This window comes from Zootoca vivipara, chromosome 9 (genome assembly GCF_965207765.1).
Source record: "Zootoca vivipara chromosome 9, rZooViv2.hap1.1, whole genome shotgun sequence".
NCBI classification, from domain to species: Eukaryota; Metazoa; Chordata; class Lepidosauria; order Squamata; family Lacertidae; genus Zootoca; species Zootoca vivipara.
Window position 1 is genome coordinate 44929595 of NC_142592.1, and position 142287 is coordinate 45071881.

General features: G+C 45.5%; 6 protein-coding genes across 10 annotated transcripts; 3 read left to right on the plus strand and 3 right to left on the minus strand.

Moving 5' to 3' along the window:
• Window positions 1-2851: 2851 nt before the first annotated feature.
• On the minus strand, window positions 2852-10427 carry MPST (mercaptopyruvate sulfurtransferase). 2 transcript variants are annotated; one of them, XM_035128097.3, is made up of 3 exons: window positions 10292-10427; window positions 5498-6150; window positions 2852-3592 (listed from the first exon to the last, which is right to left on the minus strand). In XM_035128097.3, the coding sequence occupies exons 1-3, from the start codon at window positions 10306-10308 to the stop codon at window positions 3294-3296; spliced, it is 969 nt and encodes a 322-aa protein (XP_034983988.1). In that variant the 5' UTR covers window positions 10309-10427; the 3' UTR covers window positions 2852-3293. The 2 variants fall into 2 exon arrangements, with proteins under 2 accessions (XP_034983988.1, XP_034983989.1); XM_035128098.3 differs by lacking the exon at window positions 10292-10427 and adding an exon at window positions 8877-9012.
• Window positions 10428-10437: 10 nt separating this feature from the next.
• TST (thiosulfate sulfurtransferase) lies at window positions 10438-19581 on the plus strand. The gene is made up of 2 exons (XM_035128099.3): window positions 10438-11258; window positions 19082-19581. Exons 1-2 carry the CDS (start codon window positions 10661-10663, stop codon window positions 19378-19380), a joined length of 897 nt encoding a protein of 298 aa, XP_034983990.1. The 5' UTR covers window positions 10438-10660; the 3' UTR covers window positions 19381-19581.
• A 2844-nt stretch (window positions 19582-22425) lies between these two features.
• Window positions 22426-35841, plus strand: CIMIP4 (ciliary microtubule inner protein 4). The gene is made up of 6 exons (XM_035128522.3): window positions 22426-23154; window positions 26126-26201; window positions 28254-28906; window positions 30147-30297; window positions 31412-31522; window positions 32119-35841. Exons 1-6 carry the CDS (start codon window positions 22543-22545, stop codon window positions 32208-32210), a joined length of 1695 nt encoding a protein of 564 aa, XP_034984413.3. The 5' UTR covers window positions 22426-22542; the 3' UTR covers window positions 32211-35841.
• On the minus strand, window positions 35827-57921 carry CSF2RB (colony stimulating factor 2 receptor subunit beta). 3 transcript variants are annotated; one of them, XM_035128313.3, is made up of 14 exons: window positions 57715-57921; window positions 53689-53863; window positions 51386-51512; window positions 48018-48184; window positions 45628-45785; window positions 44857-45037; window positions 43512-43650; window positions 43258-43418; window positions 42543-42685; window positions 42290-42452; window positions 41541-41631; window positions 40557-40626; window positions 39562-39641; window positions 35827-38451 (listed from the first exon to the last, which is right to left on the minus strand). In XM_035128313.3, exons 2-14 carry the CDS (start codon window positions 53747-53749, stop codon window positions 37386-37388), a joined length of 2607 nt encoding a protein of 868 aa, XP_034984204.1. In that variant the 5' UTR covers window positions 53750-53863; window positions 57715-57921; the 3' UTR covers window positions 35827-37385. The 3 variants fall into 3 exon arrangements, with proteins under 3 accessions (XP_034984204.1, XP_088508231.1, XP_088508230.1); XM_088652105.1 differs by having other exon boundaries at window positions 53689-53860; window positions 57715-57825; XM_088652104.1 differs by lacking the exons at window positions 53689-53863; window positions 57715-57921 and having other exon boundaries at window positions 51386-51618.
• A 3466-nt stretch (window positions 57922-61387) lies between these two features.
• NCF4 (neutrophil cytosolic factor 4) lies at window positions 61388-75527 on the minus strand. Its single transcript, XM_035127722.3, has 10 exons — window positions 75324-75527; window positions 72517-72601; window positions 71190-71343; window positions 70853-70923; window positions 68825-68952; window positions 68626-68683; window positions 67777-67875; window positions 67165-67295; window positions 64960-65025; window positions 61388-62164 (listed from the first exon to the last, which is right to left on the minus strand). The coding sequence occupies exons 1-10, from the start codon at window positions 75347-75349 to the stop codon at window positions 61936-61938; spliced, it is 1047 nt and encodes a 348-aa protein (XP_034983613.1). The 5' UTR covers window positions 75350-75527; the 3' UTR covers window positions 61388-61935.
• A 37689-nt stretch (window positions 75528-113216) lies between these two features.
• PVALB (parvalbumin) lies at window positions 113217-133385 on the plus strand. Of its 2 annotated transcripts, none has more exons than XM_035127857.3 (5): window positions 113217-113346; window positions 120289-120357; window positions 124233-124365; window positions 129606-129715; window positions 133147-133384. In XM_035127857.3, exons 2-5 carry the CDS (start codon window positions 120297-120299, stop codon window positions 133173-133175), a joined length of 333 nt encoding a protein of 110 aa, XP_034983748.1. In that variant the 5' UTR covers window positions 113217-113346; window positions 120289-120296; the 3' UTR covers window positions 133176-133384. The 2 variants fall into 2 exon arrangements, with proteins under 2 accessions (XP_034983748.1, XP_088533091.1); XM_088676965.1 differs by lacking the exon at window positions 113217-113346 and adding an exon at window positions 114930-115047 and having other exon boundaries at window positions 133147-133385.
• The last annotated feature ends 8902 nt before the right edge of the window (window positions 133386-142287 follow it).

Genomic DNA, 142287 nt, shown 5'->3' on the forward strand with positions numbered 1-142287 from the left:
AAAACATCTGGAGGGCCGCAGTTTGGGGATGCTTGCTTTAGAATGAAAGCTGGGTGGTGGGGAGGGGATAACACATAAATTACTACCCGTGAAATAGCCCTGTATATTGCACTTCAAACCTTCCTATCCAAGTTCCATATCCGAACAGCAGTACAGAGAATTAGCCAAATTCAAATATCATTTTATATATTTCTTTCAGGCATGTTGCTTTTCAGCGAAGAAGCCTTTATCAAAACAAAACAAAACAAAAACCCTCCAATGCAGCTGAACAGAACAGAGCTGGAAGGGGAGATATGCTGATAAGAGTGGCTCTCAGATATATACATCTGAGCTACTTCTATCAGCCAAAAGGGCTTTCACATTTTAAAAGCACATCATATCAACACTCTACCAGCTTAATAGGAGCACAATCCATTTTCTCATACTGTATATGCTTCTGCTGCCAATGTATAATTAATATCTATTCTTTCACCAGTTTTTTGGGGGTGGAGGGGAGGGACTCTGAAGTTAAAATGCCTGTGTTTGAATATATCAAAGATTAAACTTCAAAAAAAGAGCAATGACTTTTAAAGAGCATTTGCAATTGTTACTTTTTATATGTCATAATAGCTATAGCACTGTTTTCAAGGGGAGTCAAACAGTGTCATGACCAAGGGCTCCGACTGCTCATCCTCAGGGGGAAACCTCATGGATTTAGAGGACATATTTAACAGGGAAGAAGATTTGCCCTCTGAGCTGGCCTGTGACATCCCTACCTCATAAGAAGTTCCAGGACCAGAAGGGCCCATGATGGCTGACATCTCTCGCCTAAAGCTGTCACATTACCGTCTGTGATGTTGGAGGCAACAGCACAACCCGTCTCCTCCACATTACCAGAATCTACAGCTCCTAAAACAGGCTGGGCCCCTTTAAGAGAATAGGCTTGACCCTCATCGGAGGCTGGAGCCACCTGCTTAAAGGAAGCAGCAGTCCTGTTTAATATCTCTCTCTCTCTCTCTCTCTCTCTCTCTCTCTCTCTCTCTCTCTCTCTCTCTCTCTCTCTCTATATATATATATATATATATATATATATATATATATATATAAATGTAAGAAGGGCATGTGGGGTTTTGTCCACTTTTCTCCGAAACCGCTTCACCAATTCCGTTAAAATTTGAACACAACGTCCAAAGCGAATGTCTGATGGCTCTTATAGTTTTCAAAGACAGATGTCACACCTCCGCCAGGTGAAACCCCCAAAAACCCATTCCAGAACGCACCACTCAGCCAAAAGTGCATGCTGGGAAAAGAACCAGGTTGCAAACCAGCGCCCTCTAGTGGTGGCTACACTGGTACTACACCTATAGAACCTTCCCTCTAAACAGCACCTTGGCTGCCGTTTACATACTAGGCCGAAGCCTTTACAGACTAGGCCAAATGGAGGTACAGTGGTACCTCGGTTTATGAACACAATTGGTTCCAGAAGTCTGTTCATAAACTGAAGCGTTCATAAACTGAAGCGAACTTTCCCATTGAAAGTAATGGAAAGTGGATTTATCTGTTCCAGACGGTCTGTGGAGTACTTAAACTGAAGCGTTCATAAACTGAAGCGAACTTTCCCATTGAAAGTAATGGAAAGTGAATTAATCCGTTCCAGATGGGTCCGTGGCGTTCGTAAACCGAAAATTCGTAAACCGAGGTGTTCATAAACCGAGGTTCCACTGTACTGACTCGCCTGGGTGGGGGACGGGATAGATCAGGACACAGTGGGACCAGTCACAGGGATGAGTCGGGGTGGGGGGGAGAGGGGACGTGATACGTCATGGGTCAGGACAGGGTGGGGGGAATCACAGGGGTAAGCCAGGGGGTGGGGGGAGGAAGAGGTGGGATACATCATGGATCAGCACAGGGTGGGGGCAGTCACAGGGATTAGCCACAGCAACGCGTGGCAGGGCCAGTTAGTGCAATATAACTATATGAAATATTCACCCCTGCCTTGTCTGAGTCCAGACTAACTTCACATGGAGATATCAAGGGTGATACCCAACTTGCTTGTTTGCTTTTTGGACTTTGATCTCTGCTTTGCCTGACCTTGTCTTTCTGGACTTACCCTCTGCTTTGGCTGAGCTTGCCTTGCTTGGGCTTGACCTACACTTGACCAACTTTGCTTCCTGGATCTGGGATTGGTGCTAGCAATCTTTGCGCCAGCATCCCTGAACTTTGTGTCCAACCTAAACCCCACATTTGAGCCAGAACCCCATTCTCCAACTGAGACTGTTGCCTTGGGCAGAACAAACGTACACCACTTTTTAAAGTGAAGGAATTTGTGGCGTTGGCATGCTTACCTGTATTTATTCATCAAAAAGTGGAACTAGGAAACTGACTTTTAATGATCATCTCCAGATAGATAATAGCAAGTTACCTGAAACCTACAGGGTTTTCCCTCACCATAAGATGCTCCTGCCCTTCTATAACACCTTCCATGATCAAACCACCTTCCCACCTTGGCCACAGAAAGATTTAAGACAGGCATAGACAAACTCAGCCCTCCAGATGTTTTGGGACTACAACTCCCATGATCTCTAGCTAACAGGACCTGTGGTCAGGGATGATGGGAATTGTAGTCCCAAAACATCTGGAGGGCCGAGTTTGCCTATTCCTGATTTAAGAGCTCTGTGTAGCCAGGAAGCTTGTGTATTTCCCTGGGTGCAGCTTCATTCAATGGGTGACGATGCCCTTCTGATATTTATGCCGCTGTGGTCAAGGGCAGACCTGTGGTAACTCAAGTTGTGATCTACAACATATGGTGTCCTGAACAAAATGCTTTAGAAGCCACTACATCAGGACAAACAAACACACTGAACAATTAAAGTACCTTAAGATGCTTTTAATTTTAAAAAAAATCAGAATTCACTTTTTTTAAAAAAAGTAAAACAGATTTCAGTTCACAAGGGAGAAATGATTGGTACTGTGTAGTCAGATGAAATAATTTGCCACGGTCAAAGTGCTCGCTGGATTCCGTAAGTAACCCTTTCCTGTGGTTTGGCCAATGTGACTGGACTTCCACAACTCATTTGTGCAACCTGAAACCCTTATTTTGCCATACCATGATCAGTGCATTCTTCCACCCAGACAAGCAGCAGTGAACAAAGGACATCATTCATGCCCAAAAAAGGGACAGCGGAACCCCATATTTCCTGTTGAAATGCTTCACACATTGGCAAGAACATCTTAAGACAGGATTTTTGAAGGCCAGCCCCTTCCCTTGTACAAGGCAATGTTTCTGCCCCTTGTTGAGGTGAGAGGCCAAAAACTCACAGGCTCTTCCCCTTCCCTTGTGAGATGATGTGCTCAGGCTGTGCCCGCATGAACCACTCCACCCAAGCGCCATCATAAATGGCCACGTCAGCCTTGCCACACAGATACGCCCCCAGAGCCACGTGGCAGGCTGTGACCCCTGAACCGCAAGTGGCCACCAGGGGCTTGGAGAGATCCACTTTCTTCTCCTGAAACAAGCTGCGGATGTCCTCTGGACTCTTCTCCAAGCCAGACTCGGTCAGGAAGTCAGTGAAAGGGATGTTCACCGAGCCAGGGATGTGACCAGGTTCAATTCCTGGAGAAAGTTAAAACAAAATAAAAAGTATTTAAAAAAAAACAGTTATACCAACCACATAGGACACACACTTGCTCAAGAAGCAGATTGGTTTGAAAATGGGAAACTCTATTTACAATGCTCGTTTTCTTCTTCCTTGAAATTCAAATCGCCTTCATTTAAATCAACCCATGTGAGCAACAGTGTGTGAGCATCCTCTGCAGAACTTGGCCTATATATAAGCAGGATCTCACCTAAGACAGTGAGACATAGCTGCAAACTTGCACCTGCTTGATCACTGAGCTAGCAAGTGGAGAGGAAACGCTTTAAGCTTAAAGTGTGTTCCAGGAATCATTTTGCAACAGAGCACTTGAGAAAACAATTTTGGTTTTTTTACAGTGTCCCCAGCAAAGATCTGTGCATCGGGCGCAGTAAGGTAAATCTTTCTGCATCGAGAGTCTGCAACCCTCCAGATGTTGTTGGATTCCAACTCCCTTCAGCCCTGGTCAGCATGGCCAATGGTCAGGGATGGTGGGAATTTTAACCCAACGATATCTGGAGGGCACAAAGTTCTCCAGTACAACCCTACAGACCTCATCCATTGAATACATGTGACTTGAGGTAGGAAAAAACCCCTTGATCTCCAGAACCAAGACATTGCACTCATGCCTATCAAGCGGTTGACCAGGCCTTGAATGAAAGCACCTAGAGAGGTTCTTAGAGGTGGGGAAAGTGTCCCTTCAGATGCTGCTGGACTTAAGCTCCTTATGGCTGTGTTTCAGGATGGGGAGAAAAGTCAGGGATGCTGCACACAGCAGGTTGCCCAGTGATGGGCAAATTTCAGGGGGAGACACCTCAAAGGGGGGATCCATAGGGAATCACCCCTGGATGTCCCCCCTCTGGGATGTCATCGGGGGCCAAGGACCACACCCACAGAAAAGTGGCTGATAGGTGACAGAAGGACCCTGATTGAGAGGTAGGGAGGCACTCCCAGGTGAGAGATGGGAGGGTCCGCCATTTTCTGTGGACTGCCAGGATGGAGAGCTACTTTGACTAGAGAGAAGATTCTGAATTTGTGCAACATTTTTGTTATTTTAGATACCCTGCGGCTGATTTTCTCCTCCCCTGCTGTTGCGAGAATCTGTATTTCATGAGGAAAATGTATTCTGTTATGGATTTCATATCAATTGTATTTACATAACTGTTCCAATTTTTATATTGCACAGATACTATGTTAACACCCTGACATTTGTGTTGTCTGTTGCAAAACACCCTGTGGTGCTTTGATGAAGTGGGGTGGTGGTGGTATATAAATGTAATAAATGCTGTATATACTTGAGTATAAGCCGACCCGAATATAAGCCTCAAAAAACTGGGGAAACTTATTGACTCGAGTATAAGCTGAGGGTGGGAAATGCAGCACCTACTGGTAAATTTCAAAAATAAAAATAAATACCATCCTATGCCTTTCCCAGCTGTCGGCGGCGGGGTGGGGGGAGAAGCGGCGAGGAAGGATCCCTTCCTCGCCGCTTCTCCCTCCCCGCCGCCTTGCACGGAGCAAAAATAGGACGGGGATTCGGAGAGTCGCAGCGCAGCGCTTCTCCAAACCCCCAGTCCTGTGCCTTTCTCCGCTGCCACCCACCTCACTCAAATATAAGCCGAGGGTGGCTTTTTCAGCACATTTTTGGTGCTGAAAAAGTAGGCTTATACTCGAGTATATATGGTAACAAGAATTGTTCCAGCCAGCATTGCCAGTGGTCAGGGATGATGGGATTTGTAGTCCATCAGGAGGGCTGCACTTCCCTCATCCCTGATCTAGAGGCTTCGTATCCTGCACTGATGCCTCTCCCTTGCTTCTTTCCTTCTCAGTCGCTGAGCTAAAGGAAGCCAACTCTTCTGTCCTCAAGGTCTAAAGAGATGTGTTACCTTCCCGAGGTTCTGCCTCCGTCCCAGTGAACCTCCCAGCTGACCGAGCATCCACCACCTGGAAGCGTTGGGCCTCAATGTTCTCCTTAACATCCTCGTGGGCTTTCACTAGCAATCTGTCCAGAGAGGCATGGAATTCTGCGGGGACAGGCCGGCTCTTCCCAGAGCTGACGGGATGCCCCTCGCGCAGCCAGTTCTTCAGCCCGCCATCTAGGACGGAAACGGCGTCATGCCCAAAGGCCCGGAACATCCACCAGACGCGAGGGGCAGAGAAAGAGCCCTGGTCACTTGCGTCATAGACCACGACATGGGAGTCGCTGCCAACCCCCAGTTTGCTCACGTACTCTGCAAAAGCCGCTGGGCCGGGGAGCATGTGGTCGTACGGCGAAGTGCGGTCGCTGCACTGGTCAATGTCGAAGAAAGACGCTCCGGGGATGTGGCGCTCCTCAAACTCGCTCCGGGGGTTGCGCTTCATTTTGGGGAGGTACCAGGAGGCGTCCAGGAGCCGCACAGCCAGCCCAGCTTGAGGGGATTTGATGGCTTCTGAGACCCATTTGGCCGACACCAGAGCCCGGTAGAGAAGCTGCTGAGACATGGCGCTCAAGTCCTGTTCGGGTTCAGGAGGTATCTGGGATTCTGCTGGACTGTCCGCACTATGGCGAAAGAAGATGAAGCAACAAACATTGTCATCCCCACAAGAATAGGGAGGAGTTCACCTCCCATGGTGTGTGGGGGGGGAGCTCCACCTTATGAGCTAGTCTTGGCCCAGCAAAGTTCCAATTTGGCCCACAAAGCCATTTTCCTCCAAACCATGCCCACCTGTCCATAAGTTCTGGGTTGTGTCAGCTGATCGGTGGGTGTAAATGTGTCACTGCTTCTGGGTGCTGCTTTGCCAGCATGTTCCCAACAGGGGAAGCAGATCCCTGCAGAGGGCAGAACTGGACCCACCACTTGAGTTCAATCCTGCTGGGTGCTGCTCTGCCAGTGCATTCTCTCTGTGGTCTCTGTGGCCCTCCACGGGTCAACTGTGACAGGAGGTTGGGACTGCCCACCTATCAGTCACCTGACGTTATCATGACACCAGATGAGTGACAGGTGCACTGCCCACCCACCTATCAAAGTTGGGTCCGTGGGGTGGGTGGAGATAGAAAAACTGGCCCATTGGACCTAAAAGTTCCCCGACCTTAATGTAGACAAATAGAAAGACAAATTTAGCCTATTATGTGGTTGAGTTAGATGCAGTGTGTTCTTGATCCAACAAACTCGCCAACTTGTAGAAAGCAACAAAAATGGCAAGGGGGTGAATGAGTTTGTGTGAACACTGTCTTGTGTGTTTACCAGAATCAGAGAGCTATTGTTTCTTTCGTAGATTAAATATGGTTAGAAGCTTATGCTAAATTGGACACCTGAAAGGACTCTCTCTCTCGAATCATGGGAACATTTCCCTGGTTAGTTGCAGGAAGCAAATAAAGATTTAGAAGGACCACTACAGCAGTCTTCAGTTATCTGCTCGGTCTAAAATGTTGTCTCAAAGAATTAGGTGAACTGCTGTCTGCAAGATATGCTGGGAGAGGGAAGTCAATAAGAATTAAGTTCAAGGAGAAAGGGAAATTTAGGTTGGCTAGTAAGGGACAGCAGAACACCTTCTTTGATAATACAGTAAAAGAGCACGCAGCCCAGGAAAAACATATCCATTTTCTCCTCCGGAAGTTTTTTTATACAGGAGACAGAAAGACTATTTGTGAGAGGTGAAGGAGTATGTGTGCTGTAAACATTGTCACTTGTGGTTCACAGCAGTAGACACTCATTGACCTACTTCCTATTTGTTCACTAAATTTTTAGGAACCATGAATAGTCTCACACTCAGTATTGCTATCAGAGAGCAGACCATGTTGAGTTGCACAAATCCACCTCAACACAGCAAGCTGTAAGCTTTAAGCAGAACACACGCACACCCTTCCTGATGCTAAAAAAAAAAAAATCTCCATACAGTCTTCCCCATTAAAAGCCAATTTCCTGACTTAGGACAGCCAGGTTTTCCCACGGCACATCTTCCTAATAACCAATGCATAACCTGAGACACAGCTCAGAAGGGTTTAGTCCTTGAACCAACTTCAAATAACAGGACTCACATCTGGCACATGCGAATCGATTTTATTTTTTTAAAAAAGTGATTGGAGTGCCTTCCATCATTGCAGAAAAGCCACATTTGGTCCCAGTATAAATTAATATACTTTTTTTTAAAGGCACTATTGATTTAAAGGTGGTTGTGTTAAGCTGCTGTGCAGTTTTTTGAGCGGCATCAAACACATAGGTGGAAAGAAGAAGTGGAATTCTTTTTTCATTAAATATATAAATAAATATAAGTTAAACCTTATCTTGTGGGCAAGAGAAGTTGAGAATATCTCTTCTATAGTCTGCTGCGAACACCTGCAATTTTTAGAAATTCTTATGTATGTGATTATATATACCGGGTATATATATATATATATATACTGTGTGTGTGTGTGTGTGTGTGTGTGTGTGTGTGTGTGTGTATGTATGTACCCTGTTTCTCCTATTTTAAGACATAGTCATAAAATAAGCCATAGCATAAGCATTCAAGGAATATAAGCCATACCCCGAAAATAAGACATAGTGATAGGCACAGCAGCAATGCCTGCCATGGCAGGAGGAGGAGGGAAAAAAAGACATCCCCTTAATATAAGCCATAGTGTTTTTTTTTTTAGGAAAAAAAAATATAAGACGGTGTCTTATTTTCAGAGAAACACGATGGGGAGACAGGAGATTTTGATCCCTGTGGTGTAAAACTAGCTGGAAGATCCCGGGCCAATGTACAGCTGGTGGAAAGAGCTGCACAATTGTGATGGTGATCTCAGTTGGGATACCTTAGTAGGTAGCATAGAAGCCAATTCCTAGGGTTGATGGGCATTGCCATTCAAACAGTGTGCATGTGCCGTGCCATGTGATCAATGATGTGGGGCGGGGCTTCCCTGGTGCGTGTCCCCACCCCCACCCCAATATTTTATTCAAGTTGACACCGCTGGTAAGTAGAGAGCATGAGACTCTTAAACTCAAGGTTGTGGGTTCGAGTCCCACGTTGGGAAAATGAGTAATGCATCGCAAGGGGTTGGACTAGATGACCGCGGTGGTGCCTTTCCAACTCCACAAATCTACGATCTCCTCGGACGCTCCGCCAGGCGAGCGCCCGCGTTCCCGTCTCTTCCTGAGCAGGCGAAAGGCTTGCAGGATCCGACGGCCTCTCCCGAGCACATGGGGCGGGACTCCCCTCTCTGCAAAAGCCTTTACGGCTTCACGCCCCATTCAGCCAGGCACCCCCGACAGGATCCGCCTCCCCCCCCCCCCCCGACCAAGGTACCTCTTCGTCCTTCCGACAAATCCCGCCGAGGACGATCGCGCTCGCTCCGAGGGCCCCGCACCGCTACCGCCCGCCGGGGCTGCCTCCTTCCCCGTCCATTAGGCCGTTACGTGCATTTTGGGTGGAGACAAGGGCCACATCCCACTTTGCCAACCAGTGGCAGAAAAGAGTTTGCCGGGGCAAACCAAGTCGGGGCAGGGAAGGAGGGGAAACCGGCGCGACGTCTCCGGCCCGGATGAGCAGACCGGGTCCCCTTCGGGACCGAACCGCGGAGGTGGCCTCGCTTTCCTTCCCTGGAAAAGGGAGAAGGGAGACTGGGCGAAGCGCGAAACCCTCGGGAGCCTCTTTCGGCTCGGGAGCAGGAGCCGCGCTCCCCCCGCCGCCTCCCTGCAGCAACAGGCCGCTGAACCTAAAAGAAAGAGGCGTATATATATATACTGTATATATATTGGGGGTGCCCCAAGTTTCTTAAAGCGCGGCCAAGGGGGGTAAGTAGCCTGCAGGGGGTGTTCCCAGCTGTACATTGGCCCGGGATCTTCCAGCTAGTTTTACACCACAGGGATCAAAATCTCCCGTCTCCCCATCGAACCCCTTTTCCTTAAAGCAGACAAAGCGGCGTTTGTGGAAATTGCAGCTGATCCACTAACGGGGAGTAATCCCTGCTATCTCGCTCTCATTGGCAGGGACAGGAGGAAGGAGGAACTCCTGGAAGGCGGAGGGATGGGCGGTGCCAAGGAACAAAGATACAGTAGTCCATTACTGTACTGTAGTCACTTCTGCTTGTTAAAGGTCCTGGGCATGTGAATTTAGTTCAGAGGCTTTCTATGTGCACTTGGGCGAGTTTTGAAGCGTTACTGTGTGCTGCTGTAAACAACACCTTGTTCTTAAAAGGAATCGGGGTTCTCACAGCCTCTGAACTCCATGGAACCCGGGTGTCTTATATATGCTTTCTTGGAAGTAAAGTCCCCCCCTCGTTTCTCTAGTAAGTGTGCTTTAGGGCTGCAGCGTTCTTATTTCAGACCTCCCGATAGTTCCTCTGGAGCAGAGCCAAGACACTCAACAGCGTCTGCTACTTTTAACTTTTTGCTCTGCCTCTCACTTCTGGGTTAATTCTCAAATTCGTTGGGAACAACTATATACGCACCAAAAGGCCTGTCATGCATAGGCAGCAAAAGTTTCCAATGCAAAAGCATTCATTCTGTGCCCCTGTAACGGATCTGGTTAGAGTTCTGAACAGCTGGAGGGTGTTTCAGATCGATAGCCTGAGTTCTCTCTCAACTTTTCCTCTTTGCCCTTTGGGACCCCACATTCTCAGCCTTCTTGGGAAGCTTACTAGTAAGTTTCCCCTTTCAGGCTAGCCCTTTGCCCCACTGCCGGTTCAGCCAATCACACCACACTCTTGTACCCTCACTTACTGTAGAACTTCAGACATATTTTTTTTCTTGTTACAGCACGTCCCGTAACAGCTGGTGTAGAAAGGAACTGGGAGAGGTTTTTTGTTCTCTGCTAGGACTTGATCCAGGTACTTGAAACAGACTAAATGTTTACGGAGAAAAGGACTTTTGGGACTGGCAGCTGTTGGGGGGGGAGGGCCTGTGTTCACTCAAAGGACGGGTCTGCATACAAATGGACATAGTTCATCCTGGTTTCTCCGCCCCTGGCTCCTTTATTGGTGGGGAACCAGACACCAGAGCTTGTGAGTTTGAGACCCTCCCCTTTCTCCTGCATATTCCCTTCTGCTTGCCGAGGTCTGCCTCCATCCAGCCAAAAGCACCTTAGCTGACATGGTGCAACAAGTGCTGTATAGAGCTCTGGTCTCCACCAAATGGCTAGCAGAAGCTGTGCGGGCCAATAAGATTGGGCCTGAGCTGCGGGTTCTGGATGCCTCCTGGTATGAACCCGGTGGCAAGAGAGATGCCCAGAAAGAATTCAGAGAGCGGCACATCCCCGGAGCCTCCTTTTTCGACATCGAGGAATGCAAAGACAAGTCATCCCCTTACGAGGTCATGCTTCCCAGCGAGAAGCACTTTGCGGACTACGTCGGCCGCCTGGGCATCAGCAACCAGACCCACGTCGTCGTGTACGATGGAGACGACCTGGGCACTTTCTACGCACCGCGGGCCTGGTGGATGTTCCGTGTCTTTGGGCACCGAACTGTCTCCGTGCTGAATGGGGGGTTCAAGAACTGGGTGAAAGAAGGGCACCCCGTGACATCAGAGAGCACCAGACCGGAGCCGGCTGTTTTTAAAGCCAGCCTTAACAGATCGCTCCTGAAGACCTATGAGGATATGTTGGAGAACCTGGAATCCAAGCGGTTCCAAGTGGTGGATTCCAGATCTGAAGGGAGATACCGGGGAACAGAACCTGAGCCAGGGACACAAGGTAGGAACAGTATCTGGAACCACCTTCAGCTGCAAAGGAGTGTTTTCTGGCATTCATTCTGATATGACCCTCTCTCCACACTCATTTCCCATTAATGTAGATCCATTCCTTTAGTCCCCTTTGCACACTTGGGCTACAATCCTGCGCATGCATGCATAAAAGCTAAGCGGGATATTTATGAGTAAACCTGCACAGGACCGCAGTGGGTGTCTAATAGGGAGTCCACATTGGCAGAACTATATATCCTCCAAAGTCTGGACACAATTAGATTTAGGATTCCCCACCAACAATCTATCAGAAGAGTGGAATGATTGGAAAATAGCCCGTTGGCAGATCTTTAGTTCTAATTCCCTCTCCTCCCCCTATATATGGCAAAAGCAGTTAGTTATATTGACTATGGGTAGCCAGAAAAACAGCAGATGAACTTATCTTTTGTGCTCTGGGTCTATTTCCAACAATCTCTATTGGTAACAGCTATATTCTTGACATTTATGTTTGCCACCGACAGTTTCCAATAATTTTGCGAGTATAGAATGGGGAGGAGGAGCATGAACGTAATAAGAAGCATGTTAAGTTAAGACAGGTTCTCCGGTAACTTGATGATTCTGCAGCTCTTCCTTATATATTTCAGAGAACTGGCTTGACTAGTATTTGCCTCTTCATTGTCCAGAAACCAGCCTGTCCAAACAAAAAGTCTGAAATGACTGCCTCACATTCTTGTATACTCTTGCCCCTTCCTGGCAATGCATGGGAGATTGCTGAGCTGTTACTTTTGATCAGCCTGGACAAAGGGCAAAAGCCAAAAGGGTAGAAGTGGCAGAAAGTTGTGTGCATCTGTGCATATGTCGGAATGGCAGCCTCATGGTACAGAATCCTGAGATAAGCACCAAGTTAACCATTTATTCCCCAGTCAGTCCAGCATTTTATCCCCAGCAGAAAAATTGTAGGACTGATCTCTCAGCTCTTAACACGTTTTCCTACGAAGGAAACACTTCCCTGTAGGAAAAAATATATATCAAAAGCACCAACAAAAAAGATAAGAGTATTTAAATTGAAGGTTGGTGATGTAGATAAGAGAATTTGCATGCATTCCTGTAATCTACTTGGTGATGGCAAGTTTCTTTAGATTCCCCCCCCCCTTTATTTATGCACTGTGTAATATCTTTCATTTGTACTGCTTATCAAGACTGGCACCGCTCAGATCCACCCACCATTTTGAATCCTCTACAATGCCCCAGGACATTTCCATTTAAAAATGTGGGCATGCAGCACACAGCAGCCCATCCTTAAGTAAAACCAAGATGGGGGAATGACTTGGGGAGGGGGGGGGGCTGAGTGAGAGGATCAGCACTGGTGGGCCCTCCTAGATTTTGGGGCCTTGGTGGCTGTCCAGGGATTTCAGGTGGTGACCCTAGCCCTGGTTTGTTTTGTTGAGTGATAAACCAAGTCCTTCTGCCCAGCCTGTGATTACACACAATCTACCTAGTTCACAAGGCTTATATTAGTTTCATGCTAGTTTAGTAATGGTTTTTCTCATATAATCTTCAGCATTGTGGTTGGCTTTGAATACAGATGAATATGCATGTGGCGATTTAGCTGTACATACATGTGGTTTGTGCTCCTTCTGGGGCAGTTTGCCAAAGCTTTGGTCCCTACCCTGCGGTCAGCAATCACCTGTGGCTCCTAGAAGCTGTCAGCATGTGACAGCGGCCACACCCTGGGAAATGGCTTCCAGTGGCCGGCTAAGCCAAGTGAGACTAGCCAATGGATCTCAATCCCTCGGTGAGTTCGGGACTTCCCCTGCATGCGAAGACAAGCTCCAGCAGATTGAACGGACAAGACCATAGTGGGTCCAAGGGTCAAGTAGGCGGTTTTTGCACGTGCTGTAGAGGGAAGTGAGGGGCAGATGGGCCTCATCAACCTGGGGAAGGTAGCTTCTCGAGGAGAAGAAAAACTCTCATCTTGGACCTCTGCTGCCTTGTGGGACATCTGCAGGAGAAAAAAAGGCTAAGGAGCAAACCCATCTCAAATCCAGAGTGGAGTCCCCTAAGATGGTTGGATGGAGTCTTGTACACCTCCTTCTGGCAACTCCCGCAGCCAAGTTGGTGCAAAATGGTATTGTATTGCTCTGCTTTCCTTTGGACCACATCAATGAGGCCAAGAGGGGCATCTTGTTATCTGGGCAGCTCAGGACCTCCATATACACTGTCCAGGCTTGTGCCCCAGGGAAGTCACTTTGGTGCTGCAAATGCAGCAGTTTGACTTCATCCCCAGAGGCACACTCCATTGTCTTCTGAGGCAGATGGATGCCAGCAACACGTGGTAAAATACACATAGGCATGGATGTGTGACAAGCTGCATGTGGGGTGGGAGGTTCATGCAATGTTTCGTCATTGGGAGGCAACCTGCTTCAGAGAGCCTTACATACATGTTGTTGTTTAGTTGTTTAGTCGTGTCCAACTCTTCGTGACCCCATGGACCAGAGCATGCCAGGCACTCCTGTCTTGCACTGCCTCCCGCAGTTTGGTCAAACTCATGTTCGTGGCATCGAGTCCAACCATCTCGTCCTCTGTCGTCCCCTTCTCCTTGTGCCCTCCATCTCTCCCAGCATCAGGGTCTTTTCCAGGGAGTCTTATCTTCTCATGAGGTGGCCAAAGTATTGGAGCCTCAGCTTCACGATCTGTCCTTCCAGTGAGCACTCAGGGCTGATTTCCTTCAGAATGGATAGGTTTGATCTTCTTGCAGTCCATGGGACTCTCAAGAGTCTCCTCCAGCATCATAATTCAAAAGTATCAATTCTTCGGCAATCATCCTTCTTTATGGTCCAGCTCTCACTTCCATACATCACTACTGGGAAAACCATAGCTTTAACTATATGGACCTTTGTCGGCAAGGTGATATCTCTGCTTTTTAAGATGCTGTCTAGGTTTGTCATTGCTTTTCTCCCTAGAAGCAGGCGTCTTTTAATTTCGTGACTGCTGTCACCATCTGCAGTGATCATGGAACCCAAGAAAATAAAATCTCTCACTGCCTCCATTTCTTCCCCTTCTATTTGCCAGGAGGTGATGGGACCAGTGGCCATGATCTTGGGTTTTTTGATGTTGAGCTTCAGACCATATTTTGCGCTCTCTTCTTTCACCTTCATTTAAAGGTTCTTTAATTCCTCCTCACTTTCTGCCATCAAGGTTGTGTCATCAGCATATCTGAGGTTGTTGATATTTCTTCCGGCAATCTTAATTCCGGCTTGGGATTCATCCAGTCCAGCCTTTCGCATGGTTAATTCTGCATATAAGTTAAATAAGCAGGGAGACAATATACAACCTTGTCGTACTCCTTTCCCAATTTTGAACCAATCAGTTGTCCCATATCCAGTTCTAACTGTAGCTTCTTGTCCCACATAGAGATTTCTCAGGAGACAGATGATATGATCAGGCACTCCCATTTCTTTAAGAACTTGGTCGACACAGTGAAATGCTTTTGCATAGTCAATGAAGCAGAAGTCATCACATGACTATGTTCACAAGCTATTATCTTTCTTGGAACAGATTAAGGGTCAGTTTGCAAGTTTTTCCCTGCCAGCTCATTATCTGCTTGCTATAGCCCTTTTATATCCTGTACTAACTGCAGCTGCATGACCTGAAAAATGCAACATTTTGGATAGGGGTAGCCTCTGTGGGAGACGAGTGCAGATTTTTTTTGGCTTTCTGAGTCCCGGTCCTTCACTGTAGGAAGTTCTTATCCCACACATGCTTCTTGCAGCTTGTATGAAGGACATTTAGTAAAGATAGGAGCCCCAGATTCTTTCTGCATACTCTTCACTTACACCAGGTCAAATGGGAGCAACCTTCCAGAGGCCACATATTGGTGGTGGGCCAGAGACAAGGTGTGCAGGGTGATGGATGTAACTCTTCCGTTTGTACAGTAAGCTGCATTTTGGCCACCTGACACCTTTCAGCCAAGCAAAAGCACTTGAGAAGGGGGCATGGCCAGTGGAGAGTCCCAGGGACCTAACTTTTATGTGATATTACTGAGAAGGCAAACATTGAGGATCTGTTTACTATTATATTCTGCAGCTTTTCTGGTTTTATTCAAAGCTTGGGCAGATGGAGTAGCAGGAAGCTATTGGATGTGCTATAATATCAAAACATACCGGTAGTAGACATAAGGAAAGGATGGGGTTGTTTTTTTTATTAAAAACTCAGTTCATTTATTATTATTTTTAGCTCTTTAATGTTGAGATGATGTCCAGGGGAAGCCATGAGTTCCAGAGCCAATTCCTGCAGAGCACAGAGGAGACAAATCAAGAATCAAATGAGACGAAAAATGTCCATCTGGAATTGTGGAGAGAGACCAACCGTGGCACGTTTCCAAAAGAATTGCTGCAGGTTCAGCGTTCCAGTCGCTCCTCTTTGTGTACAGTGTATGTGCACGAGCTGCGTGTGTGTGCGCGCACATGGACAGAAATGCAGTGGTGCCATCAAGGGCAGGTGGGTGGGGAGGGCAGAAATCCAGGGACCAGCGCGGCAGGAGGGCCCCCAAATACAGTAGATTCTGGCCTACCACATTTTGAAGCAACACATATTGCAATCTAAAGCAAGCTTCCTCAACCTCGGCCCTTCAGGTGTTTTGAGACTACAATTCCCATCATCCCTGACCACTGGTCCTGGTAGCTAGGGATCATGGGAGTTGTAGGCCAAAGACATCTGGAAGGTTGAAGAAGCTTGAGCTAAAGAGTAGGATCCCCACAAGACCATTACATACAATCAGAGTCAAAAGTGGGGCCCCTGTAAGACCATGATATCTAGGGTCTAAAATTACTAAACTACCCTGTTTCCCCTATTTTTAGACATACAGTGGTACCTCGGTTTATGAACACAATTGGTTCCGGAAGTCTGTTCATAAACTGAAGCGTTCATAAACTGAAGTGAACTTTCCCATTGAAAGTAATGGAAAGTGGATTAATCCGTTCCAGATGGGTCCGCGGCGTTCGTAAACCAAAAATTCGTAAACAGAGGTGTTCATAAACCGAGGTTCCACTGTAGTCATAAAATAAGCCATAGCAGGATTTTTAAGCATTCAAGGAATATAAGCCATACCCCGAAAATAAGACATAGTGATAGGTGCAGCAGCAATGCCAGCCGTGGCAGGAGGAGGAGGAGGGAAAAAAATAAGACATCCCCTGAAAATAAGCCATAGTGTGTTTTTTTGAGGAAAAATAAACATAAGACGGTGTCTTATTTTCGGAGAAACATGGCACTCCACTTTGTGTGTGTGTGTTTTGCTGGGTGGAGGGGAACCAAGCATGCCATAGTTTATTGCAGCTTCACATTATGGTGCTACCTAAGTGCAAGCGGATGCTAAAATGCTGTCCCATCGTAAGACACTTGAGTCATGACCAACACTGACATCATAAAGCCTTGACCCACGAGATTTAAACTTTCTCAGAAGGTGGGGGGGGGAGAGATTTGGATGAACAGCTGTGGCAAGGAAGCCTGGACTGGATTGGGTGAATGTTTTGATTACTTGGTTAAATGTTCTGAGCTGACCTGCCAAACACAGTTCACCCCAAGCTGTGTATTTTGGGTGACTTGTCTCATGGCTCTGGCAGACCCAGACAGGCAGCAAAGCCAATAAGCTTTATCAATGGTGGTTGACATCCTTGGCTGGTGCGTTTTTCTTCATTTGGTGGGACATGATACATGATTTCCAAATGTGTCCTCTACCTGCAGCAACTTTCAATATGCTACAGAGGAATCCCTCCTTTTCAATACAAGTCAATCAAGGGAATTTGCTTTCTCTACCAACCACCATCCTCACATGTGCTCAGTATATGCATGTTATTTAAGGCAAATTTGAGAAATATAATTCTACCCAAACAGTGAGATTGTGGCTTATCACCTCAATGGAAGCACCTGTAAATGGCATGTGAGCTAGCTGGTAATTAGGTTGCCCAGGATACAGGGCCGGCCCTAAGGCAAGGCTGTGTGGCGCAATGCGCCAGGGCGCCCGGCCACCAGGGGGCGCCACGCTGCACCTGCCAGACAGCCGCGCTGCGCCGAGGCAACAGCAGCAACAGCAGCAGCCGCCTCTTGTGCCGGCGAGGTGCCTGAGGGAGGGAAGGGTGAGCTCCCGTCGGCACCACAGCAGCAGCACCGGAATAAAAAGCGGCGTCGGCGGCGTCTCCCTCCCTCCCCTCTCGCTAACTCTTCTCCCACCACCTCAGCGTGAGCATGCGAGGAGCAGCCCCTCGCGGCAGCCCAGGAGTAGGAGAGGGTGGCAGCAGCAGCAGCAGCTCCTTGAGGCACCTCGGGCTGAGAGGAGTCCTCCCGCCTCGCCACTGGGCTGTCGGCACACAGCCTGCTCAACAGTGTCTTCTCCTGCTCGTCCTCGCCACCGCTCGGTGCCTTGCCCTCCTTCCCGCCAAAGAACCTCTCCAAGCTGCTGCTGCCGCCTCCGCCTCCTCCTCCCCATCCCAACTGCCATCTTCCAGCCCCCGCAGCGGTGGCGGCTTCTGTCTTCGTTTCCCTCCCTCCCCAACGGCGCCCTCTGCCCCAGGCTAAATTTTGGGAAGGGAGGGGGCACCGGAGGGACCTTTGCACCACGGCACTGGATGTGGTTAAGACGGGCCTGCCAGGATATGTCAAATAAATTATCCATCATACGTACGAAAATACACAAAATGAGCAGGCCGCCTAGTGGTTTATTCAGATTTTTCACATGAACCCATCCTAAATCTGTGGCAATTGGGCAGTCATCCCAGCCAGAGTTTAGCGAAGCTTAGCCTACAAACATTTAAGTTACTGGATATTTCACACAACAATTAAGACATTGCATTTGATCATGTGCAGAGTGCCTGTTCCTTACCATCAGGTTATCAAAACCAGCCACGACACTTCTGGAATTTGTGAGACAGTGAGCACTTCCAGTACAGGTGGAGTGTTGCAAACCCAAACTCTAAACTCTGAATATCCTTTCTTTTAAATTATTTCCATGCTATCAAAATTTGCATACCAGTGGTTTCCATTCTAAATATAAATATGAGAAAAACACTTTTACCATACTCAAAATGTATAGTATTATCAATTTGTCCTGTCCATGATATTATTATTATTATTATTATTATTACTATTTATTGAATTTCATAGTCCCTTTATTTTGCCCAGGGCAACCTAAAGCAACCCAAAGTAGCTTATGTTGATTCAAGTAGTGATTAAAGAAAAGTACAATTTTGCAATGTTGCTTGAGAATTGCATTGCAAAATTCAGAGAAGTGCAAAACCAAAGGGTAACAACATTCCAATTCACATATTAGTCTGGGAAGTGCAGATCAGGCTGGTTCACTTAGAAATGCAGACCAAACAAAATAATTGAAGGTTCTTTCTTGATCTCCCAGTTCAGTTTTACTGAGTCAGTGCTGTTTGTGAATATTTATGGCTAAATACATTTACCTTGATCATCACTTAATGCACGTTTTGTAGATGTGTCCCAGATTATAACTGTTTTGTATCAGAAGTAGTTTATACCCACCCAGATGGGCGGGGTATAAATAATAAATTGTTGTTGTTGTTTGATCTTTAAACTTTATTTTACATAAACTTTATTTTACATAATTGCAGGTGGCTTCCTTCCTTCCTTCCTTCCTTCCTTCCTTCCTTCCTTCCTTCCTTCCTTCCTTCCTTCCTTCCTTCTGTAATAGCCTTTTCAAACCCTTTCTCTAACCTTTTCTTGAGATACTTTGCCTCCATCAACTTTAAGATGTACGCATTGGTTTATTTTGCCACCATATCTAAATGGAGGCTCTTTTCTCTCTCCCTTCTATTCTAGGGCTTGAACCAGGCCACATCCCCCACACTCTGAACATGCCTTTTTTCAATTTCTTGACGGAAGAAGGGTTTGAGAAGAGCACGGAAGAGATCCGGAGCATGTTCCAGGAGAAGAAAGTGGATCTCTCAAAGCCACTGATTGCCACATGCCGCAAGGGGGTCACGGCCTGCCACATTGCCCTGGCGGCATACCTCTGTGGCACACCAGATGTGGCCATCTATGATGGATCTTGGTCAGAGTGGTTTCGGCGTGCCCCGCCGGAGCTTAAAATTTCAGAGTGGAAACGCCATAAGGCATAAGCAAAGCAATATCAGTCTGCTGCGGTGATTCATGCACCGAGGTTTGGGTTCTTAATTATTCCTGACAAAGATCAAGGGCTGGGGAAATGCGAAGTCCGTAGTTTTTATAATTTTTTTAGTTTTCTAATTGAACACTATGGTTTTTTTCCCTGTTTCTCTTTTTGTAATTGGTAATGGAATAAAACTCTCGGGTCAAGTGGCCTTTTTGTTATTTCTCAGCAGTGTGCGATTAAGGAGCCAAGCTTACTTCAATAAGCCACACCGAAGTGAAGGAAATTCTAAACATTAGAACCACTCACCAATAAAGACAGTTAAGAAAGGCTAACAAAGTGAAGACACCTTTGGGGAATTCGAGTGCAGAATATAGGAATACAAAGCTAGCTTGCCTCACCCTAATACCCACCATTAAGGGTCACAGACCCCCACCAGCAAGCTTCACCCAGGCACACTTGGCTGTTGCAGTTCACTATCCTTCATCTGAATGGGGGCAGTTAGACCCAGGTCAAAGACCAGTTTTTATACTATAAGAAGGGTAGGTTTTGCACAGAAGCGGTGATTTTGCTTCAGCCAATTAGGGCCTAGGTACATATTTTGCCAGCACTAGAGAGTGTACGTGCTGGAAGACAATGCAGCTGCTCAGTGGCTTTCTACACAGACCTTGATGCAATCTTGCATCAGACATACAAATGGCAAGATGGACTAATTAAACAGGACTCCCCCCCCCTCAATGAAGATTGCACTGAGAATCCCATGGGAAAAGACTTTTTTAAAAAAAGAAGCCAATGAAACGGGGATTTCTTAACCCACACACGCTATTCCTACTGAATTCAACAGTTGGCCTTGCCGGCAAGCACAGTGCATAGGATTGCATATGTGCACTGCCACATTTCAAGAGCTACAATAGCCTTTCATCATATATGTGAGGCAGAGAGCTGTAATTGGGTGCAGTTTTTCAGCATGTGTACATGCAGTGCAATGAATATGTGCTAACCCCTTCAGATATGAAAGCACGCGTCTCAGTTATATAAAGTTCGCCATAGCCCAATCTATTCAAGATTTATCAAATGTCAGGCTATTTCTGATATTCTACTGTGTGAGTACTGTAGCTTATGTAGCCGGAATGGCACAATTCTGACACCATGCATACACACTCGAGAGGTGGGCAGGTGTGGAGGATTCCCTGGTTCTGAACGGGGTAACTGTGCCCCTGAAAGACCAGGTGCGCAGCCTGGGAGTCATTTTGGACTCACAGCTGTCCATGGAGGCGCAGGTCAATTCTGTGTCCAGGGCAGCTGTCTATCAGCTCCATCTGGTACGCAGGCTGAGACCCTCCCTGCCTGCGGACTGTCTCACAAGAGTGGTGCATGCTCTGGTTATCTCCTGCTTGGACTACTGCAATGCGCTCTGCGTGGGGCTACCCTTGAAGGTGACTCGGAAACTACAACTAATCCAGAATGCGGCAGCTAGACAGGTGACTGGGAGCGGCCGCCGAGACCACATAACACCGGTCTTGAAAGATCTACATTGGCTCCCAGTACGTTTCCGAGCACAATTCAAAGTGTTGGTGCTTACCTTTAAAGCCCTAAATGGCCTCGGTCCAGTATACCTGAAGGAGCGTCTCCACCTCCATCATTCTGCCCGGACACTGAGGTCCAGCACCGAGGGCCTTCTGGCGGTTCCCTCGTTGCGAGATGCCAAGTTGCAGGGAACTAGGCAGAGGGACTTCTCGGTGGTGGCGCCTGCCCTGTGGAACGCCCTCCCAACAGATGTCAAAGAGGAAAACAACTACTAGACTTTTAGAAGACATCTGAAGGCAGCCCTGTTCAGGGAGGCTTTTAATGTTTAATAGATTGTTGTGTTTTAATTTTCTGTTGGAAGCCGCCCAGAGTGGCTGGGGAAACCCAGCCAGATGGGCGGGGTATAAATAATAAATTATTATTATTATTATTATTATTATTATTATTATTATTATTATTATTATTATTATTTAGTACCAGAATGCTTGAAGGAACTCTTCAAAACAGCCCAGTGAAGACCAGATTTGGAACTGTATTTGACTTCCATACAGGGGCGCAGGAAGGGAGGGGCGATGGGGCGCTCTGCCCCGGGCAGTGCGATCCCAAGGGCACCATGGCGGCTGTCCCTCCGCCTGCGCTGGGCGCCCCGCCCCCAGAATGTGTGTCACGCCCCTACAGGCAGTGCGCCATGCCCCCAGAATGCGCACCACACCCCTACGGGCAGCGCGCCACACTCCCAGAACGCATGCCAGCCCCACCGCGCCTGCTCTCCCCCCCCCCAGTGCCGGAGAATGAAGCTCCACCAGTGCTTCCATATAGTGTGTTTGAGATTGGGGGCAAGCCCCATGTGACTGAATCTTCTAATGCTTTCCATTTAAAGCATCCATCAGAGATAGGTGAATTGGATCAGGGCAGCAGGGCCAGGGGATATAACCTGAATGAAAAGCACCCCTCCCCTAAAAACTGGTGTAAGCCTCGTTGCAGAATAAAGGCAGGCTCAATAGCTGTACATGTTTCGTCCTTAGGGAATCTCATGGCAGCTTCAGAAGCAGGGGACAATTTCAAGTGGGGAGAAGGTTAAGTCTCTCCCAAACACCACTGCTCTAATGCAATCTGGCATGGCTGCTTCACACACACACACACACACACACACACACACACACACACACACACACAGTCATGAGAGCCATTGCATCTGGATTTGTCCTGAGCAGCTAATCGAGGTGCATGAAATAACTTGCATCCCTTGGAAAGTCAGGCCAAATTTATCTCCTAAAAGTTATCATTTCATGGCAAGGGCTAAGAAACTGTGGCGCAGACCCACTTAGTAAGTTAAGGCATTGAAGATAACTCTCAGCTGGTCCCTGTGTTTACTTGGTTCCCATGACAACTACAGCTCACAGATGGGGATGGTTTCTTAGCAACTGTCCTTGGCGACTTCTCATAGTTCCACCTCTTTGTCGACACTTCTAGACTTGGCAAGGATCTGCTTGATTCACCAGAACTACTTTGGCACCTCAGTTGAGATCATGGAAGAGGTGAGGCACACGTTTATGAGGAGGACTTAACTTCTGGGCACCCTCAGAGACAACAATCACCCCTCCTAGGCAGGCAGGCAGGGAGGCACACACTATTCAGATGCCCTATGACCTACACAAAGAGTCTTGGGTATTTAAGCACCGGTCAGTGCAGTGAGCCTTGCTGTTTTCTTGATACCAGTCCAGGCCACATGTGGCAGGCATGTGAGGCTATCCTTGGCCACTTCTGGCAACTGATTTGGAGCCATATCTGGTTGGCCACACTGGGACATGCCTGGCACATATATAGCTCATTCATTCTAATAGTTGTGCTGTTCCCAGCCAGAGGTTTTGTGAAACTGGCCAGGCAATATCTCCAGCCTCAGGAGCCTAGTGGCTTGCTACGGTGCCAGAAGGAGCTCGAGGAGGTTAGCCCCTTGCTCCAGTGCCAACCGGAGCCAAAGATGGCTAGTCCCTTGCTCCATTACATACACGAGCCTGAGGAGGTTAGCCCTGTGCTACGATACCTACAGCATCCTGAAGAGTTTGCTGCCTTGCACCACCAACTTCCACAGTTTGAGGAAAAGGTTGATCCCTCAGTCCACCAGTCGAAAGAAGTTAGCCCTGTACTCCAGTATCTACAACAGCTGGAGGAGATTGGTACTAACCTGCTCCAACGGGACAGCAGCCTCATGTCTTCCTGCCCAAGAAATGCCAGCAAAATGGAGGATGTGACTCAGGTGAAAAATAATGTGGGGGCTGGTCAGGCTCATCTAACACAACTTTCTCAGGATCTTTATTGGGAACCAAGAATGACTCTGAAAGTCTAGGTCAGGCATCCTCAAACTTCGGCCCTCCAGATGTTTTGGCCTACAACTCCCATGATCCCTAGCTATAACAGGACTAGTGGTCGGGGAGGATGGGAATTGTAGTCCAGAACATCTGGAGGGCTGAAGTTTGGGGATGCCTGGTCTAGGTGGTGATTTGGAGAGAGGGGAAAGAGGGTTGGGATGTTCAAGGACCACAGCTGTCTCTTGCCACCTTCTGATGCCATCAGATTCCTGTAATAATTGGAATGTGGCAAATACATACTGAGCAGAGAAGGAATCAGACCAGCCTCAGTATTGACTGAGAATAGAAGGGTTTCACTCCAGGCCCAGGAAGCAGCATTGCGGGCCTTTTATTGCTCTAGTAAAGCAGACAGCAAAATTAGGTGTCCAGAATTCCGCAACAGGTTCAGTTGCGGAAGCCAAAGGCCAACAAAAATGGAGAGAGAGAAAGTCTGGTCTTTGCAACCATTTAAAATGGGATGCATCTATTAAGCACAGGGACAAGGGATCTGCCAGCCCCAGAGGAAAACCAGGAGCTGGAGGGCCACAGCTAATTTTCATATCATATATTTGTTGTTATTATTATGAAGGTAACAATAAAGGTGTTAAGAACTGTGGAGAGTTGTCTTGTGGCCAACTAAGGTGACTAAATACCTTAATATATGTGAAACTCATAATCTCAAATCACAAATCAACAAGTATTATTAAACCTCCATTTCTATGTATAATATTTCATCTTTGTGCTTTTCCTCTCATGACTTATGTGCGGGGAAATCACTCCCTTTAAATATTTTGCTGCCCTCCTTGTTGCCTCACGCTTAAGAATTTTTTTAAAAGCCAGCCTTTTATCTCCTGTGTTCCACTATTGCTGTACTATTTGATTTCTATTTCTTTCTATTCCTAGGTTAATAATTCTATTCTGTAATTTATTTATTTTTCCTTTCCAAATCTGCTCAAACACTTTCTTCTTCCCTTTCAGTTTCCCTGTCTTTTTGTGACATTATTATATTTTATATTGTGATGCTGCGGACAAAGTCATAAGTACATTCTGATTTTGACCAGCAGCAAGCATATATATAAGCACACCTGTAGAAGTGTGAAGAAGTTGTGTAGAAGTTGTCTTGCCTTTGTAATGGACTGGATGAGAGCCAACAAACTGAAGCTCAAACCAGATACGACTGAGGCACTATTAGTGGGCGGTTCCCTAGGGCAGATGGATGGGAGGCTGCCTGCTCTTGATAGGATTACAGTCTGCTGTCGCTTGAGGCTCAGGTGGCCTCAGTGGTGTGAAGTGCCTTCCATCAGAACTGTGCAGTTGGAAGGGACCCAGAGGGTCACCTAGTCCAATCTCCCCTACAGTGCTTGAATTACAGATAAAGAATACCTGACAGATTCTTTAGAATTTCTCAATTAAATATTTCTCTCTTTTTTCAAATTTAAAAATTGTCAAGGCAACCATGACTGCATTCACATGGCTGTTTATTCTAGTGGTGGCCAAACTTGGCCCTCCAGCTGTTTTGGGACTACAACTCCCATCATCCCTAGCTAACAGGACCAGTGGGGTCATTGATGATGGGAATTGTAGTCCCCAAACAGCTGGAGGGCCAAGTTTGGCCATCACTGGTTTATTCCATTTCCCTGATGTTCCTCTTAACTGTGAGTTTCCTCATTATATTTAAGCTTTCAGATGTAAAAGCCAATTCCCAAAATATAGCAGAATATAACACAAGGTAAGAGCACATCTCAATGTTATTTACAAATGGATTATTACTGGAATCAAATAGCATGGAAATGAGCAACAAATACTAAACTATAAAATTAATACTAGATCAAGGAATGAAAAACAAACTTGGCTCGATTTGCATTTAAAGACAAACCTACCATATTTACATTTCCCGTGACACTATATGAGCCAAAACACAGCCATCCTTAGAATAAAAAAATTCCTTCAGTAGCACCTTAAAGACCAACTAAGTTTTTATTTTGGTATGAGCTTTCGTGTGCATGCACACTTCTTCAGAAGCATGCACACGAAAGCTCATACCAAAATATAAAGTTAGTTGGTCTTTAAGGTGCTACTGAAGGAATTTTATTATTTTGCTTCGACTCAGACCAACACGGCTACCTACCTGTAACCATCCTTAGAATGTTGCACTTCTCTGAATTTTGTAGTGCAGTTCTCTGGCCAAGTATTGCGTAAAAAAAAAATGCATACATTAGATAGACAAAAATGCATTACACTGGGGAAATTATTTGCATATACTGTATGTGTGCATGTATATGGCAAAGCTACATATAAAAATGTGAATATTGGGAGGAATTTGCACTAGAATGCTGATGAATTTTTGTAAGGACTTTTTTTAAAAAAAATTGAAAACTGATTTGGAAATGTGGAGAACTGAAAATAAGTCTGTAAAAACAAAAAAAGCAGAGGGAAATTCAAATTCACCGATTCCTAGCTCAAGCTGCCCTTAAAGGCAGAGCTACAGAGACTGGCTAGGAAACTCTCAACCCCAAATTCTATCCACTTTCATACCGGAAGCTCTGTAGAGTGTATTTTTATTTAATGTAGTAACAAGACAGAATGCCAATGTAATGAAGCAGATTATACACAGTCTATTATTTTCATAAGATATATTAGAGTTACATCCAATTTGTACATCCAATATGTACATCTGGAGACATCTACAGAACAGCAGATAAAGTGCAGTGATCAAGAGAATGAATTGAGTTGGATGTTTTTGTTCTAGTGTCAATTTAGCCACAATTTCACCAAATCCACTTTCCCTCTCCAATTCCCCTTTGTGCTGGACAGATTATAAATTACAAGCTGCTGCAAAGGCTGCTGAGATAACCCACTCTTTACTTCTGTTTGGAACAGGTGCCCATGGACACGACGGCCTTCCCAATTCCTGCCGCCGCATACCATGAATCCAGAATGGCCAGTGGTCCAACAGGTAGGAGATACTTTTAAGAAGGGAAACTCTTCCATTGGCTCACATTCTCCTGCATTGTGACACCCTGCCTATGGAATTCTCTCCTCCTGGACCTAAATATGGCAGCCACGGGTCTGGGATTCCATTTCCAAGTTAAAACGTATCTGTGTTTTCAGGCCTTAGTTTAGAGGAAGATGATTTGCTGGTGCAAGATTCTAGGTCAGGTATGGGGAACCTTTGGCCTCAGAAATGTTGCTAGACTACAAGTTCTAGCACCCTTAACTGGTGCCGATGGGAATTGGAGTCCCACAACATCTGGAGGGTCAAAGCTTCTCTGTCCTTGCTCTTGTTGTTTAGTCATTTAGTCATGTCCGACTCTTCGTGACCCCATGAACCAGAGCTCTAGGTACTTTATATTCTGCACTGCTCTCATGTCTTTCTTAACTGCTGCCAGAATTATTATTTGTCAGAATGGGGGAGGGGAGGGAATGACAACACCATCCTTGAGAGAATGGATAATTAAAATCTGGAACATTGTCTACATGGTTAAGCTTCCATATATGGTGTAAGAACCAGAAAGGGCAGAAAAGAAGATAGTGTGTTTATTGAGAAATGGAGTCTTTTAATAATGTACTAGAGTAATAAAGTACAGGATAATTATTCATTTATTATTTTCAACTATGGTATGGAAATCACCCCCTTTATGTTTAGTTCCAACAGATCTCTCTCTCTCTTTTACTTATATTTGATATCTGTTATACTTTGTTGTTGGGATCTATCTGTCTCGGGAGACAGTCGAGGAGTGCACCTTTGGGGGTGAAGTCAAACTGTTGGAAGGTTTCAGCGCCTGCTGTGGCTGTAGAGACCAATATGAATTATAGAATTGTAGAGCTGGAAAGGACCACAAGGCTCATGTAGTCCAACCCCCTGCAATGCAGGAGTCTTTCACCCAACGTGGGGTTTGAACACACAAACCCAAGATTAAGAATCTCACGTTCTACCAACTGAGCTATCCTGGAGAGACATGTTTTGTTGCAGCCAGGGCAGATGAAGGTATCCGGTTGTTATGTCATAAATAAATACAGTGTATGTAAATAAAAAATAAACTAAGGGGATTTTTTAAATTTTATTTTTAATGGCATTTGTGAAAGGACATCTGCTTTGTATGCAGAAGATTCCAGGTTAGATCTGTAGAAACTCCAGCTATGTGTGAGAATGTTCCCTACCTGGACCCTAGAAGAGCTGCTGCCAGTCAGAGCATCTAATCCCATGGTTCCCAGGGAGGATTTGATTTTTACAGGGTGGGGGGCAATTCGAGAATGAGTTATTAACAATGGATTTTTTGCATTTCTTATGGTTCTAGGGGACTCATATACAGTATATAAATATATATTGTGACATAGACATTTTAAAAATTAATTTCAGAATGTACACGGCGGTCAGCAGGTAACAATGGGAGAGGTTATCTAAGCAGAAAAGGTTATCTAAACATGAAATACACTGGTCGCATTCAGGGGGAGTAGCGCTTTTCCTCAATACTTCAACTATCTGGACATGCGCAGAAGCAACCTCCGGTGCTGGCGCTGCCCAATTTCCGGTGCCCAGACATGGGCAGAGCGACACCCGAAATCGGTTCTGCGCATGTCCAGACATGCGCAGAAGGAGCCTCCCTGGCAGGTAGGAAATCCGGGGGATTTACGGGATTTTTCTCTATTCGGGAAAATGGGTTTAATTACGGGGGTTTCCCGCGAAAAACAGGAGACTTGGCAGCTATGGGTTCCCCATCAAATTTGAAACCATACCAGACCCTACTTAGCTTCTGGTTATCCTGAAGTTTGCAGACGTACATAAAGGGTCAACCCTAAAAGCTCACCTCCGAAGAGCCCTATCAGACCTGAGCATGCTGAATAGTCACAGAATGTGGACTGTCAGCTGGGAAGGAAAACCATAAAAATGGGGGAGGGGGGGAACATAGCTGGTTGCCTGGCAACCTGAACAGAAACACTTCTGTGAGAAGCTGAGGCTATGCTGCAACATTTTGCTGTGGGTTATACTTTTCTTGCTGTCTTCTAGTAGTGCCTGGATATGGAAACAAGGAACAGGCCACCTACAACTTGACTGGGGAACAGTCCAACAGCAAAAGACCCCCCTCAAGGTGTTCCAGCAGGACCTCCTCAATAAACTCCAAGAACCCCGAGAACAGAACAGCTATGGGTGAACCCCCAGTCCTGCCTGAGGCATCACCATCCGCACAGCCTATCCAAACCAGAAACCACAGCAAACAGTCCCTCAGGTCTAAAACTCCCTCTGCCCTCTGCATTAACATGGCTGCAGGGAGGAAAGACAGTCTGGACAGTACCATTTCCAAGGGAACAGGAAATCATCACCCAAAGGGGAAACCTGGAGGTTCCAGGCTGTCGGCTAAGTCTAGCCAAGAAGAAATGGAAGATGGCCACGGTAATTCAGATGAACTAACGGGGAGGCAATACCGGCCTATAGTGACCCGACCACATGGATCTCCCCGAAAGAGCGGAAAGGGCAGCTGTGAAGATATGAAGGAAGCCCAGGATGTCATGACTGCCAAAGAGCCATTAGCATCAAGTGGGCAAGATGTCAAAGCAGAGGGGAAGGCCCTCCAGGAGAAGAAAAACAGCCTAATAATACCTCCTAATATCAAGGCCAAGTTTGGCACAGCTATGGTGGAGAAGCTGGTTTCCGAGGAGCAGGTAAAGAATGTAATGGTCTTGTCTTTGAAGAGGGTTAACTAGGAATGCCTAATACTTTTTAAAACTGGAAATATCTGTTAAGTAATACGGTAGCAGTAGTAGCAGAAGCAGCAGTGCTACTCATTATACAGTGGTACCTCGGGTTTACAGACGCTTCAGGTTACAGACGCTTCAGGTTACAGACTCCGCTAACCCAGAAATAGTACCTCGGGTTAAAAACTTTGCTTCAGGATGAGAACAGAAATCGTGTGGTGGCAGCACGGCGGCAGCAGGAGGCCCCATTAGCTAAAGTGGTACCTCGGGTTAAGAACAGTTTCAGGTTAAGAACGGACCTCCGGAATGAATTAAGTTCTTAACCAGAGGTACCACTGTAGTTGGAACTCTCATAGTAGCAGCTACAGTAAGTCCAGCAGTAGAGAAATAGCACCAATGCTATTTCTCTAGAAAAAGAGGTGCCAGAACTCACCATGTCCCTTGTTCTTTTATAATAGCAATGGCACCCACCTGAGAGGTGCCAGAACTGAGTTCCAGCTGAAAAAAAAAAAGCCCTGAGTAGCACTGTTAGTAACATTGTTATAAATAGGAATGCTACTAGCACGGTAGCTATAAGCAGCAATGCAAAATATATAAAGCTGCCGTTCAGTAAACAATTACCCAGGAGTAAGAACCATCGGCCATAGGGCTTACTTCGTGAATTGACACGTATACAGTTGTGCTGTAAAGGAATTATTCTAATGATAGTATAATGCATGATATTATTTCAGTCATCAGCCGATAAATTAGAAAACAGAACATGGTTACGCGGTGACAGTTATAGCTCTGGAAAACTTCTGTCCTAGCTTCTTAATAGATATGAGGCTGATGCCATAGATCAGGGGGCATATTGGTTAATTCACAGGGTAATCTGTCAGAGTGGCAAACACATCACCTGTGACTCATCATTTAGGAAAAAAATGACTGTGCTGCATTGAGATTTCATTTTTATGAAGGAAAAAAAATCATGACAAGAAGATGATAAGACAATAGCTGACCTTGATTAATCTTCTACGTAATATGGAAAGGGGCTCAGGGTATGGGCAATCCATAAAAAAAATATGTATGGGTGGTAACCTTAGTTCTAGCCAAGTTTGTACCTGATTAGAGGACTCACTCTGAGAGGGGAAAGTTCCACCAGTACCTGGTGGAGCCAGGACCTCAGAACCTTAAGTGGAATTTGACTCCATCGTCTTGTATTTTCCAGGCACGTCGTGCTCTCTGTGAGGCTGGGCTGATCCAGGGGCAGAAGCGCCTCAGTGACTGGCCATATAAGACACTAGAGAATCCTATGGCATCATCACCTTATGCTGATTATTATGAACTAGGATACAACTTGAGGTCCAACATTTTCCAAGGTAAAGGAACATCCTAGGCCTACCTGCACACTGCCTGTTCTGACTCCGGTTATGGCATTTACTGATTTTGGATTGCTGAGTTCACAGATCTCCCACGATTGACACCACTTTTACGTGCTGCTTATGAGCAGCGAAAATAGAACAGATCTTTTGCGGGGTCAGTTTACTTGGAAAAGTCTTTGGGTGTATGTGCGTGAAATAGGAAAGATATCAGGAGAAGGCACGGCAAGAACATAGAAGACTTGGAGGGAGGAACACTTGGAAGTGGGCAGGGAAAGAAACCCAGCCTACCTAGTAATGCCTCTCCTGTGCCTTTAACAGAACTCTGATATGCAGAGACCAGCAGGCAAAGCTTTATGGTATGGTAGACAAATATTATCACTCGCTAATCACTGCAGATTAAGGGCTATTAATGCAGAGCTAAAGGGGCCTACTCCAAAGTTCTCACAACACCATCACACAACTGCAACCCAACCCAACCAACCTTTAACAGACTGTTTCCTCACAATCTTTGGACAGATCCAGTCAGTAACTTCCATTACTTTGAGGTTTTTGCTTTTATGTAAGATCGCCCATGTTCCTATTGTCTCCATTACCTACTACCTTTGATCTGCAGCAAATTGCAGGTGATTGTACAGCAGGCATCCCCAAATTTCGGCCCTCCAGATGTTTTGGACTACAATTCCCATCTTCCCCGACCACTGGTCCTGCTAGCGAGGTATCATGGGAGTTGTAGGCCAAAACATCTGGAGGGCCGCAGTTTGGGGATGCCTGTTGTACAGTATTGTCACCAGAATGGGAAAAACTGCTAAAAGCACAAGAAGGGTTCAAGTCAGGCTTTCTCCACACTCTGCTTTCTGGACACTTCAGGCTACCAAATCTATCCTACTCGGGCAAGACATGTGTGGCTAAAATCCCTTGGGAACCTCTTCCTGTATAAACAGGCTGAACATGCGACTGTTGATTCAGGACAGCTCTCACAATTTGAGGTAGCCAAGTCATACAACTCCTTTGTTGTCTCCTGTAGGGGCCAGCTCCCCCTAGCCTATGATCCAGCTCCTAGATGACTCTGACGCAAGTAGCATAAGAGTTTTGTGAATCTCCTTTCTTGCAGGAGGACCATTGGAAAGCAGAAGCCTGATGAAGGATTCCTATACCCCAGATGTACTAAAGAGGGCAGTTCGGGACCCCAAACATTGGCATGGAAGAAAAACCGATGAACTGGGTAAGAAACCCTAGGACTTTAAGGAAAAAGATGGCTGAGTAACAAAGGATTTGCCTCAGGCATCTTCCATCAGATCTGCAATATGGGGGATAACAGTGCCAGCCTGTTTTACAGGGTTCTTGTGAGGATTACAGAGATTATGCTAGTGGAGCACTTAGAAGAAGAGCTATATATAAATACCTAAAGTATTATTATAATCTAAATATTTGGATCCCCCCCCCCAGTTGACAGCTTGCAAATCACACATTGCAAGGCTGAGCACATATTCTAGGAATTTTTTGGCATCTTGTTCTCATTAGTGTCGGTGATAAAGATTCTGCCACTTTGGGCGTGTCTGTGGCTAGTTAGCATCATAGTGTCCATACCCACATTACACACAGAGGGGGGTGGAGAGAGAAATAGAGAGAGAGAAGGAGAGAAAGCTTGCTCATACTGTACATCAGGTACACACAGACACCTTTCCATGCCTTCATGAGCTCTTGCCTTTACTGGCCCTTTTCCAGCCTCTCCCAAAGATAGCCCTTTAATCCTGGTGCCTGCTAAAGGGTACACGATATGTACATGCAAACTGTGTGCATTTGTTTGTTTCTCAACAGGGAGGTGGTTCCAGAAAAATGCGCTAAACCTTAACCTTCAAAAAGCTTTGGAACAAAAATATGGGGACAAGAACAAAGGCGGCAAATCTTAAGAAGGCATAGAAGAGGGATGAAGACCTTCTGGAAAAATATCTGGCTCTCCCTAGCAGTGGAATAAACCTCCATCTAGCCTCCATCTTTGATGTGCTCTGTATATGGATAAAGCAACAAGTTGGGTTATCTGACTTGCTGGGAATAGTAAGCCTGGCCTGATTCTGTATCTTCAGTAGTCACTTGAAATGAGCAGGTGCAGCTTTTCAAAGAATGGAACAAAGCCCGATCCCCCATTAATTCCCAACATCTCCATAGGGTGCTGGGAAAAGACCTGAAACACTGTAGAACTGCCACCACCGATTAGTGTTGAGTCTACACTGCAAACAATACTAAGCTAAATGGACCAATTGTCCAGCTAGGTATGAGGCAGCTTCCTATGGGTCCATTTCAAACAATGGCAACCATAAATTAGGAAAGTGAATAGAGTTTTGCAGAAAATACAGTAAGGAGGGATATGGAATAGCTTACTGTGTATAGTGGGGAGGGCTACCAGAGAAGTATTGGTGCAAGGAGACAGAATAAGTATGAAAATGTCTCCTTCCCCTGTTCTGCAGATAAAATGTACTAAGCCAATTGCATTCCTACAGTCATATAACTTTTACCACATCCATCTATCAGCTGTGAAACACTTGTGTCTCTCTCTACCCTAAAATTTGTGAGCAATGCTATCATGTTCTGTGGGGCATTGCTGAGGTCTTTGGGTCCCTCATCCATCAGCTTGAATGAATGAAGAGTGACCTAAGGACCTTACCAGTGCTTCTCTGGGCTAGCAGGATGCAGGGGAAGTTTTATGAGCAACCATGCATAACTCCTGATGAGTCTGGGCGCTACAGAATCCAATTCAACAAACATGCCATTAAGCCAATGACTAAGCTGTCTTTCTTGGACTAGTCAGCTCAAGAATTATACTTCAGAAGGACGACAGGTTTTCATAATACTGGAAGCAAGCTTGTAAGGCTTCCATTTCCTTGCAGATATCCTGCTTCCTAGTACTCTTACAGAGTAAACAAAACACACACACACACACACACACACACACACACGGTGAGGAACACAGAGCAGAGCATCAGCTGCTTCACCAAGAGAATCAGGACTGTCAGCAAACTTTGCCAAACCTGGACTTTTTACTCAGATTTATAGAGTCTGACTCCCCGGCCCTGGATCCCCTTTAAAGTTGAAGAACCCAGGCTGGACTTCCTAGTTTGTGTAGATTGTGGCTGCTGTTCTAGGACAATAAACCTGAGATAATCATTGCACCTTGTTTGTTTAAACAAACCTCTCTAGCAATGATTAACATCAATGGATAATCTTGGCGTAAGGATGTGCTTTGTGGACTGCAACCTCATTCACATGTAAAATGTTGGTATTTCAAGTATCTCTAGATTCTCAGGGTGATTGCTTATTATAGCATTGTGGTGGAAGTAGCCCAGGTCAAGCTTTTCCAGTTGAAAAAAGAACACAGAGCTCCTGCACCTTTAATAGGTGTATAGAAAAGGGAATTTAGACCAGTGTTTCTCAACCTTTTTTGGGCCACGGCACACTTGTTCTGTGAAAAAAATCACGAGGCACACCACCATTAAAAAAGTTAAAAAATTTAACTCTGTGCCGCCCTATATTATAATTATGACTGTAAGAAACACTTGCCAAATATTGCTTTCCGGTGGGTTAGCGTTGTGTATTGGCGGCCGCCAGGCTCGTCTGCACTGAGCTTTGGGAAAGAGGAGGAGAAATATTGCTTTCCGGTGGGTTAGTGTTGTGTATTGGCGGCCGCCAGGCACGTGACAATGCAAATCGCCCTTCTCGTCGCCGCACGTCGCGGCACACCAGCCAGCGTCTCGCGGCACACTAGTGTGCCGCGGAACAGTGGTTGAGAAACGCTGATTTAGACCACCTTATCATGCCAGTTGCAGCATTACATGGCGAACATTAAGGAGTCATTTGGCCACCAGCGTGAGTTGTCTGAAATGGCAGCTACTGACCAAGGTTGTTGATTCTAGGTCAAGTAATACCTTCTAGATAATAAACCAGCTGTGTCACCTCCCTCTTCTGAATAACTATCCTGAAGAGTAAAATATGTTAGGTTGCAGCCTGTGCAGTCAAATATGTTATGGACCCAAGTTGTAATGGTGAAGTTATGTTCATTATAAGTCTGGCTGTCATGGAATGAGGCACATATGTGATTTGAACAGTGTCCAATGGTTCTTAGCCAGCTTGGCTATTTGCATATTTTCACAGTGCTGGACTCCAGGGTCCATCACCCCCAGCTAGCATGGCCAATGATCCATAGCTGCCAAGTTTTCACTTTTCTCGCGAGGAAGCCTATTCAGCATAAGGGAAAATCCCTGTAAAAAAGGGATAACTTGGCAGCTATGCAATGATCAGGGTGATGGGACTTGTAATCCAACAGCATCTGGTGGGGGGGGCAGGGCGACAGGTTTACAAGCCCTGATTTAGAGCTTTCCAGTTATGGCTCAGCCAAGTCATTTGATCCCATGAGGCTGAGTGCAGCATGCAAACTAAAGCTTTAGGAGGCCATGGCATTAGGAGAACAAGCTCAGTGCTGACATCAGGAAATAGCTGTGGGAACTGGTGGGCTACTTCCTGTGGCTTGCCAGGCGGGTCTGGCCTGCAAAGAAGGGGGAGGAGGAGGAGGATTTGATATCCCGTCTTTCACTCCCCTTAAGGAGTCTCAAAGCGGCTAACAATCTCCTTTCCCTTCCTCCCCCACAACAAACACTCTGGGAGGTGAGTGAGGCTGAGAGACTTCAGAGAAGTGTGAATAGCCCAAGGTCACCCAGCAGCTGCATGTGGAGGAGCAGGGAAGCGAACCTGGTTTACCAGATTATGAGTCCACCGCTCTTAACCACTACACCATGCTGTCTCTCGCTGACCTCCACACTATACAGAGTTGTTGTTGTTGTTGTTGTTGTTGTTGTTGTTACCATATCTACAGAATATTCAGATGAGCAAATAAATGAGCAGCCATGTCTGCATTCACAGCACCAATATGACTTTTGCCAGTAGATGAAGCTGGTCAATAAATAATTTCCGTTCATCAGAAGGTACAGATGTTTATCATTATGTGATTTTCATATCCTTGGCTTCAGAAAATGACCTAGCCCAAGTGAAGCATGTTTAAGTCTATTCAATATGTGTTTTAAGTGCTTAACTATGGTGGGCACATGACCTTCTTTTCAAATTGCAATCTGTTTTGAAAAATATTACAAGCAAATATTTTTTTGCTTTCCCCAAATGTTCACGTAAATATGATTAATTAGTGATCATTTAATTACTTAATAGCTTAATCCCATATTCCATCATTTAATAGCTGATATAGCTGGGTAAGTAAATGTTTGGTTTAATGTTTATCTAAGCATTCCATGTTTCACACACACACACACACACATAAATATATATATGGGCAATGTATGTCTGAACATATTTAGATTTGTAAATACTTTAAAGAAAATTGAAGCCCTCAAGTGAAAGACATCGACATTTCCCCCAGAAAAGTTGAGATAAAGTAATGGGATGCAACACATCTTATAGGTGTGTCCCCCAACTTAAGAAGTTTGGGGCACAAATAATAAAAGAAGCAGAAATAATAACATGGTCGATCTTACCAAAGGACCTTTTAATTGTTCTGTTTGGTAACACTGAGGGTTAGCTCTGGCAGACGACAGAGAATTAGTCCAGCATTTATTATTTATTCATTAAAATATATACCACTATTCATTTAAAAAATCCTGAGTGGTTTACAACAATTATACATAAAACCATACAATAAAAATGACAGAAAAATATTAAAATCAGAAATCAGATCCCTATTATGGAAAGATGTACTCTTAACTTCCTGCATAATCCAAAGGAAATAGAAAAGTTTTCAGGAGGTGTTTAAAAGTTGAAACAGAAGACACCTTTGGAATCTCTATGCGCAGAATATGCCACAGTGGCATAATATGCCACTGAGCTGAAGACACTACATGCTTAAATTCTTGCTTTTGGCAAATGAGCCTCATAGGATCATAGAATTGTAAAGTTGGAAGAGACCCCATCTGGTCCAATGTCCTGCAATGCCAGCTCTAACTTGCCATCTTGGGGAACAACCACAATGCTCCTACAGATGAGGACTGGCACCTTATTTTCTGAAAAAATAGAGCACTGTATATATTTATGAGTAAACCATATGTCCTAACGACACTGCAATCTCCACTGTTCCTCATTCCAAAGAGCCTTAGCCCTGGGTACATAGTGCCTGGAACCCCTGGAATCTCTCACCACTCAGAAGTTGAGGTGGCATGCAACAATATAAAGCTGAGCGGCCAGAATTAAAGAAAAAAAATTTCCCCAGAGAGGCTCCAGTTTGTGATAGGGGAGCAATGGCCTCCAGGAAGAGAGAGAGAGAGAAACATTTTATCTTTTCTATCCTATGGGGTTTGCATGTTTGGGAATTCAGTGGGCAGGACGAGTCCCTGAATGTTTATCTTTGCTATTTTTGCTATACATTTTCTGAAACATAATAATATTTTGCCAAACTAGATACGGCACTATTAATATTTAGCCTTGACAGGCTTGCTTTTTAAAAATAAATACATAAATAGCTGACATGAAAGGAGAGGGAGACGGGGCAGTGGGGGGAGGAGGAGAGAGATTCAATTCAATTCACCTTTGAAGGCAAATGTACTTAATCCACACTTTCCAGAGCAATACGGAAACTGAAACACAGCCATCCTTCTGTCTATCTATCTATCTATCTATCTATCTATCTATCTATCTATCTATCTGAAAATGACAAACAGAATGCTCTGCAAAAATGTATGCATTAGGCAAAATGGCATAAAAATGTGTATACTGTATGGGGGGGATTTGTACTAAAATGCTGATGAATTTTCCTGAGGACATTTAAAAAATACATAAATAAATCACATGTTGATTTGAAGCTGCGGAGAACTGAAGACTGGGGAAAAAATGAGAACTGGGGAGACACTGAAACAGACAGATCCCTTTTCAGGGCAAACAGGTCTGTGTTGTGAGAGGAGGGGGCTCTTGTCCCTACTGCCATTCCGATGTAGAGTTGGAAGGGACCACACACAAGCACACACACACCCCTCTGCTTTTCACAATGGGAGGAAAGCTCAATACTAGTGACAAAAGGAAAGACAACAGAATGATGTTCATGCGTGTGCGTGAGGCAGACCCACTCTTAAGTCTTGGCAGAGGGCAGGGGTGCTCTGCAGCTTGTTCCCAAAATGTTTGTCCTCACAGAGAGGCTTGGTGCCTTTCTGACTAACTTCTGATCCTGTTTGACTCTTAGAGGCTTCCGCCATGGTCATGGAGCCAGGGAAGAAACAGTATTCCCCTACCTGGCTTAATAAAACTGGGCTACTGTTGCCACCAGGGTGGAATAAAAGGAAGCCCTTGTGTTTAGGCTCATCTGGGGAGAAAGGAAGCCCTTCCTTTGGCACAGATCTTGGGGTTTGGGGCATGCTGGTGACGTAGTCACTAAATGAGTCCTGGGACATGACTGGAACATTAGCTGGGTGCCCAGGACCTGCTTCCTTCTTCTGGACCAGCTGTGACCTTGAGATATCATCCCTGTTTGGGGTCAATTGTGAGGCAGCTGTGGCCATCCCAGAACAGAGAAGGCTTCTGGCCTTTGAGGCCAACAGAGGTGAGGGGAACAAGAAGTCCCTCTCTTTAGTTAGTGATAGATCTTCTGTGGCAATGTAGTCTAAGGACTCGTTTCGACCGTGGTTCTTCGTTCTAGTAAGACTTTGTGACCTCAAACCTTCATTTGCCTCCTTCTCCAACCTGTCACTTGCCACTCGGCTTTCTTGCCTTTGGAGAAGTTGTTGCTTCTCCTGCTCTCGGACGAAGACAGGAGATGCTGGTGGCTCTTCCTCTTTCCCCACAGGTGGAAGCTGCTGGAAACTAGAGCAACGAGGCAGTCCCACAAATTGCGGAGCCACAGACGTCTCCTTCCTTTCCAAAGAGGCAACTTCTGAGTCCTTCTGGTTCTCAGGCGGAGAGGACTCTGATGGGAAGAGTAAGTATGGGCCATCAAAATCAAACTTCCGAGCCTTGTGGCTACAGGGTGGCTTGTCGGGCTGATCCAAAAATTGGCCGGCATTGGCCACAGGAGGTTCTGTTCCTTTCACATGCTGGAAGGCAGTGGAATGTGGCGATGTTTTCCCTGAACTGGAGGCTTCAAGAGGCTCTGGGTGACTAACCAGCCTCTGGCTGCAGCAGAGGAAATAAGTGAAGGATGTTAGTCAGTAAAGGGAGATTTTCCCACCCAAACAGGTTACTCCAAGACAATACCCCTACTCAAGCATTTGCCTGAGTGTGTGTACACTAAATGTGGGGAATGGGAAGGGGCATACATGCAAGTCCCACCTCAGCATCCTCCATAGCTGTCAAGTTTTCCCTTTTCTCATGAGGAAGCCTATTCAGCATAAGGGAATTTCCCTTTTTTTAAAAAGGGAGAACTTGACAGCTATGGCATCCTCCTATGCACCAACTCTCTTGAGAGGGAAGCCTGAGGAGGAATTAATCTGAAGATGCTGGGATCAAGAAACCTGTCTTATCAGGCCATAGCTCAGAGCCAGAGCATCTGTTTTGCATGCAGAAGGCCCCAAGTTCAATCCCCAGCTAGTGGCCGACTTGGGTACTAAGGCACCCCGTGCGAGGCCAAAATTTGGTGCGCACACACCCAGTCCTTGCATTGCCTTCCCAAAAGTGGGTAAGGCAGTGTGTGGCTCTGGAAGGAGGCATGAGGGCTCTGGCATGGTCCTAGAGCCCTCCTACCTCCTTCCCAAAGCTGGGAAAACACTAACTAGGCTTTCAGAAGGAGCTGGGAGGACTCTCTAAGACCCTGTCAGAGCCCAACACCTCCTTCCCACAGCCCAGCACCTTGCTTACTAGGCTTTGAGATGTTGCCCCCTTGGCTCAGCAGCCAGTGCATGCGCATGGCTCTAAATCTACCCTTGCCCACAACATCTCCATGTAGGGCTGAGACTGCCCCCTGCCTGAAATAGAGGGGGTGCTGCTTGACAATTAGACAAAACTGAACTAGATGGACCAATGGTCTGTGGCTTCTTTCTATGTGCCCACTTTCTGAGCCGTTGTTGGCTTGCTAGTGAACATGAAGCAGCTAATTAGAGGGACCGAAACCAGTACAATTCTTTGCCTATCTGCTCAGAGGAAACCCCGCTGAGTTAAACAGAGCTTACTCCCAGATAAATGTGTATAGGATTGCTACCTTAGTGTATACATGGCCGGGAAACATACCAGCTAGTTTCCTGAGAATGCCTTGGACATGCAGTGTGTCCTTCCTTTAGATGCACTCACCTTTCCAACGTACAGCTGTTTACTTCCTCCCCAGAGCTCTGGCTACTACTGTCCTGTGAGCCATTTAGCAACTCTAGTCTCTGAAAGGACACAAGGACACAAGAGCAGTGTAAGGAAAGAGCTGGAACGAAAGTGACACTATGCATGGTACAAGTTAAACACAGGATGTTTGCGGGTGAGACCATGTCCCAAGTGCTTTAGTGATACAGAGCACCTGCATATTCCTGCTTTCTCATGGGCACCTGTGTGCTGGCTTAGTGCCCATACGCAGCTGGTCTCATCTTCATTCAGATCCTACCTTGTGTATCAGTTAGGTGGAACAATGGTTTGACTCTAATAGAAGGGAATTTCCTATGTTTCACATTCCCAGACTGTTCCAGTGCAAATCTTGGCTCAAAAAAAGTATCAAAATATCTTTGCTTTTTCAAAACAACATGTACACCATACATTGAAAGCACTTTTATATCACTTTAACAGTCATGGTTTTCCCCAAAGACTCCTGGGAACTGTAGTTAGTTCAAGGTGCTGGGAATTATAGCTCTGAGAGAATTCTCCTAAGAGCACCATTACCAAACTAGAGTTCCCAAGATTCTCCTAAGAGCACCATTACCAAACTAGAGTTCCCAAGATTCTTTGAGGTAAGCCACAACTGTTTAAAGTAGTATAAGAGTGTTTTAAATGCATGGTTTTGAAAATATGGATTTAAATGCAGTTGTTCATGTGGATATTTTTTTTACATGTGGAAATGGAATGAAGCAGACTTGGGGTGAATCAGTCAGAAGTGACATGGACCTGAAATTGGTCACCCACATGGGAGAGCCTTAATGTCCTTGGACCTTGACCAAGGCCAAACACACAGTGCTGAAGTATCTCATGGAAGATGGTTCGATACAAAAAAAGTATCAGAAGGAATGCCTTCAAACAAAGAAGCCCACTACACTTTTGCAAGGCAGAAGCAGAGATGCTAATACCAGTCCAAAGGAAATCTCTCTCACCGGGAAAAGGTTTGGGAGAAGAAGCGTCTTGGGAGGGTGTGGGATGGCTTCCTTCCAATTCTTGCTCTTCCTGTAATGAAGACATTAAAGCAACGTCAGTCAGACCAAGAAGAGTTTCCACTTGCTCACTTTGCACAATACAAATAATAATAGCACTGCCATGACACTATGCCACCCAGCATAGCCTGCACGTATATACCGTACATACTGTAGATGCAGAAAGGGTGGAGAACACTCCTCTTTGTGGATGTTAACAAATTCTGAGCTGTCCATGTGCAATGCATCACCAATGCAAATATATATTCTGGAATATTTACAGAGGTGTGGTTAAAAGAAAATACCCAGTCCACATAACGAACAGCTGTATGCTATGGACTGTTCACCATGTGGCCCACCCTCTCCTCCACTATTGTGTGCCAATGTATCCAGATGCCCAACCCATTTGCAACACATGCTTGTTGTTGTTGTTTAGTCGTTTAGTCGTGTCCGACTCTTCGTGACCCCATGGACCATAGCACGCCAGGCACTCCTGTCTTGCACTGCCTCCCGCAGTTTGGTCAAACTCATGTTCGTAGCTTCGAGAACACTGTCCAACCATCTCGTCCTCTGTCGTCCCCTTCTCCTAGTGCCCTCAATCTTTCCCAACATCAGGGTCTTTTCCAAGGATTCTTCTCTTCTCATGAGGTGGCCAAAGTATTGGAGCCTCAGCTTCACGATCTGTCCTTCCAGGGAGCACTCAGGGCTGATTTCCTTAAGAATGGATAGGTTTGATCCCCTTCATGGATCAATGCCTTGTCGTGGTGAAGGGGCTTGAATAACTCAGAGAAGCTATGAGCTATGCCATGCAGGGCCACCCAAGATGGACAGGTCATAGTGGAGAGTTTTGACTAAACGTGATCCACCTGGAGAAGGAACTGGCAAGCCACTCCAGTATCCCTGCCAAGAAAACTCCATGGACAAAGACAACAGGCAACACATGCTTACCTGAGAAGATAACTATGGCAAAAGCACATGCCTGCCATCATCACAATGACAGAGACTGCTGCAATCAGTATAATGCTCCAAGGAGGCACAACTGAAACCAAACAGAAGATTGCAACATCGTCAGAATGCTGAGAGATCAACTGAAAGGAAAGTTAAAGCAAATTTGAAAACTGACTTTGTAATCAAAGCAGCCTTGCCTTCGCTTCAAGTGTTCTTAAGAAGTCACACCCAGGGAAAACATTAGATGCACCCAAGCAGACTTCCGGATTGGACTACTGCAATGTGCCCTCAGCATCAGCGGCAGAGCTTATGCCCGCTCTGCCCAGGGCAGGGCATTCTCCTGAGGGGGGTGGGGCATGGAGGCTGCCCTCCCACACACCACAGTTCAGGGTAGGAGAGAGGCGGGGAAGCTGCTGCTCACTCTCCTCCTGCTCTCTGCAATAGCTGCTGTGGCCACGTGCGCCTCGCCACGGTTGAGGAGGGCTATTGTCTGCTGCCGGGTTAGAAGAGCTGCTGCCGCCAGGCACAAGGTGTGCCGCCCACTCACCTGCCATTTTGCCACCCCCCTCAGTCATGACACCGGGGGCGGCCACACCCACCGTACCACCCTTCCTACGCCTCTGCTCAGCATGTGCCTGTCCATACCAACCCTTCAGCATATCACCTTCTGAAGACAGCAACAGAACCTTTTCCCCTAGAGAAGAAAGGTGGACTAGAGCCCTTGTTTGGAAACTCCATTTGTGGCTTACCCCTGAGTGTTGTCCACTCAATTTCCTTGCTCCATTCACTCCATGGACCGTCATACGTGTAACCACGGACTTTTGCCCGCACCTTTGCTGTGTAACTTGTGTCCTGTTCCAGCAACTCTGAGGGGAAGGTGAACCATGTGTCGTCACTGTTGCCCAAATGGTCCTGAGAAGAGAAAAGAGGAGAAAAATGAGGGAAGAGATAACACTTTGCTTTTCTCAAACTATTGGGCAGCGCAATTTATTTACTGCTCACCTCCGAAGGCTTTCCGGTTTTCCAGTATGAGATTTGATATGTCTCTGGAATTCGCAGAGTCGAATTCCTGACTTCCCATTTGAGGCTGTGCTCCTGGTTGTCCTGGGTTGACACAGACAGCTTGAAAGGTGGGCCTGCCTTGACTGGGAAACAAAGGATGCATCAAGAATAGAAACCTATCTCTTGTTAACCTGTTAAAGAGTATTTGCGAGGGTAAGGTCAGGGTGAGCCCAAGCAAAGCAGGAGTGTACCGCCCAGGAGCCCCTAGTACTTCACTGAGGGACGAGGATGCAGAGCCAGCTCCCTTGGAGAAGTGGCAACCCCAAAAGCATCCTCAGAGACTCAGATTGATGTGCTTCTTTCCTTATGGAGTGTCTCTTGAATTGTGCTACCCCAAGGGGCTGCTAATTCATTTTATGGCATTATAACCCATGTTCCCTCCATGGTGGGACAAGGGTCTTCCATTCAGCTATGGACCAGATCCAGACTTGCTCAGCTCCCACAAGGTTCCCTTTTCCCTTCAGAGTCTTGGCCCTCACTTGGTCTGCCTGTAAGAGGCACTGGGTTTGGCCACGTGACTTTGTCTTATCCTCACATTTGCTTCTTCATGACTGCATACCGGTGACATTCCCCAGGTAAGTCACAAAGCAAAGCCTCATAGGAGCCCACATGTGCCCCATAGCGTTAAGCTTTGTGGACTCTAAAGGGGCCTTACTGTGTTTCGCTGCCTCCATCACTTTCTCTTCCTCTTTTGGCCGCACAGTCACAAGATATTGGCTTATCCTCTCGGGGTTGGTGACATTGATCTCACAGCTTTGCAGGACATATCGGGTGGAAGGCAGCTCCATTTGAAGGACTGGAGAGCATTCCTTCTCTCTAGGAACAAGGAAGATACAACAAGAGGGAGTTAAGTTTTAGAAAAGGGGAAGAATATTTGGAGGTATTTTTGCTTCATACAGAAAATCTCACCCTGTTTCTGGGCTGGCTTTGTAGAAGAGTGTGAATGAGACTGAGCTGGTGACCTCTTGACGCACCTCCCAGCTGCAATTTAGCTGATCAATGCCATTAAATAGACAGCGGAGGTTCTTGGGCTGAGCTTCTGCACCATCTAATGGGAGAAACCAGAAAGAATAAGTCCTGTCTAGGGTCATGCAGAGCTTGGCAAAAGCTAACACAGGAAAGGAACATTGAGGAGGGATTTGGTAAGAAGTGCAGCTAGAAATGAAAAAGAGGATCCATTAAATATCAGGCTTCTCAAAGAAGACAAACCAAACTATATAACACAAAACACTTCATTGATCAAGACAGAAATAGGGGCTGTCCTGCAGAGAAGGCACCAGTGCAAATTAACTCTGTGAAAGCCACCAATGAGTAGATCAGAAATGGGGAGCCTGGGTCCCCCAAATATTGCTAGACCAGACCCAGACACCAAGGCCAAAGGTCAAGGAGCATCCAATGAATTAATTCCAAAGGAAACAGAAACTATGTACACAATGCATCCCTGGAGTCCTCACTACTTGTTGAATTAAGGTGCATGGAACAATAAGATGGGAAGTAGGTTAGTACCGTAAATGTGAGGGAAGCCTTCTATGCAATAGGCTAAGTCTATCCTTGTTATTTAGAGTGGGCACAGCTGAAGGTACCATCACCTCCTGGTCCAATACTGGATGTCATGGACAAGGCAGATCAGAGTTTACAGCCTCTGACATGCTCCAAGAAAGGTTGAGAGCAGACCCAGTCATTATAAGCATCGTCTGGAGACATGATTTTATGGCTCAGGTGTCTCCTGATCTCCAGCAGCAGACTCAGAGTTCTGCACTTGGTCAGGTTCCTTAGCTGTAGACTTTGCAGCCCATGACCTTGAGTCTTGATTTCTGCTGGACTCTGGGGTCATGACAGGTACAGGTTAACTCCAACAGACGTGCCATCATGTTTTGAAGTGAACCACCAGCATCATGGAGTTCTTTCCAAGAGTGATCAAAATGTCTGGGTGTGTCTCAAATCTTAGCTTCATTTCAGTGCAAAACTTGAAGCTTCTTCACAAGCTGCTTAATGGCATAACAAACACAAAGCTGATGATGGGCACCAAGCTGGGAAAGGCTGCCCGACACCATGGGTGCCTACATCACTGGGGCAGAAGAACAGCGATGAGGCATGCATGTGCAAGAGCATCCAGAGTATTTGAACAACCGAGTGCAACTCATCCAGAGGTAATCTTCCATCATAAATCTTATCTAACTGGCTTGCAGCTCTTCCAGCAGCTTAGAACATACACCCATGCCCACAAGGAAGAACCATCTCTTTGCAGCATTACCTTTCCATGTTTTCGGTGTCTCCCAATAGACTTTGCGGCTCCATTTACTGTACCGGCCAACAAGACCACCGCCTTGTCTTGGTATGCTTCGGACACGAGCAACATAGGGGCTCCCAGGCACAAGGTCATCGTGGAGGAAAAGGCATTTGGAGGTGTTTGACATCAAGATAGAGGTGGAGTCCTAGCAAGGGAGAGAGAGGTATTTGCATAGAGGAGGGGAAAGAAAGATAAATACATTTCCATTGTCAAGCAGGGGGATGCCATATATCATATACTCTATACTCCAGCCACTCAGGGCCAGCTTTGGGGCCTATAGGAAGCCAAAAGTGAGAGCTCATCACAGCAGCACTCCCAATGCTTGTTCTCTCCAGCAACTGGTATTCAGAGGCCTATCACCTTTGATACTGGAGGGAGTACAGAGAGACATCATGCCTAGCAAGCTACTAATAGCTTCATCCTCTTTGAATTTGTTTAAATCCATTTTAAGGCCATCTAAGTTGGTAGTCATTATATCTTGGGGTAGTGAATTCCATAGTGCTACCTTCTGTACTCCGTTTAAAACTCTTAATTTTTGGAAATCAGTCAGCACTTCTACTAATGGTATTGAATACACTTCTTGTGTACTGTAGTATAATATTTTGTGATTGCTTTTTCTGAAAATAATAATAATAATAATAATAATAATAATAATAATAATAATAATGTATTAACCACTGCATGACTAAGTGCAGACAGAAATGTTGGCATGACTCTCAAAATGGTCATAGGTACCTCCCAGAGTTCCCAGCGCCTTTTGTAGGTCACTTCAAAGTTCAGGGCTCCATCCAGCCAATGTCTTTTATTTGTTCCACCTCCTGCTTCCCAAGCCAATAGGTAGTCACCATCCTCTGTGACAACAACATCTCGAACATGGGGTGGAGGAGGTCGTACTGGAAGAGTGAATAATGAAAAACACAGGTTAATCTTTGCTCAGGTGGAAAGGTCCAGATCTGCCTATGGTACCTGCTTGGTACCTGACAGAATGCCTCTTCTTATATCTACCGTACCTACTGCTAACTGTACCTAAGAATGTCTTTCTCTACGCATTCCCTCAATCTGAAGTTCAGAGACGGCCTTTTTGGTGGTGGCCCTCTGGCTATGGAATGCTCCCCATAGGGAAAGTCACTTGCCATCTATGTTGTTATTCTTTCAATGTCAGGCTACAAACCTTTCCTTCTCTGCAAGTCTTTTAAGACCACCTAATTTTAGTCCCTGTCTTCTGCATGGCTCTCAGAGTTTAAAGATTTACTCTGCAATTGTCCTACAAGCATTGTACAGGTATGTTAACTGATCCGTACAATGCTTAGAGAAGTTGCTTTATAAAGGATCTAACAAAGTATAATAAATAAATCTTCATTTCTTCATAACTGGAACAGAAGGCAATTGGTTTCAGTGGAATTTCCCACCCAGGAGGTGTGCTTAAGATTGCAGCTTGTGGATCAATTCAAGAAAGCAATAAAGATGGTTTAGTTGACATTCAGTCAAGGCCCAAGGTCTATTGATCGATGTCTTCACCAACAAAACACTGATTGTGTCAGCTTTAGAAGTCTAACTTAATGATATTTCAAATATTTTTACATTACAAAGAGGTGCCAATGTGAAACTGCTAAATTACAATAAATTGAGAGGTTCAGTTGTTATCTCCTGTGGAATGAACGAAGACATAGAAGTTCTAGCACACTATGTGCATTAATTTGTTTCCCAGTGTCAGGGTGTCTTAGTTATCAACAACTTTGCAACTCCTGTGCAGCCTTGGAATTCCTACTGCTAATCTCAATCTCTTGAACTTTGGTCCTTGCTCTTGGACTGGACTAATAGTTGCTAATCCTTTTCCTTGTAATAGCACCTGGCCTGGATTCTGCTCTTTCCAAGCCACTGAGTTTGTGCCTAAGCAGACCTGTTAATGGTTTGGGGAGGGAGGCTGGGTACATGCTGTACATGAACCTGAATGCCCTCTGCTGCACTTTCCTGAACCAAAGGATTTCCTGAAAGTGACTCCACTTGCTTCAGAGGTCGCCAACGTGGTGCCTGCCAGATGTTGTTGAACTCCAAGTCTCATCAGTCTCAGCCAGCGTAGCCAATAGCCAGGGATGATGGGAGTTGGAGTCTAACATCTAGATGGGACTACATTGGCTACCTGTGGCCTAGATGGGACACTGCTTGTTCTGACCCCTCTGACCCCACTCTAACCTTTCCACATCACCATCAGTGGCTGCCCTAGACCACCAAGATTTTTACTAAATTAAGCCCACTGCCACATCCTCCATATGAGATTTGGCACGCTGCAGAACAGGATATGACTGATATCAACTTCTAGGAGCCTGCAGTTCTACTGAATGTCTCCAAAACAGTGTGAGGGCATGATTTGGTGGGAAGAAGTGGGTTCTTAACAACTGAAAGGAAATAATTCAGGGTGAGAAGAATCAGAAGGATGGAAATATTTAAGCCATAGCTGTCAAGTTCTCCCCCTTTTTAAAGGGAAAATTCCCTTATGCCGAATAGGATTCCTCACGAGAAAAGGGAAAACTTGACAGCTATGATTTAAGCTACCCTTTCTTTCTGACCGAGGCTGATGGGAGTTGGAGTCCAATAACATCCTTGCCACTAAAGGTTCTCCATCCCTGATTTCAATGTTCAGCAGAGACTCAGAAGGCCATATCTTCATCAAATGTCTACTTGGGCTCTCAGAACATTCAGATTTAAAATGAGCCTCCCAAAATCTATTTTTGTTTCATCCTGATGGGGTTGTGGAAAGGTTACAGTGGGGGCTAGAGGGGTTATCATTCATTAACCTAGACATTTAATGTAATGTTGTTGTAATGTTATTTCCCACTCCCACCTTTCTTCCATGGGATTTAAGGCTGATACAAAGAGCTCTTGGGTGGTCTCCCATCAAGGCACAGATCTATTTAGTTTCCCCAAGGTTGCTACACCCTGTGCTTTTCAGTGCATACCATAATGTTTGATGTTTTGTCATGTTTTTAATAGTCTGTTGGGAGCCGCCCAAAGTGGCTGAGGAAACGCAGCCAGATGGCCGGGGTATAAATAAATTATGGTTGTTGTTGTTGTTAGACAAATTCATGAGTCCACATTTCACATTTCTGGGAGACGTGAGTACATACCATTATCAAAGAGGCTGACATTCACCTGGACTTTCAGTTCCTGATCTGGTTTGAAAATGAAGATATTATTCAACCAGACATTGAAAATTGTCTGGTTTTTGTGGCAGCTCCAATGTATCTGTGAATCTTCCTCTTCAGAATGACATGTCATCTGTGTGAGGTTATTCCTATAAGCACCAGAAAGCCTTGTTTTATTTGCTGGTAACAGCAAACTGTTAATTCTACAAGCATTCATTCACAACCCAGAGTCCCAGAGAATGAGTCTGATAATACACAATGCTTGTTACAGCTCTATTAAAAAAAATGGGCCATGTAAGCTAACAGGATTGAGGGGGGATCTTGGGACCATAGACATCCTGCCCCAGTGTTTCAAACATAGAAAAGGCACTTCCTCCCACCCAGAGCTGGGTTCCTTCATGATAGTCACAGCAATGCCACATTCTAAGGTAATACAACCTTCTAAGATATACAACAATCTTATACTTATACAATAATAATAATTACGGATTCATTATAATGATCAATGCAGCTGTCCATGTGGTGCCTTTCAGCTAGATCTACAAATGATTTGGAGTGTTCCAATATCTTATTTCAGAGAGACTTAAGTTTTGTTCTGCTTGAAGTTCCATTGTGTGTAACAAAACCTGCACACCTTTCTCTTGAAACTAAGGGATCATGTGCTTTTCGCGTTTCTAAATGCTTGACTTTCGAACATACAGAGTTACTGCTCGCCTTCTCCAGAGTGACCTTTGGAGCCAATACTCAATGGCAAACTCACCTCCTTTCACTCTTATTGTCTCCAATCAGCACAAAGGAGAAGAAGACATCTTCTCAGTGACAAAAAAACTTCCCCTTTCATGCTGATAGGGTGGCTCTAGGACCCTGAAGACATGGAGCTTTCAGGGCCCCTGCTGCAGAAATAGTAATGCTTCTTCAAACCCCCGTGACTCCAGATCGCTACACCTCTGCTCCTGTCCTTAATTAACATGGGGCACAATTCTCTGCTTGTGAGATCTGCCCAGAAAAATATTGTTTAGCTGGAAAAGGTTGGTAAGAGAGTACACTGAAGGTGCTTGCCCAAGGAGTTCAAGGTGGCGTGAATTGCTCTCATCACCTCCCTGTTTTATCCTCCCATCCATCTTGAGAGGTACTGTAGGTTAGGCTGAGCAACAATGACTGGAACCAAGGCTACGCAGTGTGGACATAGCCAGGGGGGTGCAGGAGAGCAGCTACCCCCTCCAAATCAAGAAAATAAAAAATAATATTTAACTAACTGACCAATTGCATCACAGATCTGCCCCTACAACATAAAGCCTGCCCCCCTAAAATAAATCTTGCCTACGCCCATGCCACTCAGTTAGCTTTGTGGGTGAGTGGGGGATTTGAGCTCTGGTCTCCCAGGTCCCAAGGGACGTGGGTGGCGCTGTGGTCTAAACCACTGAGCCTTGGGCTTGCCGATCAAAAGGTTGGCGGTTTGAATCGCCGCAACAGGGTGAGCTTCTGTTGCTCGGTCCCAGCTCCTGTCAACCTAGCAGTTCAAAAGCATGCCAAAAAGTGCAAGTAGATTAATAGGTATCGCTCCGGCAGAAAGGTAAATGGCGTTTCCGTGCACTGCTCTGGTGTCGGTGTTCCGTTGCGCCAGAAGCGGCTTAGTCATGCTGGCCACATGACCCGGAAAAACTGTCTGCAGACAAACGGCCTGTAAAGCGAGATGAGCGCCACAACCCCAGAGTTGTTCACGACTGGACTTAACTGTCAGGGGTCCCTTTACCTTTACCTTTACTCCCAGGTCTCAGTCCTTTACTCTAACCACTACACCATACCGACTGTCATCTACATGTCTCAATATCCTGCTGGCCTCCACCTCCTCTTACTCTTAACAACCACTCCTTCCTTTTCTTCCCCTTGTCAGGCTAAGTTAAGGTTCAGTTCCTCTTTCAAAGGAACACAGAAGAGGAAGATGGAAAATGGAAAGAAACATCACCACTTCATCTTCTGGAGAAGTGCCCCCCACGCCTAACAAAACCATCCTCTTGCTATTTTTTCCTCTCCCATAAAGGGACCATAGCCCCTTCCTGCACGTTACAAAGAATGTGCAGAGGGGAGTATGATTGCATACGTTGCCCCTCCTCCTGGTCTCAGCATGTTCATTAAAAGGCATGTTCATTAAACAGACAATTTGTTTAATGAGGTGCAGGGCAGGAGTCTGTGGCAAGGAGGAGACGCTCTTTCCCTGAGAGCAACCTGAGGGATGGGTGAATCTGTCTATTTCTGGTCCATGCCATTTTCACATGTATTTACCCATCGGTCTGCCCCATCCCAATTCTGCATTCATCCACAACTTCCTTCCTTGAAGAATATGTATTGAATTACACATTTTGAAATGTATTTTGGAATCCTGCATTTGGAAGAGGACTCAGGGAGTCAAGACCAACTGCCAGCTGATGCAGGGAATCCAGCCAGCCACTCCTTTAGAACATCTAAGGAAGGAGAACACGCTACCTTCCAAGTCAGCCTGTTCCACTGTGGGCACCACAAGGAAATCCCTTCCCAGTGTTTAGTTTCAGCCCCCTTTCTTGCAATTTGAACCCATGATCAGAAGGTCGGCGGTTCGAAACCCTGCAACGGGGTGAGATCCCGTTGCTCGGTCCCAGCTCCTGCCCACCTAGCAGTTCGAAAGCACATCAAAGTGCAAGTAGATAAATAGGGACCGCTCCGGCAGGAAGGTAAGCGGCGTTTCCATGTGCTGCTCTGGTTCGCCAGAAGCAGCTTTGTCATGCTGGCCACATGACCCGGAAGCTGTCTGCGGACAAACTCTGGCTCCCTCGGCCTATAGAGTGAGATGAGCGCCGCAACCCCAGAGTCGGACATGACTGGACCTGATGGTCAGGGGCCCCTTTACCTTTACCTAGTTTGGATTTATCTAAAATACTCATTTTGAAACTTCTCTCTCTCTCTCTCTCTCTCTCTCTCTCTCTCCCCCCCCCCGGTCTCTCAAAATATAGAATTTTTTAAAGAGTTTTTGAGCCAAGAACTGCACAGAAGCACTTGGAAAGTGCAAAAAATGGTTGATAACTAAGTGAATGAATCCATACATTAGTCTGGGAGACACAGATCATATTGGGATTAGCAAATATCAAATTTCTCAAGCATCTCCGCACTTAGGCCCAGCAGCCTCCAGCATTATCTTTTCATCATTCTGCAATGGATAAGACCAGTGTGGGTACCTGTTCCCCACCCCAGGTGATTTTGGACCAACTCCCATCATCCCTGGCCATTGGCCATGCTGGCTGGGGCTGATGGGAGTTGAACAATAATTGGAGGGGTGCAGGTTCCCTATCCTCGGGGATTAGAGCTTAGGCACTCACTGATATGTGTCACTATGAAGAAGCTTCATCTTGACAAAGTTCCTTGCATCCCGGCTTTCATTCCAGGTGCAGGCTGTGTGTGATACATAGTCACTGAAGCAGTCAAGGGTTTCCATAGGTGACTTCTCTGCAAAGGAAAGGAAAAATTCATAAGGATATAAACTGGTGTTGGGGAACAGCCAAAGAAGCAGGGAACAAACAGTTAATGAATAATACATTCTCTAATCTCTTGGTGGTTGTTCATGGATTTGAGGAACATAAATGTTCCTCTTAGCCTCATAGTCTTGAGAATGGAGAGTCTTGTGGCACTTTTAAAGAACCACACATTTATTATGGCATGAGCTTCCAGGGACTAGTGTCAATTTCATGTGAAGTATGAAGTATAATTCTAAATTCCTAAATGATGGTGGAGATGGAGAGGAGCGGGAGAAAGAACTGGACAGCAAAATAGTTTCATTGGTGACTAGCAGATCTTTTACTGCTGAGAACACAAACAACCGGACATTGGTACGCTATTTAACACATGCCATGTGATGAAAATTCATAATCTTGATTCAAACCACAGGTAATCAACTTGGATTTTTGTATTGTTTTTATAAATCTCCCTGGTATCAGGTTACTCTGTAACTGTCCTTAAGATGGTCCTCTTTGAAAACAAGAACTCTGGAGGGAGACTCCAGCATAAAACCATTAATTTCACTTTATTAGAAAATTTCTTTCTTTCATCTTAGGTTTGATTCAGGACTATGGATTCTTATCATGTTGCATGTGGATTCAGAGGAATCCTTGAAGAGAACCTACACATAGCTCTCTCTGAACAGATTTTACCCTTTTTTGTGCACACTACTTTCCTGGAGAATTGCAATTGCAGAATTTGGAGAAGTATAGATTTTGAAGAATGGCTGTTTTTTAGTTTGCGTGTTGTTTAAGAAAATGTGGATCAGGTAGGTTCAACTTTAAATGTGGGCTACATTGAATTTCTGCTCCCTTCCTAATTAAAGTTTTCTCTCAATTCAGTGATTTATATTTCTAAAGGTAAAGGTAAAGGGACCCCTGACCATTAGGTCCAGTCGTGACCGACTCTGGGGTTCCGCGCTCATCTCGCATTATTGGCCGAGGGAGCCGGCGTATAGCTTCCAGGTCATGTGGCCAGCATGACAAAGCTGCTTCTGGAGAACCAGAGCAGCACATGGAAATGCCGTTTACCTTCCCGCTGTAGCAGTTCCTATTTATCTACTTGCATTTTGACATGCTTTCGAACTGCTAGGTTGGCAGGAGCTGGGACCAAGCAACGGGAGCTCACCCCGTCACAGGGATTCGAACAGCCAACCTTCTGATCAGCAAGCCCTAGGCTCAGTGGTTTAACCACAGCGCCACCTGGGTCCCATGATTTATATTTCTACTCTGTAGTAAATGCCACCCATTCCCTTGTATGGGAGAAAGAAAAGGGGCATGCTTTGAATGACATGAGGGGTCCAAGCTAAATCACCTCGTGGTGACCTCCGTGTCTCTAGATATGATTTGGGTTTTGCCTCCTCCCTCCTCTCTCTACCAGATAGAAGCCACCTATGTCTACTGAAATCAATTGGAGCCACTGAGTCATCTACTGTCTGAATAACCCCACCCCTTCATTTTCATAGCCTTGTCCACCCTGTTTCCATCTCCTGGTGTAACACAGTGGTTGCCAATATGATGCTTGCAGATATGCATGTGCCTACAGAGTATGTGCTTTGCTTTGTGGTAACCACAATGGGTTCTCTGGTTTGCAAATGTTCCCAGAAGACCCCCAAAGTTGGTGACCTCTGCTTTAATTTGATGTGTTGGTCAGTGGGATACCGGTATTGTGTAAAATCATGCAAATTCACAAAGATCCATTTTAATTCTACTGGATTCAACTTTTACCTAGATCTCATAGAAAAGTAAAGACTCTCTTTCTCTCTCTTTCTCTCTCTTTCTCTCTCTTTCTCTCTCTTTCTCTCTCTTTCTCTCTCTTTCTCTCTCTTTCTCTCTCTTTCTCTCTCTCTCTCTCTCTCTCTCTCTCTCTTTCTCTCATGTGTACGTGTGTGCTTTCCCTTTTTCTATCTGTTGGTGGGGGGTGGGAAGGGGAAAGAATCAACCAGAGTTGATGGTGCTCACAGCTTTCACTCTCAAAATTCCAAATGTTCTCAGAGGCCTCCAAAGGTTTGCGACCCTTGCACTGTAGCAGAACACCGGGCATCAGAGGAGCATGGGAAAAGAAAAGAAATTAAAGGAGAATAGGGGGGGAAGAGAGGGAAGAGTGAGACAATGAATACAAAACTCACGCTGAGCTTCAACAACATAAGAGAAGAGGCTCAGAGCCAGGGCAATGCTGCAGCATCTCATGTTCCTCTCATCTGTGTTTATCCCTGAATATTTGCCCCGCTCCTTGGGCTGCGTGCTGTCTGATGTCTGACTTCCTGGTACCTGTTCACGTTGCCACTCTTCCCGGGTCACCTGCTGAAGGTGGGAGTAAAAGTGTAAATCAAGGGTACTTCTCTCTTCCCACCTAACTCGGGGGTTCCAAATTTGTTACGTTCAATGAACTCTCACTTGCCTACATTGCCTTGTTTGACACCTGCCACAAACTCTTATTTGTTTTTGGAGCAGACTTCACCAACCTGCTGCTCTCCAGGTGTCTTGGTCAACAACTCCCATCAACCTCAGCCAGCATAGCCAATGACTAGGGGAGGAGGGAGTTGCAGTCGATAACACATATCTAGAGGGCCCCGGGTTGAGAAGGGCTGCTGGAATAAGCAAACAGCCCAATCCAAGTAGAGCACTTGCCATCCATTTTGCCCTCTCTGAGAAAACGGAGAACCCTTTGCTGTAACTGTATGATAGGTGAAGCTTGAAAGTGGTAGGAAAGTTACCTGTCAGGGAAGCTTGTCTGCCTTTACTGATCTTCTCAATCAAGAAACCATAATCAGCTTTCAAGGAATGCTAGGATTCCCCAGAAGACACTGTGAAACCCCCTGGTGCTAAACCACCAATGACTTTTAAAACTGTCCGGCAAAGTCAGCACAAATAAATGGCAGGATAACCATGTTCATCAAGGGCTACTAAGCATGATGGCTATGTTCTTCCTCTGCTATCAGAGGCATTATGCTTCTGAATATCAGTTGCTGGAAGGCTCCCCATGGGCATCTGGTTGGCCACTGTGTGAACAGCTAGATTAGATGAGCCACTGGCCTGGTCAGCAATGCTATTCTTACATTCTAATGTAAGACTGATTCAGAGCCGGCTCACCCATGAGGCTGGATGAGACAGCTGCCTCAGGAGGCATGCCCCAAATGACATCACCCCCATTCCGCTGCCCAGCTTTGACTCTGGTCTCCCCTGCCTCTAGGAGCAGAGGGGCTGGTGGCAAAGCTCTGCAGAATACTTCCCCTCCTGCCAGGTCAGCGAGAGGGTGGGGACGTTCTGCCACCCAGCTTTGCCATGGGGGGGGGGGGGGTTGGTAGATCTGGAAGCATGTACAGCTTGCCTGGCAGGGGGAACTGCTTATGGAGTTTGCACCCCCATCAAAGAGGCAGCAGGGCATTTTGCCTCAGGGCCCCCACTGCTCTGATTCATCATTATGACCTCCAGAAAGAACTGCTCCAGTTTCTTTTCAGGTCAGACTGAAACTGGTCTACGGAGATAAAACAAGGACTCTCACTCTCGCCACAACTCATGGAGAAACTTCCATGGGTGGGGATGAGAGGAAAGAATCCTGTGATCACTCAAGATCATATTAGTCATGAAGTGGGTGACCCATGATCAGATCTCCTGCTGACATTGTATTCGCCTAGTTGTATCTGCACCGTACATTTAAAGCACATTTACTACACTTTAGTAGCTTCCCCCAAAGAATCGTGGGAACTGTAGCTGGTTCAGGGTGCTCAGAGTTGTTTGGGGGGGGGAACCATTTCCCCACATGGAACTACAATTCCCAGTGTTCCCTGGGAAGAGGGAGAGGGGTCGATTGTTAAACCATTCTCAGAACTCAAGCAATTGGCTTGTTTGACTTACTATCTCAGACCTACAGTTTAACTGTGAGTTTATGGAGATTTGTTATCCTTGACTTCACTTTCCTTCTTTTCAAAACTCTGGATGCCTCCAGCCTGTAGCATTTTGCAGGGGTGGGGGTGGGGAATTCAAAGACATGCAGGAATTTTACTTTGCATGATTAAACTAGATTAAAGTGCTCTGTCATCCTAGCACAACAAATGAAAACGGGACTTCTCGCTGCTTGGAAGGTGCATTAGGAGTGTGGCATCAACAAATGGCTAATGAGAAGACATGTAAACGACCTGCAGGCTTATCAGGATCAATGCTTATTGCCCTGAAAACAAATCGGAAGCAATGCTCAATAAAGACTGGACACAGTCTAACCACTGTGTAAACTATGAGCAAGGAAATCAGGATGAGTGCTGAACAAACAAGTCATCTGTATGAAACCTGTATGTGGGCACAGTTATGTTCCAAAGAAAGAGGGACCAGAAAAGAGACATTTCTCTAATATGTTTCATAGGAGTGTAAAATGGGCCTAATTTGGCGAATGATACTTTTATTAGAAAAAGGTTGCCGAAATCTGCATGACATGAATGGATTCACAACATTACACACCACCACCTGCTTATCTTCTGGTCCATCTGCCTCACCCCCCTGCTGTTTTATGTCTCTTCTCCATCCCTTTCTTTTTTAGGGCAGGGTACCAATTCTCTGGCTGGAATGCATGTGTGTGTCATCCCCCCCCCCAATTGTACACATATGAGTGCTTTCAATTTCATGGCTCTAAAATCAATCTCAATATTTCACATCCACATTAGCAGGCAGTGCTTGATGGGGTATATTTGCACTGTGTGTTGTTGTCCCCTCCTTCAGTAAGGACTTCCTGTTGGATTTTTTGAATAGTCAAGTTACTTTAGAGCCGGTCTAATGTAAATACTGTCTGTTTAAGAGAAACAGGTGCCGGTGTTTCTGTTAATTGCCCACAGGCGTGGGCTCTGTTTCTTGTATATAAGGCTCTGTCAGAAAGCCTTCTGTATCTCTTAGTTAGATCTTTCAGTTTGATTCATCTCTAAGTAGATCACTCTCTCAGTTGTTCTCAGTTTAAGAGATTCCAAGTTGAATCTTAGTATGAGAGTTGCTTAGTTATAAAGCTAGTTTACTGTTAATTATTGGGTAGTTGAATGGGAGTTATGTGGGAAGTTTGGAAAGTGGGTAGATGACATTGCTAAGAGAGAAAGCATTTATCTTTAGTTTAAAGTCTCTTTAGAGTCAGGTTTGTTTTCCAGTTAAAGAAACCTAACCGTTTGTATTTTCATCTGCATACTTTTACAAGTGTGCAGCTAGTAAGGGGTTTCATATAAGGGAGATAATACCCTACGCTCTTGGTGGTGTTTTCTTAGCCAGGTCAACGTCTGACTGCGTATACTCTGCGTGAAGCATACTTTAAAGGGCCGCTGTAAAACTGGGATATATGATTTAGGTTAAGCAGGTTTCAATATCCAGTTTTCTCCAATATTATTCTTATCTTATATATATTATATTCCAATACTTCCCCACCCCTTTGTGAGTTCCAGAAACTTGAGATTCATTGTGGGCATGTACACAGATATTTTCCACCTGTGCACATGCACCTTTTAAAAAAATGTCTATGGACGTGTGCAAGAGCAAGCTTCAACCAGAGGCAATGTTTCAAGTATGTTTCATGGTAGACAAAACAAAAGGGTGTTTGGGTTTTGTTTTTTTAAGAATACTTTTTTTAAGACACCTTTTTCCATCTGCCAGATTTGGGCAAAACAAAAGGTTGGAAAATGTGTGTTGTGCCTGTCCCCACCAGCAGCCCACTGAAGAGCACTTCTCAAGGGCAAAGAATTGCCAGGCAGGGCAGGGCATGGGTGCCTCTGATCATCAGCTCAAGGAAAGGGCTTCAGGGTGGAACAAATGGGACCAAGTACTAGTATGCTGGTTGCTCCCATGAAAGGCTACATCTTCCATTTCAGAGAAAGAAAGGCGGTGCTTTACCTCGGGACAGTGTGTGTGTGTTTTTCTGCTTTTCCTTCCCTGCCTCCTGTACCTGAAAGGGCAAAGCAGGGAGCTTCCATTTTCCCGAGTATAATGATCTGCTATCCTAGCCTTCCCCAATTGGCACTGATGGGAATGGTAGTCCAAAACATCTGGAAGGAAGCAGGTTTGGGGAGGCTGTCCTATAATAATGTTCAGTTCATCAAACACGTGGGAAATGCCCTTTCTTTCCCACCCCAAAATCCAATGATTTTGTCATTTAATCCCCCACCTCTCTAGAGATATAGTTTCCTTACCTGAAGCAAGAGATGTAATGGATCCCTCTGGAGCCAAGGGAGGGTTAAGCCTCTTGGTCTTCTTCAGAGATATAGGAGATCTCCCATTCTTTGGTCTTCAAATAGCCTGGGTGAATTGTACATTCAGTGCCTGAGAGCTGTTCTTGAGAATTTCGTCTCTGTTTCCTTTTCTCATATGCTGCCTCCTTTCAAAATCAGTTCTGGGATGGAAGAGGAAGTTCTTCTGTTTCCATTGTTATACAGATTGCGCAACTTTCCTGCTTCTTCTGACAAAGCGTGACATGTTTTGGGGGCTGGCAAATGAGCACATCTTGCCGCTCTTCTCTTCCTATCACATTCCGCTTGGAGAGAACGGGGGGGGGGGGAGGCAGACCAACACGGCTACCTACCTGTAATGGAAATAAAAGTGTGTGTGCATAGTAACTACAGATGGGGGACCTGGGACCACTCAGATGATGTCATTCAGCTTCAGTTCCATAGTCTCCATCCCACTGAGCACACAGATTTAGGGCTCATACCAGCCACTCTGCCAACAGCCACCCAGATTCAAGGTAGGGGTGAAGCTGGAACAAACCACAGGCAGTAGCGGTTGACAGGTCAGGATGATGGTGGTGCTAACCCAACATGGCATCACCAGCATTACTAGGAGGGGCAAGGAGGTGGCAGCAAGGCCAGTGCGGTGTGAACATACTGGCAGGAGCCCTGGACTGGTTCTGCCAATGCATTTGCACTGTGCTGACCTTGCTGCTGTTTTGCCCTTGCCTCTCTTGGTAAGCCTCAGCTATGTCAATGATGGGAGGTCAGGGAAGCAGCCGCATCCTGCCAGCCGTTAGGTGACCATAGGATAGGATACCACACCGTAGCAACACAAACGTTTTTAAATAGCACATCCATCAATGGTGTGGCCCTTAAGAGCTGTGATTTCATTGGCATTTTAAAGCTTAAATGAACTTGAAAAGCTCTTAACACAATGTGCTAAAACCTAAAGGTTTTTCTTGTTGGCTGAATGACCAGTGGAGGTCTTTAGACGGTGCTGTGTTATGCTTCCCTTACTACAACATGGGGCAAGCCTGCCCTACTGTGTTTTGTGGCTCTCCTGTTTGTTCTGCTGAATTGGGCTCTGGACGTCTACCCCACTGGGGCGAACCCACCCCCTGCCCTCACCGGGGCCAAGCAGGGCTGCACTGCACCACCTGCCCGCCTGTGCAGGGGGGGGGGCAACTGGCCAACGCAGCCCTTGGCGGGCAAATTAACCTGATGCCTGTGGAGAGGAGCACCGGGCTGGGCTGGGCTGGGCTGGGTTCACCATTTGCTGGGGATATGGTGACTAAGCTGGGCTGGGCTCTGGTGCCCAGTGACCCCTGGCAGCAAGTAGTGAAGGATGGGGATCCCCATGGAAGCTGGTGCCTGTGTGGGAGCACCCCCTCAAAATTCTGCAACCGGGACCACAACCTCCTGACCCCTCCCCCACTACTCCCCTGCAAATGCAGCTTCAAAGTGTGGCTTGATGACAACCAGCTGTCCTTTGCCCCTGCCAGCTTCCTCTTTCTAGCATCTTAAGTGAGTTTGGTTGTATTTAGCTGTAAAGGAATGCATTCTCTCTTATCTCTTGGGTTTTCAGCAAGCATCGCCTCTGTCCAAGCCAGAAAGGAATGCTAATTGGTTGCGGAATTAAATTTGCATGGATTATAAGTGCCAGTGCTTTCGCAGTTAGGAGAGGGAAGCTTTCAGCACACTCATGCTGGCAAGAGTGCTTGCCAAAGGTTATTCAAGCAGCGGCACCAAAAAGAAAAGAAAAAAATCCTCTTCTCTTCCATAACATTAAAAACTGCTGAAGAAAATATCTCTTTATACCTGTGTGCTTCTCTCTCTTCTCTCTCTCTCTCTCTCTCTCTCTCTCTCTCTCTCTCTCTCTCTCTCTCTCTCTCTTCTCTCTCTCTCTCTCAGCACACTTGAGGGCGCTGTGGAATTAATAAATAAAATCCTCCTGGGGAAAGTGCCCTCAATCCTCCATCCAGGAAATATTTAGCAGGCTTATGGGTAGTAGGACAGTGATCCAATGCAGTACCTAAAGGGAGCTGTTTACAGACATCTTCTTTCCAGGTTGTACTTCTGTTGCAGAGAATCCACCACTCAAATTGCATTTTGGTAGTATCAGTGAAACACACTTCAAACGTAAGGTGATTTTTTTTAAAAAAAATGGGGGTGGTTCCTAAACCATGCCGAGGCAGTTTGCATGGTCTGTTATTAATTGCTCAATCCCACTTCCTCTGGGCTAGAACTTCCCTTTTCCTTGAATGCATGCTGGCTCTCTCAATCTGACTGCTTAGCACAGCTGCAAACACAATATGCTATTGTTTTGGATCCCCACCCCACCCCCACACTGCCATGAAGTACACTCATGTTTGTATCAGCTCCAAGTTCCCTTTATTTCTAAATAAAAGTACTTTGGGATTTTGATATGAAAAAAAAACACACAGAAGAAATGAAAGCTGTCTACCCACATCCACCTAGCTTTACACTGGTGGTATAAATTCAACTCTCCTTACGTATCAGGGACAGCCCCCATATTTTGAGGTCCCTTTCCCTGTAAAATCCCTTCTCCGTGTCTAGTTGAAATCTTGTTTGTCTTATTTGCTAGCATTGTCAGTCTTCAAGAGTCAACCACCATTCTCTAGGCATGTTATCCCTGCACATGTGTCTGGTATCTCATCGTCCTCCTGTTCCTATCATGCCTGCCCTGTGGCTCAAAACTCTGTCTCCCCAGAGAGGCCAGAGTCCTGCCCAGAGGTTCAAGATATTCAGAAGAGCAGGGGATCTGTCCCGCAAGAAGTCACAGAGATTTCTCCGTTAGCTGAATACCACAAAGTTCTCAAAGTGACATACAACAAATTCTAAGGTCATAAACTTCTTCTTCTTTTTAATCACATACAATAGAATAGAATAAAAAGTAAACTCACACTAATTCTCAGCAATTAACCCGCTTTCCCCAAGTACATCAGTGTGATTATTGAAGCAGTAGACTAACAAAAACCAGCCAGGAGTGTTGAAACATAGTCAGTAGTGGCCACCTACTCAATCCCACTGCTACCTTGCTCTTGTGTGCAGGCAGTACCATTCTGACAGCATAAGCATTGGCACTCACAGTCTAAGCATCAGAAGCAGAGGGAATGATGTTTCAAAAAAGAATTGTGCTTTGGCATGCTCTATAGTTCAGCAAAACCAACAATGCTGTAAACGAGTGTTCTTTAAAAGCCCATCTTCAATTAGCCTTTCTACATAAATAGATGCCTTGGTAAATGTAAGCTTGCATATAGATGGATACCCGAGTGAAGACATTTATTGACAGCATAGCTGGAGAAATGAATTTTTTAAATTCGTGTTTAAATGAGCTAGAGGAAACTGTTGTAGCTGCTAACCATAATATAATACTACCGTGAGATTGTTAGAACCTAAAAGTGACTGACAGAACCCAGAGCATGCTTATAGTAACTTTTTTACTACAATACAATGTGTCCATAAGCTTTAATTAGCTAGTGTTTAAGTAAACAAAGTTACCGGTCCAGTTGCGCTTCCGGACGTAAATCTTCCTTTTCAGCAGAGCGTTTTAGCACAACGGCAAAGGGTAAGGATTAGTCAGCAAGAGTTGTAAATGCAGGAACTCTGGAGCACGTTGCAAACTCAAAAGACTTTATTTACAAAAAAAACGTAGCCTGGAGATAAGGCAGGCATACCTTCATCTCTGGCCAAGTAAAAACTTAAACAAAGCTTTGCCTCAGCGTCCAGGCTTGAGGCATAATTACAACAACCAAGAGAAAAAACACTCCTAAGAGAAAAAACGCTACTAAGAGAGAGAGCACATGCAAGGAACTGACTATTTATACAAGCTGTCGAACATTCCTGGATGTTTAATGATGCTGAGCTGCTCAGTGTTTAGAGCGATTAGTATAACTTAACCCTTTAATACCAACACAGTTATCATATAACTTATGTTAACATAGTAATAAAATAATAATAATAATGAACATGTTCTAAATCAAGAACATAGTAGCCAAAAAGCCTACAAGAAGAGAGGTGCATGGGTACAGTCAAAATAACCCTCTGTGATAATGCAATGCATATTGTTAACCAAAGAAAATGTGTAGTAAAATATGGAGAAAGTCCTGCAGGGTTCCAGGCTGTTGTACTACCACCCCTGTTGAGCAGCACTAGCAACAAGGATCATGGTCCTGTTGCTGTTTGTGCTGCGACTCTAGCTCCCACTGGGTCATAGACACTGTAATCATCTTGCTGAGTAACATGCAGTTTCCACGGGAAGATGTGCTTCTCATAAGGCCAACTCCTGCCTTGCTTCACCATGAGTACAACATCCTCATCAGACAGCAAGCGGATCAGATCGCCCTCAGCATCACGGTAATTCAGGGCAATATCGTCCCGTGCAAACGCTCGCCTGGAAAAAGAGAAAGACTTTAATCCTATGGCTTCTCCTGATGACCCACAACCTACTGCACAAAGGTAAAGCCACTGCTCTAGCCAGTTTTGCCTCTGGCCCCTGACCCCTGACCTCTCAAAGGCTACCAATGAAAGTAAAGAAATTGGAAAAACACCAGAAAAATCAAAATGCACAGTAGAAAAATATCAGAAGTTGACAGTCCTATCAGCAACTGCACTCACCTTGGGAGAGTATTTGGGTGTTGTCAGAGAGTCGGAGACTGATATAGGGCCCAGCGAGAGCACAGAGAACAAGCAAAAGTAGCCTCAGAGCAAGGGGACGTGATCTGGAAGCTGACCCCAGCTCTGAAACTGGACCACGGCTAAGCTTATCATCTTCAGCTGGCTACTAGTGAAACCCCACCCCCCACCCCCGTTGTGATTTCATTCCCTGAAGCAACACCAAGCTCGGAAGAGGAAGACTAAGTTACACAGCCATCATTTGCTGGTAAGTGCTGTTTTTTTCTTCGTTGGATTTTTTTTAAAGGGGTTTAAGGGGCCTTCCTGGCTATACACATTTTGGGTGTTTGTGTGCAGTTCCAGGGAACCGAACCCTCACGTAAATTGTGAGCTTAGCATACACATTTTTGCAAAGCAAATGTTCTGAAATGAAATTCTGATCATTCGCCACAGGGGGCAGCCATACACAAAAGCAAACGTTTCTGAGTTTAGCCTTGGCAGCTCCTCCTGAGGAGAGCAAGCTGGGGGGGGGAGGGAGGTGTGAAGGCTTTGTAGTGTGACCTGGGGTGGCAAAGTATAAAAACAGTGCCCTGTGGGTGTGGCTGATTTTAAGAATGGAAGAAGTGCCTGCTGAATCCGGCCAATGGCCCCTATAGTCCAGCATCCTGTTTTCACAGTGGCCAACCGAAAGCCTGTGAGAAGCCTGCCAGCAAGACATGAGCGCTACAACCCTCTGCCCACATAGAACTCCAAGAAGCTGGAATTCAGGGACAGTGGATGAAGAACGTAGCCATAATGGTGAGTAGCCATTGAAAGCACTGCCTTCATGAATCTGTCTAAATCTTTTAAAGCCATTCCCACACCCACAGCCCTCTCTCTCACACACAAACACACACACACACACTCACATACACACAAATGCAAACAAGTAGGCCAAACCAAGTTAGTTTCCATGCATGTGAAAGTTTCCTGTGGTCCTCCACACAAATGTCAACTACATTAAAAATGGTGACAGAATTGATTCAGCTCTCAGGCTCCATCTGCATCAGCAAACTTCAGCTGCAAGCAGTATTTGTCCCTGGATCATTGGTCCTGGCTGTCCTTGGACAATATACATTTTTGAAGTTGTGTGTGCTGTGCAACTGATTTGCAGCACATACATATTCCATCCTCTCCTGATTTGTTGTAGCGCTCTCTCTCTCTTTCTCTTTCTCTTTCTCTTTCTCTCAAAATAGTTACATTTTATTCTTCCATCTGTTCTCATAACACAGTCATCCATGCACTGGTAACATCCAGGTTGGATTGCTGCAATGTGCTCTACATGGTGCTGCCCTTGAGGTTGGTCTTTGGGGAAGGATATCACCACCGTGTTTATACCATGAGTCACCAATTAGCTTCTGGGCTAAGTTCAAGGTGCTGGTTTGGGTGTATAAAGCTTTATATAGTTTGGGACCAGGCTACCTGAAATAGCCTATCAATCTTTATATATACTACAGTACTGAACATTGCAGGGACGTGGGTGGCGCTGTGGGTTATCAGCTTGCTGATCAGAAGGTCGGCGGTTCGAATCCCCACAACGGGGTGAGCTCCCATTGCTCAGTCCCAGCTCCTGCCAACCTAGCAGTTCGAAAGCACATCAAAGTGCAATTAGATAAATAGGGACCGCTACAGCGGGAAGGTAAACGGCGTTTCCGTGCGCTGCTCTGGTTCTCCAGAAACGGCTTTGTCATGCTGGCCACATGACCTGGAAGCTGTATGTTGGCTCCCTTGGCCAATAACACGAGATGAGCACCACAACCCCAGAGTCAGTCACAACTGGACCTAATGGTCAGGGGTCCCTTTACATTTACCTTTACTCAACACTGCACTCCCTAGGTAAGGGCCTGCTGCAGACAGCATCTTATAGGGATGTCCATTCTGCACAAAATAGGGACCAGGCCTTTAGTGTTGTGGCACCTATGCCCTTTGGATTGAAAGTTAAGGTTTCCTTTGTGAAAGTAGTTGAGTAGGTGCACATGCCCAAAATCAGATTAACTCACAAGCACATACGCAAAGCCATATCAAGCATCCCAATAAAAGCAAAGCAGGAAGGACAAGGCAATGAGCAGGAAGAAAGATCCTATGCTAAAGTTAGCACTAATGGACACACTTACCAATTTATCTGTTTAATGAGCTGCTAAATTTGGCACTAAATAAAGGAAGCGGAGTGCAAATCAGGACAGTACGTAGTATTCGGTAAGGGGACTATATGCACTAATAGCAGTGTAAGCGTACTTTACACTAGAGACTTACACTGGAATGGCAAACGAAAGACATGAATTTCCCCATTCAAAGTTCAAAAGAGAAGAGCAGCACAAACAACTTCAAGGAACAGAAGACTCCCTCCACTTGTTAACAGAAAAAAATGAAGTTATTTTGGTTTAAGGGACCATGGAAACAATTCAACTCCTAATATAGCAAAGCTTTTCCATATACAATTGCAGAGGTCATTTGGAATTTTAGCAAAGTGCACACAAGAGCAAATGATTTCAGTGTATTCTGCCTGAGAGAGCTCTTTCTTCCTGTGTTTTTTACCTTATTAATTCCATGAGGTCTTGGAATAGTGGGGTGCTGCTCAGGTCCTCCTCCACCGATATGTCTCTAAAAGAGAGAGGCACAAGGACAGCTTGCAGCAGAAGTGAAAGAAGGGAAAGAAAATACCAATGATCCTAGATTGGCAAGAAAAGCTAGTGGAATTCATGAATTTGGCTAAAATGATAGCAGCAATTAGGAATACCCCAAAGCAAAAATGCAAAGCAGAATGGAAATATGTAGAGGATTATTTAATTAAATAAAATATAAATACAAATTTGGTGCTATGCTTCAATTGAAATACATATAGAAAATATTCATTATTATAATTTTTTATGGTTTTCCCTTTAAATCCTCAAAGTATAGAATATAGACGAAAAAGACAGATTTAAATATTTGTATTAGATAATAAATTTAGATAGCTATGTAATCTAAACAAGATAAGATAAAGCAGGACAAAGTAAAATTTATAAAAAGGAAAGCAATGCCCAAACAATAGGAAGTTAATTTTCTTTTTTTTTAATTTTTAAATTTCCCTTATGATTTTCTTGTGATATTTTCTTGTCTTTTTTCTTTTCCTTTTTTCTTTTTTTTCTTGCTACTATTTTCTATATTCCATTATTTGTAAATGTGTATTTGTGCTTCTAAAAAAAAATTATGTATAATTATGTATAATCTTGGTATGATTCTTGAGCTGTATTATTTTTTTAGTTCCCTTGTGTTTTCTTTTTGTATTCTTTTAAAATAAAGAAATATTTTTTAAACAAAAAAGAAAGAAAGAAAAGAAAAACCAAGTTGTGCATTAAAGTGGAGTTGGTGCTCTAGTGGGACAAATCCAATTCCAAAAAGAAATCGGGCCTTTCTGCAGTAATGGGAAAATGCACAAGAAAGTGTGGGATAACAATTATTTGATACAACATCTTATAACCCAAACCCTCCAAGTGTCTCTCCTGATTTAGAGAAGCCATCCCAGTTTCTGATTTGATGCCGGAATGTCCCACTTTTCCTTAGCATGTCCCTATGTTGGAGGGTATGATAACCTCTCCGCAACCCAAACACAAAGGATGCTCAACAAACAGCAGATTTTGTAGAATCTTGTGGCAAACTTTGTGCAAATAAATCAGGAGAAATGCTCGACAATCAGGTCATCTGGAAACAACCTGACATTGTATCAGCGATTAAATGAAAAATACACAAACACCCCATGTTCCAGTAAGAAAGGCATGTGTGTGTTTAAATGGCTGGGTTTTGTGGAAACTCGGCATATAGGACTTCAGGGGTTCTTGAATATGCAAGTTCTCTCCCCAACTCATGATAAAGATTATCATTTTGCAGCAACAACAACATTCAGAGCAATGAATCAGGTGCATTATCCAGTATCTCTAACAACTACCTTGCAAGCTATGTCAGAACTATTAATTCACATATTGTTAGGTGGGAGGATTCAAGAGGCAGCAGTTTCCTAAAACCATCTGCTGAATTTACAGCAGAGGCAAGAGTCTCCTCTTCAGCTAGGCCTTGGGCTGATTAATATCTGATACCCTTTTTAAATATGTTTGTGGGGAGCAGTGGGGAGCTTTATTGGTTTGTGGGGGTGTTGCAGGCTAGGCTGGGTGGCGCCTGCCCACCCACCGGCCGCTCTTCCGCGCAGCAGTGCCCTCGGCAGTAGCACTGCGCGCTGAGCCCGCCCGCCCTGGGGTGTTGATCTTGTTTTTATTATGTATTTTATTTTTATTATTATGTATTTTATTTTATTATGTATTTTGTGTTTTTATCCTGTATTTTCATGTTGTGCACTGCCCTGAGATGAAGGGTGGTATACAAATCTAATATAAATCAATCAATCAATCAATAGTCAATCCAGGTTGCTGCAATAGCTCCCCAGAAGCAGAAATTCCAGGCCTTTCTATCCAGCCCTCGGCACTCTCCCCAAACCACCCATCTTCCCCAGCCATATCCCTTATCCCCAGACAATGCCCCTCCTTGAATATTTCGCCTGGCTGAAATGTGTCACTGACCTCTGATAATGCCTTTCTGTTTTTCTGGAGGGAGGATAGGAAGAGGTGCATGTGGGAACTATCCTAATGAATTTACATTCTTTGCTCCACCCATTTTTGCCTCTGGCCCCACCCACTATTGGCCCCCAGAAAGTTGCCCAGAACAGAAGGTGGCCCCGCGTCTGAAAAAGTTTTCCCACCCCTGCATTACCTGATGCTGCTGACATTGTCATCGTGATAATAGCAGCGCAGCCAGTTGATGGTGTCCTCTTCCTGTGGGAGTTCTTTGATGATATCCACAAAAGCACATGGGAAAATTCCAGTGGCATCTCGGACAGTTCCCTGGGACAAGATGGTGGGGACAAGCAATGTCTTTAAAAGGGGGGCATGCCTCTATGGTTGCGCGAGAGCACAATGGCAAGAATTGGTTGACTATGGACGTGGCACAGAATCTCCTCTGATGAGCGCAGTGAAAAGGAGACCTTCATAAGAGGGAATGAGGGGGCTGGGAAATGAGCTGCTGAAGACTAGGGCAGTAAGTAAAATGCCCAAATATGGATGCGCCATTAATGACAAAAAATCTGGCCCAAAAGCAGCAAACTATGCATGACAACACAGCTGTCTGGAGTGTCCATTTAAAACACACACACACTTCTGACCTGGGGTGGAATCGCAAATCCATCCTCAAAATTTGGTGATGGCTTTATCTATCCAGCAATGGCAATAAAGCTAATCCACCCCCCGATTAAAAGCACACCCCAAGCTGGGCAGACATTAGAAATCAAGCCAGTAATATATGATCAGATAAGGCCTTGATATTTACCTCAAACCAGTCCTTGTTGACCCTGCTGAGCAAATAAATCAAGTCTCCCTTCTTGAAGCTCAGTTCCAGTTTTGTGGACCCAGTAAAATCAAACAGTGCCTATTGAAAGAACCAAACAAATAAAGTAACAGAACGGGAGGAATGGACTGAGTCCACGCTCACAGAAGATAAAGATCACATCCCCATAGTTCCAATCGTTGAAGGGGGTGTCCAATAAATGAGATTACAGAGTTCAATATTCTATTTTACACACACACACACACACACACACACACTGACTTCAACTGTATTTCTCCTATCAATTAAGCTTGGTTTCCCACAACGTGAAAACCCAGCACTCTGGGTTGTTGCTCCCAAACAAGCTAGGATCAAGCCAGGATTGTAAACTAGAGTTTAAGCTTAGTTTATGAATCGCAAACAAGGGTGACCCATGGTATCGAAACAATATGCTCTCAAAATAGTTCTTTGCACAAGCTGGGTAACTCAGGCTATGTTACTTTAACAATCTTTTTGGTATTAGAAACATAGAGCTTATCCACACACCCCGTACGCCCCACCACTTTCCCCTGAGGAAACCTGATATTTAATATTGAACCAGAAGAAATGGCAATCGGGTTTTCGGTGGACTGCTGTTTGTCCCGATTTAGTGCTGAAGAGTGGGTTTTCTGGGGGAAAGCAGCAGGGCAAAGGCAAAACTGCTTGGAACCAGACCTAGGAAACACAGAAAACTGCCCAGACACATGCTTTCCAGGCACAGGACAAGGGAAGTGTTGATGAGCCTCTACATTCCATATATTCAAAGAAATTCAATATTATACACCTCTGCGACTTGCTGTATAAGGTACCCACCTCTGCCCGCGGGGCTGCCAGTCGGTCAAAGCCAGGTTCCTGGGGTGAAACGCTCTTGCTATCACCAAGAAGAGGGAGAGCAATATGTCATTTGGAGGCATGGCCATGAAGCTATGAGATTAAATTCCAGGCAGGTAAAAAACAAATGTGGGGGGATGTCTCTTTTATTTGGCAGAAAGACTGGGGAGGAGATACTCACACGCGACGCGTGCGTGGCCGAAGCCTGCGCAGCCCCTGAGGTACCTGCTGGCTGTCAAACTCCGACTGGTAGAAAAACAATCGGACATCTTCATCTAGCAGCAACCAGGCTGGAAAGCTAAGCAATTTCTAGGTCAAAGGAAAAGGAGAGGGGGGGGGTATATGAATAGGGGGCATTACCCCTGATATGATTCTGCTCCAGAGCAACAGGAGATCTCTCTGGACCTGTTTACCCCCACCCCACCCATCTATAATGAATATAACGCGGGTGGCGCTGTGGTCTAAACCACTAAGCCACTTAGGCTTGCTGATCAGAAGGTCGGTGGTTCGAATCCCCGCGACGGGGTGAGCTCCCGTTGCTCGGTCCCAGTTCCTGCCAACCTAGCAGTTCAAAAGCATGCCAGTGCAAATAGATAAATAGGTACCGCTGCGGCGGGAAGGTAAACAGTGTTTCTGTGCACTCTGGATTCTGTCACAGTGTTCCGTTGTGCTAGAAGTGGTTTAGTCCTGCTGGCCACATGACCCGGAAAGTTGTCTGTGGACAAACGCCGGCTCCCTTGGCTTGAAAGTGAGACGAGCGCCGCAACCCCATAGTTGCCTTTGACTGGATTTAACCACCCAGGGGTCCTTTACCTTTTTTTTACCTTTTACCTTACAATGAATATGTGGGAGTGGAGTAGGATTTTGTGTATTGGCCCCACTTCGTAAACACTGATATATGTACAACATTAAGGAGAAAGGCTTCTGTACCCCTGGGATGGGAACTGCAAATGCAGTCCCCTCACATAATCCCTGAACATGTTAGGAATATCCACTACTGTGCAGAATCCTCTCAACAATTAGGTCAGAGTTGGACAACTGCAGGCTTCATGTTGCACTTTGGGCCTAAGTGTCTGATTGGGAGGTCAGGGACTATAACCCATTCATTGTGAGTTATTTCCCCTTGGTGAGAAGGCAAGTTCTTGCAGGTTTCCTTAGCCTTTTCCTGATATGTTGTAGTTAGGCCAAAATTGTCAGGTTAGCACATAACGGCTGACCTGAAATTATGTGATCTGATGATGTAAGAGCAAAATTAGCTTTACCTTATATTTGCCCACATTATATTTTAGAAAACTGTTGACTTCATCTACATTTTTAAAAATGTTATTATATCTATTACTATTATTATTTTATTAAAAATACAATAAAATTCTCTATATACCGTATATGTGTGTGTGTGTGTTTTATTGTATTTTTAATATTTTGTTCAAAGCCGCCAGATGGGCAGGGTAACAACAACAACAACAACAACAACAACAACAACAACAACAACTACACATAGCTATGTTATATCATCATCATTATGTGGTATATAAATCTTGTTAAATAGAAAATGAAAATTCCTGTACATGTTCATAGTGGCCCCATTGTATGTGTGGAGGAGTGATTTTAAAATCTATGAATTTGGTACGGGTTCATTCCTACAAGATGGTTTGCTTTCTTTAGTGTCCTTTAGCAAAGCCAAATGTGGCAAGGAAAATAAAAACATTCAAGCTGGTTTAGCAGTCATTCCCTTCCCTCAGCAACCTCTGGTAATTATAATTCTAGAAGGGTGGGCAGTGATCGCCAATGAACGATTCTGAGCTCTTTCACCAAACTACAGTTCCCAGGATTCTTTGGAGGAAGCCATGATGGCAAAGTTCATATGAAGAAGGGGAGGAGGAGGAGGAGGAGGAGGAGGAGGAGGAGGAGGAGGAGGAGGAGGAGGAGGAGGAGGAGTTTGGATTTGATATCTCACTTTATCACTACCCGAAGGAGTCTCAAAGCAGCTAACATTCTCCTTTCCCTTCCTCCCCCACAACAAACACTCTGCAATTCTGTAAACGTGCCCTAATTTGCCTTGGTGCTTCCCCGGTTTTTTGAGCCATATTTGAATGCCGTTGGAGTGGAATAGCGCTCACTCATACCCTGCCTAGGTTTTGCATTCAGTTTATGATCCAATATAAAGACAACCTCATGCAGCAGTGTAGAGAGCTCTGCCCAGAGTTACCTTCATGTACGCATTGAGTACTGGGATTCGGCTGTCAGCAATCTCCCTCTTTGCACCAACATAAACTTTTCCTGGAAAACACCAAATTAAGAGATTCAGAAAAGAGTGAAACCCAAAGAATAATTACATTCCGATCCCCTCTTAGCCGGGTAGGTGTAGATCAGGGGAGTTTGTATCTGAATTCATAAATAATGAATTCCTCAAACATCTCCAGACACAAGTGCCGGAAAATCCAAAGGAAGAACACATGGCAAGCATCTGAATTTACTGTTACTCAGCCATTTAAAAGATTTATCTAAGAATGAAAGATAGGTATGGGAAAGCTTTTATGTCTTACCAGGCAGGACAGGGAGTAGACAGCTAAAGCGACTGTTTCTGCTTTCTGAACCATATCTTTCCTCTAGCTTGGCATGCAAGTTATAGAACTGGCTGTAACGGCGGAATATCATATACCTGCCTCCACCTCTTGTTTTCACCTCAATCACAAAGACCTGAAAGATAAGAAGACACCCGTTAAAGGACATTGGGCAGCATGACTTGGAAAGGCCTGGAAAACTATTGTCAAAATAGACCAGGGATGGAGAACCGGTGACCCTCCAGATGTTGCTGGACCACAATTCCTATCATCTCCCATCACTGCCTATGTGAGCTGTAGCTGATGGGAGTAGGAGTCCAACAACATCTGGAGCACTGCAGATTCCCCATCCCTGGAAAAGAACTATAGGGGTGAATTAATTGGACCTGTAGCCTGACTTAGTTTAAGCTTCTTATACTCTTAAAATAGGCAGGGGAAAGACAGGAACATACAAATATGCAAACCATCATTCTGTGTTTGACTTTCTCAGTGGCACTGGAGTATAAGTGGGTTTTGCACTGAATACTGAGAACATAATACAACCATTTAGGCTTCAGTTCTCAGAGAACTTTAGTTTATTGTTATGAACAAACCCAGAACCAGGATTAATGTTAGCTGTGGTTTAGGCCCAGATTGAAGGGCCTTGTTTCCTCATACCATAGCTAACACAAATCATAGTTCTGCACATAATCTCAAACCATGGTTAGCTGAAAATAGAAATGAACACTTCTGATTTCCTCTGCTTGGCTGCTCCAGAGGAGATGGGAGGGAAGAGCTGCTGCTCCCAAGTTCATTCATATAACACTAAACTACGGTTTAGCATTATGTCCCAATGCATATTTAGGCAGAATCCTATGCACAATTCCCTGTGATTAAGTCCCACTGAGTATCTCAGGGGCTTACTTCTGAGTAAACATCTATGGCAGAGCAGGTAACCTGTGGCCCTCCAGATATTGTTAGACTACAACTCCCCATCAGTCCCCAGCCAGCATGGCCAATTATGGGAGTTGTAGCACAACAACATCTGGAAGGAGGCAGGTTCCCCATTCAGAATGTACAGGATTACATTCTCAGGGAATTTTGCTTATGTTTGAAAGACTCTAATAGATAAGGCTGTGTAATAACCATCAGTCATCACAGTACTGCATTGTGAAATTCAGTGCTGTGAAGCAAGTAATTTTGAAAGTAATGTGAAATCTTCCTTTTGTGAAATGATACATTCTGTTTGCCCAAAGAGGAAACATTTCCTGTAGTTCAGTTCCCCCATCAATCCCTAGATCAAAACTCATAAGAAAAGTCCTTCTCTTACGTAGTAACTAGAGAAGCCTCTCTTCTCCTCAATGTCTGCGATGTTAGCAGAAACAGGCACATCATCGGGAAGCTGGTCAAAATCACTGGAAAACAAGTGAAGAGGCTACCATATTGGCCTGAATATAAGCCACACCCGCAAATAAGCCGCACTTTTGAAATTTGGCAGCTTGGGGGAGGCTTGGGAGCTGTAGATGGGATGGGTGCCATTGCCTTGCGCTCCCGGGCTGCTTCCTGGCGGGGGAGAGCTATGCCGCTTTGCTGGCGGTATGAGGTCGCTGTATAAGCCACACTTTAACTTTTCACGATCGGAATTTGGGGTGGGTGGGAGTGTGGCTTATATTTGGGCCAATATGGCATTAGTGAAGACGATGACAGCCGTTATTGTGGTGGCAGTCATGATGCAAGAGACATCTGCCCCACCCGCCTATGAATTAAAAATCAGGGTGTATTACAAATACTAATAATACATAGAATGAAAAAGCACAAACAATAGTCACATTGGTATCCAAAGCCCTAAACTACTTAGGCCCCACCAAATCTAAGAACATAAGGACACAAGTAGAGCCTGCTGGATCAGGTCAATGACCCATCTAGCATCCTGGTCTCTTAGTGGCCACCTGTGGGAAACTCAGAAGCAGATCCAAGCATAAGAGCCCTCTCCCCTCCTGCAGTTTCCAGCAACTGGTATTCAGAAGCATTGCTGCCTCCAACCATGGCAGCAGAGCATAGCCTTAAACTCAGTGAAAATCCTCATTTAAAGCCATCCAAGTTGGTGTCTAGCTGAAAGGCCACCTCCATCCCTACAGACCACATTGGGTGTTGGGGCAGGCAAATGGGCTCGTTTGGTAGTTCCACCACTCTCAGAAATGTGTGGGGTGGTGACCTGGAAGAGGGCTTTCTCGGTGAATTGTGGAACTCCCTCGCCACAGAGGTACACCTTGCACCTCTGTTGTAGAACATTCACCATACACTGAATAGTTTTCCCCTTTGGCAGGTAAAGCATTTTGTTTTTGCAGGACCCACCTCTCTTGCTGAATCTAGACTGCTCTGTTTTGGTTGAAATGGTTTCGCTTGTTCTTATAATTGTAACTATTATAAACAATTAAAACTGAGTATTGCAGTATATTGCTGTAACCTGCCCTTGGGCCTTATAGTGAAGGATGGGTAAGAAATCAAATGAATCAATGAATGAAACAAGCAAGACATTTTGCTATTTGAGGCAAAGGAGAAGACGGCAACCTGTTCCATTCCACCTAAAATAGCCAACTGAACAGCGGTGATGGAAAAGGTAAAAAGGTAAAAGTAGAGAACGTGGGTGATGCTGTGGTCTGAACCACTGAGCCTCTTGGGCTTGCCAATCAGAAGGTTGGTGGTTCGAATCCCCACCGTGATCGGTCAGTGTTCCCTACTGCACCTGAGGACAGGAGGTTACTTTAGGGCAGAGCTTTCCAAACTGTGTGTTGCAACACATTAGTGTGTCAGCTGCAGTGTGTAGGTGTGTTGCGCGAATGCTCCCCGCACTCCTCACAGGGCTGGAAAGCGGTTAGTTTAACCTCTAGTTTGGCCCAAGCACATCTTTACCTTAACCTTATCAGGTGAAGGGCAGAAGGCAGGTGATGATGGTTTGGCCAAAGCAGCCTCGTGGAGCAAATGAGGATGCCTGACAGACCTTGTTAGGCCTGCAGGCTGAAGATTCCCCTCTGGGTTGAAGAATTGAAACAGTTTCTAATTTAAAACTAGAGGGGCCAGCTGCAAAAGGGGAAAGGGCTCTCACTCCTCAAATAGTTGTGTAGAAGAAGGAATTTTATCAGGTATTCCTTGCAAAAGGAGTCCTGCCCTCTTTTGCATCTAAGACCAGGGCCTCCTTAGTATTTGCTCAGGTCTTGTAGGACTCTCCCCACCCCCCCAAAAAAACCTCGCCAGTGTTTGACATTGTTATGTTTTCTAGAGGCAGATCCAAACATTGGACCAAGTAGACAAACTTTCCAGAGAGCTGTTTCAATGAGAGTGGCCAAATGAGAAGAGGACTGTAGGCGCCTGCATTTCCAATGGTCTTGTACATGGGTAGGCAAACTAAGGCCCCGGGGGCCGGATGCGGCCCAATCGCCTTCTAAATCCGGCCTGCGGATGGTCCAGGAATCAGCGTGATTTTACACGAGCAGAATGTGTCCTTTAATTTAAAATGCATCTCTGGGTTATTTGTGGGGCCTGCCTGGTGTTTTTACGTGAGTAGAAGATGTGCTTTTATTTAAAATACATCTTTGGGTTATTTGTGGGGCATAGGAATTTGTTCATTCCCCCCTATATATATATATATTCCGGCCCCCCCACAAGGTCTGAGGGACAGTGGACCAGCCCCCTGCTGAACAAGTTTGCTAACCCCAGGTCTTGTAGAAGAGAATTGCTTGACAATCTTTTCTTCCAGTGGAGGCTCCCTCACTGAAGCTAATAGGGCAGTGCCCCATCAACCTCAGCCTGTCCTCAGTCACCCTCCACCTGCCTGCCTTCTTACTTACATCCAGTCCACAGGGCAGCCCTGGCAGCTTCCCCCCTCTTTGCAGAACTCAGCAGGGAGGAGGATAGAAGCAAAACCAGGATTAATTGCCTCTGCCTGTCATTGACTCTGGCTCCACCTATGGTTGGGCTGCCTGCCTTCTGTGCTACCAGTTCCAATGGGTGCCCACCACCACTGCCCTCTTCTACACAACTATAAAAGCTGTGGGAGCCCCCTGACCCCCTTTGCCCCTGACATTTTCTTTCAAGCGAAAGCTAGAGCATCCAGGGGAAAGTGTCTGGGGGACTCACCTCTCGCCTCGCAGCTGCTGAGACATTCCTCCAGTTCCTTGTCAGCACGAGAGCCAAAGGGATTAATGGTCTTTCAGCTTTTCCACACCTCGGACAGCTCAGGCAAAGCAAACTCACCACCCTGCCTTGGCCTAAAATGTGCGCTACAAACTCTCTACGAGGCTCCAGAGACCTCCGGATACTTCTCTGTTTTCAGAAGAGTCTGCCTTTTACCGGCCTTCCCCTCCCTCGTCCAATTTGAGGAAGTGCAACTGAAAGAACGGGCCTTTTGAAACAGAGAGAAGAGTTGTGTGTACGCCTGTGTCAAAAATGCTTCACCCTATTTTAAAACACACACATGCACACGTAAGGCCAAACTGCAATCGAAGCCAGTTTCCCACCCATGTAAATATCGACACCTGAACAAAGCTGTGAGGTTTGGGCTCTGGAGCATTCAAAAGGCAGCAACCCACCCAACCCCCTTTTTAAAGAATCGACTTGCACAAACGTAAAATGACTCGGTCAGGATGTGCCAGGCAGAGAATACACTCAGGGTGAAATGAGGACAGGTGATATTAAACACATTTTTGCATTTAAGAGGGGTTAAATTGGCAGGAAAGGGTTAATTCCTCCCCTCCCCCCATGCCTATTCTGATCCCATTGATTATCAGCCCCCTCCTCCTGCCCCCTCTGATGCTGTTTTGGTTTTTGAAACATGCATGTTAAATGCAAAGGAGTTTAAAGTGGGAAATGAGAGCATATTCGCTCGGCAGAAACACTGCTCAGAAAAATGATGGCTTTTGAGTTTCTCCAGGGTGCAGCACACTTTCTACGGACCACCTGCCCATCTGCAGGCCCTTCTTGCATGTAAAGTGACCTTAAAGTGTGGTGCTGCCACTTTGAGTGGTGGGAGGGGAACCTTGGAGCTTATATCTGCAAAGAGGGGACACTTGCCATATTTTTCCATGTATAAGTCTAGGTTTTTTCCCCCTAAAATGTAATGTCAAAAATTTGAGAGCATCTTATACACAGATACATCTCCCCCCATTTTCTTAAATCGGAGTCCCCCAAAATAGGGGGCGTCTTATACATGGGGGAGTCTTATAGACGGAAAAATACGGTATATTTTCAGAGAGGGGACAGAGAGTCTCCACTGAGGGCCAGATTCCTTTCAATGAGCCTTCCAGGGCTCACATGCCAATATTGGGGGGCACCAGAGACAAAGGGGACGAAGCCGCAAATGTAAATTTTCCTTGTCAGTCGCACCAACAGCGATGCAACCGCCATTTGGAGCCCACCATAGGGGGGGAGTGTCCCATTTGAAGTCCGAACAGGACAGGGGACACTTTTGTCCCAAAATGGGGCAATTCTGCTTTTCTAGGGACAGGTGGCAACGCTAATGACAATACAAGGCAGAGGGGTGAGGAGAAATCAGTATTATCAATAAATCCAAGTGGGACCAAACGCAATCATAGAATAAATTCACCATTCCTAAAGAGCAGAAAGAAAGTTAACAGATAATTTTAAAAAACATCCCAGGTGCTGGTTTTGTTGCATTCCAGGGAACCGCAGCAGTCTGCCTTCCCAGAGATTCCAGAGAAGAAGGATTGACTGTTAAACTACTCTAGGAATTGTAGCCTTGCAATTGGGGTGTCCTAACAATTCTTAAGGACGCGGGTGGTGCTGTGGGTTAAACCTAGGGCTTGCTGAACAGAAGGTCGGCTGTTCGAATCCCCGCAACGGGGTGAGCTCCTGTTGCTCGGTCCCAGCTCCTGCCAACCTAGCAGTTCAAAAGCACCTCAAAGTGCAAGTAGATAAATAGGTACCGCTACAGCGGGAAGGTAAACGGCGTTTCCGTGTGATGCTCTGGTTCGCCAGAAGCGGCTTTGTCCTGCTGGCCACATGACCTGGAAGCTGTACGCCGGCTCCCTCGGCCAATAACGCGAGATGAGCGCCGCAACCCTAGAGTCATCCGCAACTGGACCTAACGGTCAGGGGTCCCTTTACATTTACCTAACAATTCTTAGCAACCTTAACAAATTACAGCTCCCAGGATTCTTTGGGCAGGGGAGCCATGGGCTGTTTAAAAGTGGCATGATATTGCTTTAAATGTGTAGCACAGATGAGGCCTTCGCTTGTCAAGCAATGCTGACTGTGTCCAGTCCTCATGTAACCCGAGGAGGCAGACTCAGCACCACCTTTCCTTTCTCCTGGGTGTCTGTTAACAGAACTTTCTAACCACAGTCCATGTGCTTCCTACTCAGAAAACCCAAGGGACATGAGAGGCTAGATCTCCATGCACAAAAGCTAGATCCGGCTTGTTGGCTCATGAGGGAAAGGGGAAGAGAGATTATTTTTACACATGGCATGTAAAGCGTTTGAGGAAGCCGCATGCTCTGGGCCTGCATGTATGAATGTTGTTAATTGGGGAGAGATAAAAGAAAGAGAGGGGCACCCCTACATTTACTGTGTGTATAACCCTGACACCAAAACAAACAAATTATGTTAGATTGCATATCCATATTCCAGCTAAGATAGGGTTTACGTTTCATCTAGTGATGCAGGAAATTCAAAAATGCAGAGCCAGTTTGGTGTCGTGGTTAGAGCAGGCACCCCCAAACTCGGCCCTCCAGATGTTTTGGGACTACAATTCCCATCATCCCTGACCACTGATCCTGTTAGCTAGGGATGATGGGAGTTGTAGTCCCAAAACATCTGGAGGGCCTAGTTTGGGGGTGCCTGGGTTAGAGTATAGGACTAGGACCTGGGATGCAGCAGATCTATGTATTTGCAATAGTAATTTTAATTACTGTTAAATTAAGGTATTTATACTTCTAACATTTCAAAAATTTGCTGAACCATAGAACGGTGTTTGTGTGTGTTTCCTATGTTACCCTTCAAACATTTCACATTCTTAAAAGTGGTATAACAGAAGTTTAAGATTTGATGAAATGTACTGCTTACAGTTCAATTTTCTTCCCACCAACCCCTATGGCTTCAAATGTCTAGAAATTTTACATCTCTGGTGGGGGCAACATTGCGTTACATCTCCAGCTCTAAATGCATCTGGCAGTGCTTAGCAATATGATTCTCCATCACTTTATTTTTCTGGTTTTTAAAAAATATCTCTCCCAACAGAGGTGAATTCAGGAGAGGACATGAGCATTGTTCCTGAGACAGCACAGATATATAGCAGAAATAATATCACGCATATCCACTGTCAGATTTTATACATAGTTTTGTCACAAAGTATTTATTTCTGAATCAGATCAGCAGTTCTTAAGATCTATTTGAAATTCCTGTGTGTTCTGGTTTCACCTTAAACCAGTGCAAGGTTTCACATCCACGAGAGCCAAGTTACCATGCAGCCCTGTGCATATCTGCTCAAAAGTAAATCCTATTGAATTCAGAGACACTTGAATCCGGTGTGCAGGATAACGATCCCAGATAAGGTACCATATCTATTCAAAGGGGGGGAAAGGTAAGGATTATGAAGCACCAGGTGATTTTTGTAATGCAAAGTCATGTCTCCTCATGGTACCCTTCTCCAGCTTTTCAAGTATTTTCTCTTTGTCCAGGGAATGCTATAAAAGGGGCACTAAATAAATTCTTCAGTATTCGCTGTGCCCTCTCCACAGGTTAATTGCTTGCCTTTTTGAGCTGTGGGCTTAAGCCTATTTAAAGCACCAGCTCTGTGCTTTCGCCTCTGCGCAGGTTAACAAGGGCACATACAGATATTAATTGTTTTGAGCCTTAGAAACAGCATCTTTCTCTGGATCTCCCACACACTTCAAAGTTCTTTTGTCACACTGACTTTTACATTGTGGGATTTGCCATGGTTTCCCAGCCTCTTAAGACTGCGAGCGTTATTTTATTTCTTTCGCACACTTGAACCCTGGCTGTCTTCCGATGAGGGCAGAGCAGCATTGTATCCTCACAAGAACAGGGTGATGTAGGTTAGGTCAGGATGAGTGCTGATGGCTTGACTGTGGCAACGCACTGAAATTCACAGCCCAAAGAGGACTGGAGCTTTATGACAACGCCAACACTAGCCGTGCCTTTTCTTTGCAATACAGACCGTACAATATACTAACGTTTTATAGTACAGTGCTTAAAAATAAAATGTGAGCTGGAGGTTCCCCATTTAAGTTGTGTTTGTTTGTTTTTTGCATACCCTTTTGGGGTGTCTGGATGTGACATGACCCCTGAACCCACCAGCAATCCAGACACAGAGCCAGAGGCTGTAGAGCTTAAGGAGCCAGATCCCGTTCAGGGCTCTCAGCTGACCAGTGGAGACCAGGACACCAATGGGCCTCAGGCTGCTGGAAAGGAGCCCCCAGAAGAACCACTCAGACCTGTAGGCCCAGAATGTGGATTCCCACTGGCACCAACAGCATGGGGAAGGAGGCTACAGAACAGAGGAGGAGGAGGAGGAGTGCCCATCTTCAGGCCAGAGGGTTGGCATCTGATGTTCTCCACCAGAGGGTAGAGGCTGGAGGAGGGAGTCTGGGGAGAAGGACTTTAAAGGCCTCCTTCTGCTCTCAACCTTTGTTTGGAGCAAATTGCTTACTTGGAGCTCTCCGGGGTCCTGCAGCTTTTGACGAGCCCCACACTTCCTCTGGCATTGGACCAGAACAAGACAAGGGAGCTGGACAAGGTTTGCTGCACACGGTCCACAAATCTCCTTTCAAGGTTTCCCCTTGTCTGAGCACCAGATTGAGCTGCTCTAGAGGAACAGATTAATGGATGTTGCATTTGAGCTGCTTGGCTGCTCTTCAGAGACATTGTTGAAGAATGAGATGCCACGAAACACCATCAGCATACTCCTGAGCAGCACTAAAAGTCTAGGCTAGAGCACCTATCGTCACACAAATGTCTTCCTTTTGAAAGGAACTTGGAGGCCAGGGCTAGCCCTGCCTCAGGCAGCAGAATAGTTTGGATTTGCTGCGGGACATGAAGTTGGGAAATAATGGGAGAAGAGGAGGGGGAAGCAGAGCCAGAACAGCTGGCTGACATGCTATCACTAGAAAGCATTCCAGACCCCCCTTGTCCCAGAACCCGGCGAGCATTGAAAGTAGGAGATCAAAGAGCTTGGAGACAAATGGCCCTAAGCAGCCACCGTAAGGTGGGTGGTGCTGTTGACGATTGAGGAGAGAAGGGGTGGGGATTAGTCAGAGCAACGCCATTACTCCAAGAGGCTGCATTTCTAAGCCTCTCTCTGTGAATATTGAATAAAAGACATTGGTAAGAACCTTCTTTGTCTATCTATTCCTGGAAGCGTAGCATGGGGGGTGGGAACAGATTCCCTGATGCCTGACACTGAGGAAGAACAGCAAATGGTACCCCACACTCACCCATCTATCCAAGTCAAGGTGCATGGCGCCCAAGGCCAGATAAGGTGCTGAAACAGCAGATTCTACAAGCATCCCCTCCCTGGTGGTTTTTTAAAAAAGATAACAAGAAGAAATTTGGGGGTGGCCATAACTCAGAGGCTGAGCTTTTGTTTTGCATGCAGAAGGTCACAGGTTCAATCCCTGGTATCTCCAGGTGGGACTGAGACAGCCCCCTGCCTTAAACACTGGAGAGCTGCTGCCAGTCAGTGCGGACAATGCCGGTGTATGTATAAGCCAGCTTCATGTGTTCCTACAGGTGAAACTCGGAAAAGTAGAGTATCGTCGAAAAGTGCATTTATGTCAGTAATGCAACTTAAAAGGTGAAACCAATGTATGAGATAGATGCATGACATGCAAAGCAAGATATGTCAAGCCTTCATTTGTTGTAATTGTAATTATTTGTCGTTAGGTGGGTCAATTATAAATGGAATGTAATTAATGAAATGTAATAGCGATGTTTATTTTTTGTATTATTGTAACTATTTGTTTTATTACTGTGGAATTTCCAAAAGAAAGCGTTTGTACAAATTAAAATAAAAAATAAAAAACAAAAAGTTGCATTACTGAAATAAATGCACTTTTCGACGATATTCTAATTTTCCAGGTTTCACCTGTAATTAAATAACTAACTCATAATAAAGAGTTTACTGCCCCTTTGTGACACCCCAAATCAGCTGGCTGCCTCACTCTGCCAACTGGTACCGTAGATCCAGCCCTTACAGATGTGTAAAGAAAAAGGAAGGAAGGAAGAGCCCTGTTAGCAGCACATGGGGCCTCTTTTAGTGTTGGGGTGATGATGGAGACTGGCCCTGGACCTCACATGTCAGGAATGACGAAAAGTACAAAGGGTGCGGAGAGAAGGAAGAGGAAATCATATGGACCATTAAGTCCCAGGCTTCTCAGACTGCCATCTTATGCACACCTCCATGGGAGTAAACCCCACTGGACACAGTGGGACTTACACATGTGTAGATGTGCATAGGATTGTACTGCATGGATATTGAACAAGAGACTTGGTATCTGCCAGCACCAAGGTGTGCCAGTGACCGTTAGTTAGAGTTACTTGTCATGAATACCAAACACCCTTCTCTTTTCAGATAAGCAGGATTCCTGCTGGCGTTTATCTTGCAGAAGGTAAGGATGGGCAGATCTGTCAGTTTCAGTTTCTTTTATTTTCTCGTATTTTTCAGCCCTCAGCTCTTTGCATTTCCACATCAGTTTCCTTTTTTAAAAAAAGTCCTCAAGGAAATTAATCAGCATTTTAGTGCCATTTTCTCCTAAAATACAACTCGCATGCATTTTTCCCGATATGCAAATTTGTGCAAATCAATGTTCCCTAATATAATGCATTTTTGTACGCTGTCTTCTCTAACACGTACATTTTTTGCACACTTCACCCCAGTGTATGCATTTTTGTACAGATTACAAGGTTAGAGGAATGCTTTGCGAAATTGAGAGAAGTGAAAATTTCAGAGGATGGCTAAGCTTTGTATTGTTTCAGAAAGTGTGAATTTGTTAGATTCACCTTTCAATAGGAATTAAAATGAATTTCTCCTTCACCCCTGGCAGAAAGAGGAAATAATTATGAGAATCATACTGTGGTTTTATTTTTATTTTGGAAAAATACTCTGTTTTCAGGGTAGGGGGAAAAGATTCCCTAACACAACACATGTGGTCAGTCCCAAAAGCAAAGGAACTCTGTACAACGTTTCCTTCAATATCCATTTCTGTGCTGTTTATTGTAATAGCCAGAGACCTTCTTCATATTGTCTTATGTTTCCCATCATTCTTTACTCAGGGGGTGGGGGTGGCATCCTTTCAAAAATTGCACATTTGTTAGAGTCACTTTTAAATGTGAACTAAATATTTCTCTCCCCTCTCTAGTGGTCACCCTAGAAGAGGAGAGGGGTGGTTGGGAAGAGAGAGCAAGAGGAGATTTCCATTATATGTCCTCCCACTCCCTCAACTTAGGTTAGGTTCTTGGTGTGAAGAGAGGTCATTCTGAACACGTTCCTGACAAGTTGCTGACCTCGGTACCTCTGCTCTGCACCTCGGCTTCCAAAACTTGCATTGATTCTGATGCTTCCCATCTATGGACGATTTGTGGCCTGCTTGCTGTCCTCCCTTCAAAGGAAGAAACGGCTGAGCAAGAATTAGGCCGAAACACTGGAGGAATGAAAGCACAGGCTGCCTCGCTCTCGTGTTGGTCTTTTGGGGCATTCTTTGTGAGCAAATTCTTGGAAGGGAGAATACGAATTCTTGCCATATTTGAGGGGAGGGGTTGCATAGGAAGAGAGGAGGGAACCAAAATGCGAGCCAAAGTCCTTGATGGTGATGCTTTGGAGCCCACACCATCTAATTATTCTGCCTCCAACCTCTTTTATCAAGAAGCCAGTAGGCTTTGGGGTCTCCCAGGAACAGGAAGCACAGAACTAGAGAAGGAGGGAGAGGAAGGGTGGGGGAACAGCAAGGTGGCTGTGGTGAGAAATCATTCTTCAGGTTCCAGGTCTCCCGCTTTTCTCCTTCTGCTGAATGTGACATTTTCTGCTGGCGCCTCACTCCAAAAAGCTCTGCTGCTAATTTTATGCCCAGGGCTCTGATGCTCTGTAATTCGAAACTCTTCTCAGCAGCCTGCCAGCCGAGGCACACACACCCGTTCTGTGCTGCCGAGAAGCAACGGGAGGGAGGGCAAATATCAGGCAAATGTCTAAGCTGGCCTCAGGATGTTTGGATAACTCCTGGCCTTGTGCAACAGCATCCGCACAGATTCCCTCCTTCTTCCCCCTCACTCCCTTTCTCTACCCTCCTGATGGCCTAGCCACATTCACAGTGTGCAACGAAGTACCGCTTGAAACCGCCATGGCTTCCTGCAAAGAATTCTGGGGTCTGTAGTTTGTGAAGGGTGTTGAGAGTTGTTCGGAAAACCCCATTCCCCTCCCAAGCATGTTTTAATCTGCTTTTAGTTTATTGTTGACTTTAATTATATTTAACAAGGTCGTGGAACATAATTCCCTGACATATCTGCTACAACTATAGTACAGTTTTCTTTTTTTATGAAATCTGCGGGTGGGAGGAGACCAGCAGCACCTCCAATTCACCAAGAGGTCACTTTAGAGGTGCCATTTGGGGGGCTGCCAAGGAGGTGATGGATCCAGCCTCCAAGGAGTGAACCGCAGCCTTCACTAGAAGAAGAGGAGGAGGAGGAGGAGGAGGAGGAGGAGGAGGAGGAGGAGGAGGAGGAGGAGGAGGAGGAGGAGGAATTTGGATGTGATATCCCACTTTATCACTACCCTATGGAGTCTCAAAGTGGCTAACAATCTCCTTTCCCTTCCTCCCCCACAACAAACACTCTGTGAGGTGAGTGAGGCTGAGAGACTTCAAAGAAGTGTGACTAGCCCAAGGTCACCCAGCAGCTGCATGTGGAGGAGCGGGAAATTGAACCCGGTTCACCAGATTATGAGTCCACTGCTCTTAACCACTACACCACACTAGCTCCTCCTACTACTACAATGGCAGCAGCAGGCAATAAATTCCCTGAAGGCTGGATCTGTTGCCCCTGTGGATCCTGCTACCTGAGGCAGTCACTTCACCTTGCCTCATGGGAGGGCCAACCCTGAAGACTTTGCTATGCTTCTTATCTCTTCCTTTTATCTGTTAGTTTCATTCTTGAAGTTGAAAGTTCTTATTGTAATTTATGTTATTATTGCACCTGACCCTAATATAACTTTGTGATGAAGGATGGGTAAAATATTTTAAATAAATGAAATCTTTATTTACAGTGGTGTAGTGGAGGGAAAGTGCTAAGGAGCACAGCTCCGGGACTTTCTTTCTGATGATCCCTCCCTGTTCTGGTTTCAGGTTTGTTTGTGACAGATTAGCACCAGGGCCGGCTCTAGGTATAGTCCCGGTGGCGTGGGGTGCCAGGGCGCTGGCCCGGCAGGTGGGGCGCTGCACGGTGAAGCCGTGCGGAAGCCATGCTGCACGCTGTGAGGGCAGGGGCACCAGGGGCGATCTCCGCGCCTCAGCGCCAGGGCGCCTGACCTGTTCGAGACTGCCCTGATTAGCACAGAGGAAGTCAGAGGATAAGGGAAATAGCCAAGCATGCATTGGATATGCCTTTCTTGCCTTTGATGAAGTTCCTGTTTCATACTACTGGTTTAGAAGTTAACACTTTTATTTGCAAGATTGTTTGCGCATCAAATTGAAAGGCTGGAGACCTTTAGATTAAGCTCAATTTATTGACAATCAGTCAGACAATGCAGTCAGAAGTAAGCACTATAGCAGGCATCCCCAAACTTTGGCCCTCCAGATGTTTTAGACTACAATTCCCATCATCCCTGACCACTGGTCCTCTCATCTAGGGATCATGGGAGTTGTAGGCCAAAACATCTGGAGGGCCGCAGTTTGGGGATGCCTGTACTATAGCGTTTAATGGAGCTGTACACCCAGGAAGCCATGCACAGACTGGCAGTCATGCTGATCTCTGTAAATTGGGTATTATGCTATATACAGCCCTCCCTCTGTATATATTTTAAATACATTTAAATAACACGTATATGCATATAAGTAAGGTAAAGGTAAAGGGACCCCTGACCATTAGGTCCAATTCTGGGGTTGCGGCGCTCATCTCGCATTGTTGGCCGAGGGAGCCGGCATACAGCTTCCAGATCATGTGGCCAGCATAACAAAGCCACTTCTGGCAAACCAGAGCAGCACACAGAAACACCGTTAACCTTCCCTCCGGAGCAGTACCTATTTATCTACTTGCACTTTGATGTGCTTTCGAACTGCTAGGTTGGCAGGAGCTGGGACCGAGCAATGGGAGCTCACCCCGTCATGGGGATTCGAACCACCGACCTTCTGATCTGCAAGCCCTAGGCTCTGTGGTTTAACCCACAGTGCCCCCCGCATCCTATGCATATAAATAGAGATGGACAAATCTCTCGATTTTGGTTCTCTGCATTTCTCATTTTCCCCATCTTCTTTCCAGTTCTTCACATTTCTGTACCAATCTGTGATATTTTTTTTCCCTTGATCCTCATGAAAGTTTTAGTGCATGTTTCTCCTAAAAAAACCACCTTTTTTGTATGGTTTTGACTGTATGTGTCAAAATCATACAAAAATGTGTTTTTAGGATAAATTTGCACTAACATGCTGGTGAATTTTCAGGTGGTAGATGATGATGATAGATAAATGATAGATAGATAGATAGATAGATAGATAGATAGATAGATAGATAGATAGATAGATAGAGATAGATAGATAGATATAGATATAGATATAGATAGATAGATAGATAGACAGATAGATGATAGTAATGTTCCATTCTATAATGCATTTTTATGTTATTCTTCCTATGTGCTTTCATACATACATTATGCTCAATTTGAAATGATAGTTGTGTTTCAGCTTGCACATTACTTTGAAAAGTAGAGGTTTGGTAGTTTCATATTAAAATAGTGGGGGAGGGAATCAAACTTCCTCTCCATCCCCATGCATAGGAGGGAGGGAGAGAGGGGTCTGCTTTTTTTAAAATCTGTCTCCTGCACTTCAAAATTTACCACCACACCACAGCAGATATGAATGAGAAGGGCAAACAAGTGGGGAGAGTGGGAGTCTCCAACCTGCTCTTCAAGGACATACAGTACAGCTCCAAAACCTGACCCACATATGTCCTGCTTTTTAATTTATGGAAAGCACTAAGATGGACTAGTCAGCAGCTAGCCATAAATCTTTCCTCTTGGCTAAGCCATGTAGACAGGAAGGTTGGGATGCATGACTTGAACAAGATTCCAGTCCACTATTCCTCTTGTGTCTGCTACACACACATGATCGTGGTTCAGAAACTTACAGAGATATATTGAGGTGATATCCAACTACTAGGAGACTCACTGCACAAGAGCCACAAAATCATACAACATATCTTCTCTACTGCAAATATTCCACCTTGCACGATAGTGATTTGAGTTGTGGGTGCCAGCATTTGTGAATGCCAGATTCCCCTTACCGTAATTCCTGGGTCTGATAGGTGTTCGGATTTAATCAAGGCTTGGAGTGATACAATTGGCTGCCAGATTTAGCAAAGTGCTAAAATATAGACCAAACTTCCATGTTCAGGAAATCAGCCATTAACCAAAGACCAAGGGAAGGTAATGGGCCATTAGGAAAGCCAGAGAGAGGGGACTCTGACAGACGGCCCGTGGGAAATGCCCTGACTCCAGGTCTGAGTTAGTTAGCAGGACAAAGGCCAGAGTTTGAAGGAGAGAAGTTGTTTAAGATTGCAGTTGGCTGGGATGTGCCCACTCAGTTTAAAAGTTAGGTCTAAATGCTTTTGTGTTAACACCTAGGGCCATGCAGGCAAGGCTTAATTCAAAGATGTACTAGTGAAGTGCATCTATTCCCCTGCAAGATCTTGTGCAGGCACAGCCTTCTTCTGTATCCACCACCTCCTACATTCCTTCCCCTGTCCATCCATCTCTGGCCTTGAAAGAAGGAGAATGGAATTCCTCAAGGCAGCCAATGACTTGGCTTTGGCCCCTGCCTTGCCGGTTTCAGCTCCCACTTAATCAAGTGGCATGTGAGGCACAACAGGAAGCTCTGGAATGCAGGGCAGGAAATCCATAGACTGATCCGGTAATCCCATGGAAAGTCAAGCCTGCCTTAATGATTCTTGTAAAATAAGCAGCAAGGGTTTGGCACCAGAAATCTCTTTGGGCCAATACCCCTTCTGAAATGCTATTTGACACCACCGGTGACTAAGGGCTGCTCCAAATGACTTATTTATTGAGCATTTATTTACTGAGCATCTGTCCTGATTTCATAGAATCATAGAGTTGGAAGAGACCACAAGGGTCATCCAGTCCAACCCCCTGCCAAGCAGGAAACACCATCAAAGCATTCCTGACATATGGCTTGTCAAGCCTCTGCTTAAAGCCTTCCAAAGAAGGAGACTTTGCTTGCACAAAGCTTATGTGGAGGTTATACAATGTCTGGTCTCTACTGAGAATTCATTCTGAAGGATCCAATAATGTAAGTACAATATTAAAAACTACTTTAAAACAAATCACAACCACCACTAGACTGGAAGTCTTAAAAATATCTCTCTCCAGCATCAAAGGCCAGGATCAAAAGCAGCCTATGATAATGAATATTCATTCTAATTTGTTTCTGGGGTCCTTGTACATCTGGCTGCTAATCATTCATTCATATCACACTGTTCAATGCATTTCCCCATTACTTTCCTAAATGCAAAGTCTGTTTCTTTTCTTAACTGTATCTGTTGCACTAGGAAGATAGAACACTTTAATCTACTGCAAATGAACAACCCTAAATCCCTCAGCATGTACTTAAATCAATCCTGCAAAATTCTGACAGTCTTTAGGTTCCCTAACCTATACTGGGATGGTGAGGTGGGGGGGAGATGCATATTCCACAAGGCCTGTTGGGGATCATGTATAATGGCTGAAGAATGTACAAAATTCAGCCTAGATGAGCACATTCCCCATAGCCTTATGAACACAATGTATGTTGGCCAGTTAATGTGTACAATTCCCTCTTCATGGAAATAGTATGTGCACATGTTCCATGAGGCTTGGTGAACGTATACATTTGATCATGTGTATTGTCAGTTTTATTTTGGACAAGAGTACAATGGATATACCAGGTGGTCTGTACTTCCATTCAAGTATTGAAAACATTTCTATCAGCATGCTTTCTGCTAAGAGAATAAAAAGTACCCATGAGAAACCCATTTGAAATGAGAGCCTCATCAGCAAAAGTCTTTTCTTCAATACAGTGGTACCTCAGGTTACAGATGCTTCAGGTTACAGAGGCTTCAGGTTACAGACTCCGCTAACCCAGAAATAGTACCTCGGGTTAAGAACTTTGCTTCAGGATGAGAACAGAAATCTCATGGCAACGGCAGCGGGAGGCCCCATTAGCTAAAGTGGTACCTCAGGTTAAGAACAGTTTCAGGTTAAGAACGGACCTCCAGAACAAATTAAGTTCTTAACCCGAGGTACCACTGTAAATTTCTGAGTGAAACCTGAGATGCAGTCTAGGGAAGGCTTTTTTATTGGGCAAGTCTTCACCAGCTATAGATCCCAGTAGAAATTGGTCGGCAAAGAGATATTGCCGGAACTCACCACGGATGCTCCCTTGTTCTTTTATAATGGCAATGAGAGGTGCCAGAACCTAGTTCCAGTGGGTTCTGGCTGGGGGGAAAACAAGTCCTAGCCTTTTGTAAGATCAACTCATGGAGGATAAGGCTACCAGGGACTACTAAACATGATGGATATGTTACTTCTAGTAACATACTTCCCATCCACACAAACAGCAATTTTATTTATGTCTGAAATTGCATTGAGGGCCCTTGTCAGAGAGCTCCTTCTTAGATTGTGGCCCTCAGCGGATGCACAACCAGACCAAGCCTTGACACCAAGCCTAGTCTGAAGCAGGACCTGCCTTTCTGCGCCCGTTTTTCAAGGTGGGCTTTGCGACGGTTGTTGGATTTTGCTGTCTCCTGTCTTTGGGCTCCTTCTATGGAGGTCTTAGTCTTAATCCTTATTCCCTCCAACTAAATTTATCAGCTGTTGATTCTAGCCAAGAGTTAAGCTAAATTAAACTTTGGAATTCCATGTAGAGTGTATCAGATGCACTGGAGTTAAGGGGAGGTGGAGCTGCAAGCCAGCAAGTGTCCTAATTACAAGCTGCCCGGGGAGCCATCCTTCACAGCAGAGGCTTCTTTCTCACCTCTTCAAGCCTGTTACAGTTTTGGTGGCTTTGACATGACGGAAAACTGATCCAGGAGTGCAGCGCGCCAATCAAAACACCTACTGTCCAGCAGGTGTGTCTGAGCATCGTGCCTGGACATGCACATGCCAGGCACTGAATGCAAGGTTTGATTTCTCTCTGCATGTTTGCATGTGTGACACTGTGCTCTAATGGCAAATTTGTAGTCTTTGATAGCAAGTGTGCATGCATGAGAAAAATATAAGAGAAATCTTTTTATATGTGACAGCCGCTGCCCAGTTATTAATTGCATCGAACTGGAAAGTGGGGAAAGTACCAAGAATAAAGGAATGGCAGAATAAGTTATTAGACTATGCAGAAATGGCTCAATTGACAAATAGATTAAGGGGAAATACAAAACAATCCTTCACGCAAAAATGGGATATGTTCAAGAAATACCTACAAAAATATAATAACGACATAACATCTATGACAGCGTTTGAATGACCCTTGTGTAAATTAAATATTATTAAATAAAGAAAAATTGTATGATATGTTTTAAGAAAGCATTAGAAAATATAGTAAGAGTAAGGTAAGACGTATACGTACATTCAATGCTGTAAATGTAACTTACATCAGGAAATCACAGGAAGTCTATTTTGACATAATTTAGTTTATTGGGTTTTACTTTAGTTTATTTTTGTCTAGTTAGAAAGTATAAGAAAAGAGCATGTATAAGTACAAGTTTAAATCAATATTTAACGGTATAATTATTTAAGGTTGTTGTTATTATTATTATTATTAGTTTTACCTTTTCTTTGTACGTGTATTTAAGATTGTGTATGATATCCTTGGATGTCAATTAATAATAATAAAATAATAAAAGAGAATGCCTGTGCTCTTTCCCATAACTTACTCATATGTAGTCTCTCACACACTTATCCTCTGCTATTTCTCACATTGTTGTTGTTGTTTAGTCGTTTAGTCGTGTCCGACTTTTCGTGACCCCATGGACCAGAGCACGCCAGGCACTCCTGTCTTCCACTGCCTCCCGCAGTTTGGTCAGACTCATGTTGGTAGCTCGGAGAACACTGTCCAACCATCTCGTCCTCTGTCGTCCCCTTCTCCTTGTGCCCTCCATCTTTCCCAACATCAGGGTCTTTTCCAGTGAGTCTTCTCTTCTCATGATGTGGCCAAAGTATTGGAGCCTCAGCTTCAGGATCTGTCCTTCCAGTCACTCAGGGCTGATTTCCTTCAGAATGGATAGGTTTGATCTTCTTGCAGTCCATGGGACTCTCAAGAGTCTCCTCCAGCACCAGAATTCAAAAGCATCAATTCTTTGGCGATCAGCCTTCTTTATGGTCCAGCTCTCACTTCCATACATCACTACTGGGAAAACCATAGCTTTAACTATACGGACCTTTGTTGGCAAGGTGATGTCTCTGCTTTTTAAGGTGCTGTCTATGTGTGTCATTGCTTTTCTCCCAAGAAGCAAGGTGATGTCTCTGTTTTTTAAGATGCTGTCTAGGTTTGTCATTGCTTTTCTCCCATTTCTCACATTAGACAGGGGCAAAGCTGGATCAATAGGAAGCTGCAGGCAGGTACGCAGATCAGTGCCTTGTGTTGTACATGTGTTAAATCCAGTGCTATTTTTCTAGGAAAAGAGGTGCCGGAACTCACCATGAACACCTCCCTTATTCTCTTATAAAGGCAATAGTGCCCACCTGAGAGGTGCCAGAACTGAGTTCCGGCTGGGGGGAAAGCCCTGGTTAGATGAAATGTGTTTGTCACATTCATACATTTTGTATTTAGATCTGCGCTTAAAACAGGCACAGACCTGAAAGTGTAATGCAAATAAGTGCCCCGACATGCAAGCATATGTGGACACAAACACCTGACTTCCAATGCATGCAGCAAAACATCTTTTCCCTTCCCTCAAGTAAATATTCACAGAAAAATTAATGGAGGCTTGAAGTCTGTGCATTGAAATGCTCGGCTTCTGAAACCAAAAATCACCTGTTATGATTCATTTCCTCTTATGAGCGACAGGGAATTCCAAGCATAGGTGAAATTGCTTAATTTTCAGCAAGGATCGAGGATAGGAAAGGATTTGTGAGATATTAAGTGCGCAATGTATTTGTGATACCTGAGGGAGAGGGTTTGGGGCTCCTGGAAAGGATGAGGAAGTGTGCAGACATATGCCTTTTGATATACTGACCACATGAGGACTAAAACCTTTTTTTTAAAAAAAAAGGCTGGTAAAATATATTAGTAGATTCTCCAATGAATTGCTTCTCCTGTGCACTGAATTTTGGGTCTGCAGATGAATATTTTTCCATATTAAACAACTGATCATTTTTTTCAATTTAATACTGTAATTTATTCCATGCGTCCAATAAAAATTGAAAAATAATTTATGACATTTTGAGCTAAGAGCTCTCACCCCTACTTTTTAATTGTTGGAGTGGCCAGGGGTACCCAGCCAGATGGGCTGAGTGTTGTTGTTGTTGTTGTTGTTATTGTTGTTGTTGTTGTTGTTGTTGCTGTTGCTGTTGTTGTTAAAAGGAATTAAACATTAAAAGGCAGCCCTTCTGCCCTTCTCTCTTTTCCCCTCTCAGTCTAATTTGGCCCTGAACAATGATCTAAAAGAGTGACTCCCAGCTTGCTCTCTGCCCTGCTCCACACTGAGGTGAGAACTGCAAGAAAAGCTGTAGAGTTCTTCATTATTACTATTTATTATTAATATTATAATAATTAGTTAAATTGAGTAAATCAGCTGTCCTCGAAAAATCAATGGCAAGGATGAAGTACAAGAAATCCCATCAAGAATAAATCAGATCACCTGGTTTCAAAGACTTTGCTTCCAGATCTGTCTCCGAAGGGTGGCCAAGCTGGGCTTTCGTCAGAGCCCCAAGACCAGCAGAGGGCCCACTGTCCTAATCATTAATACTGTACTACCTTTCCCACTTTGCACAGAATGTCCCAGATAATCAGATGCAGCCTAGGAGAATTCCCAGTTTGTATATCCTGCCTTTTCCATGGTAAGGGTCACATTGAGGGAGTCATGCCAGAGCCTGACCCCCCACCCCCAAAGCTAGTCACAGGTCAATAAATGGCTTCAGCAGAAGCACTGGTGCCTGGTCTTGTGGCGCTGTTCTGCTTATTCTCTCCTCTCCTCCAGGCAAAAGAGTTCTTACATAGTCTCAATGGTTCTTCCCCCCTACTAATTGCTTCCCAGTGACTGCTGTGATATGGAGAGATTTTTACTGGAACGGACTCATCTCACATTCTGCAAAGCACATATATTTCTTTTGTGGGGACTTCAGTGCTCAAACTGGAGCAGTCTCAGTGGGTCTTTTGCAGCCATTAGGTTTAGAGTTGGAAGACAGTTTTCTAACGTTGCGTAATTCCATGGATAATAAATAAAATCAGCAAGGGAACTAACATTTTTAGAATTTGCATATGCCTTATGCTTACCTGAGCAAACGTGAAGGTGATGCCACTGACCACAAAGTGAGCTCACTATCATTATTATTTTTTAATTGAATACCTTTAAAGTGCTAGAAAGAACTGAGAGGGATCATTTCCCGGTATCAATGTCCCAATAGGCACTAACTGAACCTGCATCACCAACTGAAACAGCATATTTGACCGGAGAATTGCTGGGTGAGAAGAGATTGAAATGGCTTTTTAGACTGAGTAGTGACCTCCCAAAGAAACTCTATGGCCTCAATAGACCAGCAATTGGAGAAGGGAGGAACCTCCTCCTCTCCTTAGCCAGAAATGCAGGTGATATGTCCATCTCTGGAAATAGGATGTGCTAACTGGTCATTCAGATTTACCCAAAAAAGTAATATATGGTGTCCGCAAAGCAAATAAAAATAAAAATAAATCAGGAGGGGGAGAAAGCCTTTTGGATAGTGCTTTGCTGGAGTCTACATGTGAAGCTAGAGAGGGATTAAGAGTGTGAGTAACCTGAGAGCAAAATGACCAGCCTGTCCACTGAAGCAAATGCCTCTCTATCCAATAAGCAGAAATATATTTTGCACTAGGCTGATTGAGTCCCTCGGGCAATTGAGACATGTGCAGTGTAATTCTATGTATCTCAATATTCCACTGCGTTCAGTGGGGCTGTTGTGGTCTGGAGGCAATAGTGGACTGCATGAGGACCAATAGACTGAGGCTGGAACTCAACAAGGTGGAGGCACTTAGGGTTGGCGATTCTCAGAACTGGGAATTGGTTTGGCAGGGTTGCGCACATTTTGAAACTGCAAGCAGCAGAGACCCCAAGCTTGGCAGTACGGTAGTCCTCAATGCAAACTAATTTAAACAATAATTCAAACAATCCCAAGATCCTAACCAATATGCCCTTTATCAAAGAATGGGATTCGGAGAGACAAGCAGATGCCCTTTTACAAGCAGATGCCCCTTTTACAAGGGCAAGAAAGGATCCACCCCCTCCAAATCAAATAGCTACAGAAGACTACCAGAAGAACTGGTTGGAAAATTCCCATCTCACTTGATCCGACCCTGACTTGCTGATCATCGATGATTGGCAAAATGCCCCAGAGGGAGAAACAGGTAAAACAATTGAAGCTGATCTAGCAAGAATCCACACCAGCCTGGATCTATGGCCAAACTGTGACCAAAGTCCTCAATCCAGCTTTGTCATAGGAGACCCAAGTGGTGTCAGTGGTAGTGTGCTTATTTCTAACTATAGCCTGCTCACCAGCTATAGCCATTCCTGGACAAAGATAGCCCAGACACAATAATTCATGCCTTATGACTTGATTACTGAAATGGTGCCTGCTACACGGGGCTGCCCTTGAAGATGGCCCAGAAACTACAACTGGTGCAGCCGGAATGTTGAGCAGTTCATTCTTCTAGAATCATGTTACACCAATTCTGAAGGATCTGCACTGTCTGCCTTCATTTTTCCAAGCTCAGTTCATTATCTCAGGTACCTGGTACCTGATCCAGCTGCTGTTTGCCTGGAATTGCTAGTGATTGGACGTAGCATGTGTTCTGCCACTGAGCTATGTGGGCCCTCCCTTTATGGTTATGGCTAGTTCATAATTACGAGCTGTCCTTTTTTTATATAGAAAAACTGTAGAATTGTCCATCAATTTATTCGTGGTGAAAAGCATCAATTTATGAAGAGGAGACATCTATTCATCATTAGCTAGGCATATTTTGGCATCCTACTCCCTTCCCAATTTCCCTCAATTGGTCATACCAATAGTCATATACCAAGTGTGGCTTGTTGCTCATTTGATTGCCAATGTTTGTGGTTTCAGACTGACCCAGGGCTGTATGAAGGCCGTGCAAAATAAACATTCAAAAATGCATGTGGTGCAGTCCACAATCATTCTCGTGACATCAAAGGCATCACAATTGCTCTGGATGTCCAGTTCTGGTCCTGCAGACAAGCCCACAGGGCAAGGCAGTTCCATTGTTGCAGCACCAAGGAGAGCTCCTTGCTCTGGCAAGGGTTAGAAGTCATCTGAGGTCTTTTGAACCTCTGTCTCCAGTCCACCTCTCTTAGGCTTCACCTCCTTTTAAAGATGGGTACTTCTCCCATGCTCCATGACCTGCCTGGTGCACTCCCAGTGCCATTAGACTGGCAAGGTAATATGGGAGGGCACTCGGTTCTTTAGATCTGGAAGAAAGGCACCCAGGAATGTCCTGGCAGGGATTCAATGGGCCTTGGTAAGGTAGGATCTGGTTCAATGAACTTGTGCCTGCCAGCCTCAGGTTCTGTCTTCCCCTAATCACCAGCATTAGACATAGCCTGAAATGTGGGCTAACTCCTCTGTTGGTGATATAGCAGCTTCTGACTCAGTGCTGGACTCCAGGACAATAGCTATAGGTGGGCTGGAAGAGCACTGCTTACCTAATCTCCCATCACCACTGTTGGTGTGATGTACTGTCCAGTCAAGGAGGAGGGGAGAAGAAATCTCAGTGTCAGATTTGTTCTGTTAGTGAGTTTGTACCACACCATCCACACTGCTGCCTAGCCCCTCACCCTCCCACTACACCATAATAGGACAGCAGTGAACACCCTGTACAACCAACTGCTACTGCTCTGGGGTCATGGCAGTGGACTGATAGCTGCTGCTACTCTTACTATTACTCATATCTTTGGAACCAAGCACCAATAATTGTATGTCATAGAGAAAGTAGTTTTGAAAACAAGATGGATTGATCCTTTATTAGGATAAACTTGCAATTACAGTCAAAGCAACTGGCGTGATTAGACCAAGAATGCTTCTCAAGGAGGCAAAATTGCATGTTGTAATAACAGGCACGTCATTTTCTGTCCCTGACGTAAGGTACAACAAAGGGGGTGAAAAAATAAAGAAAAAGAATTGCATATCTGATTTTTTTTTGCATGGACACTCAAAGAATATGGAGGTTTCATATCACAGAAGACACCCACTAGCGCTTTCTGCCAGAGGAACTAAGTAATTCACTACTGAGAAATCTACAGAAGACTGAAGCACATCAAAGCATCATTATTGTAATGCAAAAAAGCAGCTAGATAGTCCAAATCTGCCAGGGCTTTTCTGAATTAACCTTATGTAATGATCCTATTTTCTCTCCATTATTTAAAAGGCATACTCTGCCGAGCCCATTTTGCATCAGCCGTTCTTTGCCTTACAAAGATCTGTTGGTCCATCAGCACTCAGGGGAAGAATCTCTAGTTGTCCAAACTCTACATATGTATTTCCCTGCTGGAGATTTTTCACATACACCTTAGGTTGTTGTTGTTGTTTTGTTTTGTTTTGTTTTGTTTTTTTTAAAGGGTCCTTTGTTTCTGGAGCTGCAATAGGAGCATAGGAAGTTGCCTTGTACTGGGCCAGGCCAGTGGTCCATCTAGCTCAGTTTTGCCTACACTCACTGGCAGCAGCTCTCCAGGGTTTCAGGCAGGCAATGCTTCCAAGCTCTACCTGGAGATGCCAAGGATCGGACTTGGAACCTCCTGCATGCAAAGCAGATGCTCTGCTACTGAGCTCCACCCCTTCTCAAATGTGATAATGTGATATCTCCAGTAAGACCAGACATTTTGCAATCCAATCAGCATGATTCCAGACTTGCTGCTGTTTGGAAAGCATTCGTGGAATCAACTAGTGCTGCCGGCAAACCCCTCTGATCTCAGGCTATGGAATGAATTTGGAGGGACTCATAACAACCTACCTCAAAGAGGAGAGCTTTATAGCCCCCAAATATGGGTTAGGTTCTTGCAAGGTTTACTGAGACAATGTGTGCTTTGAGCATTCTCAAGTGTGGCATATATGCTAAACAGGGGTGACAACTTGAATAATATATGGGGTGGGCAGGTAAGGCCCGCCCCACATAATCACAAGATGCAGTGCATGCACAGCATTTGAATGGCAATGCTGATCCACTTTGGGGGAGCCTGGCCACCTCAAATATTTTATTGAGGGGGCCAAAGGGACCTCGGTCCCTAGGAGTTGGCTCCTATGATGCTAAATATAATGTTTTTAGTTACCATTGGCTTAGGCAGGATGCAAAGCAGTAAATGGCCAAAGGATGCTAGGCCAGTACCAGCGCTCAGTGAGGCTGGACAGCTGCCAAGGAACCATAGATGGTTGAGGGAGCCACTGAGCTAGACCTAGTGCAACCCCTAGTACACCTTCTCTGCTGCTTTTGGCATTCAGAGGATCCACAAGAAGGATGGATTAGGACTTCCAGAAATAACACAATGGGGAATGATAACAGTGGGGAGGGGCCTGCTTTCTAAATCTCAGTTGTGTCCTGGCAATAAGCTCCTCCTCTGCATGAACAGGTCATTTTTATCCAGTAGGCTATTGCATCCAGCAGGTGGTTTACATCCATTGAAGCTGGTCCATTAAAGCAAACTGGGTTTTTGCCTACCAACCTTAGTCTCTCCTCACCCACCTGGGCACCAGTCATCACTGTTTGCATCACTTCTGTTACAGCGCCAGCTGTCATATGAATTCCTTGCAGTGCTCCCAAGTGTTTGGTGGGAGGGCACAGCAAGGAGGATGGGCTAACAATGGCACAGCTGAGCCCAAGTAGCATGCCCACTTTCTTGAGCCTGTCACTTAAGAGGGGGGGGACTGTTGACCAGTGAAATATTGCTAAGGTGCATTGCCAGCTGACGGAATCCTCACTCATTGCCTCGTGCTAGTTATAGACTTTCTTAGCCAGCACTTTTCACTTGGGATGTTGGCAGGAAACCCCACAGATCAACATTCTGGGATCAGAGCTATGATGTTCTCCTCCAGTCATCTCCTATATAAGCTCCAGCTCTGGCCATCTCCTATATGAGCATCAGGATTTTAAAGGCTGCAGTTATGGTCAAATGCATCTGCACTGCTCAAGGTAGCTTGCAGCATTTTTAAGAGATATAAAATGAATGCATTTTTTTAAAAAACCCAGAACCTTTGTAAACATCTATAATCAATCCAATTTTGCTTTGTACTATGAATAGCATCTGGGACCAAACAAATGTTTTGCAAGTTATGCTCCCTGTTCCACATAACTATGAGGGTAATGAGGGTATGTACCACTTTAGATCATTACAAGTTCATTTTGATTTAATTTCTCAAAGCTCCTGGTGTTTGTTTTCTCTTACTCTTTTTTAAGATGCAGAAGAACTGGTGGCCACAATATGCATATTCACAAATACCTAGTTTTCAATGGAACTTGAATTGGTCAGTACTCCTGTAGCCAACCTGGTGCCCTCCGGATGTCTCAGACTACAACTGTGTAGCTCTGCCAGCAGGGACTGATAGGAATTGTAGAAATCTACAGAAGCACATCAAAGCATTATTACCGCAATGCGAAAAAGCAGCAAGATAGTCCAAATCGGCCAGTGCTTCTCAGAATTATTGTTATATGATGATCTTATTTTCTCTCCATTATTTAAAGGGCATACTCTGCCAAACCCATTTTGCATCGGCTATTCTCTTCCTTACAAAGATCCTGCTGGCCCATAGGCTCTGCTAGCTGGGGATGATGGGAGTTGTAGTTCAAAACATCTGGAGGGCACCAGGCCTACGCTAACCCTTTGACTGAAGATGCCATTAGATGCCACTATGAAGCTGGTCAATCCAGGTGATGGCAGTTGCATTCAGCAAACCTAAAAGGGTTGTGACAAACTAAGATATTGTTATGAGTTGGGGGGGCACATGCCAGAGCCCCTTCTGCAGGGATTCAGCTTCTGAATTAGCCAGCCAAGGGCCATAATGACCCCCTAAGTTGGGGTCTTTAAGGAAGTAGCCCTGTGCTAGAGGGCAAATGGGTGGGCCTCCCTCCCTCAACTGCCTGGTAGTCAGAAACACAAAGAGTCAGAGTTGAGGTGTGTGAACTAGAAGAAGCCTGCAGCTGGTTGGGCAGCTGAGAGATGGAGCCATGCCTGGGTTGTGGCTATGAGAGAAGCAAGAGCTTCTTGGGGTGTTATTGCTGTGAGCCCCTCCACCGTAGGCTGTTTATATGCAAGCCATATATCACAAAGACTCCACTGTACCTCATTCCAAAGGAAACCCTGGGGAAATGCCCGGAACCCCTGGAATCTGGCACCACTCAAGAATTGGGGTGGCGTGAAATAATATATTCCACTTTACACTATCGTCTGATCTTGTGTGCACACTTTATAATCCAGCTCTTCCGTCCTTGAGGAATATACATTCAGTCCAAAAATTACAGTAAATGCATAGGCAAGGGTAATCAAACCATGCTTTGCTGTGACTTGAGCTATATGAAGTTCAATAGTTGGCTGCTGAACAAAGTGATTTTGAACAGTTCATGTAAAATAACAGAGAGGCTTTAATTGATCGTGAACATTTTCTCCATCTCAATTTTGTAGGTTCATTTTATCACTACATGGATACATACACCCAGTGCTTTTATTCTTGGGGGATGCAGGGGTACACATACCCCTAAACATTTTGTGAATCTTTGAACTTTTGTCCATTTACTGTATTTATTTTTCCTGATTTGAACTATAAAATGGTGATTTTCTTGAGTCAAAATGAAAGTACCCCATAACATTTCTTTTTAAGCACTGCATACATCAGGTCAGGTCATGGATCCATGGTCAACCACAAGAATGGGGGGGCCTGTGACCCTCCAGATATAACTAATATATCATGCCGACATTGTCATCCCCACATGAAGTGGCCTCAATATGCTTGACATAACTGGTCCTCGTTAAGGCAAAGGAAGGCCAGAAGAACTGGCAGACAACTCTAATGAGCAGTGCAACAGGTTCCCACTTAGTCATAGCAGTATAATGAAGTCCCATGGAGGAAGGGGACACTTTTGGCAAAGTTTGCCTATTCATTTTCTCCTAGTGCCCATGTCCACCTGTCACAAAAAATGAATGCATGAGAGAATCCCAACCGATTACTTTTTCCCTGATTGAAATCTTTTTAATCCTCATTCGGTCTCAAGTAGGCAGGGGTTAAGGCGTTAAGCAATGTAGCTGGCTTCTGCTGAGCTAGTTTATCCTGGCCTGGAAACCCCTGCAGCAATAATTACATGGGCTTCTCTACATAGCTGCCAAGTTCTCCCTTTTTTAAAGGGAAATTCCCTTATGCTGAATAGGGTTCCTCGCAAGAAAAGGGGAAACTTGGCAGCTATGCTTCTCTAGCCTGGTGTGAATAAAGCCACAGTGGGAATTACACCAAACATCTGGTAGACTCATAGCTCCTTGTTGCTTATACAACTGGCTCTTTTCCATTCATTTATCCTCTCACATAAAAAGCAACCAATAAGCTCCCAGGTTCCTGCACCTCCCTTCCTCAGAAGGAAGCTAGGGAATCAGAGAGAGAGAGAGAGAGAGAGAGAGAGAGAGAGATGTAAGGCACCCCTGGACAGGATCAAAGGCAATTATGTCAAAGGCAACTATGGGGTTGTGGCGTTCATCTCGTTTTCAGGCCAAGGGAGCCAGCATTTGTCCACAGACAGCTTTCTGGGTCATGTGGCCAGCATGACTAAACAGCTTCTGGCACAACGGAACACCGTGACGGAAACCAGAGTGCATGGAGTGCTGTTTGCCTTCCCATCACAGCAGTACCTATTTATCTACTTGCACTGGGGTGCTTTCGAACTGCTAGGTTGGCAGGAGCTGGGACAGAGCAACAGGAGCTTAGTGGGGATTTGAACCACCGACCTTCTAAGTGGCAAGCCGAAGAGGCTTAGTGGTTTAGATCACAGCACCACCTGCACCCCCAATATAGAAATATACTGCATCCCCAACCAAGTATGCCACCTAATTCCATACATCTTAGAAGAAGAAGCAAGGGGGGGGGCGTAAATGGAGACAGATATACAGTAATTGGAAACACCCCTGTGACAGTGTATCCATTTCTCCAAAACAAACTAAAGAAAAACCCCACTACCACAACAAAAGGTTCATGCAGGCCATGTTTAAAGCATGGAAAGAAAAAGTGGGGAAACCATCCCCAGCCCTATCCCCACTAATTCCCCATGTCCACCACCCACCATTCCACAATGCATTCTAAAGCTTCCAAGTAAAGAAAGGTCAGACCAAAGGTTTTCACCCACCACCTAACAGACTTCTACAAAAAGGCAATCCTATATTGGACCCAGGTGGCGCTGTGGGTTAAACCACAGAGCCTAGGGCTTGCTGATCAGAAGGTCAGCGGTTCGAATCCCTGTGACAGAGTGAGCTCCTGTTGCTCGGTCCCAGCTCCTGCCCACCTAGCAATTCGAAAGCACGTCAAAGTGCAAGTAGATAAATAGGTACCACTCCGGCGGGAAGGTAAACGGCGTTTCCGTGCGCTGCTCTGGTTCGCCAGAAGCGGCTTTGTCATGCTGGACACATGACCCGGAAGCTGTCTGCAGACAAACGCTGGCTCCCTCGGCCTATAGAGCGATATGAGCCCCGCATCCCCAGAGTCGGACACGACTGGACCTGATGGTCAGGGGACCCTTTACCTTTACCTTTATATTGATACAAGAAATACAAGTCAAACTAGGAGACACCCAAGTTAGCTGGCTGACCCATCACCAACTACCGGTATAGTTCACTGCTACAAGAGTTATTGACATCCCTGCTTTTCACATCAACACCACCCTATGGAACATAACCATCAGGTTCACTAACTGTTTCTCATAGATCACCTAACCTATCTATCCTCAGAGGCTGCTCCCACACTCAAAACTCCCCTTCTGGGGAACCTACATCATTATTCCAGCCAGCACTTATACAAGATCAAGGCATAAGACAGGACAGAATACTGAGCTGTAAAAGTTTCCCCTTCATACCCTTGAAGCAGCTGCAAAATGGGGAGAATGGTATGTATCCATGCTTGCAAGCTCTCAATGAATTTCTATTTAACAGGCAAAAGGCAGGGGTTATCTGTTTGTGACACTGATGTTTCTTTCCCCCAGCTATTGATGATATGACAGAATGTTCACAATTGTTTCAACTGCTCAGAGTGAAGGGTCGGGTGTCAAAAGTTATACACTGAAAATTTCACATAGGGGGGGAAAGTTCACAAAAAGAATTATATGATGGGGGAAGGCTGATTTTTCCACGTGCTGATTGAGGACAACCCGCCGATGCCTGGGTCAGTACTCTCTGTGATTTAAAATGAATTATGAAAAGGAAGAAACAAATTTCCCATCACAGTAGTGACCCATTGGGGACCTCATATGAACAGCCACATTTCATGATCAGGTTTTGAATCAGTTTCCAGGAGGGTAATAAAGCAATAAATCTTTCAGAATATAAAATAGGAAATAAATGCCTAGGAAGAAGCATAAGGACTTAAAGGGTGAAGCATACATAAAAAGGTAGCAAGAACATACCGGTAGTCTTACTGGGAAAAGCTCATGTTGAAAAGGGAGCATCATAATCAGGCATCCCCAAACTTCGGCCCTCCAGATGTTTTGGACTACAATTCCCATCATCCCTGACCACTGGGCCTGTTAGCTAGGGATCATGGGAGTTGTAGGCCAAAACATCTGGAGGGCCACAGTTTGGGGATGCCTGATCATAATCATCCAAGAAAGGTGCTGATAAGTTGGAAAGGGTCTTAAGGGAATGGGTCTTGAATGGAAACCCAGTGGGGGTAGATTGATGGAACTTATTCTGGAGAAAGTATAGTTAGGGATTGATGGTGTTAACTATGCAACCCAGTCCTATGCATGCTTTTTCATAACTATGTCCAGGTACGCTCATTTGGGATTATTCCAAGGTAAATGTGCCTAGGATTGCAGCCTTACAAGGATTTCGGAAAGACACAATCGCATTCCCTCTCTGCTAGGTGTATGGCAAATTATTATTATTATTCACTGCAGCGGCAGGACAGGCTGTCTGAAGGCAATTCAAACTATCAGCAGGCAGAGGGATGAGTAGTTTGGCAAAGAGGCAGTCTTCGCTCTGAGGTGGCTTTTTCTGAGGCTTTTTATAGTGCCAGGTGGAACCTCATTTGCCTTTTTCTGTCACCTGCTGAAATAGAAGCTATAGTACCAAAGCGCAACAGAAGGAAGGTCGTCAGCTCCCTCTTATGACACGCTGCCATGGTGGTGCAGAAAGTAAATTGGCTACATCTGGTTATAAGAAACCCCAGGTTAAGTCCTCTGGCACCTTACATACAAGAAGGTAGAAAAGGAGTGGGAAACTTGTGGACTTTCAAATGTTGTTGGACCCCAACTTCCATCAGACCCAGCCAAAAGTTATGGATGATGGGAATTGTAGTCTAGCAACACCTGGAGGACTACAGGTTCTGTACCCCTGAAGTAGAATTAGGTTATGTTAGGGAAAGGAATTTATATAGCCACTCAGGAATGGAATGAGGGAGATCTTCCACCTTTCAAGTTTTCAAGCAAACGCAGGGAAGATGATTCTTGGAACAGAAATAGACAGCATCAGATGTTCATAGAATCAGGGGATTGTAGAGTTGGAAGGGACCATGAGGGTCATTTTGTCCAACCCTCTGCAATGCAGGAATATTTCACCCAACATGGGGCTCAAACCCACGCCCCTGAGATTAAGAGTCTCATGCTCCACTGCTGTTGGACTACAACTCACATTATCTCGAGTTAGCTTAGCCAGTGGTCATACATGGTGGGAGTTGGAGTCCAACAACATCTAGGGATTGAAGTCTGGGCTAGGTGACCCCCTGGGTATGTTTCTGTTCTGTGACTGTCTTTTATATGTAGAAAGATGGTGTGACCAAAGAGGATAGAGGCTATATAGCTCGCAGAAAGAGGGAGGAAATGATATTGCCGAGCGTTGAGAGAAAGAGAGAACAAAAGAAGGGAAGGACTGAGAAAATAGTGAATGGTTGCAAAATACAATGGAAACTATTTTGTTTGCAAATTATCTCCTTTGTACTCTCCTCTGCAAATGGACATCAAATTTTCATGAGATGTTCTCAGAATGTTCAGGTGCCTGCTGAATATTCACAAAATATCTGGTGTCACTATTTGACAACTAATCATGCTTCGGTTTGGATATTTGACTTTGCAGTTTGATTTTAATGTTTGATATTTGACGGTATGTGACAGCTGCCTGTGTCTGATAGTTTATGACAAATCAAGGTTAGATCTATATCTGAACACAGTATATATACAGCAGCATTGCACACAAGGCCACTAAAGTAATATCAATAGTTGTTGATGTTTTTCATCAGCACTGCTTCGGAATATTAATATAGGCTAGATGTAGTTCAGTATCAGGACTTCCTGAGAAGCATTACATACTACCAGTTGAAAATGCAAAAATTTCCATGATTCAGGACATTCACAGCAAGGTTAAATTCATTCCATGAGTACCTTGTTATATACATACCTTCCTATGGAATGAGATATAGCAGCAACAATATGGATGTGGGCACTGCTTTCTTCTGGGGGGGGGGGGCGCATACCCCATAACATTTTGTGATTCTAAGTTTGGCCTCATTGAGGGGCAGTATTTCAATATGAGTAGGAAAATGAGAGTACCCCTAAACATTTTTTTAGAAAGAAAAAAAGCACTGGGTGTGGGTAGCTCAGTTGGTTAAAATGTGGTGCTGATAATGCCAGGGTTGCAGGTTCGATCCCCAGAAGGGACAGCTGCATATTCCAGCTGCCCTGCAAGGGGTTGGACTAGATGATCCTCAGAGTCCCTTGCAACTCTACAATTCTATGATTTCTATGATATAGAATTAGGCAATTTATTCTGTTTTCGTAATTTCCCCCAACTGTTAAATTCAGTACTGTATTATATTTGCACTGTCATATGACTTTAAAGGCACTTCTATAATGGAATATAGTGCAAGTTTAATTTCCATATTATTTGCTTTCAGAATCCATTTGCAAATAATACGAGTGCTCAATTTGACTTTTATTCTACTACACACCCACTATAGTTCTGGAAGTGGCTTTTACAATGTGTAGAAGCTCAAATGTGGAAATTAACGGCTAGAGAAAATTCGTGGAAACTGAATAAACTGCCATGTGAATAAAGCCTTTGTGGTGATGGCCAAAAAGACTTTTCTGTTACAATTCTAAATTTATGGATCCATCACCTCTGAAAGGGGTGTCCAGACAACTCTGAGTGGTGAATGAGTGAACTGAGTGCTGAATGGAATTGCCATGCCCCCTCATGCTGACATGAGAGCTCCCTTCATACTATTACCAAACGTTCAGCCATAACAGAGCAACATCACCCGTGTGTCAGCCTCAAACAGAACTTGGCTGGTAGGCACAATGCTTCGTCTTCCTCACATGTTCACTAAATGTGGAGTGGGGAGTCTGAACAACCCTAAGAAGTCTATTGCTTATTTATTTAAATTTCTATACTGCCCTTCAGCCGAAGGTCACAGGACAGTTTACAATACAAAAAACCCCCACAAAAACACATCACATAGGAACAAACAAAAATAATAATACTCATGCACACACACACACACACACACACACACACACACACACACACCAGTTTAAAATGTGATCAATTGTTTAATTAGCCAAAAGGCCTGGGCGAAGAGGAATATTAGACACTTTATGCCAAACTTCAAAGTCTTCTTTTCAGACTAGCTTGCAAATCCTGAATTTGCTAGTTGGAGCTGCAACCTTAGTTTGCCACCTGGGTTCAAGGTGGTTATTTGTTGGTTATTTATTTATATCAGAAAATTTATATGCTGCTTGATTGTAAAAACAAATAAACCTCCAAACAGTTTACCAAACTTACATTTTGCATTCGTTACTTGTTGTGGCTTTCTTTGTTGTTTTATTGCTGGTTGTTATTTTATTAAAAGGTGGGTGTTTCAACCAAAGAAATTAAGCTGCAGTAAGATTAACAGCCACGTGATGTCTTTCAATCCGAGCCATTTGCACAATGGCATGTATTTCCCTCACATGATCCCAAGCATAAAACCACAACTAAGAGTAGCAGACAGGGGAGGGGGTTGTCTCATTGTGGATAGATGCGAAGACATTCAGTTCCTTGGGCCTAAGATTTATCGGCATTTCCAGAAACAGGCAAATGAGACAGAAGCATGATTTCAGTGGGAAGGCAATGCTCAGCAAGGCTGAAAGGACCATTATTGGATATATTCTAGATTAAAAGCATGGTCCTATATACTTCTGTGTGCGGCTGACCTTCCTCTCCACTGGGCCCCTCTCTCCCAGTGCAACAACAGAAACTTTGCTGTTCCGCTGGTGGTGGGGCAAAAACAGTGTGATTTGGGGACATGTCGTGGAAAAGCACAGTTCCACAAGATCCTGAGGCCCCTCGTTTCCCTGGCATGTGCTGAGAGCAACCTTTCTTTTTGTCTAAAGAAGAAATGAAAATCCTTGTGGAGGGGAGGTTGAAATGCAGTTTTTAATCTGGTTTTAAATCAGAGGTTGGAGGGCCATCTGTCTTGAACACTTGAGATTCCTGCATGGCAGGGAGTTGGGCTAGCTGACTCTTGGGGTCCCTTCCAATGCTACAGTTTATTATTATTATTATTATTATTATTATTATTATTATTATTATTATTATTATCATTATTATCATTATTATTATTATTATTACCCTACCCATCTGGCAACTCCCAACAGAATATTAAAAATGTGATAAAACATCAAACATTGAAGAGTTCCCTAAACAGGGCTTCCTTCAGATGTCTTCTAAAAGTCAGGTAGTTGTTTATTTCCTTGACATCTGATGGGAGGGCATTCCACAGGGCGGGTGCCACCACCGAGAAGGCACTCTGCCTGGTTCCCTGTAACCTCACTTCTCACAGTGAGGGAACCGCCAGAAGGCCCTCGGAGTTGAACTCTCAGTGTCCGGGCTGAACGATGAGGGTGGAGACCATGGGCGTACCCAGGATCAAAACTAGGGGGGGCAAGGGGAGGGGCCAAGGCACGGAAGGGGAGGGGCCACAAAGTGGGCGGGAACAGCGAACTCGCGCTCCGCCGGGCTGTGCCCCTCCCTAGAAGCAGGGCTGGTGGACGGAGGCGGAGCCCAGCCCAGCGGAGCGCGAGTTCAGCGTTCCCGCCCGCCGCGCCGCACTCTCTGGTTCCCCGCCGCGCTTGGCCTTGCCAGAGGGCGCGACGGGGAGCTGGAGGGAGGGCGCAGCGCGGTGGGCGGGAACGCCGAACTCGCGCTCCGCCGGGCTGTGCCCCTCCCTAGCAGCAGGGCTGGTGGGCGGAGGCGGAGCCCAGCCCAGCGGAGCGCGAGTTCGGCGTTCCTGCCCACCGCGCCGCGCTCCCTGGTTCCCCGCCGCGCTTGGCCTTGCCTGAGGGCGCGCCGGGGAGCTGGAGGGAGGGTGCGGCGCGGTGCGGCGGGAATGGCGAACTCACGCTCCGCCGGGCTGTGCTCCGCCTCTGCCCACCAGCCCTGCTTCTAGAGTAGGGCAGCTGCCCTAACTTGCCGCATGGTGGGTACGCCCTTGGTGGAGACGCTCCTTCAGCTATACTGGGCCGAGGCCGTTTAGGGCTTTAAAGGACAGCACCAACACTTTGAATTGTGCTCGGAAACGTACTGATGATTCTGTGATCAGGGCACTGTGGAAAATTTAAAAAGGCAAGTGGTTTGTTTCTGTCCTGCAAGTTGTAGCACTTTGGTGCCGGCTGCCCACAGCCACTTCTTCCAAGGGAGATGTCTATTGAGCCATGTCAACAATCGCCCAACAGAGGCTGATGCTCATTGAGACTAGTGGGCATTAGCAATGTCTGACTTCACCCACTGCTCACTAGATCCCTCAAACACCCATCTCACAGAGAAGGATGGGACCTCAACTGAAAATGAGAAGGGTGCCTCTCTAAGTGTGCCTGAGTGAGGGTGACCCAAGAAAAAACATGCAAACCAAGACTGAAAAATGAAACCTTCATTTATTGAAACTAAATAATAAAGCATATACGGTAAATCACACAGTGGAGTGTTATGACTAAGCTACGCCTAGCCACACAGGGATAAGTAAAATTGCAGTTGCATTAGATTATAGATCTAAAGGTTTTTAAATGCCCTATGCTAGAAGAAGGAAAATGAGAGGCTTCGGAGTGTGATGTGTGTCATACGAATTCCCAGAAAATAGAGACAGGTGGTTAGGTTTTACCTTCTTCTGGTTCTCACTGAGGAACTCCTTGCCACTGGAAGGATGCAAGTGTGCAGAAGAGGGCTTAACCAGAAGCAACCAGAAGGTTCTGTCTTTCTCAGCTCTGAAGGTGAAGCATCAGAAACCCCTCTCCAAAGCTTCCTGGCTTTGAATTTAACAAAAGCTGCCCTTGTGCTCAGAGTGAAAGAGGCATGATGGATCTAATTAACAATTCAAAGACTATTTAACAATTCAAAGGAAAACAGCTAATTAGCAATTCAAAGGCTAACCACTTCAATACACTTTTACCTCTTGTGCCTGAGGGAGGGTTTATTTAGTGACCTCAAATGATAGCTGTCCCATGATGAGACAATACTCTCCTTACCTTCCTGGGAAAGCGGTGAAGGTCCAAATTGTTATGCCCCTGGGTAGATGTGCAGCTTCACTTCAGATGCCTTAACATGTTTTTTTCAATAAGCAACCCCTTGATCTATTCCTAGCCTTGCCATGAATAATCTATAATCAAGAAAAATTAACTTCTAGCCAGGACTAGATTAAAAATCGTCAAGGCATACACCAGGGGCCATATTTCAAGTCTGCCAATGTTATTGTCTGGTTGTTCTGCTGCAAATAAAGACAGGAGGCTTGTGTTCATGTCATGTAGTATTTAATGGAGATAAAAGGGTGGGGTGGGGGACAGAAGACAATATAATTCACAGGGCACACATGGCTTGTACCTGGCCTCAATCCACTGAAATGAACTGGATTCTAGTGAAACAAAATTAAAAAAATCATTCCAGTAGCACCTTAGAGACCAACTAAGTTTGTCATTGGTATGAGCTTTCACGCTTGAGCGGAGATCATATAGACATCCGTCTGTCTGAGAAGCATTGTGAAAAAGAGGCTGAGTTCTGAGGCTGGGGGCAGTAGAAAAGATTAAACTCTTTTGTCTTTTTCCCACCAGAGAACTCAAGGGAAGTGATGTCACACAGTGCCCTCTCTAGTAATCAGGAACTCTGTGAGTCTTAACCCTTTCATATCCTTATTTAGCAAACACACATTGTTAGATTTTGGCTGCATATTCCTACAGGACTGAGGACAGAGTTAGTGGGGCAGTGCCCCATTCATCATAACGAGCCAGCATCTACTGCAATACCCTAAACCTTTTGCCAGCCCTGCAAATACATTAACACCGGTCACAAAGTTCAAGGTCAAGATTAACTGTTGGTGATATTTGTTCTCGCTACTGACAGGATAGTTGAATAGACTGCTAAGTGCCAGGAACCCCCAAGCCTAGTGCACCCTGAGCCTGGTACTCTTGTCTCCTCCTGAATTTGCCCCTGACCCATGGCATCTGCTAGGTTGGGAATGTGGTGCTCCTATCCCTTTGAATGTGGTACTGTTTCCTCCCAGGGTTACAAAGTCCTAAAGTTGCTCATGTGACAAGACCCCCAGTACCAAGAAGTTTGAGAAGCATCAAACAGTCAACCATTGCACAGTGACCTCCTCCCTCCATGTCTATCTAATGTCACCACCTAGGCTGATTGCTCACAGATGTCAGAGACAGTTTTCAATGACTCCTAACTAGAGCTGGATTCATAAGGGTGACCTAGAGATGTCAAATTCTGCATCTCATTCTCGGTCAGTCCTGCCAGGTGGAAAAAGTGCTTGCTGGCTCGTGAAATATTGCCAGGTAAATTAGCATTTGACAGAGTCCTCTCCCTGGCTGATGGGAGTTATAGATTTTCTTTCCTTCACAGAGAGCTGCGCTGCCAATAAGCCACACTGAAGGACTGCTTTCAAAGGGTAAGGAACTATTTCAGTCTGTTCCTCAGATTACCCATGGATTTGGGTGGGTTTTGGGGCGCTTGTGTAGCATGTACTGCTCAACAAAACTCCCACTGAGTAATGCTGCTTTCTCTAAGAGCAGCAAGCCCTGCATCCTGGCTTTGGGATTTTCAGCTTTGGAACTTCCAGATGTGCCTGCCGTAGCCAACGCTGCAGCTGTTCAAAGTAGCAAGGAAACCAGCGCTTGAAAGCAGTTGGTTTTATACAGATGCATCTTGTATTGGCTTGCAAGAGGGGAAGTGGAACTCTCCCTCCTCCTCCAGTTGTCAATGACATCCTGCAGACAAATGTGATTAGCAATCACCTGTAAGCAATAGAGGATCTCTCCATGATATCCCTCCCTAATTCAAAGGAAAACAAATTTCCGCATTGCCCTAGGGATAAAAAGCAAAGTGCACACGTATAAAGAGGGTTGGTTTAAGCTGCTTGTATATATGGCAGGTCAATGGAACCCAGGGTGTGTGACATAATAAATAGAGAATAGGTGGGGAAACTCAGGCCCAGGAGCCAAATGCAGCCCTCTAGGTATCTCTGTCTGGCCCTCGGAATTCTCCCCCGGCCACACCCCTCACTGGCCATGCTTTGCTTTCCAGGTGCCTGGCTAGAAGGTGCCCTTGAACTCTGATAATAATGCATTGCAGGGGGTTGGTCTAGATGGCCCTTGGGCTCCCTTCCAACTCTACAATTCTGTGATACTATGATTCTTGAACAGGGCAGTCCTCACACCAAATGGGCCGCAAGAGTACTTCAACACGGAACCCATGGGTTGCACGCTGCGTTGTCATGCAGGGGGCAAGGGAAGTGTGCTGCCTCCCCATGCTGCCTTCACAAAGCCTGATAAGCGAGGTGCCAGACTTTGGGAAGAATGCACAAGGCTCTGGCAGGGGCTGAGAGCCTTCCCCAAACTGGGAAAGTACTAACTAGGCCAAGCATCCCCAAACTTCAGCCCTCCAGATGTTTTGAAATACAATCCCCATCTTCCCTGACCACTGGTCCTTTTAGCTAGGGATCATGGGAGTTGTAGGCCAAAACATCTGGAGGGCCGTAGTTTGGGGATGCCTGAACTGGGCTTTGGGAAGGAGACTGGAGGACTCTAGGACCCTATCAGATCCCTCGCACCTCCTTCCCAAAGCCCAGCACCTTGCTTATCCAGCTTAGGGAAGGCAGGAGTGTGTGTGTGGAGTGTCAAATATTGCCAAGGGCCACTAAAAATCCCTTGAGGGCCGCATGAGGGACTAGATTAGTTAGCCTCAAGGCACCATTTATTTAATCAGGGATACGTGCAGCAGTTTCCTGTGGACACAGTGCCCAATAGAGAGAAATTATCTGCATGGGGGGGACACGGGTGGCACTGTGGGTTAAACCACTGAGCCTAGGGCTTGCCAATCAGAAGGTCGGTGGTTTGAATCCCCGTGATGGGGTGTGCTCCCGTTGCTCGGTCCCAGCTCCTGCCAACCTAGCAGTTCGAAAGCACGTCAAAGTGCAAGTAGATAAATAGGTGGAAGGTAAACGGTGTTTCCGTGTGCTGCTCTGGTTCTCCAGAAGCGGCTTTGTCATGCTGGCCACATGACCTGGAAGCTGTACACCGGCTCCCTCGGCCAATAACGCAAGATGAGCGCCGCTACCCCAGAGTCAGTCACGACTGGAGCTAATGGTCAGGGGTCCCTTTACCTTTATCTGCATGGGAGAACTCATTCATCTGAACACACTACAGTGTGCTGTGATTCCCCACACTCACCCAGTTCTGAACAGAGGCTGTAGATCCTATTGCAGCATCTTCCAGCATTGTTGCTATCACAGGGATGTCCCAACACTCTGATCTTCTTGACTCGCAGCTCTTTGGGATCAGCTTGCAACCCTCTTCAAGGTTTCTAGATTGACTTATAAAGCTAATGCTAAAATTTTCAGATTGGCTTCAGATGGTTGGACACCTTGGGGGGGGAGTGCAAAGGCGACTTGCACTTCCTGTTTTGCACTCCAGCACACTCTCAGTAACAGGAAGCGCATGGCCTGCTCCTTAGTATTGGGGTCAAGACTGCCACATGTCCAAAGAGATTTGACCAGAGTCAAACTTCTGTATTTGGTGCATGATGACTACGAAACAGGGATAAGCAAGATGCTTCAGAGAAGGGCAAAGGGAGCAAAGGTCCTCTTAACCCCCCCCCCTTTCACCATTCATCTTTACCATGGATTATGAGGATACTATATGTCTGCGATTTACAACCTTTAGGAGGAAAGGCCCACAGCTTAGGAGCAGGTGCTTTACAAGCAGAAGGCTCCAAGTTCAATCCTAGGAATCTCCAGTTAAAAGGATTGGGTTACAGGTGATGGGGAAAGATCTTTTCCTGAGACCCTGGAAAGCCAGTGCCATTCAGGGCAGAGGGACAAAGGGTCGAATCCTGGTAGGAAACAATTTCCCACTTTCCTAAAAGGACTTCTTCTTCTTTTCCTCCATTGTTTAAAAGTTCCTAGTCCTTATGACTGGGGAAATGAAATTGAACAATTTAAAAAAATTCAGAAGCCAAAAAAGTGCTAAGCAATAGTACTGTATGTATGTATGTATGTATGTATGTATGTATGTATGTATGTATGTATGTATGTAATTTCATCTGAAGATCACTGAGCAGTTCACAACCTAAAAATAAGAAACGAGAACGCAAAATACATAATAAAACAAAAACAAATTAATAAGCCCCTCTCCAAAAACATAAACAAGGGGGGGGGAGCCCAATTTCAAAGGTCATAGAAGGCCAAAGGCCTGGTTACAAAGAAAAGTTTTAGCCTGGCAACTAAATATATGTAATGAAGCACCAGGCAAAAACATAAAATATTTGTATAATTCTCTTCTTTCTACAGGAAAGTTTCACGGGATGAGATGGTGTTTCCTGACCCTCCTGGTGTCTAGTAGAAACCAATAAAGCAAATGCATACAGATTAGCCTAATTTTCATTATTATTATTATTATTATTATTTCACAGATATTTGCTTTTTCCTGGTGCCCAGGAGCGAGCCGGGGGTGTGAGTGTCTTGAGCTCAGATTCGGCTCCATAATACATCCACCACCGTACCTGCCTTGACAGAGGCGGCAGCTCTGCCCTAGTTCTTTCCTCCCCACCCAGGTGTGGCCGCTCTGCGCGGGGGCTCCTCCAATCAATCCCATCCTTCCTCCCGTTTGGCACACAGTTTAAATAGCCGCGCCGGGACGGGATGTCATTTCGATTCTCCGGGGACAAATAAATGGAAGTTTCATCAGAGCGTCCCGCCAGATTGCCGATGTAATAGGTTTCGGGAGCGAGAGGAAGGTGGGTGCCAAGGATTATTAATAGTGCCGCTTGATTAGTTAGGGAAAGGTAAATGTGATACTGCCATCACCGTCCCTGAGTATCTGACACCGGCGAGGAGGGGGACATCGCCTTCCCGAAATAGAAGAGGCAAGGAGCCTATATAAGTGGGGTGCCCACCCGGGGTTTCACCTTCCTGTGTGAGCACCTTCAAAAACCCACCAGCCTTTCCTAGCGCGCGCCTGGCACAAACATTAGACAGGTAAGTTTCAGGAATGGAGGCTGAGAGAGTGGATCCCGTTACTCCAAGGAGGATTCATCTGTGGGTTTGGGTTTGGGGAACGGGGGGTCTCTAAAGGTGCGGTTTCTCTCTCTACCTGCACGGTACAACTCTCCCACCCCAATAAAACAGAAGTATCCACCGCGTTAGAAGAAGCTGGGGGCTGCTTCTTTTTCTCCATCTCCAGCAAGGCGATCGTAGGGGGGGCCGGGAAACGGGGTTTATTGAGAAAGCACAGGAAGTAGAGATATAACTCAACCATGGTGTGCCTTTAAAAGGCCTATTTTGAAGCGAGAGAGAAGGGAGGAGGCGTGCATCTGATCCCGGTGCGTATTTGGGCGTGGAAAGTCCGAGATTAGGGAATTTATAATCGCTTTGAGTAAGGGATTGCCAAGCGCCCTCATCTGCTGCCTGTTTAGCTGGGCCCTCGTGCGCTCTTGTTACCCCGAAGATGATTGCAACCCGGATGTTTTGGGTGCGTTTTGCCCTCGAGAGAGAGAGAGAGAGAGAGAGAGAGAGAGAGAGAGAGAGAGAGAGAGAGAGAGAGTGAGTGAGTGAGTGAGTGAGTGAGTGAGTGAGTGAGTGCATGCTGCGGCGGTTCTCTTGAAACCTCAGAGGTTCGAGCCCAACTCTCAACTTGCGAAAACAAGAAGAGCAATGCTTTATGTTACAAAATAGGTTCGCTTTTCGTGAGTGTGTATGTGGTAGAACCCTGTTAGCTTTCCCCACGCTTTACGTTGCCCTACTTGAAAGAGGCTTCCCCACTCACCCCCAAAATAAGTTGGACTGGAGAAGTTTGCACAGATGGTTACTAGAACAGTTCTTATGTAGTTTTTTAAATTAATGTAAGGTCCAACATTTTTCCTTGCATCGGTTCCTTAAAGCCTAAAGAAGCGATTGTTCCTTGACGAAGAATCCTGTGTTACGCTAACGCTTGTTTTCTTAACTTTGCCAGCAAAGGTGGCTCAACCATCGCCCACATCATTTGGTTTCATGCCAAAGACCCACCCTCCGCTGGATTTTTCTTTATGTAATTGCTTTGCTTTCTTTCTAGTCCTCCCCCCTTGGGGGCGTTGGTAACTCCTTGTTAACCTCGGAAACGGGAGCAGGGGAATAAAGGGCATCTCTTTCTTGGCCTCCTATCACCTCCATCTTTTCTGGAGGTTTGCGCCGGAGGAGCGTCAGTCCGGCTTGGCTACTTGCGGATAGGCTAGCAAAAGCGTAGGCTGGAGGCGGGCCTCGGGTTGCAGTCCTCAGTCTAAAGGTAACCGCACCTTCACCTGAGCGGAGTGGGTGCGAAACTCGAGTCCCGCTCGCTCGCAGCAGCAGCGGCAAGCCGAGCATCTCTGCGGTCTGGCGGGCGGTCAAGAGAAGATTTGGCGCACCGTGACCCGAGCGGCGCCTGAGTGCAAGGGGTTGCTGAGTAAGGGCCTCGGCAACCAGGGCAGAAAGTATCGGGTGTATCGTAGGGAACAGGTGCTGCTGCTGCGTCAACACCACCAAGTTCCTTCCTTCCCGCTTCTCTCTCTCTCTCTCTCTCTGGATGGAAAGACCGAGTTTTCCAAGGATCTACTTAGCCGCCTTCTCCAAATCGGGAGCAGTGGGGGGCGGGTGGTGGGAGAAAAAGAGACCGAAGTTACAACCTGGGATGCTTTGGAGGGAAACCAGACGCCACGGCGACAGGTCAAACTGTGTTTAAACCAGGATCTGCTGACACAATCGGGTAGAAAGAAACGAGGTGGGGGGCTCTGATTTTAACAGCAAAAAGGGACGCGCGGATAAAGGGTGCAAGTGAAACTTCTCCCAATCCCCAATGGGCGTCCTTACTGCTTCCGCGGAGACCCACGCATTTCTCTCTCTTCTGTACTGAAGCTGGGACGGGGGGGGGAGAGAAGCACTGGGGAAAGAGAGGCAAACCATGGTGAGTGATCTGCATCCCCAACACGCCCTTTCGCTGTTAAAATAGGACCTCAAGATGTGATTTGTGTGGGACCACTTTACTGCCCGACAAAGAGTTCTGTGTCACTGGAAAACCTGCATTCTCCTACAGATCCGCAATAAAGCAGCAATAGTTTTACACACACACACACACAACTGTTTTGCAACCTCATACCAGGCAGAGGAACAGCTGGTGGTAGCAAGAAAGTTATGTTTGACCGGAATTTCACGCGGTTCGGGAGTTTCACAGAGCTCTTCCTCTTCCTCTTAACCATAGCTGCCAAGTTATCCCTTTTTTAAAGGGATTTTCCCTTATGCTGAATAGGCTTCCTCGCGAGAAAAGGGAAAACTTGGCAGCTATGCTCTTAACAACAAGCAGTGACAGGAGGAGAACCATTGCGTGTCACCTTTCCTTTCCGCAGTCAGGAGATCTGGGCGCATTTCCTATAGTTAGGTGTGTTTGACTGGGGAGGGTTTTCAAGAGGCAAACTGGTGTGGACCCCATCCAGATCTGGATTGGATGCTCCATGGCAGTTTTTGCTTCAAAGTAAAAGTGGCCAGCTGAAGCGCTTTTTTAAAGGGTATTTAATGTTGGGTGCAGTTTTTGGCCTATGAAGATAACTGGAAATTCCTGGACTGGATGAGAGTGCATAAAGGGGAGAAGAGGATGGATAAAATCCCAGTCTTCAGCTTCCTCTACTTCTGAAACTGCTTCCTCTTTGAAAGCATAGAAGAGTGATGTGGCCCACAGTAGCTGCAAACAGGGTTGCCATGTTTTAAAGTGGAGCAGGAGAACCTGTGGTCCCCCCAGATATTGTTGGACTCCATTTTCCATCAACCCCAAGCAATCACCGAGGGTGATGGGAGTTGTAGTCTCAATAACTTTTGATGGGTAGCAGGTTCCTCACCCTAGCCCTGCCTTTAAGATTAAACATGCATATATCACAGGTTCTTCTAAGTAAGAACCAATAGGAGTGCTGTTGCCTACAAAATCTCATGGAAAATAATAAAAGGTGCTGCAAGACTATGCGGAAGAGTCACTCTGCTTTTTCATATTGTTAACTTCAGCACAGAAATGACAGCCAAGGCCAGGGTTATGCTGTCAGATCCATAGCCTTGACAGTCTGTTTCTCTTCCTGGGCCTACTGCTGACATAGGTATCTCTTTAGATCCCAGTGATCTTGGAGCCACGCATTACATTTTTATTGGAAGCCATAAAATAAATGAGGCGTTCATTCCCCGAAGATTGATTTCAGAGTGTTGGAAAGCATTTCTGCACATTGGGAGCAGGCTTTCCAAGAGTATTTCTTCTTTGGGGATCAGCCCCTCCACTGAGCAACTGGAGAGAGGCATGTAATGCCCGTTAGCAGATTCTCCCATCCAGACCTTCCTCTGTTTACTAGCAGATGGACATATTTACTGTGTACCGTTGAAAGGCAGCTTGATGCATCTGTGGCCTGCCTTGCAGCAAGCATGGGTGATGTAGAGGCCAGTGGGCTAGTGTAGAATGCAGCTACTTGATTCTTCTGGAATAAGGCAAAATTAGCACAAATAGAGCCAAATATTTCTGCAGAAAGATCACTTATGGCGACACAGTGGCCAAGTGGTTTGAGCACTGGACTAGCACCTAGGAAACCCGATTTCATTTCTGTAATCGTCAGTGAAACTCACTTGAGTGGCCTTGAGCTAGTCACTCTCTTTCAGCCAAACCTACTTTGCAGGGCTGTTGTGGAGATAAAACGAACTCCTTGGAGCAAGAATGATACTGTATATAAATGTAATAAACAAACGAACAAAAAGATACCAAAGAATGATATGGCAAAACTGCATATGGGAATTTTGTTTGGAGAACGACACAATTGAAAGGCGCTTCTGTGTTAATGCCAGAAGCCTCAAAAACAAAATGGAAACATTGGAATGCTTGGTACTAAAAGAAGATAGTGGTGTGTATCAGGGACTTGGTGGAACAAGGAGAAATCAACAGAGAATACAGTTTTCCCTGGACATAAATGCTATAGGAAGGTTGCAGAAGGGCATTCTGTGGCAGTGCTGCTCTTTATGTCAGAAAGGGGGTGAAGTCAATAAACTAGGAAGCTTATCATGAAGAAGGGCTTCCAACGAATCACTGTGGATGTAAATGGCAGGCTCAGAAAAGTACAGTAATATAATATTGGGAGCCTACTGTCACCCCTTGACCACATTTATGAAGGTGATCTTGAGTGAGAGAAAATAGAAAGAGTTACATGACTCCCCTCAGTGGTCAACACTTAGCAAATGCTGCCACACAATTTATTTCCTGATTTCCCGCAATGCAAATGTTTTCTTTTGCTTTATGGGCTTCATGATCTTCTGTTGATTTTCAACATGGCATGCAAAATTCTACTTTTCATCTTTGCAATTGCTTCATTCACATGCACCTCCTGCTTTGGCTGCTATGTTCCCACTCCTTCTTTTCTGGAATATGTGTCCTTGTTTTTCCTCCTCTCTGTTATCAGTTCTCACTTCCAGAATGTGATACCTTCTTCTTTTTGGGATCTGCTGCTCCTTTGCCCATGCTCAAATGGCTTCTTAAAACTCATTGTGTCTCCCTCCTCTCTCCCTCCCACAAGAGCCAGTGTGGTGTTGTGGTTAAGAGCGGTAGACTCATAATCTGGGGAACCAGGTCTCCACATGCAGCTGCTGGGTGACCTTGGGCTAGTCACACTTCTCTGAAGTCTCTCAGCCCCACTCACCTCACAGAGTGTTTGTTGTGGGGGAGGAAGGGAAAGGAGAATGTTAGTGGCTTTGAGACGCATTAGGGTAGTGATAAAGTGGGATATCAAGGGATATGACCCTTGGGTACATTCCAACTCTATGATTCTATGATTCTGTATATATAGGATAGTTCTGAACTGGCTGACACTCATCAAGAAAAAGATATTGATGTTTTGATGGATACGTCACTCAGTGAGCAGCAGCTGTTTTGAAAAATCAAATACTGAGTTGTATTCAACTAACTTTAACCCACTGAAATTAATGACCAATGATCATGTCTAATTTGGTTCTATTGTCAATAGGTCTACTCTGAGTAAACATTAGTTGAATGCTACCCTCTGTGTTGGGTGTCATTAGGAAATGATTGAAAATCAAATGCTGTGTTTCATGTTGTGTTTATAAAAAAAATCTATAGCACATCTGAAATATCACATGGGCTTCTGATCACTTAATCTAAAAAAAGATATCCTAGAGCTGAGAAAGATGCAGAGAAGGACAGCCATGATGATTAAGGAGTTGGTTGCCCTTTTCTGAACCTCCCCTAGTAGCAAAGGCTAAACCATTCTGAGTTTTTTAGTATAAGTTTAGGGTGGTTGCATGGTCAATATTTTTAAAATCTTGAGTGATGAGCAGTAAGTGCATAGAGACATTTTTCTTGTCATTTTAGAACTCAGTGACACCTAATAAAAGTAAATGTGAGTAGATTCCTGTGGAACCCTCTGCCAGAGGATGAGGGTTTTAAACAGGACAAATTCATGGATGAAATTCATGGTTATTAGCCATGATAACTCAACAGATCCTCTATGACCAGAAGCAAATTGTCTCAATATCAGCTGCTGGAAGGCAAGCAAGGCAAATGTCTCCATGCCCTGTTTGTGAGCTTCCTAGAAACATATGGTTTATTCACTGTTAGAACGCTGAACGAGATAGATCCCTTGGCATGATCCTACAAGCCTATGAAGTAGTAGGCCCTTGTGAACCCCAATGCTATGCATATTTACTCAGTAGGAAGCCACACTGTATTCAGTGGGGTTTTACTCCTCAGTACAGGATAGCAGTTTGAACCCTAAAGCACACGGGAGATGCTGTAGTTCATCTGTGGGTTTTCTACCATTTCCATTGCTGGTTTGCCAACAGGTGGAAACACCGCGGGAAGAAGTAGGTGATGTTGGCGGGGTTGTACTTTAAATAACTGTGCAGAAAGAGGGATTTGGAAAGGTGTGCAGGGCTGGGGGAAAGCTACACCTGCAGAAATCCTCTCCTTTCCCTAGAATCAATAAACAAAGTCTCCTACTTAGAGCAGGGGGACTTTGACTGGAGGGCTTGGGTTCAAATCTTTACAGTGATGGTGAACTTTGGCCAATCACTAAGCTCTGTTTTTAAAACCAAAAAACGGGGGGGGGGAGCTAAGCTCCACCATAAAACTTCTTTATGGATTTGTTGTAAGGAATCATTGGGAAAGAAGGAGAGGAGAATCGATGCCCCCTCAACCTAGAGATACATCCTACATCCCTCCCTCCCACCCAGGACAGAGGTATCAGTCCCAACCTAGACACAGATAGATATTTTAGATGTATATAGAGATATAGATAGATCCCTCCCATACCCTAGATAGATAGCTACCCCTTTCATCCTAACTTTCATCTATCTATAGATAGATATCGCTCCAATCCTAGATATAAATCTAGAAACCCTCCCACCCAAGATAGGGATATGTCTATAGACATCGCTATCCCTCCCATCCTGGCTCCATCAAGAGATGCTCCAAAGGCATCTTCCTCGGGTTTTTTTGTCCCACGACATTATCTTTCCCTGGACCGGCCGACAGGTTGACCTTGACATGACTGTCTCTCGCTTCCTGCCTGCAACTCTTTCCCGCCACGCCAGGTGCTGCTTGGGACTGCGGCTGCAGAGAAAGTACCCAAACCTCTTGCCCCAGCCACAACCCCTTTAGCCTGCACCGGCCCCTCTCTTTTTTGCAAACTGGTGCTCGTCTGGCAGAGAGATGCGCGCACACACACACAACCTCGTGGCTCTCCTCCTGCTGCTGCTTCTGCTTGTGGCTGGCACTTCTCCAGCCCTTCTCCCGGTGTGCCATCCCCGTCCGGCACTGCAGTTTTGGTCATATGAGCAGAAATGATGAGGAGGGCACTCCCCCCTCTCTCCCTCCCTCCCCGCCCCCCTCCTCTCCCGTCTTCTTCTTAAATCTTTTGGCACTTTCCCTCCCAACAGTTGCAAGGATGGCGATGACTGACGTGCTCAGCGCTGACGATATCAAGAAGGCGGTGGCAGCCTTTGCAGGTGAGCCACGCCGGAGACTTCCAAGTACCGGCGGGATAGATGGGGTGGCCGGGGGTGGGGTGGGGGATGCATTGCGGAGAGTGGGACCCATATCTTCCAAAGTCCGGCCCAAGGAGATGCGGAGAGAAGGGGGCGGTTGGGGTTTTGCAGGCGCATATTGCCAAGCTGAGCCGGTACAAGTCCGGGGCTCAAGTCCTCCTCTGCTTGCTAACTTCCTCGGAGCACCTCTAGCAAGGCAAGGCAATGCTTCGTTGATTTTACTGCTAAGAGAAAAATCCACTGCGGGCGGGCTCTGTGCCGCAACTAGCGGAGAACTCCCCACCTTTGGACAGCCCCAAAGATTGGCACAGGGAGCCCTGAGTAATCTGGAGCCCTTCTGGCAGCAAGGCAGCAAGGCAGCACCCCAGCCCCCACCCCCAGCTACGACCTCCCCTCCTTATCCACCCCCAATTTCCATCTTTCCAAGGACTCGCATTCCTTGCTCTGCTTGCTGTGTGTGCTTTTCAGGATGCATAACTTTTTAAAAATATTCCGTGGGTTTCAGTTAAGCGGGGCTGCGGGTGTGGTGGCTGCAAAAGTCCAAACTTCGCCTGCAAGAGAGGCTTCTTCCCCGCTTTTTGAACATGCAAGCTGCTGTCCACGGTTCAGGACTGTGGACAGAACAGGGTTTACTCAAGGGTCTCGATCCACCCACCCACCCACCCGGCTGCAGGATTTGGCGGCCCCACTGCTTAGATGTGAGGCACCAACCTCCCCAATTTCCCACTCGGAGAGCTCCCTCCTTGGACGCACGCCTTCGCTCCCAAGTCAGGGTCTGGAGGCATGTGAGGTCACCGCCTCGCTGAAGCTACGCAAACCAGGGTCTGGCCAGTGCCTGGGTTGGAGGAGACTTCCTGGGAGCCACATCTACGCCGCTTTGGGTTCACTTAAGGTGGGGATATAAATAAAGGTCAATGAAGATCATTGGCCTGGGAAGAGCCATAGCTCAATGGTTAGAGTGCCTGCCTTGATTGCAGAAGGTCCCAGGGTCGATGCTTGCTCCGGCATCTCCAGGTAAATCTGGGCGAGATTCCTGTCTGAAACCCTGGAGAGCCGCTGCCAGTCCGTGTTGACAATATTGAGTTCGAAGAACCAATGGTTTGACTCAATGTAAGGCAGTTTTCAGTGACAGAACTGAATGGAGAAACCTTTAATTCGGCCCTGCCCACACGGATACGCAGAGTAACGCCAAGGTTACAGGTTCGATCCCCATATGGGACAGCTGCATATCCCTGCATTGCAGAGGGTTGGACTAGATGATCCTCAGGGGTCCTTCCAACTCTGCAATCCATGATTCCATGAAACCCTCAAACATGTGGGTTAGCATGTAAAACCAGGATCACAAGGCAGAGACACCCCAGTTAGGCCAGATCCACCTTTTCCAGGTGTCTGTAGCTCTCCGAAGCTTAGCGCCTGCACAAGATATTTGCTGTGTTCTAAGCAACTTTCAACCAACCAGGACATTTTTGGCCTCGACCCGAATGGACATGCTACAACCCACCTGTCCCCCCCCCTCTCCTTCTCCCTGCTCACGCGGCAACCTTGCTGAGAACGCCCAAGCGAAGGGCAGAGCTGGGAAGGAAACTCATCGCAGTAGCAGCCCAAAAACTCGAAGGGAAGGCGAGCTCGTCTGCAAATCGCATTAGTCCTTGGCACTTCATTGCTCTCGCAGTCTGGCTCCCGCGGGAAATTCGGGCCAATATGAAGACCAGGTCCCTCTCTAGGAACGGGCTGATTCCCCACCCCCCTCCTCTCTCCCTCTTTTTCATTCATTGGTTCTCTCTTGATTTGCATGCAGTGGCGGACAAAGGCTGCTGCCCACATCAAAGGAGGCCGGTCTAATCAGGGCACTTCTTAGAGGTCACTGCGTTCGATTTCCCTAGCGCCTCCCCCGGATTTAGAGCCCTTGGCGAGACGGTCCCGAAGTTTCATTTCAGAAGCGTTTAAGCTTCTGATGTCCTTTATTTGCAAGAGTGAGAAAAAGAAACAGCAGTCTCTGGGTAACTGCCCTAAATAATATGCATACCAAGGAATGATGGGGGGGGGGAGCCTTTGGAGAAAACCTTGATCTATCAGCACACCTGACTACAAGTTGTGGGGCTATTTATTATCTCTATTCCACTTCCTCCACCACCACCACCCCACTGCTTAGGTGTACAGGGCAGGTGACAGACTCAAAATATGACAAGTAAAACACAAGGCCTCTTGTCTTCCCTGGCAGCAGGGCTGCTGCAATGATGCTTAGGGGTGGGAGGTATGTTTGAAATGTTGTGTCTTCCACCACCCCTTGCTCCCAGGTCAGACCACATTCAGAGCGACCCGAGTTACCCTTTTTCAAAAGCCTGTCTTTTCTGTCCTGTCTCTGCTTTACAAATGTGCCTGTCTCATGGACAGCTAGCGAGGACCAGAAAAATGTCCGTCTTGGTTTCTGAAATGTGTGTGTTAGTTGTCGGTGAGGATATAACAGGGCCAATGAGCTACAATACCTCTGTGAGTCTCTTTCAAATAAAGTCAAAGTCACAATTGGCTAATATTTAAGTTGTATCTCTCACCCACCACCCAGCTCATGATGTCCAACTGCTTCGAACCATTGGGAAACATGGGACAGAAATGCTATAATAAAATCAATAATTTCCACCACACTCGGCCACAAAAGTGACTAGACCACAAATATTTCTCCTAGGTTCCCAGCTCACACAGACCTTTGTTAGACATTTGTGGCACATCAAGCATGAGACTCTTAATCTCAGGGTTGTGGGTTCGAGCCCCACACTGGGCAAAAATATTCCAGCATTGCAGGGAGTTGGACTAGATGACCCTCAGAGTCCATTCCAACTTTACAATTCTATTATTTTGTCAACAGCCCCAAGCGGGAATGGGTGTGGGGGCAGAAACTAGTTACCTTCCAGATTACCAAATTCATTCTGGTGCAGTTTCTCAGTTATGTCCATGGTGTGGCCTAAAGGTAGACAATGCAACAACTTTGCTAAAGCTTATAACAGGCATCCCTAAACTTCGGCCCTCCAGATGTTTTGGACTACAGTTGCCATCATGCCTGACCACTGGTCCTGTTAGCTAGGGATCATGGGAGTTGTAGGCCAAAACATCTGGAGGGCTGCAGTTTGGGGATGCCTGGCTTAGAAGCTCTGGTTCTAGTCACTATTTGGATAGAACACTACTTGGGTCTCCTAAGGATCCTGCTGTTGAGCTCCATAACTGAAGAAAGGAGACATAGGTTTATTGAAATCCTCTCTGATAGACATGTACTATACACTTAGAAGATCTTAGTTACGTCTCCGTCAACAGGGAGAGAAAGGAATCTATGCATGTGAATTCTCTGGTGCTTTGCAAGCTCCAGCAATGAATTGCAGGGGGCGCTTTGCAAGGCCTGACAATCAACTGATTGTCACCAGAGGCAAAAATGGATCACCTGATGTCATTGTGACATTGGGTAAATGACAGGTGAGCAGAGCTGCCCACTTGTCAAACTAGGCCCACAGGATGGGAGAGAGCTGGCCTTTCAAACAGTTCTAGTTCCTGCTCCAATATAGATAATAATTTTCTCTGTACTTAGCTGCCTGCCATTGAATGCGTATTGACTCCACTGGAAAGCACTGCGTGGTGCTAGACCTACGGTGGCCCATTCGCACATGCAAGCATCCTCTGGTGTTGTTGCTGTCACTACCAAGGAGCAGACATGGATTAACCAACCTCATGCCATCTGAAAATTGAAATATGAATGGGCCCTTTGGGGGTTAAAGAGTTAAGGTTGCTAAAGTGCCTTGCCAGCCACTCTAAAACTGAGGTGCCCTGTTCAATTCTCCATCTTCCTGCAGCTGCCGATTCTTTTAACTACAAGAAGTTCATTCAGCTGGTGGGATTGAAAGCTAAGAGCAAAGAAGATGTGAAGAAAGTTTTCCACATTCTGGACAAAGATCAAAGCGGTTACATTGAGCTGGATGAACTAAAGTAAGGAAAGATTCATGTTCCTCTCATATACCAGCTAAAATATGGGTTGTAGAAATAATGTGCAGCATGGACTTAGACATGTCAGCATCTGGTCATATCAATATATGCATAGAAGATGTTGAGCTACCTGCCATCATATGACTAATATCAGCCAACAGAAAAGGCAATGTCCACAATGCCTCATACCTAAACATTAATTGATCTTTTTGCTGCCCACCCTCAAAACATTTTGTTTTCACTTATTTATACAAGGAGAAGCCATCAACAATCAACCTTCCCACCCACCCAAGAAGAAGCACCAAATGTCTCTTTAATTTCATTTAGCTTTTAAGTCATTTCAGTTTTTAATCGAAGGTAACATTCCACAAGTTGCCTTGTGCCCTGGAAGCCTATAACAATGTTCTATAGATGTTGCATATGTAATGAAACTATGCCGGGTTAATCAGAAAGTAGTAGTTTTCTTTTCTCTTCAACTCTCTCAGACAAGGGTTGTCAGTTTCTCCAGTAATATTCAGTCCCAGAGTTGTGAGACCCAGAGCTCAAATGCAGTAAGTCTGCATTTAGTGTCTTCCAATTGTTGGATTTTTTGAATAGTCAAGTTACTTTAGAGCCGGTCTAATGTAAATACTGTCTGTTTAAGAGAAACAGGTGCCGGTGATTTCTGTTAATTGCTCACAGGCGTGGGCTCTGCTCCTTGTATATAAGGCTCTGCCAGAAAGCCTTCTGCATCTCTTAGTTAGATCTCTTAGTTGAATGTATCTCTTAGTAGATCACTCTCTCAGTTGAATATCTCTGTGTGATTTAATTCTCAGTTTAAGAGATTCTTAGTTGAATCTTAGTAAGAGAGACTCTCAGTTTAAGAGATTCCCAGTTGAATCTTAGTATGAGAGTTGCTTAGTTATAAAGCTAGTTTGCTGTTAATTCTTGGGTAGTTTAATGGGAGTTATGTGGGAGTTTGTGGGAGGTTTGGAATGGTTTGTGGGTAGATAAAGTTGCTAAGAGAGAAAGCATTTATCTTTAAAGTCTCTTTAGAGTCAGTTTGTTTTTCAGTTAAAGAAACCCAACCATTTGTATTTTCATCTGCATGCTTTTACAAGCGTGCAGCTAGTAAGGGGTTTCATATAAGGGAGATAATTCCCTACGCTCTTGGTGGTGTTTTCTTAGCCAGGTCAACAGGGCCGTCTTAAGCGCCCCTGGCGCCATGGTGCACCGGATCTCTCCGGCGCCCCCCCCCCCTGTTTCCCATACTCTGCATGAAGCGTACTTTAAAAGGCCGCTGGAAACTGGGATATATGATTTAGGTTAAGCAGGTTCCAATACCCAGTTTTCTCCAATATTATTCTGATATATATATATATATATATATATATATATATATATATATATATTCCAAAACCAATACCTTGCAATAGTAAGTCAAACTTCAAACTTCAATCATCAGGTGAGTGATGAGATCCTTGTGGGAAAGTTGTGGAACAGTTTCTGAATAGTTGTTTGTTTATATTTGATATACTGTCCTTCATCCAAAGATCTCAGGGCGGTTCACAGAATAAAACCATAAAGTGCATAATAAAAACAAGAACAAGAACAAAACAAGCCAATAAATAACACACACACACACACCGCACACATTTAAATGATGTAGGATGTTAATCAGCCAAAGGCCTTGCTGAAAAGGAACATTTTTGCCTGGCACCTAAAGGTGTATAATGAAGGTGTCAGACAAACCTTGCATAGAGCATTCCACAAATGGGAAGCCACTGCAGAAAACTCATGTTCCTCTTGTGGAGGAGGCACATGAAGAAGGGCCTCTGATGATGATCTCAGGGTCTGGGGTGGTTTATATGGGGAGAGGCAATCCTTTAGGTATTGCAAGTGGTTCTGAGCTGTTTAAGTGTGATAGAAGTGCAATTTTAGGATACAAAGGGATATATTGTTTTGTAATAAGGCCTGCTTTATGAAAAACTGTTGTCACATGTCCCAACCAAGATAAGCTAAGTTTATTCAATGTTCGTTCTTATTTTTGACTGGTGAAATACAACCAATGCAGATCCAAGAGCTCAACCAAGAGTAAGAGCCTGTGATTTTAAATTCAGTTCTGTAGCCAGACATGGGGGAAGAAGGACTAAGGTTACATCCTAAGTCATACTAAAGGCTCTCATCCTAAGGGCTAAGGGTAATCCTAAATCAGGTGTGGGGAACCTTTGCCCCTCAAGATGTTGCTGAACTACAACTCCCATCACCCCTAGCCATTGACCATGCTTGCTGGGGCTGATAGGAGTTGTAGTTCAGTAACTTCTGGAGGGCCAAAGGTTCTCCATTCAAGTCCTATGTCATAGAATCATATACTTGGAGGAGTCTTGTAGGCCATCTTGCCCAGCCTTCTTGAGGCTGGAAATCCAAAGCAAGAGCATATCCAAGAGTTGGATGTCCAGCTTCTGCAGAAAGACCCCTGGGGAGGGAGACTCCCACCCCCAGTAATTAGTTCCAACATCAAACTGTTCCTGCTTTTTAGAAGTTTCTCTTAATGATCAACCAAAATCTACCCTCATCTCATAGAAGCCCATTAGGTATACCCTGCCCTCCAGGGTACTGGATAACAAGTCTTTCTTCTCTACCGTGTGACAATCCTTCAGGTATTGGAAGAGTGTCATCATGTCTCCCCTCTCAGTCTTTTCTTCTCCAGTCTAAACTGGAGAGCAGAGCAGAGCAGCAGAAATTGACATAGTCTAATCAAAAATATTAGTGCGACCCTATGTATGCCTAAATCAGGCTTGCTGTTTAGGACTGCAGCCTAAAGGTATATCATTTATTAAAACATTTTAATAACATTTCATGTTAATAGAAAAAATTAAAAAGTCAGTGCCAAGTGCCGATTGGGTTGGAGTTGTTTGCCTTCTTACTGGATCCAATATTGCCTGCATGTTATTTTCCCTTATATCTTTGCAAGTAAGAGGGCTATAGCCTTTTTATTTTTTAGATGAAAGATGAAAATTCAATGAAGGGGATCTGGATTATCCCGGGGGGGACGACGACTTGCAGCCTTTGCCCCCACCCAGCTACAGCCCTGCTTGCAAGGGCTGAGCTCACGAAGTAAGCACTTAAAAAGAGGAGTATTCTCAAAAGAGAACGACGGATGGAAGGAATCTGTAACGTGGCTTGAAATAACTGCTGAAGCATCTGAAATAGAGCTTTCCCTTGTGAGACTCTCTTCCACCTGAAGCAGCCTCATGTGACAATTTCCTCTCTTTCAGCGACATTAGGAAGGTCACCCTCACGAGGCAGGACAGGGCCAACTGTTCCTCTCCATGTTAGCCTGTTGTGCTTGAGCTCAGTAAAAGACAGAATGAGAGCAAATCCACAGACACTCAATCCAGGCAAGCCAAAGGCAGAGGTAGAGGTATTGATGGTGGTTCTTGGGGAAAATGCTGATTTGTGAAAAGGGTCACACCCCTCCTTAAGTTTGCAGGTTTAGGGGTGCTCTTAGCTTCAGATGTTCAGGTGACAACTCTAGCCAGGAGCGTGTTCCCTCACCTGTGGTTGATATGCCAGCTGTACCCTTTCCTGGAGACCAGGGACTTAGCCATCATTATCAAGGCCGTCTTAAGCATATCTGGCACCGTGGTGCAAAGATCCCTCCAGTGCCCTCCCCCCCCCGTTTCCAAGCGTTATCAAGCCTCTGCAGGGATCACTCTCCTCCCGCGGAGGCTTGGGAGGCAAGCTGCACACCCGCCAGCCATATGGTTGACGGGGAGCAGCTGGCGTGCGTGCAGGGAAAGGGAAGGCTGCCGGCAAATCTGCATAGCTCCCCCACTCACTGGGGTGCCCCTGAGAGGCCGGCACCCTGGCACAATGTGCCACTAAGCCCAATAGGAAAGACAGCTCTAATCCAGTGTTTCTCAACCAGTGTGCCTCCAGATGTTTTGGGACTACAACTCCCATCATTCCTGACCACTGGTCTTGCTAGCTAGGGATGATGGGAGTTGTAGTCCCAAAACATCTGGAGGCACACTGGTTGAGAAACACTGCTCTAATCATTATGCATGTTATAGTAAACCACTCCACTTGACTATAGGAACATGCCTTCTGTGAGGCTCTTCTTGAAGACAATCTAAAAACATCAGATGGTCCAGAAGGAGGCAGTGTGACCTTTACATGGTACTATCCACCGGGGGGGGGGGGATGTAACACTGATCCTCTGAAAGCTCCACTAGTTACTTGCCCAGGAGTAGCCAGTTGTTGTGGGATAACAACACTCATCATCCTACCTAGGATAGCCAATGGACAGGGGTTATGAGAGTTGTACTCTGACATCTGGAAGGCACTACATTGGCTACCTTTGTGCTAGTCTGCTTCTGGGCTAAATTCAAGCACTAGTTTTGACCTTGAAAGCCCTTTGAACCTTAGGAAGTACCAGTACATTGTCCCATATACAACACTTGTTGTTGTTGTTTAGTCTTTTAGTCGTGTCCGAGACTTCGTGACCCCATGGACCATAGCACACCAGGCACTCCTGTCTTCCACTGCCTCCCGCAGTTTGGTCAAACTCATGTTGGTAGCTTTGAGAACACTGTCCAACCATCTCGTCCTCTGTTGTCCCCTTCTCCTTGTGCCCTCCAATTTTTCCCAACATCAGGGTCTTTTCCAGGGAGTCTTCTCTTCTCATGAGGTGGCCAAAGTATTGGAGCCTCAGCTTCAGGATCTGTCCTTCCAGTGAGCACTCAGGGCTGATTTCCTTCAGAATGGATAGGTTTGATCTTCTTGCAGTCCATGGGACTCTCAAGAGCAGGCATTACCAAACTTCGGCCCTCCAGATGTTTTGGACTACAATTCCCATCTTCCCCGACCACTGGTCCTGTTACTTTTATTTTTATGATTATGCTTGGAGTATGGTATTTCTTCACTAAATAGACCTGCAATACTAACCCCAAGGCCTTTCAGTATCTGGTGGATGTGCATTTGCTCTACCTGACCCTCACATATGGCTTAATTCCTGTTCTGCCATTTTCAGTGCTGCCCTACTTTTTTTATTGTGAAATGTTTTAAAAATGGAACAAAATTATGTTTGATTGGGTTTTTATTCTGTTCCTTGAACCACTTTGGAGCACCTTTCGGAGGAAAAGCTGTCTGCACATTTAGATAGCAAATATGTGCCACATGCATAAAATTTAAAAGCTGGGTAACTCTGAGATCTCATGAATTAGCTTCCTCTCCCCCTCCCCCATTCTTCTCATTCATAGGTTTGTATTGAAGGGCTTTACCCCTGACGCCAGGGACCTGACTGATAAAGAAACCAAGGAATTCTTGGCCGCTGGAGATAAAGATGGAGATGGCAAAATCGGTGTTGATGGTAGGTGCTTTGCCTGGAGAGTTCAAGTGTAACGCCAGCAGGTCAGAAATAATACCAAGAACAACCATGCATTGTATAGGAAAGATTTTCAAAATGCATGCTGGGATGCAAGAAATAAGAAACAAGAAAGATGTTGATTCAGTAATTGAATACTCCTGTTACCCCAAGGCAACTGGTTTCCAAAGAGGTTGTCCACTGCATCTCTGCCATTTCCCTCCAATCAGTCATTCTGCCACATCATTGCACTGGAAGTTAGGCAATCATTTACCCTGCAAAGGTGCAGCGGCACACCAAGCTCTCTTTGCAGGAGGCTGCCCACTGCATCTCTGCAAGAGTCGTGGCTTTGGGGACACATCCTTTGGGGCAGAACAGTCAATCATGCAAACATATACCTCAGAGAGTGAGTTCCTCTCATTCTGTCATTGTCTAAAGTGTCTCCTGGGTATAAGGGTGAGGTGTATCTCCATTTTTAATTCAGAACAAAAGTGGGGCACAGTTATCAGAAGGTGAGAAATGGTAGTCTAAAGTGACGGGACTTGGGTGAAAGGGCAGGCTTCAGAGGAAAAGGACAGCTGACTTCAGGCACGAGGGGAACCTTGACAGAGCACTGTGAGATAGGACTTCTCCTAGGTCAACAAGTCCTGACAAGCTTACTTGGCAATGGCAGCAGACAACAAAAGAATCATGTCTTAGCATGGGCGTACCCAGCATGGGGCAGGGGGGCAGCTAGAGAGGACAGGCAGGGACACTGCCTGCTGTGCTCCGCTTCAGCCTGAAGCGAAACGGCGGCAGCGGCAGCAAAGCTGCCTCTGTTGAAAAAAACCTGGACCTGGATCTGGGCTAACTTCAGCCCACACTCCTTCAAGTCACAGCGAGCACAGCACAGAAAGTGCTGCCCCACAATGCTCTGTGGCACCTCATTTGCAAATGAAGTGCCGTGGAGCATTGTGGGGCAGCACTTTCTGTGCTGTGCTCGCTGTGACTTGAAAGAGTGTGGGCTGAAGTTAGCCCAGGTCCAGGTCCAGGTTTTTTCCTTCAATGGAGGCAGCTTCGCTGCTGCTGCCTCGTTTTAGTCACCGCTGCCATTAAAGGAGCGGGTGAGGCAGGAGTGCTAGTGCGGGTGGCTCCGTGTGCTGCCTTGCAAACGGCCCCCTTTCCTCTGTGGGGTGTGGACATTGGCCATGCCTCCTGGGGGGATCCTGGCCATGTCATTGCCAGCTAGCCAATCGGGTGGCTGGGGGCATGGCTGGGAGCGCGTGGCTGGTGTGCCCCCCTAGCTTTGATCCTGGGTACGCCCATGTGTCTTAGCCACCATTTTAATTTCCTACAAGGCCCCTGAGTGTCTGCTTTGGATCTCTCCTCTCTCTCAAGAACTCTGTCACATGTTTAGCATAATCTGGCTTAGACTTCAGTCTCAATTTAAGCAAACCCTTCATTATTTGGTTACAGGTAGGTAGCCGTGTTGGTCTGGATCGAAGTAAAATAAAAAAATTCCTTCAGTAGCACCTTAAAGACCAACTAAGTCTTAGTTGGTCTTTAAGGTGCTACTGAAGGAATTTTTTTTATTTTCCTTCATTATTTGTTTGCAAATCCACATGAAACTTCCAGACTCTCATGAATCTGGGCTGCGGTTTCACTCTCCTTATCATGCACCATCTGGGCATCTGAAATACTGCTTAAAATTGTGGTCTTGATTCTGCCTGTCAGGGCAACAGGGAAGTGACCTCTCTAGCAAGTTTACAGGAAAGCTCTGTGAGCCTCAGCTCTTTCATGTGCCTATCTGGCAAAACACACATTGTTGATTTGACTGCATAAAAATATCCCACAGAGCACTGCTACATTGTGGGCATTGGAGGAAACTAAAATTGTGGCTCCTAGACCAAGTCAGGCAACCCAGGGCAGGTGTCAGCACCAGTGGGTCCTAGCAGCAACCCAGGGGTCTGAGCAAAGAGTTAATGCCAGTTCACATGCAGTTGGCAATTTAGCATCATTGCCACCTTTGCTACTCACAGCTGAGGGTGAAGGATGTGAAGTAAGGCAAAGGGACACGGCTTTAGCTTCCTGCTGTTGATTAATCTGCCAGGAGAGCATGTCTGTATATGTGTTAGGTATATGCATACATTGGAAAAAGACACCCTCCTCCACCCTTTTCGATCTACTGTGACCATGTTTGTATTCTTGTGCCACCACCTCTTTCCATGAAGCATGCCAGGGGAAATGCATGATTCATAAATCTAGGTCATATTGGTGTACAGTACAGTACTAGAAACAGGAGTTGGCATGTATCCCAGAGCCAGCACTTCAGTTGTGTCTTTGGCCATAGGAACAGAGAGAGACATGTCATGTGCTGATCTGGCAGTCTTCCATGGTCATTAAGATGCAAAAACAAGTCCAAGAAGGAGATGGAGATCTACTAAGGTGGCCCTTCGAAACAGATCTCTAAGCAAGCCAATAAAAGTCAGTCTAGATGGGTCTCTCGATTTGCATAGGGACTAGGAAATGGGGGTGTCAATATTGTTGGGAGCTAATGTCTCTAACCTTTTCCTGGTTGCTTTGAATTGGGTGGTGTGTGCAGGAACCCTTCTGCCCTAAGACTCCACAGAGGCAAGGAGAGCAGCTGAGAAACCAAGGAGAAAGTGAGGCACACACCAAACTCACAGAAATGTGCTGTGGAGATGCAGGCCCCCTGAAAAATTAAATCCTGTAGACTACAGGGTACTCCTTCAGAAGCGGCTTCCCTGCAGAGAAGGTACTTGTGAAGTACCACTCTGCAGGATTCGACCAACCTATTCTCAGCACAATGGTGGTGATGGGGAGAGGCTGCACCTCCTTCCCCATCCTGCTCCTTGCCTGACCATATGTTTAATTGTGAACCCTAATTAAACATTAGCCCAGTCCTCAGGTCGATGCAGGTTGAGGCTCTCCCAGTTCAGGTCAGCTTGCAGGGTGGGAGCTGTGTACAAACCTAACAATGCCAAATCTCTTGCATCCCAACCTGGCAACTTAACTGGGGGATAGAACTAGATGATCCTTTTGGTCCACTCCAACTCTACAATTCTATGAATTGTCAGCAAACGACGAAGTGAAATGAGTGGTTTTTTACCGGGTAAAGAGAAATAAAACCTACCACCTCCAGATGCTTTGGACTACAACTCCCATCAGCTCCAGGCCCCACAGCTATGCTGGCTGGGGCTGATCATGGGAGTTTTAGTCCAAAACATTGGAGAGGGGACCAAGTTGGCGAAGACTGCCTTAAAACATTTACTCCCTTATTGTGCTCCTGACGCCAGTGAAATTGGTGATTTGACAACTGTGTCCAGAAAAACATACTGGATCTCAGAAGACATGAACAACGAGGATGGTCCTTTTCGTCACAGCCCTCATAGGGTGCAAACTTGACTGTCTCCTCTTCCTCTCTCTTTTTCCTCCAGAATTCTCAACCTTGGTGGCTGAAGCATAAAGGCATTGACCAATCTCAACCCTTCATGCACCCTTCATTGCCTGATTCCAACTGTTTTTTGCTGAGCTCCTTGGTTCCTCTTCTATTTATTTATGTTATTTTATACTCCAACTCTGTTCCTTGCAGCCCTGCAACTCTGTAAATTGTGCTGAAAGATGCTGTTAAAATAATAAAGGTCACATCAATCTGGGCTCCATTTTCTTTGCCTTTCACATGTGCTTCATTTTATTCCAACTTGAAAGGATGGAGGGAAGGCAAAGAAAAGAGGGATGAGTTTAGGGATATAATCCTCTTGGCTATCTGGATACCCCTTTGCTGAAGCAGCTCAGGCTGGTATAAGGTCAGCAGCATGGAGGAAATTATTTCAGTAGGGATATGCCAATGGCAAATGATTTAATCTCATTTCACTTTGCGGCAAGACTGATTTCATACTCTCCCAGATATGCGCACTCATGCGCACGCGCACACTTAGCCTTGACAAATCTCTAGTGATAGCAATTACACAACTTCATTTGGCAGCCGATTCCTTTGATTTAACTGTTCTTGAAGCTGTAATAAAACATGTTTTAATGGGTTGCCTCGGATTTCCCCCCAAACATTTTTTTAAATGCTCAGTAAATCTTCCCCAACACATTACATTTCCCAAATGCAGGGAGCCATATGAACAAAAAGGCCATACAGCTACATCAGTCTGTGTCGATCAAACTCAAATATCGTTTCACAAATGGCTGTAATGCAGCCATTTCTAGAATGGGAAACAGCGTGTGTCAACCAGTAGTACTAGTTAGTAGCTTAGGGCAGGAAATAAAGTGACTCATGCTATGAAGAAATTTAGATGATTAGAAATCACTTCACCGAGACCTCAGCATAACTAGGTACACTCCTGCCCCATGAAAAAATAATGTAGGGTTCTTTTTATCCTTGACAGCAAGCAAGGTTTTGCTTTTAAATCTGATCCAATATAAAGGCTGTTTCTGAAGATGAAAAGCAGCTTCTTCCTGGATCTTTGCTACTGTTCTGCAGCAAAGAAGCATAAGTGCTATTGTCAGAAACCTGGAAAAGGGAATCATTTTCTCCACTGTTTCCATTCTCCAGCACAAGGGCTCGTAGCTCCTTGGTATCTGCTACTTTGCTATCTCATCTGAGGCTTCTCACTACTCTGTGAGCTGCAGGTTCAGAACATTCACATGGAGGTCATCCATGACACAGCGCCTAGTCAGGAACTACTTTAAATTTTTTGCATGGGGTACAGATTTGACCAGGGCCGTCTTAAATGCCCCTGCCGCTGTGGTGCTCCGGATCTCTCCGGCGCCCTCCCGCCCCGTTTCCCAGCGCGGCGGGCGGGCGCAGCGGCGGGCGGGGCGGGCAGGCACAGCGCGATCTCTGGCGCCCTCCCGCCCCGTTTCCCAGTGCGATGGGCGGGTGGGCGCCGCTGCGTGGCGGACCGGCGGATCGGCCGGCCAGCGGGCGCAGCTCGCGGCGCCTTTCTGGCGGGCCGGCGCCATGGTGCCCTGCGCCACCGGGGGTCTACCTAGAGCCGGGCCTGGATTTGACTACTCGGCAAACCAGAATGAATTCTTTAGTTCAGCATTGGCCATTGTCACAACAGTCTCCTTCTCTTGAACCTTGCCACTTGATTCCCCTCGACCACAGTCCTCCTCTCCAGCCTTTGCTCAGTGCCCCACATAGAGCAAGGTGCATTAGAGTGATGAGAGAGGCATGGCTATCAATAACACATTACAGAGTACCCGAAGACTGGAAGGACAACCCCACCCCACCAAACTCTGGTGCAAATGTAACAGTTCAAGTCTGCAGACTGTCAAGGAGTTTGTGAAACCAAACAAAGCAGAGCTGTGTGGCTCTTCCTTGTACCATGCACAGGAAACACCTCAATTGCTACGGTGCAAACTTATCTGTGCACCACAGATAGCAGCCAGATAGGGTGAGCCATGGGCCATGGTGACTGCAACTGGGAGTCCCACAGCATCTGAAGGACCACAGATACCCCAGCTTTGATTTTTTTATTTTATATATTTTATTTTATTTTTTATTTTTTTATTTAAATCACCAAGAACCAAACACAAACAGTGAAACCCCCAGGCGGCCAATACATTAGGTATACATCTCTCTCTCTCTCTCTCTCTCTCTCTCTCTCTCTCTCTCTCTATATATATATATATATATATATGTAAAAATCGTGAAAGTGTGGGCTCCACTTTTCTCCGTAACCGCTTGACCGATCGTCCTGAAATTTTGACACAACGATCCAGCCCACTCCCCGAGTGTTCCTAGGGAAAAAATCCCTCAGAACTCACAGGTACAGACCTCTGCGCAGGTACAGACCTCTTTTTTAACAAAGTAAAACAGTGCCCTCAAGTGCATTTCCTCCCACAGTACACCCCCTCCCTTCCTGTGAAATCTACACCACACCCACAAACCCCGCCTCCACCATGAGATCCACCACTCACATACATCAATCCGGCAGAGGTATTGAAGACCTCAGCAGAACTGAAAACGGGCCTTTTACAGCAACAAGGCCCAACATTGCCAAGTGGAGGTAGGGGCCTGCCGGGGTGGGGGGTGGGGGCCCAAATAGAGGGCAGGGATAGGTGATGGGTCACAACAGGGTGGGGGGAGACACAGGGATGAAACCTGCCCTCTCCACAGTATCTCGCCTCGGCTCAGGGGGACTCTGAGGCTCATGGGGATCTGAAGGGGGGGCTATTACCCTCCATCTCACAGACTAACACACAGCAACATGTGCAGGGCCAGCTAGTAAACAATAAAAAAATATTTAAATCAACCATATGTACAATTCTATATGTATTAAGCTCCACACTCCACAAGGTTTATTTATCTTTTAACATTTTAATTACCCCAATTGTTCAAACCTACCCAAATAATTCAGTATCTTTTCAAACCAATCCTCCTCTTTCTCATTGACCTTAAACCCTTTCATTTTACGCATCTTCACAGTTAGGTATTCTAAAATTATAATATTATTCTATTTTCCCCTCCATTTGTTCACCCCAGCTTTGATTTGAAGAATTCACTAAAACAAAGACAAAATTGGGAAGGTAAAAAAGGTATTCATCTAGCACTGAAGAGGAATCAGGAGAGATGCAAGGTGAGCTGCCCTGGAAAAAGCCTTCTACAAATGGGGCACCACCACTGGAAAGGCCCTTTCCCCATTGTAGTGTCTCAGCTCAGATGACACGGTACCTATAAGGTCTCCTAATAAGGTTTTGTCCTGTTGCAGGATGAGCCATCCCATGTCATAATATCCTTGTTTCAGAGGAGCAGTGTGTCATGCGACTACCCAGGTGGATGCAACACTGCTCCTCCTGATGCAATGCAGACTTTGCTAATAGTCAGAGGCTCTTTGCAGCACAGATTATGTGCAGCACCACACACGCAATGTGCAAACGGCTTTCAGATTTGTGCTAGTGTGGATTTCAGCCTGATGGTGCATCTACATGACACACCTCCCAGCATTGCTATTACTTTTAAAACTCCCCCGCAAAAACAAAATCTGTGGCACCCAAAAGAAGTATCTGCAGTCACAATAACCTTCCCACCCCATTAACCACCTCCACCCCACAAACACACACACTGTGCCAGCTCTCCAAGATGTTACCGCTTTAAAGTCGCTGGTCTGCGTAATCATAAGGTGCAGACTCAGCATCCTCTTGGACGTTCTCCCCTACCTCATAGGCAAATTTAAACCCACACACCCACAAATATGCTGATCTTCACGACACCTGACTAAGGCCATTGCCTTAGGTGATCACCTCACCTTTCCTCTCCTCAAAGTTAGGCTGCCTCACACCAGAGGCCCCTCCAAACCAGGTTTAAACTTTTGTTTTACTGCAGGTATATTCCGTGACATGTCATTGAGGGTACTTGCTTCCCAACAACCCATTTATTGAGCTTTCAGCCTGCTTTGTTTGCAGGGAGATTATATTATATTGACTATTTAATGAGTAATCACTCTAATTTGCTTGTGGGGAGACTAGTGAGAGCCAGCGTGGGCTAGTGTCGGGCTAGGATCTGGGGGAGCATGGTTCAAATCCCCACTTCGCCATGAAGTTTACCACGTAACCTTCAGCCAGTCACTTCCTCTCTGGGCTCATCCAGGCTTCCTTTTGTGCTGCGTTTCTAGGCACAGGTCTGAGCTTTAAAGCGCCATGTTCAAGTACATTCATTCATTCATTTTGTCCTGGCCCACTTCCCCTGTGAAAACCTGCTCTTTACTGCTGAATTGGAAAGCCTAGGTTGCCGTTTGTTCTGATTCAGCATTAAAGAGTGGGTTTTGTTGTGGGGGAAGTGCCCGGGCAAAAAAGATAAAGACTCAGACTCAGTGCTTTAAAGTGCGGACCTGCGCCTAGGAAGCACAGGGCAAAAGGTGTTAGGATAAAATGAGGTGTGGGAGAACCATGTAAGCAACCTTGAGTTCCTTGAAGATGAAATTGGGATCAAAATGCAATTAATATAATAAAAATAAGAAGCAAGCGCTATTCCACACCTTGCACCACATTTTCATATTACTTCCCCCCCCCCCACACACACACAAAGTCCAATCTTTGGAGCAAGTGTGCTTATTGTGCAAGAGGTGCAAACATGTGTTTGTTTGTTTATATTACATTTGTATACCGTCCCTCATCCATAGATCTCAAGGCGTTTCACAAGATAAAAATACAACATAAAAACACAAAATACGTAATAAAATCAAGAGCAACAAAAAAAACCCCTCCCCCCTGCAATGTAATGCTGCAGCCTAAATTTGATGATGTGATTGAATACCCATGCTCAAAAATCCCCCCCCCCAAAAAAACCCCACAATGCTTTGTAAGTACCCTGATGCAATAAAAGCATATTAGTGGAATATATTTGTACTAGACTGTCCACATGTGAGGACTGTTGAGATGCTTCCCCACTTGGAGAGGTATTCTTGCACTGTAGCACAACAAAAATGTAACAAAGGCAGGGTGTTTCAGCTGGTAAAGCATGAGACTCTTAATCTCAGGGTTGTGGGTTCGAGCCTCGTGCTGGGCAAAAGAATGGGTTGATATGAATCTCGTGGTCCCTTCCAACTCTACAATTATATGATTCTGTGAATGTTTCTGGTATAAAATATTACAGGATTTCAGCACAAAACTACTAACTGAAAATGAAGCAGTATGTCTGCCCCCAAATATCTGCAGGCACACTTTGGGAAAATGGGATAACATATAAGTGCCCTGATACCATCAAGAGCACAAATCATCATGAAATCACCATAAAGAGGACATCTGGAGGGGCCCAAAGAGTGTACAAATGGGGTCCTCCTTAATGAGGGTCCTGGTTGTGTGCGGGTCACCAGGACACCCCCGTAAGGTGGGTTGTTGATAGGTGTGGCCTAAATCTTAACCGTTAGGCCCTGGAACCGTGCCAGGCTGTTTTGGCCAATCAGGGCAAGCGGCGTGATTCTCGGGTCCTATAAAAGCAGCAGCGCAACACGATTGGGGGCACGTGCTTCGTGCTGCCAAACACCCGCCCTCCCTAATTTTAGGTCGTGCTGCTTTGGCCTTGCTTTGGAATTTTTCCATTTGGCAGATTGGCTGTAGCCACTTGGTTTTTGGCTACCCCCTTAGCAATTGTCACAACTTTGTAAGATTTGGCGGTTAGGCATTGGCTTACTGAAGTGTGTGGGAGGGGAGGTGCGGCCATCACCTGCCCCTCCAGGATCTAGATATTCCAGTAAAGGAATCTGGGGGTCCTAGATCTCGTCTGAAGCCCGCTTGAGGGGCTAGAGCCATGCCAGAACCCCAGGAACCCCAGAGTGAGCTTCAGTTGGTCTTCATTGATGTTGCTCCCTCTTTTGGTGTTTACCCTTTCAGAGTACCGGCCAGAGAGGCGGGAGTCAGTTATAGTCTGTTGCCAATGCCGAAGCCAATACTGCTCACTTTGCTGTAATTAATAAAGCTGTGGCCTAAATTTTGCCCAATAACTTAAACAAAATTTATGAGTCAGTGTGAAGTTATTTACAGGGGAAGGGCTTGGGGGCCTCGAAGCGCAACACCGTTCCTGGGCATCGGCTGAAGACTCAAGCAGTAGCAGCAGACTGCCAGCGTGTATAATACCAAACCACATCCACATACGCATGCACTAGTAGTAACAGAAAAAGAATAAATTAAGATAGGGGAGATTAGATATGGATACATATATAATTCCTCAGCAGCCACTGACCTCCTGTGGCAATAAGGTGTAATTGCACTGCCTATGACTTGAGCTATAGGGAAATCAACGACCATTAAAACAAAGGCAATCAAACCATGCCAATTATTATTATTATTATTTAAAGCAACCTCTACAGGGCAGTTCTGTGGCGGATCATCATCCCTTTCCCCACAGGAATAAACTGGTTCTGTCTGAGTGCAGCCCAGCTAGGCAGAACATTTCTGATTCCACAACAGAACATTTCTGATTCCACACGGCTTACCTTTTATCTCTCCTGCTCTGCCTGAAGGTATTGAAAAGAGCTGACTTTTCCTGAGTCATACCAATGTTTGTTCTATACCCAGCATCATCAATCATGACAAGCAGCCCATTTAAGAGAGAGGGGTGCTATCCCTATCCTGCTGTCTGAGATCAGAGCAGGCATGATGTTGAGCACATCTTTCAAATAGGATGCAGAGACTTACTTTAAGAAACCAAATCTTAAACCTTGTTGATAACAAAAAAACAAACAAAACCAAGAGCATTGGTAATGGTTTGTTGATAATAATTTGCTGGGGGGGGGGAATCACTAAACACACATGTGCTCACACCTTTCAGCTCTCCTAAAGAAGTTTTAAAATGAAGAAGAGGATTGAAATAAAATCTGATTCTTTATGGTTACTCAGATAGATGATAGATAGATAGATAGATAGATAGATAGATAGATAGATAGATAGATAGTGTTGCATTTTTCTTGTTCTTTGGCATTGGTTCCAGTGGGTTTTCGAAGGAGAGCAGTGCTGTCCATCAGTTTGTTGGTGAAAAGGAGGGGGGGTGACTAAATCCAGACCCCTCCTCTTCCCCAACAGCTACTTAATGTTATTGCCAGTTGTTTAATAGGACCGTGCCAGTTGGATTAGAAGGGGAATTGTGCACCCAATTAATGTGCATTGAAACCTGTCTCCATGGGCCTCTGATCAGATGAGGCAATTGTGCAGCAGTGGTAAGACACACTGTAGCTCTCTTCTTCACAGCTGCAGGTAAATCTGTCCATACTGAATCTAGCAACCTCAAGCCTTGAAAATGCACACAAAACCTATTTTAGTGCTTAGTTATAGACCCTTCCCTAGAAGGTCCCAGCATCACTTTGTGAAACTTGACCCAACTAGAGATCTTGCATGATTTATTTAAATGGACCACAAAAGAACAGACTCACATCAAGTCAGGCACAATGTGAATTGTTGGTATCAGTACACACATTCAGCTAGGACTCTGAAAGAATAAGCATAGAAAGAGTAATCAAATTATGTGCACACATGTGTGAACCAAGTTTGATATGGCTTTAATAATTACCCTCCCTTTCCCCAGAGAATGATCGTGTTGCTATTTTTGAGAGTTAAAATTATGGTCTACATTCCTGAAAACAGTCCAACAAAAAGAGCATGAGGGAGGCCATTGCACAAGGGGAAGAAGCCACTTCACACAGTGGATTTGGGCTGGGTACCATTAAAAGTAGCAGAATTTCAAAATAATAATAATGCAAAAGCCAACTGGGGGCTGGGTTAAATCAAATGCACATGCAAGATGGTACTACTGCGCAAACAGATTCCATGGGGGCTTCCTGAGTAATCACCTTAGGACGGCATCATCTTAGGGCTCCTCACTGGTGCCATCAGGGCAAGACTTTGGGGGCAGAGGTCCATATGAAACTCTGGGTAGGAAGCTGAAGGACTTTGGGGCACAGGTGGGTATTTCATCACCCCTTCCTATTGGAGGCTATAGCCCAAGAAGAGAGGAGAAAAAACTGGAAGTAAACAACTGGCTGTGAGATGGTGCTATTTGGCTTCTTGCACCATGGTTTCCACTTCCATGAAGACTTCTAGCAAGAGGTAGGTTTCACCCCATAGCAGCTGGCAATAATGTGTTTGCTAGGAGTCTTGTAAATCTGATCAGGAGAGTTTTAAACTGAATCTTGATGGGGAGTAGAGAATATTTCAGAGGATAGAGTACTGGGGACAGTAGCTTCAGGAAACTTGGGCAGTGCTACAGGAACTTGCAATTGGGCAGGAAAAAAACAACAAGGAAGCAGCTGGAGGAAATGACTCATGGTTTCAGTTGTCTCTATACTAATGCATAGAACATGGGAAATAAACAAGATGAACTTGAGCTCTTAATACAGGATGACAAACATGATAATAAACATTGCTGAAACCTAGTGGAATGAGACTCATGATTGTAATGTAGTAATTGAGAGGCATAACCTAGGAATAGACCATACAGAAAGGGAGGAGTAGCAACATTATATATTAAGGATGGGTACACCAATAAGCCCCTTCATGGATCAATGCCTTGTCGTGGCGAAGGGGCTTGAATAACTCAGAGAAGCTATGAGCTATGCCATGCAGGGCCACCCAAGATGGACAGGTCATAGTGGAGAGTTTTGACTAAACATGATCCACCTGGAGAAGGAACTGGCAAGCCACTCCAGTATCCCTGCCAAGAAAACTCCATGGACAAAGACAAGTCCAGTAGTGATGTATGGAAGTGAGAGCTGGACCATAAAGAAGGCTGATCGCCGAAGAATTGATGCTTTTGAATTATGGTGCTGGAGGAGACTCTTGAGAGTCCCATGGACTGCTAGAAGATCAAACCTATCCATTCTTAAGGAAATCAGCCCTGAGTGCTCCCTGGAAGGACAGATCCTGAAGCTGAGGCTCCAATACTTTGGCCACCTCATGAGAAGAGAAGAATCCTTGGAAAAGACCCTGATGTTGGGAAAGATTGAGGGCACTAGGAGAAGGGGACGACAGAGGACAAGATGGTTGGACAGTGTTCTCGAAGCTACGAACATGAGTTTGACCAAACTGTGGGAGGCAGTGCAAGACAGGAGTGCCTGGCGTGCTCTGGTCCATGG

Excerpts from the sequence above, each read along its gene's own strand:
- MPST (XM_035128097.3), bottom strand. Across the intron at positions 3,593-5,497 it reads GGAGGCAGAACCTCGGGAAG|GAATTGAACCTGGTCACATC; the intron begins GTAACACATCTC and ends AACTTTCTCCAG.
- TST (XM_035128099.3), top strand. The coding sequence starts at position 10,661 with ATGGTGCAACAAGTGCTGTATAGAGCTCTGGTCTCCACCAAATGGCTA. Across the intron at positions 11,259-19,081 it reads ACCTGAGCCAGGGACACAAG|GGCTTGAACCAGGCCACATC; the intron begins GTAGGAACAGTA and ends CTTCTATTCTAG.
- CIMIP4 (XM_035128522.3), top strand. The coding sequence starts at position 22,543 with ATGACCTACACAAAGAGTCTTGGGTATTTAAGCACCGGTCAGTGCAGT. Across the intron at positions 23,155-26,125 it reads AAATGGAGGATGTGACTCAG|GTGCCCATGGACACGACGGC; the intron begins GTGAAAAATAAT and ends TGTTTGGAACAG. Across the intron at positions 28,907-30,146 it reads AGCTGGTTTCCGAGGAGCAG|GCACGTCGTGCTCTCTGTGA; the intron begins GTAAAGAATGTA and ends TGTATTTTCCAG.
- CSF2RB (XM_088652104.1), bottom strand. The coding sequence starts at position 51,603 with ATGTATTATTCATTAACTGTTTGTTCCCTGCTTCTTTGGCTGTTCCCC. Across the intron at positions 45,038-45,627 it reads GGCGCTGGGAACTCTGGGAG|GACTCCACCTCTATCTTGAT; the intron begins GTACCTATGACC and ends CTCCCTTGCTAG. Across the intron at positions 42,686-43,257 it reads GATGGAGGCAGCGAAACACA|TCAAGGCAGGCCCACCTTTC; the intron begins GTAAGGCCCCTT and ends TTTGTTTCCCAG.
- NCF4 (XM_035127722.3), bottom strand. The coding sequence starts at position 75,349 with ATGTCTCAGCAGCTGCGAGGCGAGAG. Across the intron at positions 65,026-67,164 it reads GACAATGTCAGCAGCATCAG|AGACATATCGGTGGAGGAGG; the intron begins GTAATGCAGGGG and ends TCTCTCTTTTAG. Across the intron at positions 62,165-64,959 it reads GACCTCATGGAATTAATAAG|GCGAGCGTTTGCACGGGACG; the intron begins GTAAAAAACACA and ends CTCTTTTTCCAG.
- PVALB (XM_035127857.3), top strand. The coding sequence starts at position 120,297 with ATGGCGATGACTGACGTGCTCAGCGCTGACGATATCAAGAAGGCGGTG. Across the intron at positions 124,366-129,605 it reads ATTGAGCTGGATGAACTAAA|GTTTGTATTGAAGGGCTTTA; the intron begins GTAAGGAAAGAT and ends TCTCATTCATAG. Across the intron at positions 129,716-133,146 it reads TGGCAAAATCGGTGTTGATG|AATTCTCAACCTTGGTGGCT; the intron begins GTAGGTGCTTTG and ends TTTTTCCTCCAG.